The sequence below is a fragment of the Coenobita brevimanus genome, chromosome 57 (assembly GCF_032717465.1).
Source record: "Coenobita brevimanus isolate Jiangsu-jjx chromosome 57, ASM3271746v2, whole genome shotgun sequence".
NCBI classification, from domain to species: Eukaryota; Metazoa; Arthropoda; class Malacostraca; order Decapoda; family Coenobitidae; genus Coenobita; species Coenobita brevimanus.
Window position 1 is genome coordinate 13858216 of NC_137010.1, and position 122108 is coordinate 13980323.

Here is a 122108-nt window from a genome sequence, read left to right on the forward strand (position 1 = left end):
AGTTGCTAAAATATGGCGCTACCTTATAAAATGTCACCCACTGGTGCTAAGTCGAGCATTATGCGCTCTAGTCATATACCGGCACCTGTACAGCCACTAGGACGGTGGCATAATATCGTATTGTTCACCTAAGTACCGTATCTACCGAATTAGCACTGAATATATTCAAGTGCGTTAATACTAATTCCTTCTTTTATGCAAAGAAGAAAAAACCAAAGGCTAAATGACAGCAAACTTTGTCCTTTCCAAGATAAAAAGAACAAAAGAAAACAAAGTTCAAGATCCATTCATTTCAAGATATCTGGACACGCTGTGCTTAAAAGACTGAGGATGGCAGACAGAGGGAATGCAGACTGAAAAAGAGGATTCCAGAGTTGCCCTATTGCATAGACGAATGACTAAGAGCATCGATTAAGTCTTGTATCAAACACAAGGAGGCACCTCATCACGTCCACTTGTTTTGTGAATATTACGGCCAAAGAGGGCAGAAAATAGATCCTTTGGAGACATTACATGACAGGCATGAGGAAGTTTGGAGGGGAAAGAAACTGGAGGAAGAACACCAGAATAATTACCCAATGTGGAATTAGAGGAGACAGCTTTAGCATAATTCTGCTTTATGAGTTAAAGAAACAGCTACAGAACCATCATAATGGATGAGAGCAGGGAAGGAATATGAGGTAAAGTTATAAGAAAAGCTTTCGGCAAGATTCCAAGATAAAACGTTTAGCCTACAATTACTTTTGTCTACCCACTTCAACATGTGGTTACCAGCCGCGATAGCGAAGCTGAAAGCTGGTATTGTTTTCAACTTCTAGCCTTCTGTCTGTCTGTTTCTGTTAGCACGATAACTTTGCAACCGCTCCAGATATCATTAAAAAATTTTACAGATGTGTAGCAGGAAAAAAATCGATCACGAGTTCGAAATTGGTGAAAGTAGGTAAAGGTCTGTGTGTCTGTTACCATGATAACTCCGCAACTGCTCAAGATATCATCACATAAGTTTACAGGTATGTAGTAAGGATGAAAATGTCCTACGAGTTCGAAATTGGCCAAAGTAGGTCAAGGTCTGTGTGTCTGATACCACGATAACTTCGCAACTGCTCCAAATATCATCACAAAATTTTACAGGTTTGTAATAGGTAAAAAATCGATCACTGGTTCGAAATTTGAGAAAGGAGTTAAAGGTCTGTGAGTCTTACAATAACTTCGCAACCCCTCAAGACATCACCACAAAAGTTTATAGGTGCGTAGTAGAGATGAAAATCTCTTACAAGCTCGAAATTGGTGAACGTAGGTCAGGTCATATTCCAAGCCGCGCTAGATATATATCGGCTCGCGGCTGGTGTTATTACCCCCCTGGGGGGTGGAGGCTCTAGTTGTATTTATCATTAATAATATACACTGAAAATCACACATTACCTAAAAAGTTATCACTGAGATTTGTAAAAGATTTTACTTAACTTATACAGTTCTTTTATCTTACAGCCTATATAAGTAAAATTATCAGTGCGAGTGTAGGGAAGTTCAGCACATTCCCCCGTAGTATACAGTATGCTGGTGCAACACAATGCGGCAGGGAGGGCAGTGAAACACTGTACCTCTCTGTGTTATCATGCCGGACATCACCAGCCACCCCCACAATTGCACAACCACTCAAACACATGTTAGTCATGTATGAATCAGAGGGCCTGCCTGTTTATGGCCAAGTTGGTACTGTGTACAGATCCTGGGGTTCAGGGGTTGAGCCGATCTTTGTGTATCTTTGGCAGGTACCTGGATAACCAAGACCAAGAAACTGTGGAGACACTGGATGGCAGCAAGGCAGTGGAAGGTGTATCAAGCAGTGGAGGGCACAGGGAGATGAGGGCAGCAGGGGATGATCGAGAGGGTAAGAGGCTAACCATCTGGACCTCGTTCATCAGCACCTTAACCCTCACTTCCACATCCTACCTTGCTGGCACCACTGTCACCGCCACTGCCCTCTGCACCGCCCCAGGCACCACCGGAAACACCTGCTTCGGTAGATAAACCGATGCATGTTAACATCGGGAGTCCGATTTCATGTCGCTTTCAAGATTTCAAAACATCTTTTTCTCACCGATTTATTTTGCCTTATATATTTCTAACACCTGCTTTGGTAGATACATGTGGCCATGACCCAGATTCACAATCCACAATATAAACAACTACTTCTCAAAATACATTCCACTCTCATAGCCGAGATTTTTTTCCGCAGAAGTTACAAGAACCATGGAAAGATTCTGAACTCTTGTCGCTCCAGCAGAAACAAATACGAGTTACGAGAGAAGCCGATTGTAAATCTGCACATAAATCTTGGTTCATTCTGACAACGGGAGCCGTATTTTTTATCGTTTCGGAGGTTTGGTAACGCCTGTCCTTAGCGATTTACGTTGCTTGTACATCATTTTGACCTCTTGTACGTCACTAATTCTTACTATATCGAGACTAAATATAAATTGGGAAAATAAAAAAGAATGATCGAGGGGTAATATGCATAAGAAATCCCCTAACAAGAAAATTCTAATAAGCCTCCTAAGCCACACAGAATAAGGCTCAAGGCCCGGATTCACAAGCAGTTTTACCCTGTGCTGACTGCGATTTGCGTTCCCAAGAAGAATAAAGAAAATGTTCAATCCTTCCATGTTTCTTGCGTTCTTCCATAAACAAAGAAAGAAAGGAATGAATGAATGAGTACATGCATAAATAAGTAAACAAATAAACAACCTCAATTATGAGTGAAAAGCCGTTGCAAGTTACTTAATTTACTAACTTCCCATGTTTCTTAGAAGAGTGCAGAGTCGTCCCATGTCCCTTGTTCTGACAAACAAATAAAAGTTGCGACACAGAATGATCATATATATGTTTGAGAATCCCACCACAGGGTGACATGTGGGGGGGGGGGGAGGATGCCTACTTGCCTCGGAAATTTCGTTCATCGCTTTCGTCTGTCTGCGATTTGTTTTTCCTATTACCGGTACTTTTTTTTTTTTTATCCCATTATATGCTACTCAAGCAAACTATGTCAGTACTAGAAATATCCATGTATGATAAAGGGAAGGAATAAGGTGGTACACACTTTAAATAATCGCAAAGAAAAAGGAGTTACGAACCAACCGATGCCTCCTAGAACATTGCTTAGGGTCATATTCTAAAGTCATCTGTTAAAGAGGCCCCCTAGCATGCTGCGTTAATATATATACTTGCTACTCTTTATTAATGCAGTATACTGTATGCCCATAGCATATATATATATATATATATATATATATATATATATATATATATATATATATATATATATCGACCAAATAAGACATCTGCAGGCGATCTTGGACATCGCAACTTCCAGAACAGTAGTAAAATTAATGCAGTAAACACTCCCAACATAATTCAAATTTTCGGCCCACCTCAGGCCATCATCAGGAATTACAATTGTTCTATTACAGTCAGCTCAGACTTTATGAATATAACAGAACTTTACTGAACCATAAAACTAAAAAAACAAGTAATAAACAAGTAAAAAAGCAAGAAAAATCAACCCTCCTCCTAGTATATAAGCTCAAACAGAAATGCCAAGAATCACTCAGAGAAGACCCAAAGAAAACTACTCAAACCCCCCACTGAAACATCATTCGTCTGTTCGAACACTAAACTCAAACCCCTCCCAAACTGAAGCAAACAAACCAAACCCACCTATAGATTCGAACAGACCATTAAGTACTATTTGCTACATTGATTTCAGGTCTATGCTTTTCTTTTAGTAATTTTTCTCCTAGTAAAGCATCAGCCGAATTACTGAAATTAGCTACTATCTGAAAATCATCGTAAGAGAAAGGGTGGTCATGGGTTAATGAATGCTCTCTAGCTGAAAAAGCCATCTGATGTAAATATTGCCCTGTCCTGTAGCTCTTTCCTATATGTTCAGATATTCTTATTTTGAATGAACGACTTGTACATCCAATATACCCAGCCTTACAACTAGGACATGTAAATTTGTAAACAACATCTGAACATAGAGGAGTAGGCACTCTATCTTTGTGACTGAAAAAGTTCTTGATCTTAAAGTCATTGGTAAGTATAATCCTAAAATTTACAGAAGGAAAACTGTTTTTTAATTCTTTAAGTACCAGATTGCGAAACTGATAACTGATTTTTCCACAGAAAGGCAATTTAACATATTTAACTAATTTTTTCACCTCAAAACATAGATTTACTTTTTAGTTTAGTATAGAGGAAAGACTTCAAATACTTATCATATATGTGTATCTGATAATTATTGTTCAGAAAATAATCCCTAAGTTTAAGAAATTCTTCATGCAAAGTTATATAATTCGAACAAACACTCTTGGCATAAGTGACTTGCTAGTGACACTTCCTTAGCGATGTATTTTCCACCATACACCTTATTTTCTCGTGTGTTATGTATATCTGCTTGGTATCGACGCAGTTGGCATCAGTGGCATAAAACGATTATTAAGGTGAGATGAGCAAAATGAATCGCCAAAAACGAGATGTTACGATATATCCAAAGTCAGCAAGAAATAAGACCCCTATTTACATCGTACACAGTTTTACAAACAATCTCCACTGACCCCTTCAGTACGACGATGTATGCTGGCTAACTTCACGCGATTTTATTTAGTTCAGGAAAGACCCATTGACGTGGAGTTCATCCCCTCACTACGAGGGCTTTCTCTCAACCTGACAAAAAAATAAAAATCGTGTTGCAGGAAGAATAAGATTTAAAAAAAATAACTTGAAAATTAATCCTTTAACGACACCTTTCTGTTCTTTTAATTTTTGCTGCCACCAGATATTTTATTCAGCTCAGCCTAAGATAATGTGCTGGTAGGGAAGGTATCAGTGAAGACTGTATCTAACCATCCCAGTTTAAAAAATACTTCTCCAAACTAAATAAAAATATTCGGAGGTAGCAAAACACAGAATTAAAATTACGTCGTCGTACTGAAAAGAATAATCCGCCACAGGTCATTAAATGTTTGTCTCGTTACTTGGGCATTTCTCCCAGGTTGACAGATATGAATACAATGGATGGCTCCCACTGTTTAACGAATTTAGGGTCTGTTGTTCCCAAAGTATTTGTTTGGACTCTCCGCTCAAGTATGTAATCAATTAAACATTATGCAGATCGGCACGCTTTTTATTTGAACATCATTTAAGTATTTCAGTATTGTCATTACCTCTATCTGAATCAATTAAGATGGATGCTGTTCAACAGTGGTGGGTAATTACTTCCAGAAGGGTATATCTGACATTTTTTTCACTGATGTGGCTTCATACTCATTAACCCCCACATGTCACCGGTTCAGAACTAAGGACTGTACTTTTGCTGAATTTGGAGACTTCGTAGCACGTCTTTCTTAGGAAGTTACTCTTCCTATTGCACCTTGTTTCTCTGTTGTATGTTCTTTATGTCTCTATTTACCGTGCATCGATATGGTTGTGTAAGTAATGTGCAGGTATAAGATACTAATACAACATTTACACAAAATAAACTGATAATGAAATGGGGCAATGAAGTCTTGTCAATAAACACGAATAAGCTCTTATACACACCTTCCGTAAAAAATTCCTCCCTTCTCTCTCTCTCTCTCTCTCTCTCTCTCACCTTCCATAATAAATGCCTCTCTCTCTCTCTCTCTCTCTCTCTCTCTCTCTCTCTCTCTCTCTCTCAGTTGTTCATATTTTATTTTCGCCAATTTTATCATTCCATTTATGGGTATATGATATACACTAGAGCTCTCACTGAGGACATGAACTCGATCAAAAAAGCACTGGCGCACACCTGGTGCAAAGACGATTGCTGTTGCAAAATGGTCAATGATTCTACTCCAAACCTTTTATGAGAATGACATCGGCTATATCCCATGCTTGAGACAATTACTAGTTAGTTAGGACCCAGGTTCAACTGTGGCGAAGAGCTGTCTACAAGAGAACGCCAGATCCCTGTACGGTGTGTGTACTGTACAGTACCTGTAGGACGGTCCCACAGACGCAGTTGCTTACCTGTGGTCGACGGTTCTGCTTAGACAGATCGGGGTTAAGCAACACAACACCAACACCAACTTGTTAGTAATGTTACGGTAGGTACACACAACAAAAAAACTATCGTCACACCTTCTGCGCGATATAAAATGACACACGAATGAAGGTTTTTGATAACAGCCTCCTCCATTGGTATCCCTGCGTGTTTGTTGAATAATTATTATAAGCTATATCCATTGCTTCTCCCATGCATATTTCTACCTCGTCCTATTTGGCAACTCACCCACTGTCAGGCTTACCAACCCTAGCGAGACAGTCAGGTTGTTCAGTATGAAATACATCGGACCCCCCTGTAACGATAGTTTTTTTTGCTGTGTGTACATTCTGGTGACAGCTGATGGGTTAATATTCTTGTTTCTTCATGAGCTCTACCAAGCACTTAAAAAAATCGTCAGACCCCGCTACGTGATATTTTTGAAATTATGTGTAGGTCCTGTATTTGTAATTTCCTGGTTCTTCTATAAAAATTACTATAATCAATCACAGTTTGGATCAGTTTCATACGTTTATTGACTAAGCACCTTTGGTACACGATGAAGAGAGTCCATATAAACTTTATTTAAGCTAAATATAAATAGAACCTAAATTACAGTTCTCGATGCACGTACAATTGTCAGTTCCATGTGGAGTTGGCAGAGAGAGAGAGAGAGAGAGAGAGAAAATGAATGAAAATGGGAGTAGCTATAGTCTTTAAGGTAAGGGACACTGTAAATCCAAATATGCTTCCAAGTGTTCCAGTCTGTCCTCTTATTTCGAACTGGATATAATCAGAATTTTTATTTTTGTCGTTATTTTGAAATTACAAATAATTTATAAGTGTGTTGGCATTTTAAACTGGCTATTTTTTACCAGGTGACTCGCCAGTGGTTAAGAAATAATTGTTGACATTCTGACCTATCATTTACTTATATGTTTATTTTTTCTTTTTATTTCTTGTGGCTGACATTTTGCACTGCCCAATGATGTGGTATTAATTATTTACATTTTGAATTGTCCAATGCTTTACTTTAACTTGCCATTGTTTAAGTTCATGTCATTTACAAAATCAGTACCGTACAGTTAAAAGTTTGTTGCTATTTTGAAGTGGCCAGTGATATAAGAACTAGTGTCTCAGTTTTAAAAATCGGTACTAATATTACAAGACTGGAACATTAAGAGCCGGGGCTAAGATAAACAAACAAACTCACAATCAACTCCCTGTCGTTTTAGCATAAAGAACAAGAGACATGGAATGATTCTGCAAACTCCTCAGCCCTTGCAAAAACAGAACATCAGATACATATTCTCATCAGCTTAGGAGGATAACTAGCACCTCATATTTACTAGTTTATCTTCGTAAAGGCTATGGCACGTTAATACTCTCTAGTATGTTATTCATTCATTCTAGGTCGGTATCAGAAAACTATATAACATCCAAGATAATATTCAGTTATAACATGCAAAGTATATCAGTAAAAAATAGATGCTAGAACGTCAACTAAACTCAAGAGAATAGCCTAAGCCTCTTTTTTAATATATATAACCGGGAAGCAGTTGTCAGTTGTTTGAGAATCTTGATGTTGGACTGACGACTATGCTATTATCCAAAGCAAGTGTCGGCAGTAACGGCTCCAGCGGTACAGAGGGCGGTAGCCGTGATGGTGGTGCCGGCAAGGTAGGAGGTGGAAGTGAGTGTTAGAGTACTGATGACGGAGCTCCACACTGTCAGCCTCTTGCCCTGCCTGTCCTCCACTGCTCTGGTCCCTCGATGGTATCCACTGCTCTCAACACTGACCTCATCCGCTTGACTGCCGTCCAGTTGGGGGGCCAGGACGGGACTGAGGTCATCCAAATTCCTGCCAGATATATGCATGACTAATGCAAGGCATGTTAAGTAGCTAAGACGGGGAATGAAACACGACCAGTTAGTCACCTAATGTCAGCCAAAAACTGAAGGTAATAGTGGACCAAAAACCTGTCTGAAACACCACATCCACCATCACCGTCATCATCTTCACCTTCATCCTTCCTTACATGATTGAATGAGGCAGGGAGATCTAGATCACTGTTTGTCCTCTTTCGGGACATGAATCCAAGAAATAAGTTCCAGTTACAATCCCTTCCCTGTGTTGAAAGGCAGTTTCGTTATATACTAGATACATCCTTAGCAATGGAATCATGAAAGTTTATTATTTGCAATTAATATACTATTGATCAACAGAATACCTGAGCCAGCTAATATATCTCCTAGAGTTCTAAAAGAGGTTAAGATGACCAGTTAGCTTAACACCGACTGTTTCCAATGTGATGGATATCATTATCAGAATTTACGGTAGTTAATTCTATCTATCTATATACCTAGATTGCTTCCCCCAAAGAAAGGGAGGTAGCCGAGACAGGACGACACATTCCCAATTTACTCATCCACACACACACATATTTATTCGTATCTTAGCCACAAGGGGAGAAAGGAAAGATTCTCACCGCACCACACCGCACAAGGATCAACTGCGCAGTGCAGTCAGCGACATCAGCAGCAGGGCCCGACAGCAGAGCTGGTTTACCCCTGCCACATCATAATGGACCCATCCCCTTACTCGCACCGTTAAAATAATCAAAATAATATTCATCACATGGATTCCGAAACAGTTTATGTCTTACCAATCACCTGGATTTCGTCAATGATATTTATTATATGCATGCCAGACAAACCCTGCTTATAAAGAATGTTAAGTGTTCAATAACGTTCCACATAAAGATTCCTGAGAAACAAAAAACTCACAATTTCATTGGCAGCCTACTGTACTCAGATGGAATGTTAACTCCTTTATGAACAGAAATCAAAGAATCACAACTACAATATAATATTCATAATGAATGTTACAAGTGGAGCGATATAAGGTTCAAGTTTGTATCATGTTGTGTTATCTTATCTACAGTATATTATATGATGATGTAGAGAAACTGAAAGACTGATTAAAATAATACATAGACTGAGAAATAAACCATGTGAACATTTAGAGGAACTCATTTTTATTAATTTATTAAAGTGAAGATTTCGGATGATAGCTGAAGTAACCTATTATTTCCAGCATGAACTAATTTGAAGTAAAATAGTCCCGTGGTCAACTTAGGACACTTTAGCCCTATTCAAACCTACACAATTCTGATCCAGTCAGGTCAGTTTAGGTCTTCCAGTCACTTCAGACACGGTGTCATCCATTCTTTTGGGCTAGTTACTTTAGCAATTTTCAAATCCAGTTAGAGCACTCCAGTCCCCTCTCATCTATTCCGACCCAGTCAGATAATTTCATGCTAGATCAGGGCTATTCAGGGCCTATCAGGTCCAATCCGATCCACTCAGATTCCTCAGTGTCACCTGCGGCCCAGTAAGACCTTTCACATGCAGTCTTTTTTGGTTTAGTTGGGCCATTTCAGGTCAGTTTAGGACAATTCAGGTCCAGTATGGATCACTGAAGCATAATTAGATCCACTTAGGTCGACCTGTTCCATTCAGGTCCTTTACATCCATTCAGGCTCGGTAAGGTCAACTGAGGGCCATTCAATTCCACATCAAGTTATTCAAGTCCAGTTAAATCCATTCAGGTCCTTTACAGTCAACAGGACCCACTCAGTATCCATTCATGGCCTCTACATCCAACTGAATCCATTAAGTATCGATCCAAGGCCTTTTCATCCAGTACGACCTACTCAGTACCCATTCAGGTCTTTTACATCCAGTAGGACCCTCCCAGTGTCCATTTAAGTCCTTTACATCCAACAGGGCCCTCTCAGTATCCATTCAGACCCAATCACATCCATCTAGGTCAGGTTAGATGGAGCCATTCCATTCCGTTTCGTTCACCTCAGACCTATTCAGACCCAACCAGATCTCTTCAGGACTATCTGCGTCATTTTAGGTTCATTTAAGTCACTTGGGATCCATTTAAACAATCTGTCAATAAACATTATATTGATTCAGGTCATGCCTAGGCCTATTAAGGCATAACCCACAGAGGAGGCCTATTGGAGCAATGGTTTTCAAGATATAACACCTGATCTCTTTTTTTTTTTTTTTTTAGGTAATTTTAGGTAATTTCTGGACCTTTAGATCGATTCAAGTCAATGCTGATTAATTCAGCTCATGCCATTAGCGCGATTACCAAAATCTGTCTTGTCAGTGCATTTTTTTTTTTCTTTCTTTTTCAGATACCCGGTTTGATGAGTCAGGCCTAACAGGTTTGGGTGGCATGGGAGGAGAGGAGTGTGCAGATGCAAAAATAATAAAGGGAAGTGTAAGAAGTGTATAGTGTAAAAACTGGCATTGACCGCCTCTGCAAGAACAGCTGGTGGGTACGAAGTGATCCTCACAATTATTACTCACTCAAGGTTTTTGAACAAGGACCTCTTCTTCCTTCCATTACAAGCTGTTGGGTTCATGGTGACGGAGAGGCAGGTGGATATAGCTGTGATGGTGGTGGTGGCGAGGCGTTTGATGGAGGTGGTGGTGTAGAAGGCAAAGATCCTCTCCTCCCTCCTGGAGTCCACCATCCTCTGGTCCATTTCACCGGCCTCATGACCTTTCTCACCCAACACGAAGACCGCCACAGCCAAAACCAGGCCCGCTGTCACTACAGCAACACCCTTCATCCTGTAAGGGTATTACTACGGCTACACACACCATTATGTCATATCACCACAGCCACACCCTTCATTCTGTAGGGAGCAACATCACGGCTACACACACCATTCTGTCATATCACCATAGCCACATCCTTCATTTTGTATGGAGCAACATCGCGATTATACACACTCTTTAGTCATGCCGCCACAGCCACAATCTTCATCCTGTAGGGGGCAACACCACGACTGTACACGCTATTATGTCATACCACCACAGCCCCCACCACCACAGCCACAACCTTCATCCTGAGGGGCAACACCACGGCTACACACACCATTATGTCATATCACCTCAGCCACAACCTTCATTCTATAGAGGGCAAGACCACAGCTACACACACCATTATTATCATACCACCACAGCCAACACATCAGCCACTCACCTCATCCTGTAGGGGGCAACACCACGACTCCGCACATTACTGTATCATACCATCATAGCCACTACAACAGCTGTGCACACTAATATGTCATACCACCAAAGCCATAACAACAGCCACACCCTTCAACCTGTAAGGGACAACATCACGACTACACAAACCGTTGTCATACCATTACCAGGCCCGCCGTCACCACAGCCACACCCTTCAATATGTAGGGGGCAACACCACGACTGTACACACCATTACACTATGTCAAGCCACGACAGCTACCACCACAACCACATCATCGTGTAGGGAGCAACACCATGGCTACACACATCATTATGCTATACCACCAAAGCCACCACCAGGCCCGCCGTCACCACAGCCATACCCTTCATCCTGTAGGGGGCAACACCACGGCTAGACAAACCATTATGTCACACTTTTAATATAATTCATTTCCCAACATACCCTATCATAAAGGTCAACCCCTTGGATGATCTTCAGCTCATCCACCAAGTTTGCTCTAATTCAGATCAAAGCTGTTTTAGTTATTTTGTTCATACACAGACACTCGGGTAGAATTTTGACCTCGCCCTGTGGCCTTGACATTTGACTGTTCTGAAAATTGTCCCTTCGTTTTTGCATGACCCTTAACTTTTCCACCAAAACCAGATCAAAACTGTGAGTTGACTTTACCCAGTGACCTTGGCATTTGGCCTTTCCCTGTGATTTTGACCTTTGATAGAGTCTCAAAATCGAATCCTTTTAATGTCTTATCCTCAATCCTTCCACAAAGTTTGGTCAAAATCTAATAAAATACTGTTCAAGTTTACCTTGCACAGTGACCTTTGCCTCTGACCTATTGCCCTAAAAAAACAATAGGTTTACTGTTAATCCTTTGCGAACCCTCAATCTTTCTATCAAATTCGGTTAAAATCGGATCACAACTGAGTTATTTTTCAAACCTCACACACACAGGTGGAAACTTGACCATGTAACCTTGACCTTTGACTGACTGCTCGCAAAAACTGAATAACTTCATTTTTGTCCTACCGTAAACCCTTCTTCCAAGTTTTATCTAAATTGGATAAAACTATGTAAGCTGATATTCCTGGGTCAGCGTTCGACCTTATGTTCTTAAAAATACCGGTAGCTGATTTCCTCATAGGTTATATATCCACCATTTCACCAATATTGGTTAAAATCGAATAAAACTGTTCATTTTCCACACACACACACACACACACACACACACACACACACACACACACACACACACACAGGATTACAGTATATCCTGTGCAAACGCCTCGCGTCCCTCAGCACTTGCCCCCAAAAGAACAGTTTCTGAACCGCATTTGCTTTGCTGGAAACTAACGATAAACGTCGACGAAGGAGGAAGAATGCCGTAAGAGACAACAGAAACAGAGGAGGGTCGTCAGGGAGGGAGACAGCAGGAAGACACAGCAGAGAGAAAACATACTGCAAAAATGGGTGAAAACAGCAGAGACAGTACACTGGGAAATACAGGTGTGTGTGTGTGTGTGTGTGTGTGTGTGTGAGAGAGAGAGAGAGAGAGAGAGAGAGAGAGAGAGAGAGAGAGAGAGAGAGAGACAGACAGACAGACAGACAGACAGACACAAAAGCACAGAGAAAGAGAGAGAGAGAGAGAGAGAGAGAGCGACAGACAGACAGACAGACAAACACAAAGGCACAGAGAGAGAGAGAGAGAGAGAGAGAGAGAGAGAGAGAGACAGACAGACAGACAGACAGACAGACAGACAGAGACAGACAGACAAACACAAACGCAGATAGATAGATAGATAGATAGATAGAGAGAGAGAGAGAGAGAGAGAGAGAGAGAGAGAGAGAGAGAGAGACCAGAAGCAGAAAGATGATAATGAGAGAAAACGCAACGAGGCAAGAGAAACAGCAAAGAGAAAGAGATTGCAGGAAGAGAGAGCACAGTGACAGCAGAAACAGGGAACAGGCAGCGGTGTGAGACGACAATGAGAGCAGAAATATGGAAAGGACAGCAATATAACAAACAGTAAGAGATAGCAAATAGCAGAAAACGGGAAAGAGAGCAGTGACAGACCATACAAAGTGACAGTAGAAACAGAACAGCAGTGACAGACTACACTAAGAGACAGCAGAAACGAGGAAGGAAAGCAGTGCGGGACAATGATGGGATACGGCAAGAAAATGGGAATGACGGTAGAGAGATAAGCAGCAGTAAGGGAGAGCAGAAGCAGAAGGACAGCAGCGTAAGACAGCAGAAAGTCGGGAAGGACAGCACTGAAAGCGACAGCCATGAAAGCCAGCACTGAGACCCACCTGAATAGAGATAACACCCACCAGTTCCTTTAGCTCAAGTATATATACCTTCTCTCCTCTCCACACACTCTCTTCCCCCTCCCCTCAATCTCCCCCCCCCCACTCTCTCTTCTCCCTCCTCTTCTCTCTCTCTCTCTCCCATCCCTTTCTTCCTCCTCCTCCTCCTCTCTCTCTCCGCTGTAACACCCACAACATTCCTCTTTGGCTCTAGTTATTACAAAAAAGAAAAAAAAGAAAAAAAAAATGTATTATTTTTAAACCTGAATAAACGAACCAGACTTCCTGCAGCAGTGTTTATAGCTAGAAAGGCAGAGACGGGGATTCGGCGGTAAGGCGTGGGGTGAAATGGGAGGATATGATAATACGAGTAAGTCGGAGTGGAAGTAGCAACGGCTAAACATCAGAAGTGACTGGGGATTACAGGGACGTACAGGGAGAAGTAGTACCTCAAAAGGTCTTACGACTAATACCAGGGAGATACCATGGATGAAGATGCTTGGTGCCACGGATGAAAACATTGGGAAATGTTTTTACTATAGCAGTGTGAGAAAAGTACAGCAAAGCTGAAGGCTCTCCCCACCAACCTTTTTCACCCGCAGTACAGGCACGGAAAAACAAAAAAGTTCACTAGATCTAAGAGCAAAAAGCCGAGCTTGGAAACTTTACAAGAAGGATGGAACATTCAGTTTACCTCTAAATACGGCCAAACAAAGCTCTGTCTAACCGTGCCTTGAACTGTTTTCCCAGTGAACCATCAGCTCCCTTTGTTGTTAGCCGATTCCGGGTATTGCACATCTTGTACGTGAAGAAATTGCCTATTGTATCATGGTGGAAATACTTAAAGTCAAGTTTCAACCCATGATTCTTCACTGTGTTCATAGTAAAACTAAATATGTGCTGGTAGTTGATGTTCTCAAGTCCACAAAGGATTCTGAACACCTTAAATAGCTCTCTATGTCAATGCCTAGTCCTAAAGAAAGAGATCCTGTGTCCGTAGCCTTCTTTAGTATTCCATGTTCCTGATGGATCGGATCAGATTAGTTGGCCGTGCTTGGACTCTCAAATCTTTCTTCAGTGCCGGCAGAACTACACAGCATATTCCACATGTGGCCACACAGCAGAATTATACAGAGGGGGCTATCTCCTTAACTTTATACCTACACTGTCTCTTAATTGCCTACAACCAAGAAGTTTAGGCAATATATCCTCCCCCCTCTCTCTCTAATGGTACTTTAAGACAACAAAGAGCTTCAAGTCATTGCTGACCACTACATTAGGTACCGGTACATTAGTATTGTTGAGAGAGAGAGAGAGAGAGAGAGAGAGAGAGAGAGAGAGAGAGAGAGAGAGACCATTCACCTGCAACTTTTAATACTGATGTGTATATATATATATATATATATATATATATGGTGACGTGGAGGTATATGGTATGTAAGAAAACTACCAAGGCCGTCTTTACTGGGCCATGGGAGCAAGCTGTGAAGTCTGTGCCCAGAGTGGGACACAATAAATATATATATATATATATATATATATATATATATATATATATATATATATATATATATATATATAGTGTGAAGTCTGTGCCCAGAGTGGGACAATATATATATATATATATATATATATATATATATATATATATATATATATATATATATATATATATATATGTTGTGTGAAGTCTGTGCCCAGAGTGGGACACAATATATATATATATATATATATATATATATATATATATATATATATATAAAGTACAGTGGTAAAGTGTGCGTTTTCGTACACTGGAAGAACGAGGGTTCGCGCCCCGCCAGGGTAATAAACTTTGGGAGCGTTCTTCTGGCCACATACTGCAATGGCGGACACAAGGGGTGCTGTGGTTGAACCAGTGTCACATACTATAATGTATGCTTACACCCAGTCGGCTTGCGCGGGCCGATTACAATTGGTTCACAGACTACACACACATCCAAAACTATTCCAACACAACAGTTACAGTTACATGCACTTCTCATCCAACATACAATCTCTGCTAGACAGCCTAAGCTACTTGGTAGAGATACATTGGCTGTATCGTCCCCACTTCGGTAGGGATTGGCCGGTCCTGCAGTGGACACTCTAACGGCTGATGAGATGAGACAGATGAGATATATGGTACCGTATATATATATATATATATATATATATATATATATATATATATATATATATATATATATATATATATATATATATATATATATATATATATATATATATTCATAAGAAAAACCATCGTTACCACTAATTATGTTCGATGCAAAACGAACGTTAGCTGGGCTATGTGGGCAGATCCTTGCTGTTCGCCCCTCCCCTATCTAGTGTTGCCATATCATAATCCCATTACAAGAGTTGGAATAATGGGCAAGAATAAGCCATATGGCCGGGAAATACGTAGGATGTGTTTGCTTTACCCCGAGCGCCCCGCCGGGGATTAATAATGAAACTCGGCACGTTTATTATTTTCCTACTATTCAACACTTATTATCTACAGAATACAAAAAATAAATTATTTTGAAATGTATTAAATCTACAGGCATCGACTTTTTTTTTATGATAGTATAGCACGGGTGCAAGAGTTCAGTCTGCTTTAGATGGGTGGTTAAATGCTTCAGATGGATGCTTCAGTTAGTGGCATCCATGCGTCGACGTCTAGAGGCTGTTTTGGAGGCAGAGGGGGTGGGTATACGAAATATTAAAGCAATGAGACTGAACACGTATTTTTTATTTTCCCTCTACTCAACATTTATTATATGTTTTTCCTTCTACTCAACATTTATTATATGTAGAAAGCAATACATATCATTATTACACTGAAATTTACTAACTTGGCTTGCATCGGCTGAATTACTATCATACGTCTGGCATGGGTGCACATACTCATTGCCTGTCTGCATGTGTGTTGCCGACTCAACACCATTGTTATATTTTTATTTAATGAATTTGGTGTCGGGTAATAAAACGTATTGTCTCTATGCACAGAGGCCAAACGATCTAATTAGCTTTTATTACCTCTAGCACAAATTCTAATATTTGTCTCACATAACCGACACAGACGGTTTGCGGTACAAACTTTCCTGCCCCATCATTCTACAACACTTCGTCGTTGTGTCATAGTGCATAGCTCTGAAGGGTAACGATAGTTTTCTTATGACCTGGGTACCAGTGTGTATATATATATATATATATATATATATATATATATATATATTCCATCCACCATCCAATCCTACATTGGCCCATGAGAAGCGTAGGAGCCCGGGGCTTGGCAGTTGATCCCGACATTTGAGTGATATATATATATATATATATATATATATATATATATATATATATATATATATATATATATATATATATATATATATGTGTGTGTGTGTGTGTGTGTGTGTGTGTGTGTGTATATAGATAGATAAAGTTGGTCCATATATAACGCTCCTCTTCCACTCCACCCTGCAATTTCTTGTGTTTTGCGAGGACGGGTCAGTTAGCCTTAACAATGTCTTCCCTGCATTAATTATTCATTTCTTACTTCCCACGCCCACACCAACCGACTGAGCCGTATTTACAACACAAAAGGCACTTCCATGTGTGTCTAGTGGAGCATTATTTACGGACCACCTAGCGTGACACAAGATATAACTAGAATGGCACTTGGTAGAGCATACCTCCGCCAACGGCCTGGCTCGCAATGTTAAAGAAAGTGAAAGAAAAAAAAAAAAAATCCTGGATCCGCACCTTTATCCGGATCCACACCAAAAATTAACAGAGTGTATTCTAGGCCAAGGCCCATTCTTCTACCAAGTTTCGTGGAAATCCGTCCAGTAGATTTTATGTAATCTTGCTCACAAACCAACCAACCAACCAACCAACAAACAAACAAACAAACGGGCAGGGGTGAAAACATAACCTTCTTGGCGGTGGTAACTAATAGCTATTGGGCAGCAATGGAAATTTAAATACTTTTTGCTTTAGTCCATTAGAAACTCATAGTTTCTTTTACATAAGACAGATAAATGATAGTGTGTACCCATAGTGCTTATTACCTCCGCCAAGGAGGTTGTGTTTTCACCCCTGTCCATTTGTTTGTTGGTTTGTGAGCAAGATTACGCAAAAACTGCTGGATGGATTTCCACGAAACTTGGTAGAAGAATGGGCCTTGGCCCAGAATTCTCTCTATTAAATTTTGATGCGGATCCGGGTAAAGGTGCGGATCCAGGATTTTTTTTTTTTTTTTTCCACTTTGACATTGCAAAATAGGGCGTTGGCGTTGGTATGCGCTCTACTGAGTGCCATTCTAGTTAAATTTTTTATCTGAGAATGAAACCACTCAGACAATTTGTTTACACACAAGGCAACCTCAAAACATAACTAGAGCCGTGTTTTTGTCGTCCATGCTGGAGCTTGGGATTCGAAGCGCGTCTTGGGGCGCTTGGTTTGTCCGCAAAAACAGTCCAGGATACGTAGAACCGAAAAGATACGTGCCGATCGCAAAGTAAACAGAGAGGTTCGCCGAAGACGATCTTCTGACGAATATGCAACTTACATGTAGCCGTTATTTGTGCTGAACTGGCACGTTAATATTAGGCACCTGCACCCTAATTTTATGTACATTGTGCTTATTTCATGATATCATTTACGTGTCCTTGCTGGCCAATCTCACTCTCCCCAAGCTACACACCAAGACTGCTCCCGACCAAGCTTGGGTGAGATACGAAGATGGTCCTGGTTTCCATGACAAATGCTTGGGCCGGCTTTGTATCGCTTTGGCCGACCAAAACGGCGCAGCTTGGTTTCACCGGAGATGGCTTCGAATCCGATCCGTCAGCTTGGACGACAAAAACACGGTATAGAATGGCACTCAATAGAGCGCATACCTCCGCCAACGCCCTATCTCGGAAATGTTTAAGTGAAAGAAAAATTCCTGGATCCGCACCTTTATCCGGATCCGCATCAAAATTTATTGGAGTGTAATCTGGGCCGAGGCCCATTCTTTACCAAGTTTCGTGGAAATTCGTCCAGTACTTTTGTATAATCTTGCTCACAAACCAACCAACAAACAAGCGGACAGGGGTAAAAACATAACCTCCTTGGCGGAGGTAACAAAGGACACCTTTCATAACCACCCCAAGTCCTACAGCATTTAAGGTCGGGGGGGAGGAAAGTATAACAAGGGGGGCAACCCTAAGGATTCCACTCTGGCCGAAACCTGGCCAGGGTAGAGCTTACTACTGTGCATTTTTTTTTTTTTTTTTTTTCAAAAATGTTTGTGCTTGTCGGCGTTACCTCCCCCCCCCCACCTTCCTGAGCCACCTTCCATAAGGAGCAGTGGTTTCGTCTTTCCTAAAATCTGAGTGGTCTACCAGTGTATTTTTTTTTTTCCCCTAAAGGAGATAAAACTATGATCATGCATATCGGCATTGCCCGGAAATCCCTGGGGGCCTCCCCCTTATGGAAGTGGCCCTCAGAGGTCTCATTCTGTCTAAAATCTAGCATTGGTGGAGGTCTATGACTGTAAAATTCTCGGCTCCCAGATTAAAAAAAAAAAAAAAAAAACTGACATTGTCCCCCAGGGGCTTCCTCCCTCTCCCCTCCCTCTTGAGGGTTGGGGAGTCTCACTCTGCAGAAAACCTGGTCCTAGTGGATGTCTGCTGCTGTACAAACTTTGGTTGTCCTAGGTAAAAACTATGGCCGTGTATACCAGCGTTGTCTGCGAACCCCAGAATCTGCCCTCCCTCCACGAGGGTAGTCCTTGAAGTTCCACCCTGCCTAAAACCTGGGCAGGATGCAGGTCTAATACTGTGTCTATTACGTGTTCTCCCTCGTGGGAGACGGCCCTTGGGGATCCCACCCCGCCAAGGACCTGTACCACGTGGAGGTCTACCACAGCGCTCCCCCCCCCCCTTTTTTTTTCTAACCTCCCTCCCAACTCTCATAAGCGCTGGACCCCAACCTTCAACAAGATACAGTACCTCAGTGTATGAACAAGTAAGTAGCTAAGCAATCAAGTACAGTACCATAGTTATGGATAAGCATTCATATCTAGTTGCTCCCGTGGGCGCCGCAATGATATTTTGTGATTTTGTGAAATGTATATAGCCTACAGTAACTTAAACGGGGGATAAAGGGATGTAGCCTATGTTCCAACTCATTAGGATCTGTTGTAACAATTTTTCCTGCTCTGCTTTGCTTTGTTTTGCTTTAGTCTGTCTTTTCCTGTTCCTTTTTTCTGACTCCTGCCCAACCCATATAGCCTAATTATAAAAGTGGGAAATAACATAAATGGAATAGGAACCAGACTGTTAAGCGAGGGATGTGTGTCGTAGTCTGGGAGAATAGGCCTAATTGGATGTTTTCCGTATCAGTCATATACACACATTAAGGCCGCGTCCACACCAAATGCTTGTTGGTGTGGCGGTTGCGTGCAGGAAGTTCTGTATCACTGCAATCCATATTCTCGCCAATACCCTCTTATGACCAGTGAAGCCACTTGTAGGCTAAAGGTTACAGTGATGCAAAACCTCAGCCCGGACCTAAAGCCATGTGGTGTGGACGCGGCCACTAGGAAGATGATTAGAGAAAATATTATAGACTGATGCAGTTTTCTGCATTTATTGAATAACTTTGGTACACGACGAAGAGAGTCCATATAAACAATATAATAAGCTTTGATATATTACACATTCTTAACATAATTCGTTAGACATGTATAACTGTCGTTTCCAAGATCGGCACTGGGAAGAAACTATAGGGAAACCAAGTAAAGAGAAAGCAAAATAATTAAGTTATGGAGAGAGAGAGAGAGAGAGAGAGAGAGAGAGAGAGAGAGAGAGAGAGAGAGAGAGAGAATTAATCTGAACAGAAGTATCCAGAAAAAAAATCCACCTCAAATATTTTTCCTTCAAATACAGAGGGCATCACAGAAGAAGAAAAAGAATTCCGGTAGTCCTCACTGCAAATCCAGGATGTTCCAAAATATCACAACTTTTGCCACACGACTACAGCCGATTGATCGAAAATAGCAAATCAGCTTTACTGGACCCGTGTAGCAATGGAACTTCAGGAACCAGGTAGCATGGGACTCCAGTATTCATTGTGTGTGTGTGTGTGTGTGTGTGTGTGTGTGTGTGTGTGTGTGTGTGTGTGTGTGTGTGTGTGTGTACATTTTTCTGTTGACTTAGTGAAGACGAACGTCAAAAAAGGCAAGTTAAACGAGGACTTACTGTTCTGGAACGTCAAAAATGTTAAAAAGAGGAGTTACTGTACAGGAAGAAGGACAAAATTAATGACGGCAAAGGGCAGAAATAAAGAACCTGAATGTGGGTGCTTCTGACAGCATACGGTATATCTTACGACTATACAGTATTATTAAAACTGAGTGAGCGATGATGTAAACAAGCCCTGTATTTTTTAGTCATTTATGTAACACATGTAACTGTTGGATGTGATCAGCTTGTATCCCACCTCACAAAGTGTAGTCAGCAACGATACAGAAAGGGCAAACAGTTCTACCATCGTCACATGCTTCAGATATTATCGTCAAAATTAGGAGTCTGTCCACACCACTGCTTTCGAAACATGAATAATACGGCCCATCAATAAACATAGCTGTATTCTTCAGCCTGCGATCACGACAATGTAGGCAGACCCCTTTAATCATAATAACATTTCTACACCACGTGTGAGCATGAGACAAGTAATACATTCACTGTCAGAGAGGAATGACACTCCGTCCAAAAGCATCACTTCCTACTCGCTTCACACCGAGCTTCTTTTGCATTTCTATCGTGCTATCTCCATAATATTTTATTCCCGGTGGAAGATACTTTTTGAACTGGTAATGTTAGATACACCTTTCACCAACTCCTATCTTGTGCTTCTTCAGTGATTTTCAAGAGCTTGGGTTTTCCTTTCACATCACAATCTCAGTTTTAAGAATATGGCTAAACTACATTCACGCCGTGATATCAGCGATGGTGCAGCATTCTGATAAATTCGACTAACATAAGATCATATACTAGCAAAGGCAAAGGACTCATTATCTTGGCTACAACGGCGATTATTTTCCAAAGCACTGATTAGTCAGTCCAGCGACTGTGCATAGGGCAGTAGCGGTAATGGTGGTGCCGGCCAGGTAGGATGTAGAGGTGAGGGTTAACGTGCTGATGACGGAGCTCCATACTGTCAGCTTCCTACCTTCTCTGTCTTTCACCGCCCTCGCCTCACGGTCACCTAAGCTCACACTTTTCTCTGCCAGGGTGCTCTCCAGCTGTGGAGCTGCGTTGTGAGCCAAGTCCTCCAGATTCCTGCAAGGTTATATCATACTATACCACTTCAGTACAAGACAATAGGAACCTGAAAATCCTTATGCCCATTCAAGTTACGGGAAGGGTCATATTTTGCGATCTGAAATGTCACCCAGAGTAATATCATTTGAGATGGTTAAGTTGGCCCTGATTGTATTACACAGTTTATTCGACTGCAGGCTACCCCACAGGCGGTGACTGTGATTTACCCTCTACTCTTGCCATGTAAATAACCACAGGACATGACTTACAACACTAAGTGGGAAAGATTGCCTTCATGTTAAAGTCAATTGTATCTTTGGCAGCTGGACTGATTATTCAGGTACCGTACCGTATCATCAAAGATGGCAGAACGCATCTGCACCCAGCCTATAAAAAAAAATAAAAAAAAATAAAAAACGCAAAACGCAGACACATTTTACCTTAACAAAGGCGTAAGTGGTGGGATGATTCCTGGCAGTGGCTGCTAGAACGAAAGCAGGCACTGGACACACACACACACACACACACACACACACACACACACACACACACACACACACACACACAAATGGAAATGCATTTCTGATGAGGCGTTGGAAGACTGCAGCTTTGTACACCACGGCGGGGAATGAACACGTACACGTAGGATTCAGGAAGAAACCTGACTGTGTAGGAAATAATACGTGCTCCACCTCTGATAACCTACATACTCTGCCAAGGAATGACCACAGGACGCGAGTTGTACGTACAGCACCAAGCGGGGAAAGTTCGCCTTCAAACTGCGTTCAGCAAGAGTTTTGGCAGATATTGTCACAAGCAACAAAACAGTCCAGCATTAGCAAATGGCCCAGAACAACAAAGCTTCAAACTCGTTCCTTTTCAACACAAATCAGTAATATAAAGACAGGTTACAACAAAAAAGAACAAGTGAAAATGGAATGATGAAGGCTGTTCTGGAGTTGTTATAGCTGTTTAGCTCGTTGGCAATGCAAAACCCTAGCTGTATGCCCCTCCATATACACAAAATGGAGGGTAGGGGGGTCGAATTTCTTGAAAATAAAGTACAACTGATAATGAACTGAAAGAAACCCGATCAAATATCAGTCCCATAATCATCTGTGTAACACCAGTGGCAACAACCAACTGTGTCACACCTCCACTCACTTCCTCTTACCTCTCCCCCTCCCCAAATTCGGTAACACCAATTATCCGACCCATCATCATCAGTGTCAATATTTGTCCTAAAGCAGTGCCATCTGTATTAACCAATCTAATATACTATAGCACTAGCCGTGTGTGTGTGTGTGTGTGTGTGTGTGTGTGTGTGTGTGTGTGTGTGTGTGTGTGTGTGTGTGTGTGTGTGTGTGTGTGTGTTTTGGTCAGCCGAAACTTCACATTCAAATCGCACCAAAATTGGCACAAAAATAGCAAAAAATTCGCTGATGTGAAAAAACTTGGTCCCATCATGATTGAAAAACTTTTACTATATTTAATCAGCGATCACATTATGATAAAAAAACGCCTCTCCCGGCGCCCGGCATAGGATCTCCGTAGAATTTTTTGCCCATAGCTATAACTATAACATAGAAGCGACAACCCTAAGCTGGAGCCAATGCGAGAGGCCCGAAGGTCCCACGAACATTTGTATATTGCTAAAATTATATCAAAACAAGAAGCGGTGCCAAGGCACAGCAAACCCTTCCCAGGCAGTTATTTTAGTGCTGACGTATAAACACAACAGGATATCTAATCAAATATGTCGCTTACCAAATTTGGAGTAAATCGGGTGACAATGTACGATTTTATGCCCATTTGAAATTTTCGGCCAGACCAACCTGACACTGACCTTCCCCCATACCGCTAAGTGGGTGGTGGCCCCCCCGATGTAATGAGGCATGTTATAGGATGCATATTTGAAAGATGCACCTTTAGGTATTGGTTTCATGTCGATATGACGAATTTAAAAGGAGTTATGGCAAAAAAGTTTTTTTTTCTTTTTTTCTTTTTTTATATTTTTGGGTCCTACAGCCTGGGCCTGGGCCCAAAATTTATTCATGTGATCAATAAGGTCACAGCCCATCATCCCTGCAATTTAAGTCAAAATCGCACCAGCAGTTTTCACGTAAAGACAGACAGAGAGACAAACAGACAAACCGAATGAAAACAAATATTCCCTCTGTAATCACTGGAGTCATCCGTTTGGCTTATAATGGGGATGAGGTGGTGCGCGGTGTGGGGCGGGCCTCAAGGGGTGAAAACACGTCCTCTTTCTTCAAACTCTTAGTCCACAGAGATACTGAGAGGCATGGACAACCAGGGTTGCCGTGGGGAGGTTGCTAAAAGAGCAGGATTCACGGTCAACATGCACATTATTTCAGCGAAAACTAAACACCTTCAAATTTGAAAGCTTGGTTGTCGAATCAGCGCTGTTTGTTGCTTCTTGATACCGAAACGAGAGCATCGATTAAAGTGGTTTATTGTCAGCGGGGTAAATGAAGACCTACAATACATATTTCCACCTGTCCTGGAAACTTCTTTCTGTGGACTAGGCTATACACTTGATTTAACCTCTTTTGACACATCTATAATAAGTTCAATGTAATCAGGAAATCACTTTGTGCCAGCAAGTACTGTACAAAGTGGCGGCAAAATCAGTAAATCAAAGCAGTTGGCTATAGATTCCCGTCGAATATTGTCTTGTTTTACAGCCAAATGCTTTTATTAGAGTCAAGTTCTTTATTTCAGCCAACACCTTCCTGTTATACAAATCTCTGGAAACAAAATACGGTATTGTAGGACCCAACAGTACCTTGGTACAGGGTACACCATTTACTATGGGGTTGGATTTCATACGGTACAAAGGTTTCAGTTAAAAATACAACGTAATACTTAACAGGTCAAATACAGGAAACGTTACTCACTCCAGATTACTGAACAAGGACCTCTTCTTCCTTCCGGTACAACCAGGTGCCATATCGGTGACGGAGAGGCAGGTGGATATGGCGGTGATGGTGGTGGTGGCGAGGCGTTTGATGGATGTGGTGGTGTAGAAGGCAAAGATCCTCTCCTCCCTCCTGGGTTCCACAATCTTCTGGTCCATCTCACCGGCCAACTGACCAGTCTCACCCAACGCGAAGGCAGCCACAGCCACCACCAGGACGGCCGTCACCACAGCCACGCCCTTCATTCTTTGGAGAATCTTAAGTTAGGATGCCAGTGACTTGGAATATGGTTTGATCATTTTTGTAAGCAAATGATGCGTGGAGATAACAGCTACAATATGATACTTCAAGCTGTGCTCGAACTTTCAAAGTGATTTCTCGGGAAACTGGAAATCAGTTATATCACTGCAACATTACACTACAGTTATTCATGTGTTGGATCAGTGTATGAGAACGAATTATCAGCCTGCTCTAGGGGATATTTGAATATCTCAAGGTTCGAGGAGAGACAAAAGGTGCAGCATACAGTGTAGGCCTACAGCAGTTCCTCGTGACAAGCTACTTCACATGAAAATAGGAGACAGAAGACATAAGATGACTAAAGGCGACTGTGTTACATTCACGGACTAGATTAAAGTGCCGTTTGTTGCCATGAGTCATACAGAGTGATTCTCTTATATTTTCTGATATCTTATAATTATTTCATTCGTAGTGGCAGGAAAATCCCGCCATGTGGCCAGCGTACCATGTCCTCTGTTGTGCATCAGATATCGAAAACGTGGGTGTTACTGTTGTTCTCAGCCAAGCATCGCTATTCTTTTCATTACTTAAGGTAATGACCTTGATTTGCTTCATGGTCACTGGTATTCAGATAACTTCAGTGATACAAGAGGAAATACATCAAAGCTTTACAGCTAAATCCCCCCCCCCAAAAAAAAAAAATCACTTTCGAGGTGGAACATTTTTTTCCTCGTGTTTATTTCAACGGATTTGGATTAAACTTTCGCTGCTTATAGCACAAGCTGAGCTCTGTGTGCAAAAAAAGGAAATGTTCAAAAACTCAGAAAATACAAGTTCAGTATCAAGATTTTGAAAGATGATTTTTTTTTTTTTCTAAGTTACTGACGTCCGCTACTTTTATATAACATCTACTTGCTCTATGCAGCATTCTGGTCACCAAATGCAAATAAATCTTTCGTGAAATACTGATATATCCAAACCCTTATTTGTAGGCTATATGATTTATGTTCTATGCTTTGGGGTGAATTTATTGCTTTTAATAACGGCAAGAAGTCATAACTCTGAATAAGATACCACACTTTGCAGAATACATATATAATAAAATGACAGAAAAGCACTCGGGAGCCCAATGCTAATCGCTTATCGCCCACCAGAATATGCTGTTGGCCAAGTCACAAGCTACGTATTTACAAACCAAATGTCAAGAAAATTTGCACAGCTCTACGGAATTCAGTCACCACGTTTCACAAAAAGCCATTCTATATTAAAGAAACTAGTTGACCTTTGGCAGCCATTTTGGAGACCTTGACCTTGACCCCGAGTGACCATTTTCGAACTCGTCCAAGATTTTGACTATATCTTGATACCCTAAAGGTTTCATGTTTATAGCTCACACCGTTCACGAGATATAACGGTGCTAAATGCGGGCGACAAAAACTAGTTGACCTTTGGCAGCCATTTTGGTGACCTCGACCTTAACCCAGAGTGCCCATTTTCGAACTCGACGCAGATTGTGGCCATATCTTGATACTCCGAAGGTTTCATGTTGATAGCTCAAACCGTTCATGAGATACAATGGTCACACACACACACACACACACAGAGACGAGGCAAAAACATTATCGTTCTGCCTTGCTAAAGGCGGGCGATAATGAATCTTTAGCAATACAGCAACAAATCCATCATATACTCTCTACTCCTTAAATGAATTGGATAACCGGCATTTTGTACTGTATCATAGCCATGAACCGCACCAAGCTCTCAGTTAGTCACTGTGCAGAAACCTAGTGAAGGATTGTTTTGAAATTTGGTGTGTAAGATTACATTCATAGGCTACAGTGCAAATAAACTGCATCTTCCATTCATATCCGCCAATAAATAACTAAATGTACCCATAAGTGTTCTCCTACCTCCTTCAGTCCAATGACATTATTATTATTATTATTATTATTATTATTATTGCCTTGTTGCAGCCAAAGACTTTATTCAGATAAACAAAACATCCTAGTGGTAAAGGGATTAATGAATGCTATATCTAACCCATCCAGTTTGAAAAATCTGTCATAGACTGAACAGAATAGTTTGAAGGTAAATGGAATAATATATATATATATATATATATATATATATATATATATATATATATATATATATATATATACGCCACAGGATTGACTGCGTTCGTGTCATACGAATTTTTGTTCTTGTTCTTGTGGTACCAGGCTTATATGCAACGAGAACCTGGTGGACCGTGGACTGCAAGCTTAAGGTGGCCTTATCCTTCAGTTCACCATCCTCCTTTCGGGGGTATGAAGTAGCTGAGGGACGTTTATGTAACAATGCAATCGAACTGCCCTGTTATATTAGTACCACCACACGGAGGCATTTCTCTCCAGCACCAGCATATGCATTAATAACCTTCAATGGGATTCTCTAATACTGTATATCCAAGATCGATATCCTGTCATTACTTAAGACCTGATTTTGCAGAAAGAACAAGAGACGTAGGAAGATTCTGCACTTTCCTCCCTCGCCCTTCCTACAAATAAAAAGTACCGGTACCGACGGTTTACCACTGTCCTCTCGTCACCTTATAACTGTTTTGTAGGGAGAACACAGTACTCGTACCCGGGAAGACTACGATCTCCTTGCCTATTAGCAATTTTGGGTTTGTTTTTGCATGAAGAACTAGAGACGCAGACAGACTCTGCGCTGTCCGTTCCGAGTCCTTGCTGGAAAAACAGTTACGACCGGGATTCGATCGTCAAAATATTCGAGAATTCCAGCCCTGAGGAGGGACAAATGCTATATTCCTTCCACTTTACTTTGACCTAAAACTGCCGTCTCTTCATCTTGAATGCTGAGATGCAATAAGCGAGTAACGCTAGCATATGATGCTAGTCAGAGCATGTGCAATGGAGAGGAGGAAAAAACAAAAGTATGATGCAAGTCAAGAATAAGTGCCATGGAAACATGTAGGGCCGTAGACTTGTTTTATGTTGCCAATGAACCATGTGAAATTAGCGACAAAAGGACAAAAATCTGTACCAAGTTAAGGTGAAAAGAGTATAGTACAATGGCACTCCCACCACCACCTCCCAGTATAAGTACAGTGGCACTCCGCCCCACACCTCCCAGTATATGTGAGTAGTGTCAACACTAGTGGCATTGCACTCCTGCAGACTTTATTCTTCCCACCACCATGCGAATAAATTAAACTTTGGAAGGATTCCTCTTAGAGAAGGGGGCGAAGGAAGGCTATAACCAGGGCTGGGGTCAATTCACTTTTGTTAATTAAATTCAATTCTATTTCAGAATAAAATTTGAATTAATCAGTTCCAGTTCAATTCAATTAATTTATTTAAAAAGAAAGAAATCAATTCATTATAGTCGATATTTCATTCAATTAAAATGTTTTCAATTCAAAATCTGTTTTAATCTACCCAGTATATACCAATAATCTAACTGAAAGAAATAAAAATGAGGTTTAAAATTATTTTTAACTTTTTTTTTTGTGATAGTAAACTGTAAATTTTACTGTTTATTTGATTATACTGTAAGTTAATTACTGTACAATAATGAATTCGCATATTACAGTACAAAATATTATTTTATCAGTTCAGTCATCAATTCATATGAATTCATTGATATCAATTCCAATTCAGTTCAGTTAATTTTATATTTTCCTCAATTCCAATTCAATTCCAATTCAGTTTTTTTTTTAATCAATTCCAATTCAATTCATAATTGACCCCAGCACTGGCTATAACTATACACTCTAACTTGGCCTAAAAATACCATCTCTTCACTCTGAATGCTGACTTGACCAGTAGATGAACACTGGGATATAATATTTGCCAAAAAAGTGCTATGGAAAGCATTTAGAGCCTTTGCAGTGTTTTTTTCTAACCGTGAGTTACGTGAAATAAGATGCGAAGGACGAAAATCTGTGTCAGGTTAAGGTGAAAGAACCAGGCTACGGCACTCCAGTTTAAGAAGTCAGTCCAAAGGTGAATAAAATCATCAGAGGATAGAAAGCATTAATCATTTCACTCTGATGACGCATTTTACACTGCACTATTACCTCCATCTGACGATTTTATTCTGCTGTGGGGAGACTCTTGGAACTAGAGGACTTAGATATAGCCTTCCTTAACCCTTTCGCTACTAGAGGTCCGTTCTAAGCTGAATAAAATCGTCAAGTAACAGCAAGGATAATAAACAAAATACGTCATTCTACTAAAGGGGTTAAATATAAATAAGCCATGACGGTGAGGGTGTTAATCAAGAGAAAAATCGAATTGCGAGTGTAAGTAGCTTATGTGCAATACGTCTCTCTCTCTCTCTCTCTCTCTCTCTCTCTCTCGCTCGCTTTCTACATCATACCATACCGCCTTGCCAAGTATAACATGTGTTGCATGTACTGGTATGTGTTCATGTATGTGTGGAAACTATGTACCAATTGTAGACAGAGAGATAAATAGATAGACAGGTAGGTAGGAAGACTGACAAACAGATAAAGAGAAATAGACAGAGAGATCGACAGATAGGGAAATAGGTAAGTAGGCAGAGATAATGTAACAGATACCCACAGATAGACAGATAGATAAACAGACAGACAGACAGAGAGATACAGATAGATAAGTACCGGTATAGTAGGTACTAGGTAGGCAGGCTGGTAGGGAGGGAGGGAGGATTAACAAATGAATAGATACCGATAGACAGACAGGTATCGTAGGTAGACAGGCAGATATATTGATAGATAGATAGATAGATATAGATATACGGTAATGACAGACTGCAATAGATATACCGTACCTGCAGGTATAAACGTGTGAGCTACCGTTCACTGTTGCCACCTCGTAAAGAAATTTTTTTCTCCGTCTGATTTCTCCCCACAAATTCCACCAAATGAGATTTTCCTTCCGTAAATATTACCACAAATCAGTTAGGCTACCATAATTTTAGCTATACAAATCTGAACTGTTAATACAACTGTACTGATCTTTATGGATTCATCGTCTTCGTTCATCAAATCTTTGTCAAAGAAAAATATTAGGCCTAATTTCCGATGTTAGTATGAACTCGATCTACACACGGTTTTGATGCATCCATAACCCAAACCACGGATAACTGATTCAAATGATCTGATATTGAATCAATTGTTGAGTTTTGTATGCTGTTCACCTAAGAGAATATTTCAGGGATGTATTAGAAGAAGGAAAAATTAAGCCATTGCTAATGAGGATATATACTCGTATGTTAGGAAAAATCTGTTCATCACCAGATATAATCTTGTCACTGTCTTCAGCTCAAAAAGCTTGACCATTCTTTTAGACATATGACACTCCATTCTTTTTAACATTATTCACATTATTAAAAACTTAACTGTATCTGCAAGTCACATTTACCACAAGGTCACAGGGAATCATCGACCTCGCATTGGCATAGCCTGTGTGTGAACTGAATCCACCAGCACTGCGGTAGTCCAAGATGGACCCTACCGCACAGAAATCAGACGAGTAATCAGTAGCACAGGCTGCCTCAGCAGGCGCTGGTGTCATGAGAGTTCTATAGAATATCATATCCCGTTATAAATGCTACATCTAATTCATTTGTTACAATCAGATTCCCACAAATTCTTACAAAATCCCACAGAATTACCACAAAAAAGTAGTTCCATTAACTCCTCCCACGTAATCCTGCATTTCCCACGGATTTGTGGTAAATTCCTATGAAGAGGCAACATTGCTACGTTACTGAACAGTTTACCGTCTCCCACACAGCAACAGGAACAAATCTATCGCAGCACCATATGCTGCCATGGGAGGCCCTGCATTATTATGGTGCACTTGAATGATGCGGTGGCAGTATTATTGTGGCGGATCCGATTGGTGGCAGTATTATAATGGTAAACTAAATGGCGGCACTATTGGGCTATAGTGGCAGGTTTAATAGTAGCAGGGTGGTGGTGCTAAAGGAGAATGTGGCACAAATTCTGTATTAGAATGAGAAGGCTACTGGTATATTGGTTATATCTAATTTCAGTCTGTCCCTTAAAATGTTTCATAAAATTTTTTCTTAGTCTTTTGAGTGGAACAGCAGTGAGATGGAAAAGTCATAAGGTGAAACTGAGTCAGGTATAAAAACAGTGAGGTGAAAAGGAATCAGGCGAACAAAGATGAAACAGACGTCAAATAGCAGTAAGGTGAAACAGACGTCAAGTAAATCAACGGTGAAGTAAAAGATACCGGGTGAAATAGCAGAGAGCAGAAATACGCGTAAAGGTAAAAATCTGTGATTTAAAACAGAAGCCACATAGGAAAAAAAAAAAAGTCTGTACGTTAAAACAGACGCTAAATTAAGCAGATGTCTGGTGAAAAAAAAAAAAAAAGTGAATAGAAACAGACGCCAGGTGAAACAGCAGTCAGTATAAGCAAACACCAGGTGAAACAGCAGTGAATATAGGCAGACGCCAGGTGAAACAGCAGTCAGTATAAGCAGACGTTAGGTGAAACAGCAGTGACTATAAGCAGACGCCAGATGAAACAGCAGTGAATACAAGCAGACGCCAGGTGAAACAGCAGTGAATATAAACAGACGCCAGATGAAACAGTAGTGAATATAGGCAGACGCCAGGTGAAACAGCAGTGAATATAAGCAGACGCCAGGTGAAACAGCAGTGAATATAAGCAGATGTCAGGTGAAACAGCAGTGAGTATAAACGACGCCAAATGAAGCAGCATTAAGTATAGGTAGACGTCAGGTGGAATAACAGTGAGTATAAGCAGACGTCAGGCGAAGCAGCAGAATATAAACAGACGTTAGGTGAAACTGCAGTGAGATGGAACAGGGGTTTGGGTATAATCTCACACCAACCTGAGTTAAGATCGAGAGTCAAGGCGTGCTGGGCGGCGACGATAGCTATATAGCCTATTGAGGAGAGTTCTTTCATTCTAAATATAGCGCATGTGTGTGTTGGGCAGGTGGGGTACTGGAGGATGCAGGATAAATGAAGTGTGGCAATGTTGGGAGTCTTTCCTCTTCCTTGCAGGAGTGTTTTCTTCGCTCCCCTCACCTTCTGCCTTCCACTTCCATGCTTCCTCCTCTCCTGGTCCTTCTATGTTTCCTTCACTCCCTGCCTTCCTCGTTCTCCTCTCCTAGTCCTAGTATGTTTCCTTCACTCCCTGCCCTCCTCTTTCTCCTCTCATGGTCCTCGTATGTTTCCTTCACGCCCTGCCCTCCTCCTCCTCCTCTCCTGGTCCTCATATGTTACCTTCACTCCCTGCCCTCCTCCTCCTCCTCTCTTGGTCCTCGTATGTTTCCTTCATTCCCTGCCCTCCTCCTCCTTCTCTCCCGGTCCTCGTATGTTTCCTTCACTCCCTGCCCTCCTCCTTCTCCTCTCCTGGTCCTCGTAGGTTTCTTTCAACCCTGCCCTCCTCCTTCTCCTCTCCTGGTCCTCGTATGCTTCCTTCACTCCCTGCCCTCCTCCTCTTCCACTCCTGGTCCGTACGTAGCCTACTTTCTTTTCTCCCTGTTCTCCTCATCTGCACTTTTCTTACTCTGTGCATACACTTTCTGAAGTCTCTACTCTCCTCCTGTTTTGCACCGTTCTTACTCTGTGCATAGGCCTACTTCCTTCAGTCTATGCCTTCTTCTTCTGTTCAGTATATAGTCTACTTTGCTCCCTGCTCTCCTCCTCGCCTGTTCCATACACAGGCCACATCCTCTGCTCCCTGTTCTCCTCCTCTTTGCATCCTTTCTTCCTTCCATGTCCTCCTCCTCTCCTGCTCAACACAGTCTGCTCCCACTGCTCCTTGTTCTCTTTTGCATTGTTGCAGTTCGTTGCACTCCTCTTCTGCTCCGCACCTTAATCCTCTCCTGCTCTGTACATACCGTAAGCTGCTTCCTTTTCTCCCTGTTCAACCCACCTCCCCCACTGCACCATACATATTTAAATCACGCTAGGCTCTCTTCCTCTCCCTGCTCACTCACCACTTTGTGATTACGGACAGCCCTCTTACACTTGCGTGTCTGCACGTAGAACTGAAATAGGGACCTGGATTTGTAAAGCGACGGTTGCGTATTGTAGCTGGAGGAAGACTGAGACTTGACAAAAATTGCATGCCATCGTAAAGAACCCATGTAGTCGATAGGCATTGATCTCAGACTTTCTTCTAAATTTTATACGCACACTCACTACCTCAGTTATATGTCTAAGAAAAGCACACACACACACACACACACACACACACACACACACATCGCTCGTTGGCTCTGTGGTAACGTTCTCGCTTGCCATCTGGTAAACGGGAGTTCGCGCCTCGCTCAGGTTGCGAAAAGTTTCACTGACGAAGTGGGTGGTTACTGTCCCCCTCAAGCAAGGGGACGGATGTGTGTGTGAAGGTCACAGCCTTGCCCTTAGATCGGACTATAATTATGAGCTCTCAGTTCCCTTCCGGGAGGGTAAAAGCTGACGATCACGACCATCAAGTGATCCTGACCGACCCGGTGAATTACACACACACACACACACACATACACACAAGATATCTAAAAAGGTTAGTGATGTATTTCATTTAGATTTTGTGGATATGTGGGTCATGGGCCAATGAAGAGTTCGTTAAATTTTAGTGATGAACTGATCTGTCTGGTATAGTCTGGTATAGTCGTTGGCGAAGGTATGTACTCACTGAGTGCATACCTTGTTCCTTTTATGAGAATAGTTCCAAACGTGAGAATAGTTCCAGACGTGAAAACGGTTCCGACCATGAGATTAATTCGACAAAAACAATAGTTCCTACTGTGACATTAGTTCCTTCCCTCTCAGTCTTTGGTCTGCTACCATTTTCTTCTGACCCCCGCTCCACATATGCACTCCCCGCTCATTTAGGCTATCCCCCCCCCCACCCTTCCTCCACTATACTCACTTCACTTTAACGAGTAAAAATAGCAACTCTCCATAAATGCTGAGTTGTAGCAAGAGATCAGCACTAGAATATGATGCTAGTCAGAAGTAAGTGCTATGGGAAGGATGTAGAACTGCAAAGCCCTCATTTTTTTTCTTTCTTTCTTTTTCCTGTCACTGTGCTACGTAAATTGAACTTCCAAAGGGCAAAAATCTCTGCTAAGTTGAAGTGAACGAACTGAATGTTCTCCTCCCCTCCCCTTCTTCCAGTCACTTTACTCTCTTACGAATAGGAGACAGCAAGAATATAGGCCTACAAAAATAATGTATGGAAATTCAATGACAAACTACTCCCATCCCCATGCTGACCAAGTTTAATTCTAATTGCCTTTGGAGACTACTGTACGTAGCATCTCTTGCTTCGCGATTGTTTCTGCACATTACATCTCAGTTCCCGTTAGATGTTTATGCAAACTCCATAGATGCTAAACAATATAAATAACACGAGAGATTTTTAATGTGCAGCACGAAAATTGTATCGTTAAGTGCTACGAAGACTATTATGGCACTTAGATTCCGACCCTAAATGCGATTCACTCAATCGCTAGGCCGCATAGCCTAATCAATAAAAACACTAAAACACAGAAACGAACGAAATCATGATGAAACCATTTAGCCTACTGCAAGCATTGTAAATATTAAAACGCACAGAAAGCAGTGGAAACAGTAAATGAAATATGGAATAATAATACTCTGTGGAAGAAAAAAGAAACGTAAGAACCCGAACACTGCAAGAAATGGAAAAATGAGAGAGAGAGAGAGAGAGAGAGAGAGAGTTTCAGCATATATACGACGAAGATATATTGTTCGGTAATTATTTCCTATTGACACTGATAAATACAAGTATGAATGAAACAAATTATTTAAACAATGGGCCTATGCTGACGGGGGAAATGATCTTTTAATTACACTTACCTTGAGATCACGCCTATATGTTTTGCTTTAGGCTATAATACTAGCAATTATATATAGTATGCCGCAATGACATGTCAAACCAGATGAGAAATACAAGTGTTCATGAGAGAGAGAGAGAGAGAGAGAGAGAGAGAGAGAGAGAGAGAGAGAGAGAGAGAGAGAGAGAGAGAGAGACGCTCAGAAGTGAACGTGGACAAGTAAATACAACATAAAGTGATATGTCAACGTCAAAACATAGACAAAGTACCTATGTCCTCCTTAGACTTATGGCACTATCCTTCCTTCATTCCTCAGCGCATCACACTAATTTGCTTTTCTGTACTCACCAAAAACACAGTCTCCGCACCTCCGCCTTCCTGAACAATCCGTCTCCAAGAATGATTTCTCAGACATAATCGACGGCACTCGGGGTCGCCTTTAAAAATGATCAAACAGATTACAGGATTAGAGAAGAAAAAAAATCTTCATAATGCTCAGATAGTCGCATATCTTTTTCTTTTGTTTGCCTTATTTCTCACTGTACTATACACTCTTATTTTATTGTGAAACGTTTTGTGGGTGGATAAGTGAAGGCAAACGTACACACAGGCACTCTCACACACGACTTGATTTTTTGCCTTCCCTGACACTTACATTTTTACATAAGTTTCATTATCACTTTCTTGACGTTTGTTTTTTACTTAAATTTAATTGATATTTTTTAGCACTATCATTTTTACCTAATTTTCAGCGTCACTTTCCTGACACTTTAATTTTTCCTTAAATTTCCATCTTCATTTTCTTAACACCTGCATTTTTCAGTTTAATTCTTCATTTTCTCAACCCTCATTTTTACCTGAATTTCATCTTCAGTTCCTCAAAACTTATTTTTCATATTTTCTTTCACTATTACTTTTATTTTTACTTCTTAACACTCATTCTGCTCTTTTTGCTTTCCTAACACTAAAATTATTTTTACTCAAATTTCATGTTTTCTTAAAATTTGCTGTTTTAAATAAATTTCCCCTACAATTTAACATACCTACTGTAGATAAACGTTCTATTTGTTTTGTTTTGTTTTGTTTTCTTCTTTCAATTTTCTTACATTACTTTTTGAACTACATCTAGCAGCCTAAACATTCTATTTTGTTCTTGCTGTATCAACAGTTTTAACATCACCCTTATATGTAATGCTAGATTGATCACGAGTAACATTTCAGTTTCGACCCATAATGCCTCGATTATATTGACATTAATAAATTTCAACGCTTGTCCTTATAAGACTTCCGTCACAAATCAATGATAATCGATTTCGTGTATGTTCATGTCTAAAACAGCTGATTTTTACACTATGAGCATGGAGGTCCTAATCACATGAAGTGTTTTTCAACTGATTTTTCCACTATGAGCATGGAGATCCCGACTAATCACAAGTGGGTTTCAATTCTTTTGGATTGCCTCAGTATTTTCTTTCGTTTTCAGCATGACAACTATTGTGACACATTAAAACGACAGATAATATTGGAAAGTAGTCCAGGAAGAACTGAAAGGATCCAGGAAGAACTGAAAGGATCCTGGAAGAAATGAAATAAAATTAGCAACAAAAAAGGGGGAACAAATCAAATGAATTTTCTTTACCCAGTTTCAGCTTCATTTTCTTAACTTTCATTTATCATACTCCATCACTTTCTTATCCTTTTCTGTTTTTACTCATCCTCCTCTCTTCGCCCTCATTTTTACTTCGTTTCGCTTGTGCTTTTACTTTTTTTTTTTTTTTTTTTCTGATCCGCACTTTCCAGTCACTGTCATTTTCACCTTAATTTTTCCGCTCTTCTTAACCCCTTTACTCTGAAGACGTGTTTCATTCTTGCCACCAAATGATTATAGTTAGCTTAGGAGACATCGATGTAGCCTCATCAAATCATCTGAATGTAGCAAGATCCACTCTACACTGTGGCAAGATCATAATATGTACCGTACACACTCTCAAAAAATTTTCGGCACCCCTTGCTCCGATACACTCAGCAACAATCACTGTTACAGACGGCGGGAATACGTGGTATGGTTGGTACCCCTATACCTCTCCCTCCCCGACTGGATTTCATCAATAGCAGACGAACTGACATACCAGCAACACAAGGCTAGGGATACAACGCAACGTAATTCAGGAGTTGGTTCATAATACTTCGTGTGGTGTGGCATAATGTATCGTGCCGTAAGGGTGCCGAAAATTTTTTTATGGCCTGTACGTCACCTTTTCTTTGAGTTAAAATAACCAGGTTACAGTACTTTTTTCTGGTCTTGTAATACCAAATTCGGATTATTTACGGTACTTTCTTTTTATAGCACAACTTTCAACCGGTTTCTTATTGAAGAAATTACAGAAAACAGATCTGGTTTTCCTACTGCAACAAACGCAACCACTTCGCCAGTGAATCGCGAATGACTGAGAGGCAGGCTTCTTCCCTCAAACATGTAATCACGCCTTTAGTTTTTTTTTTTTTTCCTTACGTTTTCACATTTTTTAGCATAATATTTGTTTGTGATGGTCAGCCTTGTGGTGTATCAGCCAATATAGTACATGTGTTTGTTGACTGTTAAGATAAATGTCCATAAAAACCCCCGTTGCAAGGATAATATCTAAAAGGACGGTCTCTTTTAATTCAGCTCGGAGAAAACTTACACGATGTATTCTAGTAACATCAATTCACAACTGACAAATACTGATACACAAAGTAGCGAAACGATAAATATTTGCACTTCAACGAAAAGAATCCCTAACTAGGTAAGCTTCATTGGGATGTATGGAGCCCAGTGATTCGATTTGTACTCATGTTGATGGTTCTTAAACTCATCAACATCATTGCCAAAAGTGACTGGACGCTGAAACAGAGGAATGAAGGTTTCATTGGGTGGGCATCGAAAGAAAAGTCAGCTACTGTGGAACCCGCCTTTAATGTTTCACTGGCACTTCAAAGAAAAAAAAAAAAAAAACACGAGCAATATATATTATGGACTGCACCATTTCAGTCTAGCTTAAAAAAGCTAATCAAGACGGGACACCTTCGCCATGCTGGTATCCTTTAAGTCGTATTCTTATATATATATATATATATATATATATATATATATATATATATATATATATATATATATATATATATATATATATATATATATATATCGTAGCATCTATAACAGCGATATATTTTGCATATTAGCCCTAAATATTCTACTGCATGCAGCTTACGTCATTTAATTATCGGCATACAGTAGTTTGCGTCAATTGTATGCAAGAGGACACTGAGACGTAATGTGCAGAATAAATTACTAAGCAAGAAGTGTTACGAAATCACTAAAACAGCTTTGAATATCCAGCATGGCTCTAAATTCCTTGATTTCATAGAACACTACATATTAATCAACTTATATTAAAAACATAGACAATAATTCAGCGCAAATCTTGACTTGAGGAAACTCCATATTATAATTGCAAATCATACTAGATAGATAGATAAATAGATAGATAGAGAGACAGATAGAAGCAGGAAGTCAAATGATGAGAAGGTGTTGTGTTTGCGAGAAGCGAGCAGCGCTAAACGCTTACACGGGGGAAAGCTGACGACAGCGGCCAGTAAGGAGATGATTCAGTTAGCTGTCAGCAGTCCTCTCGTGAGAAAGATCTAGTCCACCCACGAGGAACACATGTGACACACCCCTGCTATACCAGAATTTAGGAAAGAGAGCTCAGACCTAGATTAGCCACCGAACAGGCTAGACAGAAGGAGACAAGCGACCCTATAGAGAGGTCGAGACGGAGATTAGCTTGAGAACAGAGAGAGAGAGAGAGATAGCGAGACAGGGAGGTAGCTACCCAGGACTTATACTATTATACCTGTTTAATATTTCCAAGACAAATAAAGATAGTCCCATACTATTCTTTACCTCTCCCGTCACTACATGACATCTGGTGGGGAAACTACTACAAGATATAAAAGCCGCTCGACCACAAGTCTAAAATATACGCCTCTACAAGCAAATACAAAGTCGCTGCTTTATGATGCAAAGTCTTTACGACATTTGGTAGCAGCGAACGTATACGAACCTCGTCTACGAATCAACATTAAACTCCTACAAAATATCAAGATTGACAACAACCAACAATATCAGCTCCTGCCCCCTCCGTCTCCCAGATCATTACGCTGATGCAGAGGTCAAGAGATCACTCGACGCCTTGCAAGTAGCTTAACGACAAACCAGCAAATCTGCGGACATCGTCTCCGAATTAAAAGCAAATTTCTACAAAAGCAACCGAGACTACAAGGTTAGCTTCAGTTCTACAAAGTCTACAGCCATCTACAATCAACTACAGCCATCTACAATCAACTACAATTAACAACTCTACGTCGTCTGTATAATCTTCTACACGCACCTACAAGTAGCGGCGGTCTTCATCCCACAACGAATAAATCACTAGAGAAAAGGACAGAGAAAACTTCCACATAGAATAAAGGGAACAAACAAACGAAGAGTGAGACACGATTCACAACTCGTCTTACTCACTCGTCTTCACTCAAGTTACTCATCGCTACTCATTCACTCACCACAGCTACCAGTGTGGGAAGCCGACGTCACCATGTGCTGAGACGACAACACGCCAATCAACCCGCGAAGGACAACGCTATCACCACGTGCAACACCACTCACACCATTTTCCTCCACGGTAAAAATTAATGAGTTACATAGTTACTTCATTTATACAATACACAGTGATAGACAATAAGCTTCTGCACAAACATATAAAACGTGCTGTATAGTTACAGTTTAAATACACATACTTACTTCAGTTATCTGCATAACTCAAACACTAAATAATCACCAACAATAAATATTCTACACTGTATATATTCATTCATTTATTATAACATTTATTTACTACCAACGAGTGTTACCATTTATACCTACATAAACTACGTGTTTCATACATACAACTATACATTATTACATCTACAAAGTAATAAAGAAAATATCCAATCACAGTTACTCACTGAGCAATTAAAAGAACTGTATTAAACATTTATTAATTAAAGCTACCTAGTGGAAACATATAAATTAAGTTACAAGGTAAACTAGAGAAAAAAAAAATGGCCAACACAAATGCCGTTAGCAAGAGTGAACATCTTCAACACAATCGTGAAGACAATGATTTCCACACAGTGCTGACACACATATTACTCACGATAGGTACAGGTGAACAAGTCAGTGTGTATAGTTAATACTGTATATAGTGTATATATTTTTTATATAAAATAACAAAATATGGGACTATATAATATCATTTTATAGTATCTGTGCAATATAAACTAAACTTTGAAAAAGTATCCCGAGAAAATTAGCCAGTAATTATATAACCATGAACAACATGGAAACAAGCGTACATAAGCAAAGAGAAACAAACTATGGAAAATCAATACATACAAAAAAAAAAAAAAAAGAAAGAAAGAAAGAAAAGTAAAACAGAAAAAAAAGAGAAATAGAGTAAGATCACATAACAAACAAATGAAAATAAGTGTAAGTGTTACTACATAAGTCAAAATACCACGTAAACTACAAACAAAAAAGCAAATTGTTGTCTCCACATACAAGTGGCACGACACATCATCACTATCATCGACCGCAGCATATGTTAGGACTGCAGTTATTACAATTATGTTACTCCATATTATAATTATGTAACGACAAACGATTGCATTATGTTACACTTTGCCAATTATGTAACAGTTGCATTAACAAGATGTAACTTTTATGTAACTTTAACTACAATTATGTACCTACAAACGATATGTAACAATTATGTAACGACAAACGATTGCATTATGTTACACTTTGCCAATTATGTAACAGTTGCATTAACAAGATGTAACTTTTATGTAACTTTAACAACGATTATGTACCTACAAACGATATGTAACAATTATGTTGCATTAACAAGATGTAACTTTTATGTAACTACAATTATAAGGCCAACACAATTATGCATTAACACAATATTTGGTAACAATTCATAAAATGTTACAATTATGTAGTACCACAATGTTAGTACAATATTATAAGTCATACAATTATAGCACAATTCTGTATTACCAGTATCATCATACAAGTTAGGTGAAATATTAGACATTACTAAAGTGATAACTCAAATATGTAATGTATAACCTAGCAGTATTACCATTGCACAATTATATGCGTACGTCTGTTGTACATGCACGTCTTACAAAGTGTTATACAACAATCATTGCATTTATTCCAATATGTATTCAGCTTATTTAAAATGTAATATTACTGAATAATCACTATTTACTATGAATAATATATGTATACAATATTCATACAATTATGTTACTTACAATATTATGTATTTCACTTAATTAGCTTATAAGTTCATTATAATGTATATATAATATGTATTAATATGTTATGACTATTAAATGTCGATGGTACGCCATTTTTGCGCGGCAGAGCAATGTGGTAGGTCTCCATATTATAATTGCAAATCATACTAGATAGATAGATAAATAGATAGATAGAGAGACAGATAGAAGCAGGAAGTCAAATGATGAGAAGGTGTTGTGTTTGCGAGAAGCGAGCAGCGCTAAACGCTTACACGGGGGAAAGCTGACGACAGCGGCCAGTAAGGAGATGATTCAGTTAGCTGTCAGCAGTCCTCTCGTGAGAAAGATCTAGTCCACCCACGAGGAACACATGTGACACACCCCTGCTATACCAGAATTTAGGAAAGAGAGCTCAGACCTAGATTAGCCACCGAACAGGCTAGACAGAAGGAGACAAGCGACCCTATAGAGAGGTCGAGACGGAGATTAGCTTGAGAACAGAGAGAGAGAGAGAGATAGCGAGACAGGGAGGTAGCTACCCAGGACTTATACTATTATACCTGTTTAATATTTCCAAGACAAATAAAGATAGTCCCATACTATTCTTTACCTCTCCCGTCACTACATGACATCTGGTGGGGAAACTACTACAAGATATAAAAGCCGCTCGACCACAAGTCTAAAATATACGCCTCTACAAGCAAATACAAAGTCGCTGCTTTATGATGCAAAGTCTTTACGACATTCTTATATATATATATATATATATATATATATATATATATATATATATATATATATATATATATCGTAGCATCTATAACAGCGATATATTTTGCATATTAGCCCTAAATATTCTACTGCATGCAGCTTACGTCATTTAATTATCGGCATACAGTAGTTTGCGTCAATTGTATGCAAGAGGACACTGAGACGTAATGTGCAGAATAAATTACTAAGCAAGAAGTGTTACGAAATCACTAAAACAGCTTTGAATATCCAGCATGGCTCTAAATTCCTTGATTTCATAGAACACTACATATTAATCAACTTATATTAAAAACATAGACAATAATTCAGCGCAAATCTTGACTTGAGGAAACTTGAAAATAAAATACTATTACCCAATTACTTGAGAGGAGCATGTGGAGTGACATGGAGGGACAGGTTGACGAAGGAAGTAGTGAAGGAACGTTGTGGGGTGGATGTGGATGTGGTTGAGAAGATTAGAAGAAATACACTGAGGTGGTTTGCACATGTGGAGAGAATGGAGAGAGAATTACTAAGAGGGTGTATGTACAGTAGGTGAGGTGGAGGGAAGGAGAGGGAGGGGAAGACCGAGGATGAGGCGGAGGGATGGAGTTGAGAGGTATATGAGGGAAGGGGGAGTGAGTTGGAGGAGGGTAGTCAAATGGTGGGTGACAGAACGACTTGGATGCGTTTTGTCTGCGGCCACCCTTTGCGGGAATAGGGAGTCGGGCTATAGATAGATAAATAGACCTAGTGTCTTCACCAGAGCTGGTAACAAAATGGCGGAGTCCACCACGCCTTCCCTAGCATTGATCAGTTCTTATTCTCGTCAGTTTAGGAAGCTTTCTAACACCTCTTCTTACGGCCTTTTCTTCATATTATATTGTAGTTCATTATTCAGTTGTGCGCAGTCCATTTCGTTTTAATACAGGCTGCATAAATAACATTAAAAAAAAATATCAGAAACAGAAATAAACTGATAAAAAAAGTGGGGAGTGCTATGAAACTTCCTTAACCTACGAGAATGCAGGACAAGATTCAGGGTTGTCCGTTTATAACGTTCCTCTCCCACTTTGCCGGAGTTTTTTCGTGTGATGCAGGGGTAGTTCGTATAGCCTATCAGTGTTATCAATGTCTGTCCTGCATCTTTATTCATTTCCTAACCCCACTGTCACACCCAGATTCACATCAGCAGACTGAGACGTCCCCGGAACACACAAAGTACACTACCACCGGGTGTTTCTAGTGGAGCGCTATTTACGGACCACCCTGTATGTAACCTGTTGTCATTATTCAAATTATGCCTTGCAAATACACACACTCACATAATGATATATCATTATAACTGATAATAACAGTCAAATAACATTAACAATTGAGCATATAATAATCAAATGCGAAACCCATAGAGTAACAACGCCCAACAATGCCTACTAATGCTATATACCTTACTAAGACACAAATAATACATTTTCTGGCAATCTTAAGTTCAGATTCAAAGCTGTTACAAATTTTCACATAATGAGGCAAAAACTTGAGTACAACTATAATATACATCACTCGTGTTGCTACTGATGGATATAAAGGATGATAGTTATAGTTCGTTCACCTCAACATGGTCCATATTTTCGTCCCTTTGGGACGTATTTCACGTATATCAGTGGCAGAAAAAGACAATGCTGAACTCTACTTTTCTTCCGTAACACTTTTGCGTGACTAGCATCATTTTCTAGTGTTAATCTGTTGTTACAAATGAACATTCAGGATGAAGAAATGGCAATTTTAACTCAGCTTAAAAAAGTGAAGGAACATGGAAGGGGATTCACTATCCGAAACAATCATTTTCCAGTTATAACACCGGGTTGTACTCCGGGTGGCATAAGTGACTAACAACTTCCTCGGCAATTTATATTGCGTAAGACGCATTAACGTTGCCATGTTTATTAGCCTACTGATGCCTCTTTAATATCGTCATACTTTTCATCACGTACAGTAAGCAACTATAACCGTGTCGTGAAATTTGGTGAAAACATAAGCTAACGGGCTAAGCGTCTGGTACATTCCACCGTCTGTCATACGGATGGTTCATAATGTTTCACGAGTTACATTTAATCATCGGACAAAACCGCGACACGACTACTGTTGCTCACTGTACGTAAGTTACACGAGGATACTAATTTTTTTTTTTTTTTTTTTTTAATAGTTTTATGCTGTGTCCCCTTTTTTCGGTAATGACTAAGGCGTTGCCCCTGGGTAGGGGACTTTGGTTTTGAAGCGTGTAGCACTTCCTACCCCCAAGAGAAAATGAATAATCTCATTTTCACATGTCCGTACTGTACGCCGTTCAGGAACATCCATGAAATGTGTATACTGATTGAAAAAAAAAAAATGGTATAAAACTTAGTAAACTAACAAAGTATTTCTCACTGCCCGTCTCACTAGCCCAAGCTGTGCTGATATTCAAACAGGCTATTTTATTATTACACTGGGAGTACAGTATTATGCAAACACTGAAACTGCTGAACAGTCAACTCTCCTGCCACAGAGTAAGAAATAATTCTACAGGCTGGTTCATTTACTGCACTCCATTACCACCCAGCTGCTCGGAGAGCCTGTCTGCGTTACTAATGCCAGCTTTGCATCATTTTCTACTTCCCATAACCGTTTTTGTTAATTTTGGTTTCTTTTTTAAGTTCATTGATGGCATGGTTATTTACTAATGTCATGACTCACGAGGCTGCCTAAATGGCTCCTTACTTCATTATACGGAAGGAAGGAATAATGAAGAATTAGCACCAAGCCATAATATGGCTATATGGCATTGTAGGAATACTGTAGAGTGAAAATAAAGGCCGATAGAAACACAGAAATATCAAGAAGAGAGGTAGGACAGGAGAACAGAAGAGGACAGCAAAGAAAGACTAGAGACAAAAAAGGCCCCTCTTAGCCGCCTCCTATGACAAACAGGGATACTGGGGAAATATTCTTCACCCCCTCCCCAGAGGGATCCATTAAACCGAACCGTCTCTGTAACACATAAGATACGAATCACGTAGGGTGCAGTATGCGGACCACCCTGTACAGTACTGCCAAATAATTAAGGGACAGATATTTTATAATACGGTGCTATAGTGCTGGAAAATGATGTGGGCAAACGTGCAAGACGTCCATTTTTGATATCTGCATTTTATTTTTAAAAATCTGAATTAGTATAAATTGGCAGATTCAAATAGCATCATTAAACAGGGCCTTCATTCCGTCTTTTACAGCCTTATAATCCAACTCTGCCAGATCCAAACAGCGTCTGGAAATAACACCTCCAGTTTCTCTGTAATCTGATTATTCGAACAGCTCCTTCATCCATGATAAGATTATGTGCAACTTGGATATTTAAATACCTCCAAGTGTTGTGCTACAGTCTAATTATCTACAACCAGCAGATTCCAGCAGTGCCTTCAAACAGCACCTTCAGTGTTTGTCCTAAAGTCTAGTAATATGCAATTGGCAAATTCAAACTGTGCCTTCATTTCTTGTCCTGTGCTCTTGTAATCCAACTTGGAAATCAAACAGTGCCCTTAGGTTCTGCAGTCTGGTTATTTGCAACTGACAGACTCAAAAAGTGGTTTATGGAGCACCATCAAACAGCATCTACAGTTATCAAGTCGGCACATTCAAATAGCGCCTTCATTTCTAATCCCTGCAGTTTGGTATCTCACAACTCCCTCAGTTTTTATCCTATAATCTGGGTAATTGCAACTGACAGATTCAAACAGCACCTTCAAACATTTGTTTTTTTTTTCTATAGCCTGGTTATCTGCAACTGGCATATCCAGACAGCATATTTAGTTTTTACGCTACTGTCTGGCTAGCCACAATTGAGAATTTCAAATAGTGCGTTCACTTCCAGGTAGGCAGTCTGCTTATCTGTAGCTGGCAAATTCAAATGGCACTTTTCATATCCATTCCTACAGTCTGGATATCTGCAATTAGCAGATTTAAACAGTGCCTTCTAATGTTATCATCAGTCTGGCTATCTGCAACTGGCGAATTCAAACAGCGCCTTCAGTTCTTGTCCGAATAGCCGTAATTGGATGAGCCGTAGATGGAGGAGGAGTCTGTGCGTGCCTGGAGGGGCGTCTTGCGCACGGGTTTGGAGTTCTCGCGGCAGTGGATGACGAAGAGTAACTCCTTGCACAGCTCCTCGCCAAACGACACCTGCGGGCAGTCGGGAAGATTACTATTAATTTTTATTATTGTCAATATTATTATTATTATTATTATTATTATTATTATTATTATCTATTGCCAGACGCCCCAATCCCGTAAGGGGTGGCCACAAACAAATCGTCTCCATGTCGCCCTGTCCCCTGGTCATTTCACTGCCCTGCTCCCAGCTCACACCCCCGTCTCTCATATACCTCTCCACTCCATCCCTCCATCTCATCCTTGGCCTCCCCCTCCCTCTCCCCCCCTCCACCTCACTCACATCATCATTATTATTATTATTATTATTATTATTAATATTACTGATATTATTATTATTATTGTTCTTATAGTAGTAGCAGTAGTAGTAGTAGTAGTAGTAGTAGTCGTAGTGGTGGTGGTGGTGTCTTGCAGCTAATTACTACCATGTTCATAATGTGTCAATTCACTAAGCATCTCAGCCATTTTATCATTTACTATGCACCTCTTCAGCAGTAGAAACAGCCAGTCACATTTTACCTTCGAGACCTGGGGGCCTGATGCCAGACTGCCGTAGTCCAATGCATTTAAAACGGTAGATGACTAGACTATTTCCCCTGAAGGCATTACATGATCGAAAAAACTCCAGCCATCTATTGGCTATTGAACCTTAACAAAGCCTTCACTCCAGCTCGGGCATTCCAACTACTAGACCAAGAGGCGCGTTTGGCATCCCGTAAAACTCTTCTAGCTACGCAACACCTAGAGATGCCATGTGCTGCCGGGATCTGCAGTTCACTCACGACATTTGTGCAGAGACTCAAAAACCAGAGATGAGACGTAGCTCATTCCTCCAGTGTGTGTGTGTGTGTGTGTGTGTGTGTGTGTGTGTGTGTCCTCCTCACCCCATCATCCGTGGCTATCTTCCTGGCCTTCCACATAAATTCACAGCAGGCAACAAGACAGGCCAGCGATATGCCACCCACCATCACCACGAACACACCGCCGACGTTCTCAAGACCCAGTTCAGCAGCAGAGGCAGCGTCCTTCTTCTCCTCTTTCTGAGAAGATAGATGGGATGAAGAGAGTGAAGTTGAAGGGGATTCATAGGTTAGGGCGTTAGGTACTAGGAAGAAGGGAAGAAGTGGGTGAAGTTGAAAAGGATTTGCAAGTTAGGGCGTTGGGTTTTGGGTACAGATGAGAAGAACTGGGTGAAGTTGAAAGGGATTTGCAGGTTAGGGCGTTGAATATTGGGTATGAATGGGAAGAACTTCGTGAAACTGAAAGGGTTTGCAAGTTAAGGTGCTTGGTATTGGGTATAAATGGTGAGAGTTGGGTGAAGTTGAGGTAAATTCGCAGGTTGGGACCTTCGGTAGTGGGGTATAGATGGTAAGAGTTGGTCTAAAAGGGGAACTGCAGGTCAGGAAGGCGGGAATTCGTCCTTCACTTTCTGGGGACAGATGGTAATTTGCGTGAAGTTAAATGGGATCTGCAGGAGGTATGGGTATTATGGAAGGACAGTAGACAAGCATGGTGGGTACTGGGTCAGAAAGGGAGATTTTGGGGTTGATTTGAGGTAAGAATGGTGGGTACTGGGTCTGATAGTGTGATGTGGAGGTTAAAACAGCGGTAACTGGGTTAGAAAAGGTGACGCAAGGGTCCGTAAAGACAGTGAATATTGGGTCATATTGTGTGACACAGGAGGGAATAAAACAGTGATAAAGTAACTGGAAGGAAAAAAGTTCTAAATAATGTTATAAAGGGGATATAAAGTTTGAAATGATGCTGTAAGGAAAAATTCAGTTGCAGTTCTCAGGGTAAGTGTAAGTGTAATGGGCCGCACGAAGCTTAATTAATCACTGTTCTGGCCGGAACTCTAACTCAGGCCCTCGCACTCCACATGCGCTCACGTTACCACTGAACCGAAGATAGGATCCCCACATTGCTCTGGCAACGCGGGCTTACATAGACCTCATTACATAAGGACGGTGGATAAGGACGTGATATGAACGGTGACAGAGGATGAAATAAAACAAGGAATAAGTCATGGGAAGGGATAAAGGAATAACGGAGTTAACAAATTGCTTGTGCTGATAAGTGAAATAACAATATAAACTGAATAACCAAGCAGTATTATAATCACATATCTACTGTACTCTAAACCCTTCAAACCAATGTTGGAATTATATTGTATTCTTGCTACCTCCATGCAAATTTGTTCAACTTAGGAATGATCACATGCGGTGAAAGGGTTGATGGAAGTTGTATCTACCTCCTGTTTGAAGTCCCTCCTCAGCTAAACTTACCCTTAACAATAGACTACAGTGCACCTGCATACTCAAATCAATCCCATAATATTTTGCAGCTTACATAATACATAAGCCTACAGAGTAGTTATACAAAATATTAAAACAATTCGTAAGTAGTACACAAGTGGTTGATGCAATGGAAGCAAATCATGAACGCCTTTCAATGTACGCTTATCGTCTAGTATATATCAGCGTGAATAAAACTGCTAAGCCCTCCTCGTCCACAGCAGGAAGAAATGAAAGAAAGAAATGCAAAAAATATGAAAATGGAGAAAATAATGTGCACGAACCTGAGCACCTGTGGCGAGAATAGCATGAGTAAAGTGAAAAAATTAGTGAAATAAAGGATGCAGTGGTAATAAAGGCAACGAAAGCATGTATGTATGCATGTATGAACTGTAGTGGGCGACTTGCACATGCCTGACATGGGAGAGCTTTGAAGGGCAACGGATCTACTGCGTCGAGGAACACCATTTTTTGTACTAGAGAAGTGGCCAGCCCCACCCAGTGCTTCACGCATGGGTACTAGTATGAAACGTTTTAAAATGTAGGCTGGGATGTCAGAGTCGAAATTCGTGTTGGAGTGGCTGTGTTTGTGAGTGAAGTGAGAGAGACCGTACAGTATATGACACCGAGGGAAACTAGACAGGTTGCAAACAAGTGAAGTCACACGAAAGGACATACACCGTACCATCTTAAATGTCCACCCCCAAGTGACTCAACCCAGGTCAAGACGACTGGTAGGCACGCACTCTACTGACCCGACCACCGCAGGCTACTAGACTAGGGTGGGATTCTCCAAAATATATTACGATCGATTCCCTGTCGTAACTTAACTTTGTTTTTGCAGGAAGGATTGGACACTTAGGAAGATTCTACACTCACACTCTTTTTCCGTTCTGCAAAACAGAGTGTGATATTTTCTCCCTCGTAACTATTTTTTTTTTTATTTCAAGAAAAACACGAGACATGAGGAGAGAGCCTGCGTTCTCCTTTTCCTTTATGGGAAAACAAATTACAATTACAGCATGGAATCGAGCTTGTATGTTTATTTGTCAATCTGGTCCATGAAAGACAAAACAGTGGTAATGAAGGTAATGAAAATGAATGAAAGAAGTGAATGCAATAAACGAAAACCATTCACGCTACCTGACAGGGGTTCTCGCCTTTCCACCAGTACTCCTTCAATTTATGCAACTCCCCGGACTCCTTCAGCTTCAGAATGGCGCCGCTGATGATGCCCGTGTACGGAGATTCTGAAACACAATATGGAGAGCTTGTTGTTGTTGTTGTTGTTGTTGGCTCATCTGAATGTGAACCCGATGGATTTCAGGCTGTAGCTGCCCTTCTCCTGCAGGAATGTCATCCTTTTGGGTGATAGGGAGCGAGGGTGGGATGTTTGTATAATTAGGCGACGGAGCCATATACAGTGTGTCGACAGGTAAATGAAAGAAACGAGTATGGAGAGGTATGTGGATGAAATGGTTAATGAATGGACGAAATGTTTAAGATGTGAGGCCTAAACTATTAGGTTAGAGGTCGAAACGGACACGTGAAAGGAGGAAATGGCTAGACAGAGGAACGATATGGTTAGATTAGGGGTCAAAATGGATAGAATTGATAGATAAAGGGGAAAAATGGACGAAATTGTAGGTAAGGAAAGAAACAGACGAACCTGTTAGGAAAGGGAACGAAATGGTTAGATAAGAGAGCGAAATGGTTAGACAGGAAAAGTATACGGCTACATCATGGAACGAAATGGATGGAATGAATAGGTAAAGCGAAGGGGGGAAAATGAACGAAATAGAGAAGGTGATGAAAACATTCAGTTCAGGGGACGAAAGGGCTGAATCAGAGGACGAGATGGTTTCCTCCACACCTTCTCTCCCTGCCTCTCACCAGGGGGAAGAGCGATGCCGTAGCTCTTGGAATCCATCAGTCCACCGATCTGCATGAGGTCACACTTCCTCTCCACCTCGTATTCGATGGACACGCTCTCCATCAGGAAGGCGTACATGCCCTGGTTCTTCTGCACCCTGGCCACACCGTCGTCGTTGCTCTCGGTAAAAACTGTGGGGATGGTGTTGGACATGGACTGCCACATCTTCTTGTAGGTTGAGATGTTGCTCTCTCTGGTGGTTTAGAGAAAGAAATGGGGTATGATATATATATATATATATATATATATGGTTTCTAAAAATAGCCGACCAAATTTCATAATTCTGTAACCAAACAACTTAGCAAAAATATTGGTAAAAGTAAAGTAACACTAAGTTGACCACCTCCCTACCTTTAGCCATGTTAATTTTCTGTGTACTCTTGGCGAATTATTCATACCATCATAAAGTTGCGCAAGGGATAAGTGATATCATCAGACTTTCAATGTTATATCTAGCCTATACAGTATATCGGTACAGGAATTAATCAAACTACAAATCAGATACTATGTATACTTGCACAACAACAAAATAGTGTGTTGTGAACCATTTGAAACAATGAATAACCATCACTTTTTTTTTTATGCATGGAAGAAGGAACTAAAGGCCAGAAGCCCGCATGATTGTTCCCTCCAAGGAAAAAAAAATAAAAACAAGGTAACAGAGAGCCAGATTCAAGATCTGTTCAATTCGAGTTGCCTGGACTCACTGCTTCTGAAAGACAGTAAGAAATACAGATACGGGAAGACAGCTCCAGAGTTGACCTGTTGCATGCATGAAGGACTAGGAGTAACGGCTAACTCTTGCATAAGAAGGCTGGACAGAAAAGGGATGAGAGTTTGTTGCTGGACGTGTGCTAATACGTCCACTGTAGTGGTGGAGGGATGCATGCAAATAGTTCAGAAGAGCAGTGACTTTTTTTTTTTTTTTTTTTTTTTATGTGTCCGACTCAGGGCATAGGCTCCACAGCCTGCTCTCAAGGCCCAGTAGTCCTCCTACATACCATACTCCTCTTTACATGTCACCACTTCGGCGCTAACACCCACCGTCCATATTGACTACATGCTAGGGCTGTCTCATACAGGACTAGTGTATTGGTATTAGCGGGGGTACTTTTATGACATGTCGGCGGGTCATCTGGTAGATCAGGAAAGTCTGCTTTCATGAAATTCAAATCCTTAAACTGTTCCCTGCCCCAGCCGGGATTCGAACCTGGGTCCATCAGGACTGCAGGCCGCCTCTCTACCGATTCAGCTGAAGCTGCGAAACAAAAGATAAAGATGCAACAGTGCGGCGAAGACACAGAGGCTGAAGGAAGCCAGTATGAGGAGAGTTAATGAGACGAAAAACATTTGACTGCACTTTGTTGAGAAGAACTGTATATGGGAAGCCTTCCCACACATGAGAGTTGAAATCTACGGAGGAGCGAATAAAACCCGTGAATAAAGCCAACAACTGTGCAGGCGTAAAGAAGGCACGGAGTCGGCTTAGCAAACATAATCTCTTGGAAGCAGATCTTACAAGTGAGGTAATATGATCTTTCCAAGATAAATCCCGAGAGAACGAAACCCGAAATATGTTTAAAGATGATGCAGGACTGAGTGGGATATTGCTAAAAATTAGAGGATACTCCGGTGGAAGATTTTGGCGAGTTGAATGATACAAGAACTGAATTTTTGAAACAATATAAACAACAAGATTACTTTTACCCCAATCAGAGATATAAGCCAAGTCAGACATTAGGTGTGCCATAGCCGCATCCTTTGTTTGTTGATGTAACTGCTGAAATGGACACGCTGCAGGAAGCGAATGGAAAGGTGAAGGGTAGGTTAGATGTACAGCTTAGGTCATTGATGTACAGTATAGAAGAAGAGAGTTGGTGATAAGACAGAACCTTGAGGAACACCACTACTGATAGTTCTTTGAGAAGAACGGGCGGAAGTCTGTCGCACCTCAAGCTGAGTTCATAAAAATTTACAAACAAAATTATAAGTTATCTGTAATTTGTAAGTTTTCTCATTCCATTACCGGTAACTCGTAGGGATATGGCAAGACAACCTCATGAAATGCATACTGGTAGCTGACACCGCGCACACCAGACCTGATTTACACCCTTTAACGCTAATCATAATTTTGCGTGTCAGAGTGCTCGAAAACTCGTAATCTGGACACCTATGAAATTATAAGAGTTGCTCTAAATGTTGTTACTTCATTTTATCAATATCTGTATATAATTGTTCTGTGTGAGTAGTTGTCTGTGGATGAAAATTATAACAGATAACCTCAAAAAAAGGTACAAAGGGAGAGAGAGAGAGAGAGAGAGAGAGGTACCAGGCTGAGACGTTACCATCTTTCCTCCAGGGCGTCCCCCATCTCTCTCTCTCTCTCTCTCTCTCTCTCTCTCTCTCCCTTCTTTTTCTCTTTTTCTTCTCTCCTTTTCTCTTTCCTTTTTTTCTCCTCCTTCGCTCCCTATCTGTTCTTTCCCTCCCTCTCTCTCTTTTCTCTCCTTCCCTCCATCCGTCTTCTTCCTTAACGTCTATCCCTCTCTCTTCCTCCTCTCTCCTTCCCGTACCCCGTCAGCCCCAGGCACTTCCCAACGGTACTGCAGGTCACAGGACCGAATTCTAAAAGACTATGGATATGTCGTAGCACCTTTTCCTTGGCAATTTTTCTGCACTTTACACCTCGCCATCCTCCTGTCAGGTTCAGTGCTAACTATGTCGATACTGAAACAATTTAAATACCATACACGAGAAAGTTAAGTTGTACTGGGCAAAATAAATCGCCAAGGAAGAGGTGCTACGAAGTCTATTATGTCACTGAACAGAGGCCCTAATCGGAACTACATTCTCTTCGTCCTAACCAGGCCCGTAATTTTGCTCTTTTTCTTATTATTTCATGCAGCTCAGTGGCAGAACAAAACAATATACAGTGGTTGCGTGACTAGCATCATTTTCTAGCGCTAATCTCTTATTGCAGCTCAGGAGTCAAGATGGACAGATGGCAAGTGTAGGGCAAGTGGAAAAGAATATAGTGACCACCGCAATAATTAACCCAGTCCTTTCACCCCCCTCACTACCATGACGTCTTTTGCTGCCTCCAGACGATTTTATTCAACTCATCCTAACTGATTTAGGGCCGTATTATAAGGCTTTTTCCTTAGCGATTCAATTTGCTTCGTACACTTTAATATTTCCTAGTACCGGTACGTTATATATATTGCTTTCATCCTCACATTCTTTGCATTAACAGAATAATAGAATAAATCACTACGGGGGAGATGTTACGAAACTACCTAAAGCCACCTTCCACTCCTTTACTACGATCATCTTTATGTACTTCACTTTGCTACCAGCTGACGATTTTATTCACCTTAATGCAGATTTCCTACAGTGAACGAGTTAGTAATGAGTTAAGTGAAACCTCTCGTAGTGAAGGGGCTAATGAAGGCTACATCTATCCTTTCTAGTTCGATGAATATCTCTTAAGCTGAATAGGATCGTCTGATAGGAGCAAAACTAAAATAATGAACATGTCCTCGCGGTGATGAGGTTAATTGCTCTAGCCTATTTTCTGTATACAGATATATATATATATATATATATATATATATATATATATATATATATATATATATATATATATATCCTCTTCCCCATATCTCAAACCCGTATATTCAGTCATTATTTTGCTTCAAGGCTGCAGCAATCCCAAATCCTAACCCAGTTCCGTTTTTTTTTTTTTTACCTAGTTCCCATCCCCCAACATTCAGTTATTAATCTGCTTCAGCACTGTAGTAGGTTTGTGTTCACTTGATGGGACTTGGTCACTCCAACAACTTGAATGCTAACTCGCGGTTGCATAAAATTCGTTAATCTTAGTTACGAGCTAGGAAGGAGTCTCCTTGGCTAGATGTAAAATCGACCCTCCAGTATGACTACACCTGGCCATCATCTGAGCTGAAAAGGGTTAAGGATCTCTGTCAAGTTAAAACAAACGTGCTACAATTCTAAATCTCTAACCCGAGTCTCCAATGCCACTCACTGGAAGAAGGCGTACGTTGATCCTCCCATCTTGCAGCCGTACTTAATCTTGGTCTGTTTGGCTAAATCCTCGGCGCTCTTGATAGGCGAGTCCATACGCTCCACAGTGAGGAAGGCGGCCAGGTTAGCGGTGTAGGAGGAGATCATGATGAGAGTGAAGAACCACCAGATGCTAGCCACTATACGGGTGGATACAGCCCTAGTGGACAGGTAGATAGATTAGCAGGTGAATGGTAGACAAGATATATGATTAGTAGTATGGCAGATGAAATCAAGAGATGATTATGGTCCTTTCACAGCAAGAAGTCCGTTCAGGGTGTGGCAGAATTTGGAATTCCCCCGAGTGCGACGTTGCCAATTTGACCACCAATTATCGGATTATCACTGTTTCCCAACCTACCCCCATCACACCTGTTTCTCGCTCGCTCTCTCTCTCTCTCTCTCTCTCTCTCTCTCTCTCTCTCTCTATCTATCTATCTATCTATATCTATCTATCTATCTATCTATCTATCTATATATATATATATATAGATATATATATAGATATATATATATATATATATATATATATATATATATATATTGTATATGTATTATTTATTTCCAATTTTTTTTCCACACCACTTATGAGGTAAAAGTCTAGGCGCGTTTTATTTTTAGGAGGTTTCCCCTGTAGGCCTAATCCTCTCTCTGATCTTTAATCATAATTTTCTTCGTCATCAGAACTATCTGCTATATTGACGAGAGAGAGAGAGAGAGAGAGAGAGAGAGAGAGAGAGAGAGAGAGAGAGAGAGAGAGAAGGAGAGAGAGAGAGAGAGAGAGAGAGAGACAGGTGGGATGGGGATAGGTGATAATCCGATAATTGGTGGTCAAATTGGCAACTCTACGGCGTGGCAACATGGGAAAAAAGCACTGCCACGTGTCATAGAATTCATTCAAATCGTTGTTATAATTCTAAAAAGTGATACTCAATGTACTATATGGCTTCCTTTACTATATACAGAATATAAAAAACAATTTCGAATAGCACATAGATGGGAAATAAGAGAGAGAGAGGCATGTACTACGTTGATTTGGCAGCATCGCTAGAGGTGATTCACCAGGTGGGCCCCACCCTGAACGGACTTCTTGCGGTGAAAGGACCAGTAATGATACTGACAAATGGATTGAATTGTGAATTGGTAAATACATCCCTGCCATGACTGCCACATAGATAGACAGATAAGTAGATGGAATGATAGGTTAGAATTAGTGGTGTGATAGACAGGAGGTAAATAATGATGAAGGGAGGCAGTGTATAGAATATCATGATGAGGATGAATAAAAACACAGAATAGATAATGATAGGTGCAAGCAAACTTCAGATTACAAGCAATGTGGCGGAGCTGCGTTTCTTTATATTCAGCAGAATGGACGTCTTAATTGGAGACATACCATGGAATATTTGTAATTAAGACATGACTAGACTAAGTTTCCGGATGTGAAGATATTGCTGGGAACTTGAAGCTTGCTTGTTGGCGCGGGGAAAAAAAAAAAAAAAAAAAAAAAAGCGAGAATGTACAGGAAGGAGTCAAATTTCACCGGCACTTCTCTACTAACTTTGACACTGGAAGGTCCTACGTGAATTATTTCTATGTGACAGCAGTATGAGGCACACACGATAATGAGCATGGGAAGGAAGGATACTCTCAGCTGTCTGGGAAGAAATGAGAACTATGGAAAGCTCGACACAATGCAAGCAGAGGATCGCCGGCGAATCTTTGCTCGCGGGTGTATATGGGATGGTTGGTACCGTACATGATTACGATAAGGAAACTGGTAGATGGTGATATGAAACGATAATTGATAGAGATATGGTTATAAAAATGGGGGTGGGGAATGAATAGTGGGGGTAGAGGCGGAATGACTGGCAGATAAGAGATAATCGTAGAAATTGGCAAATGATGACAGGGAGGTGTAGGTTATGAAAGCTAATTAAAGGTAGATGCTAGACAAAGCCAAGGATATAGAGAGAGATGATTAATAAAGAAAGACAGTAATGAGTGATAAAAATGAGAACGGTGATGGTAGATAAAGGTATGTATAGTAGTTAATGATAGGGTGATTGACTGGTAGATGGCGATATAGGAAGGACAGATAATGATAGATAGAATGATTGGTAGATAATGATACTGAGCAGCTGACAGGTAGACGGGATAAATAATAATAGGTAGACTGAACGGCAGATATATAGAAATGGCATAAATTAATAGGTAGACTGATTGGTTTACGACATAAGTAGAGTGGATAATAACAGGTAGATAATGACAGTTAGACTGATAGCAATGTCATAAAAAGGATAGATAATGATAGGCAGACTGACTGGTAGATAATGATACAGAAAAATGAGATAATAGGCAGGTTATGATGGGTAGGATATAATGTAGGTGACATAGGAAAGGTAGATAATGATAGGAAGATTACCTGTTATGATACGGGAAGGGTAGATACGGACAGGCAGGATATATAATAAGCAAATAGATTGGTAGATGTCGTAGCAATATAATTGTCAGAGAGAGAGAGAGAGAGAGAGAGAGAAATGTGAATGAATAATGGAGATGGACAATAAAGATGATAACGGTAAAGGGTAGATCAAAATAGGCAAAGTAGATGATAATAGATAGACGATGATGATATAATTAAAAGTTGATTAATGAAGGAATATAGAGAAGGAAGGCGCTGTATGATGAGAGGCAGAAAATTAATATCAACAGTGCAAACAGAAAATGAAGAAAGGCGTTGAAAGAAAACAATCGGCAGAGGAAGACAGGTAGACGGATATCCAGAAAGATGACTGGTAGAGAGACGATGAAAACAACTGGGTGGAATATGAGAATGATGTGGGTAGATGGTAGAAAGACTGGCAGGTGAAGATAGATAAACTGACTGGTAGATGGAGATATGGAACAGTGACTGGCAGGGAGATGGCAGGGGAAGATGAAACTGATGAGGGTGATTGGTAGATAATAATGGGTAGATTGGTGAATTAATACAGGTAGATGAAAGATAAACAAAGGCAGACAGAGAAATGAATGAAGATGAAACCGAGAGGGTGATGAAAATGCCACTTACGACAACGATGATATGGTGGTTGACTAAGTATATCAAAAGGTTAAATGACAGTGGTGTGTGTGTGTGTAATTCACCGGGTCGGTCAGGATCACCTGATGGTAGTGATCGTCAGCTTTTACCCTCCCAGAAGGAAGCTGAGAGCTCATATAGTCCGATCCAAGGGCAAGGCTGTGACCTTCACACACGCACACACCCGTCCCCTTGCTCAAGGGGGACAGTAACCACCCACTTCGTCAGTGAAACTTTTCGCAACCTAAGCGAGGCGCGAACTCCCGTCTACCAGATGGCAAGCGAGAACGTTACCACTGCACCAGCGAGCGGTGTGTGTGTGTGTGTGTGTGTGTGTGTGTGTGTGTGTGTGTGTGTGTGTGTGTGTGTGTGTGTGTGTGTGTGTGTGTGTGTGTGTGTGTGTGTAAGGTGTTTGTATGCCTATGAATGTGCATGTATCAAAGGTGAGAGAGAGAGAGAGAGAGAGGGGAGAGAGAGAGAGAGAGCCCGGTGGGGTGGGATGGCCGCGTGGCTGGGAGGCATGTGTGTGTGACGTGTGTGCGTGTCAGGCGGAACCAGGTACCGACACACACACACACACACACACACACACACACACACACACACACACACACACACACACACTTGAAATCAGTATCTTCACACATACGTGTATATTCTCTCTCTCTCTCTCTCTCTCTCTTACACACACACACACACACACACACACACACACACACACACACACACACACACACATACACACACTCGTATTCTGTGTGTGTGTGTGTGTGTGTGTGTGTGTGTGTGTGTGTGTGTGTGTGTGTGTGAGTGACAGTAATATAATCATTAAATAAATGGACGTAATAGCAGCAAGCGGCATGAGATGATTTAAATTCATGCAGCAGAAATGATAAACGTCTCAGGTGATGTGAAGGGATGAAATAACCAATACCCATAATGCATATTAATTCAAGAATCATTAGTGCTATATGCAAATAATTTCATGCAAAGTTATCTGTGTTCATGAAAGGGCACACAAAAATAAGATAGTATGATGATGATAATAATAATAATAATAATAATAATAAGAAGAAGAAGAAGAAGAAGAAGAAATCTTTATTATTATTATTATTATTATTATTATTATTATTATTATTTTTATTGTCATCATCATCATCATCATTGTTATTAGTATTATTAAGCTGTTAGTTCTAATGCCATCGCTAATACTGAAATGATAAATCTAATCAATATTAGATAACTGCAGCCATAATGTAGTATTCTACCACCGTCTATCAACACTGCAACTACCACCATCGCCAAAGCCGCAATCGCAACGACAACAGTAACAACAACAACCATTCGCGAACAAAGGTTGGAACGAATCAGTGGGTTTTATCTACCTGAAAGGCTTCCACACCAGAGAGTTAGAGAAGGGGGAGGATTAAAAGGACAAGTAGTACCTCAAAAGAGTTTATGATCCATACCGAGGAGGTACACGTATCATTGGTAACGTTTTCGGGTTTGTGTCGGTGTTCTAATGCTGCAAGAAAAATGAGCAAGATAAAAGATCTAGCCATCCACCTCTCCCACCTGCAGTGCGAGCACGAAGAAGGAAGTTCATCTTAAAAAAAATAATAATAATAAGACTAGGAAATTCAGCTAGGAGGGAGGAAACATTCCGTCTACCATTCAATCAGACCTAACAAAACATTGTCTAACCGCTTCTTGAACTGCTCTGTCAAAAGAACTGTCAAATACCCCTGTTAGCAGCCAAGGCCAGGTACTGCATATTTTGTACTGCATGTGAAGCAAATAGTCTACCTGTTGTATAATAGTGGAAACACTTCAAGTAAAGCTGCCAGCTGTGGTTTCTCGTTATGTTGGTATTCAAAACTAACACCTGGTGGGGAGTCGATGTTTTCAATTTCATGAGGGATTTTGAAGATCTTAATTGGTTGTCTGCGCAAGCGCCTAGTCTCTAACGAAAAGCAGCCCAGTGCCTGATGGATAGGATAATTTTAGTAACCCGCGCCTATACTCCCTCAAGCCTCGCAATATCCTTCTTCAAGGTGGACGTTGGAGAGCAGAACTGCACAGCATATTCCAGAGCCGTACAGAGAGAGGATTATATCCTTATATTTATACTTGAAGTACCTCTTCATATGACGTAGAAGCCTGTCCTTTTTCTCTTTTTCAAAGTAGCCTACTGTCTGGAGGACCTGAAGTCAAAGCCGATTAGTTTACCCGGGTCTTTCTCCAAGTCAGAACTGCCGATTGCATTTCCAAACTCAGAGGTCCTGGCTCCTGAATTTGCTGGACCAGTGTGCATCACTTGGCACGCGTCCAGGTTAAAAAGCATGTGCCACCATTCGGACCACTTCGAACTTCTGTCTTCTCCAGTGACAAAGTAGCCTACTGCCTCCTAGGTTTGTGTCGTCCGCAAATTTTGCATTTCAGCTGACGATGCCTACATATGTATCAGTAATGCAAATGATGAACAAAATCGGACCAGACCCTTGCGGCACACAACTTGCTACTTGTCTCATACCCAGTCAAAGGTTTATAGCCTACCCAGTAACTGCTACTGTATGGCACTGTTGGTTAGCCATTTCTCAGTCTATAACGCTGTTGCACCCTGGACTCCCAGTGCACGAGCTTTTTCTATTAGTCTTTGGTGAGGTACTGTGGAGAGAGAGAGAGAGAGAGAGAAAGAGAGAGAGAGAGAGAGAGAGAGAGGATCAAGTCCAGAATGAAACAGCAAACTGAGAGAAAAATCACTCTGGAAGCTTCTAGAAGCCATCCAGTCATCCAACGAACGAGTCTCCTATCCTTCTTACTTGGGCGCGACATCTGACCCTTGTTTTATGAGGGCTCCGATAGTGAACCAGAAGGCGTTAATTAGACTTATGCTGTTCTCGAGCTCGTCCGGGTCGTGGATGCAGGGGTGAGGGTTGACCCACTCATTCGGGGCAAGCCTGCGAACGATATACCCCATCATACCCACGTTAGTCAGAGACGGGGAGTGTGTCTTGGGTTCCAAAGTGAAGAGTAGGTGGGAGGCAAGCGTTGGTGAGCCAGCTTAACTGGGAGTAAATAAATGCCTGAAAGTGAACTGTAGATTCTTGGATGTAAAAGAGGGGCTGTCCAGCATTCAAAGCTGATAGTTGGGAGGCAAGTATGGGTGATGTGGCTCAACTTTGAGTGGACAAGACAAGTTTGAGTGTGGGGAACAAAGCATGGGAGAGAATGCCCAACTAAGAGTGGATAAAAAAGCTTGAAAGTGAATAGCAGAGGCTTGGGTGCATGAGGGTGGAGGGTGGAGGGAGGGTAATCGATCTCGAAGCTGATGGATAACAAGCGTTGGTAAGAAGGCCCAAATGAGAGCGAATACATGACGTTCAAGTGGGGGTTCAAAACTTTGCAGTCGTAGTGAGGAAAAACAGTGCTACTGAAAGCGATATCGGAGGTATGCCAAGGTTAGACTGGGAAAGAATGAGCAGAGATAAGTATGTACAGTATAGTGAGGAAATAGGCTGGGATACTGAAGACAAAAATTAGGAGCGTCAAAAAACAGGGCACATGAAGCAGATACGACACAGAAAATGAAGGGGCTTTGGAAAATGAGGAGATAAACAAGGCCAAAGAGAAAATATAGATAAAAGCTGAGATAATGACAATGAAGATAAAATCTGCGATGTGAAGAACGAAGGGAAAAAAAAGAGAGAGAGAGAGAGAGAGAAGCTTTGGAAAATGATGAAAGATAACATCATGAAAACACACCCTAAAATGGGTAGAATATGAAAGAAACTGAACAAATAAAGTGGACGAGCGAAGAATATGCAAAGAATGAAGGGGTCTTAGTCGCCACTACACTTATCAATGTGCATGGAGTACGGCGGTGTTGCCACCAGGGGAGTATTATGCCAGACTGTAGCTGCCCATCATCTTAAAATTGAAATAGAAAGTATTAAAAGTAAAGATAAGTAGCTTGTTATTTATTTGCTTCCACGTGTTAAAAGAACAGCTTGAAATGCATGGAGTAGAATATTATGGCATCAGTCGATTAGGGCGGTACTCCCAAGGTGGATGGAAAGCTCATGACAGGGAGAGTTGGATAGCTCCCATTTCATTAGCCCTCGATACTAGCTTCTGACCATTCCCTTTTACTGAACATTATTTTTTTTATTTCAGTAACACAGGGAGTAGGCCAGCACACTCTCCTATACAATTTCCTATAATTGTCAGCATTAAACTACATGCACATTACACACCACACTTCCTACTCTAATTTCAGAAGAAAAAGATGTGTTTCAACACCCAACGTCGGAGTCCCCGGAGGACGGGGGGGGGGGACATTATAGCCACCACCATCCGCCCCTCTCATGGTGACGGCCAAGTGAGATGCATGGAACCACTGTCCGACTCTTGTTCATTTCTGCAACATTCGTGGCCTTCCCTCTAATTTTCTCTCCCTTGAACACCACCTCTCTACCTCTAAACCTCACCTTTTCTTCCTCACTGAGACTCAACTGTCTGAGGCGACTGGTAGCAAATCCTTCTCTATATCCTCCTACTTTCTCTATTTTCACTTCAAAGCCAAAGGTAGCAGTTGTGTATATGTATGCAACAACATATTTTGCTGTCGTGTTCCTGAACTTGAATATTCTGAATTCTCTATTCTCTGGCTTCGGCTATCCTGTCATTCTCTGACTACATCTATTAGTGATGTGTACTCATCCCATGATTCTACTGACTATAAAAATTTCTTTGACTATCTTACTTCCAAGATGGAACATATCCTATCATTTTCTCCATTCTCTGAAATCTCAATTCTAGGTGATATCGGTGTTCACCACCACCATTGGCTCTCCTCTCCTTTCACTGATCCACATGGTGAACAAGCCTACATCTTCTGTAACCTTAATGACCTAGAGCAGCTTGTACAGCACCCTACCCGTATCCCTAAACGCCTTGGAGAGAGTTCCAACATACGTGACCTTTTCCTTACAAAAAAATCCTTCTGCTTACGCCGTTAATCTTTTCTCTCCGTTGGGCTCCTCCGGTCACAACCTCATCACCTTAACCTGTCCTATCACTCCAGTAAGGCCTGTGGACCCTCCCAAGAGGTGGCGCCTGTGACACTTTGGACCTGCTAATTGGGAGGCCCTCAGGCAGTACTTCTTTGATTTTCCCTGGAATGATTAATGTTTCCATGCCCGAGTGCCATCTGATTGTACCTCGCGCATTATGAAGGTTATTCTCCCAGGCATGGAAGCATGCATTCCTTTCTCTTATCCTGTGACTAACGTAAAAAAGAAAAAAAAAAGTCTTATCATATTTGTTCTAATGTTGTCCACAACAAGAAGACCTACAAAATGTACCAGAGCCAACCCACAGCTGAATCTCATCACTCTTGTATCTCTACCTGGAAGCATGCTAATTATATTCTTCGCTCTGCTAAGAATAATTTCATTCATACTAATGCTCTGAACTCTCCAACGCAAATTCCTCCTGCCCCTTCTGGCACCTTGCCAGAAACCTTTCTAACAACTTTACTTCATCATCCTTCCCTCCTCTTGTCCGCTCTGATGGCTCTGAAGCTAGTTTTTTTACTGAAAAAGCAAAACTCTTAGCTCAGACTTTCTCTGTCCAATTTCACCTTAGACGATTCAGGTGCTGTTCCTCCATCACTTCCCCCATCTGACTTCCTCATGTTCTTTCTGCCATCACTGGCGTCAATACTAACAAGACCTATGGGCCTGATGGGGCCTCTCCTATTATCCTAAAGAACTGTGCTTCTGTGCTTACACTCTTCCTAGGTAAACTCTTTTGCCTTCGTCATCTTGAACTTTTCCTTCTATCTGGAAGCTCTCATTCAACCTGTCTCAAAGAAGGGTGATCTTTCCCAGCCCTCTAACTATCGACCAATTGCTTTAACATTCTGTATTTCAAAAGTTTTTAAAATCTATTCTTAACAAAAAAATTTAAAGCACCATACCTATCACAGTCACCTTCCTTTCAGACTCCTGGTCATTCTCATTCGAGACTGGTGAAAGCTTTGCCACTGCATTCGACAACTCAAATTCCTTCAGTCGAGTCTGGCACAAATTTTTAATTTCCAAACTGCCCTCTTACGGTTTCTATACAGTATTTTTGTATGTGCCTTCATCTTTAGCTTCATTTCTGGTCGTTCTATAGCTACTGCTGTAGACAGCCACTGTTCATCTCCTAGAGCTATCAATAGTGGCGTTCCTCAGGACTCTGTCCTATCATCAACTCTCTTCCATCTGTTCATCAATGACCTTCTAAACTGTACCTCTAACCCTATCCACTCAAATGCTGATGACTCCCCCCTTCACCTTTCTATCCTCTTCTTGCAGCGTCCGTCTCAGCGGTTTCTTCAGCAAACAAGGGATGAGACTATGACATACTTAATGTCTAACTCGTTCATATATCTGACTGGGGTAAAAGTAATCTTGTTTTTAATGCATCAAAAACTCAATTCTTATATCTTTCGACCCGTCCTAATCCTCTGCATGAGTATCCTCTAATTCTTAACAATATCCAACTCAATCCTGCATCATCTTTGAAAATACTTGGGGGTTTCATTCTGTCGGGATTTATCTCGGAAAGATTATATTACCTCTCTTGTAAAATCTGCTTCTGAGAGATTTGGTGTGCTAAGCCGCCTCTTTGCCTTCTTTACCCCTTCACGGTTGTTGACTTTTAATCGCCCCTGCGTAGAGTACAATTCTCATGTGTGTGTGTGGGGGGGGGGGCTCCCCACATACAACTCTTCTCAACAGGGTGGAGTTTAAAGCTTTTCGTCTCATTAACTCTCCTTCCTTTACCAACTCCCTTCAACCACTGTCATTTCACCGCACTGTTGCGTCATTGTCTCTTTTCTTTCACTACTTCAATGGTCACTGCTCCTCTGAACTGTCTGCTTGCATCCCACCACCTCTACGACGGGCGCGTAGCACCCGTTTAGCAATAAACACTCATCTCTTCTCTGTCCAACTCTCTAATGCAAGAGTTAACCGTTACTCCCAGTCCTTCATATATGCAACAGGTCAACTCTGGAACTGTCTTCCTCTGTCTGTATTTCCTATTGCCTATGACCTCCATTCTTTTAAACGCGGTGTGTCCAGGCATCTCGGAATGCACGGCTCTTGAATTTGGTTCTCTGTTATCGTGTTTTCATTTTTTCTTGGAGGGAACAGTCTTGAGGGCTTATGGCCGTTGGTTCCTTCTTCTTTGCATAAAAAAAAAAAAATCACTGTTAAGTGCTGCAACGATCTACAGGTATACCTTAAACTGAAACATCATTGCTGACGGTGACGGTCGTCAGCGAAGAAAGGTGGAAGGATAACTCCCAGCATTTTTAGAAGCTCTTTCAGCTAATAGCTTCCGTAGTTTTAATGTATTGTGAAATAATTGAAACAAATTTTTGCAACAAATTTCTTATGTATATATGTATATATGCGTTTATGTATGTATGTATGTAAGTATATGTGTAGATAAATAGAAAGAAAGATAGACAGGATATAGACGGAGATGGATAGATAGACAGATAGATAGAGAGAGAGAGAGAGAGAGAGAGAGAGGGTATCTTTAGTCAAATAAATAGAGGCAACCGGAAGTCTGGGATAATGAAAGCCAGCATCAATACGTTTCTTTTCTCTGCCTGAGGAGTTTCTCAACAAATCTGCCAGCTACCACTTCGCTTCCCCTGTCCCTGCCCCCCCACTCCCCCCGACACCCGTCATTCGTATTGTCAATTTTCACTAAGCTACAGTTAGCTGCTGAATTACCCAGCTATTCACGATTGAAATTTATCAATTTCATATGTAACTCGGATGAAACAGTGTTCAGATTTATTACCGATTAGTTCTACCTATGAGTTCTTCCCATAAAGAAGCCATAGGCGAAATTAGCTGGGAATTAGAAGCGGTGCCAAGGCACAGTAAACCCGTCCCCGGTAGTCATTTTAATGCTGACGTATAAACACAGCAGAATATCTAGTCAAAGATCTCGCATATCAAATTTGGAGTAAATCGGGAGAAAATTGACGATTTTTATGGCCATCAGAAATTTTTTGGTCCGACCCACCTGACGTTGACTCCCCTGCCGTTAACGGGGGGATGACCCCCCTGATGTAGTGAGGCATGTTATAGGATGCAGATTTGAAAGATGCACCTTTAGATTTTGGTTTCGTGTCGATATGACGAATTTGAAAGAGTTATGGGGATTTTTTTTTTTTTTTTTTTTTTTTTTTTTTTTTTTTGCCCTACAGCCTGGGCCTTGGCCCAATTTGGCCCAAAATTTAATCACGTGATCAGCTCATAGCCCATCATCCCCGTAATTTTAGTCAAAATCGCACAAGTAGTTTTCGCGTCAAGTTGTTGATGGACAGACAGACAAACAAACAAACAGACAGAAACCGAGTGAAAACAATACCCGCCCCCGAGCCCCTCCGGGGCAGGGCCGGGTAATAAATCTCAGCTCTGTTTCACTCATGTTTACTTCCATCTCCTTCCTAGGCCTGTCAAAATTTCTGTACTTTTCACGTTCCAGCACTTCCATGCGAAGCCAAATATTCATGCTCTCCCATAATTTTAAAACGAAGGGAGACAGGACATGCAGTAGTTTGTCACGAAGTGGCAACACCGTCACATCCTTATGTTTCCCCAGTATAAAACTAGTGGAGGGGGACTTATCCTTCATTACTGATTACACTCTTCTGAATAAGAAAGAATAAAAAATAAATCGAAGTAATGAAGGAAGAGGAGAAAAAGCACTGGGAATTGGGTTTAACATGTTACTGTACAAAGAAGGCAATCAATTTTACTGGTTGTTGGGGGATAAAACAGTCGGGTCGGGCTTGTAAAACAGAAACTTATGACACTTCCAGGTAGCAAAATAATGACATTAATATTCATAAAGTCGCTCTAGGTAGTGTCGGGTCTGAAAAGCCAGCTACTGATGTTTTCGTTCTGCCCGAAACAATGTCGGGGAAAAAAAAATGAAAGCATAATATGAAGGAAGAATGGAGAAAGAAAAAGATAAAATAACAGCCGATACTGTGAGGATAATAATTTTGGGAAGAAAAGTAACAAAGGCGTTAAAAAAAAAAAAAACAATAAAACAGATCATTCCAACAGGCAGAAAGCATAAATTAAAACACACGGAATACATTATGAATTAATAAATGAAAAAATTGATAAAGACATTTTGCGATTTGAAAGGTAGCAAATATATTACGTAACGTCATTTACAAAGAAGTTCATTTTTTTTAGAGCTATGATTTAGAATTTTCAGTACTCCTTTCAGCTAGTTGTGTCATATTTTTCATCACAAGAAAAAAATACTGCTTATTAAGACTGCAAATTTTGCAAGGGAGCTGACGATGTCCACACCTGTGTCACTGATGGAAACGATAAATAAAAACAGACCTAGAACTGAACCCTGGGGCACCCCACATGTAACTGATGCCCAGCCGGCGATTTCCCATACAACTACTATCTGGCGCCAGTTGGTCACTCGGTTTTCAGTGTATTCAGCAACTGCTCCAAGCTGGTGAGTTCTTGATGTTAACCTTCAGTAAGGTGCCTCATCGAAGGCCTTCTGGAAATCTAGGTAAAGGAGATTGGTACCGATCATGTTCAGAAAGTAAACATTGCAAGAGGTAAAAAAAGGAATTCCATCGCCTGAAGTCATGCTTTTAAGTCATACAATACCTTATTTGACTCTAGATTATCTACAATCCTCTATTTACATGTATACTTTCCAATACCTTCCCTGCCACAATCGTAAGTCTGATTGGGTGGTATTTTCCCGGACGATGGCAGTCACTTTTTTTAAAACATGGGAATCACATTTCCTTCATTTCAGTCCGGCGGAACTTATCAAGCCAGCTACTTACTGAAGAAAGTAGACAGGTGACAGATCACTTGGTCATGTACTTTTCTCAGGACCCTTGAAAAAAGCTCATTATCATGGGGAATTATGTTGGCATTCTCTTGTCGGACACTTTTGCTGTGGTAAGCTGAATATTCTCTATATTTACATCTTCATGAATGAACCCTGGCTCAGGGATGCCATCTTTCGCCTCTTGAGTAAACAATGATGAAAACTGGGAATTCAGAATGTTTGTAATATAATAATCAGACTTTCGCAAAACTCCCTTTGTATCATGCAGTGAGCCAGTCTTGATCCTGATAGGGTTGCTATCGAGTTCCTCATCGTGTTTAGCCTTGTCTGTGACCGACTTCGCTCTCTACTGCAGGCGAATGTCGTCACTCTGAATTGTTAGGTTTCCAATTTTTTGTTTTCTCCCTGACTGCTGCCTCTGTTTTACTTGTAAACCGATTGGGTTGGGAAAATGGTGATCCAACTGGCTTAGAGGGCAAAAAGATTGTTTGCAATGCCATAATTGTCTCAGATTGAATACCATGATTCATTCAGACTCTGGCTCATTTTCAGATGTATTTCACACACTCCCTCCCAAAGGTAGCAAAAGTTTGGTCTCTATGTCAGATCTACTATGCTGCTGAAGTCGGACTCTAAATTAGGTACGCACAACCAGAACCTAATTAGGTTATGGTCACTTCGTCCTAAAACCCTGTCTACAGCCAGGCTGGAAACAAGTTCCTCTTCTGTGGTGAACACAAAAGCTAGCATAATTCTCATCCTTGTCGGCTCGGTAACTCACTGGGTGAGGAAAGCTTTTTCAGCAAGGTCCTCCAGTTTTCTTGCTGCAGCTCTCCTATTTTATCAGTCTGTCCAGCTAACGTGACAGTTAAAATCGCCAAGGATAACTCTTCTTTTCCCCTATTAGTTCACTGACCATCGTCATCCATGAGTTGGTGTGGCTGAGGGTAGGTACTGTAACAACGAACCCGTACACATCCACTCCCGCAGTGAGATCCACGCTTGATAGTACTTCTTGCCCTAATCCGACTTTGTAGGCCACAGGATCCAGGCAGTCCCAGACACACAGTGGTGTCTCTCTTCCCGCACTATCGTACTGGTCCCTACGAAATAGGTAGGGATATATAATATAATTCTGCAGCAAAAAGTCCCTCCTACTTTCATCAATCTACGACTCCGTAAATATTCCCAAGTCCTCTTAGTCGCTACCAAAGCCCCAATCTCGCTAACCCTGATCTCTGTTTGACCTGACAATGACATCTTTCAGAGTAAACCTAAATTTTTTTCGTCACTTTAGAAATCCTGGTTCTATCTTAGTAAAAATAAACAAATAAATAATTCATATCTCGCTTATTTGTTTTGCCTAAATCTGATATCATCTTCGTATAGAAAACTAGGCTACTTGTGTGTGATGCCATTTTTTTTTTTAATAACCAAACTGATTCTCCCACTGCATTTATCTATCTATCTATTGCCAGACGCCTTAATCCTGTAAGGGGTGGCCACAAACAAATCGCCTCCATGTCGCCCTGTCCCCCGCCATTTCACTGGGCTGCTCCCAGCTCACACCTTCCTCTCCTACTGCGTCAAAGGCATTATTAAAAAAAAAAAAAAAAAACATCATTTAGTTCAAATTTGAGGTTTTATCTCACTTGATTTGTTTAGACTGAATGTTCGAGAACGCAGTTCTATTCTACTATCATTCTAGAGTCCATTACTATAAGTTTATTTTTTCAATATTATGTGTAACAGTAATGTTTCGGGGGAAAAAAAAAATGAACATGGTGAGGCCAACTGTGAGAGCAGTGCTCGCACCGCCTGCCAAACAGCGATGTGGACAGATACGGTTCCTTCTCTTGGGATCAGATCATTGGCGTGGCCAGGTTTCTATAAATGAAAGGACCAAGCTGGGTCCTAGACCAGTTGGGTGGCCTTGTAGCTACGACACTCGTCAGACAACTTCTTAAAAGCAATCTAATACAGAAAAGTCCTCCTCATCAACATTTTTCTGCATGATGTCTGATTTGCTGTTACGATCCATTATTTTACAGAAAACTTACTTATTATAGTTCCATTGCTGTCTATGACGTTGATCTGCCAGTTTCCCCCAGTTCGTAGTATCAGTTACATGGAAAATGGAGCAAATGTTCGAGCGAACGAGTTAAAAACTATACTATGCTACAGGTAGGGAGTACAGCATAGCAGCAAAACTGAGTTATCTAGGAAGCTATAAAAGTTACGTCGGATCTTCGCATATCGTCGGCAAGCTTGTGAAAAAGTAATAGGCGTCATTTAAAGTAGCTTTTCTCAAAATTCGCCCCCATACTGTATCTGTGAGAAAAGCCAAAAGCTCCAAAACTGAGCACCAAAACGCAGTTATCTCAGAAACTATGAAAGCTACAGCGGATCAAAGCACATCGTTGGAAAGCTTACGAAAAAAAATAATCAGTGATACGTATGGGACTACTGTATTCTCAAAAGTCCCCATCATATTACTGAAAAACAACGAAAAGTGCTGGATGGTACGCCAACACTGTAGCCTCTTATATCGGGAACTATAAAGCTATTGGCTGACCTACGCAAATCGTTGAACAGCTTATGGAAAAGTGGTAGGTGTTAATCAAATGTTTTTTCTCAAAATTCGCCACCATACTGCCAAAAAAAGGGGGCGGGGCACCAAAATGAGCACTAACACTCGGTTACCTGGGCTTTTATTAAAACTACATCAGACCGATCCACATCAGTAGAAAACCTGTGGTAATGCAGTAGGTGTTACGTGGTTGTCATGTTTTTTGCCAACATACTGTTAAAAAACAATGAGCACAAATTTAGAGACGTGTGCAACTTTGTATGCTTTGGCATAGGTTCCAAGGCCCCTAAAATGATAGCATGTACATTCTGAATTAAGAAGGATAATTTCAAAGAACGAATTAATAACAGGCAAGTGGGATGGCACATTTCTTTTAGCGGAAAAAAAAAAAAAAACAGCAAGTTTGCATGCTCGAAGACGTTCCACATTTTAAAGTGCATGCCCGTCACTTATATCCCAGAACACATCTCTGACTTAATATGAGGACTGTAGATATAAAGTTTTATAAGCACTGAACTTCTTATTTGACTGACAATACATAACCTTACAAGATAATTATCAAAATGAACTTAAAGTGGGCGTATTTCATACTCCAACCAAAATTCGTATTCAGGGTAGTCAGAATTTCAGAATCAAAACAATACCAAGCAAAATCAGTAATGAAAACAGTCCCGCAAAGCATGACATCCGGCCACATCCCTATGTAACAGCGCCATTTTGGCTTCTGGTCCGTTCTACTTGAGAACTGTCCTGAATCTGAATGTTTGTAAGCCTGTGTTGGCTATGTTAGGTCATTCGGTAGCCAAATCCAGCTGACAAACACGAACAAGTGAACTGAACTGACCAAGAAGCAAATTGGCGTAATGTTCAATGAAAAAAAAGAAAAGGAAAGAAAGAAAGAAAAGAAGGAAAAGAAAGGATGCTTCGGTACCTAGGAGCAACGTCGGCGCCCTGGCAAAGAAAGGTGGCAATGACGAACCAGAGAGAGTTGATGAGGTTGAAACAGTTCTCCAGTTCCTCAGGTTCATCTATACAGGGGTACGGGTTGGTCCATTCCTCGGGGGACATCCTGGGACATTCTCATCATCACTATCATCATCATCACCATAATCACCACTAGTCGAAGCTTTCAAAATACACAGTAGCCATTATTTTGGGGAACAGAAGTGGTTGCATCAGCCTTTCACCGACACATTTTAACTCTTCCCGAAGCTACAAAGAAGAGATATGCGCGTTCTCATTTATGAACCAAGAATGTGAAAAAGTCTATAACTCAGCGTGATAGTAATAGCAACGCCGGTGATGATGTCACTTTGGCTTCACAGTGACAACTCTCTATTTAACCCCTCGAGCCCGGGATCCTGAATGTATTCTATCTCCTGACGATTTTATTCCCCTCAGGACAGAATCTTTTCAGTGGAGGAATAAACCCCTTCCGTATGAGAAGCCTTTCTGAAATTGAATATAATAATCTCGTAACAGCATGTATATAATAAAAAGGACGTCATTCGTATTCAAGGGGTACTTTCTCCCTGATCCTACATGAACTTATCCCCTTCACCATGATGACGTCTTGTTTATTTCATTCTTGCCAACCCCAAATGGTTTTATGCAGATCTGGAGAGTTTTCGAACTGGAGGAGTTAGATATAGCCTTCATTAACCTCTTCAGTAAAAAAGGCATCTTCTCAAAAGTGTATACTTAAATCGTCTGGTAATCCAGTATTAAGTATGTGAAATAATTTTATTTAATCTTGAACCTTGCGGACGAATTAGTTATTTGTCAATCTGTTCCAAAGGTTCAGAACTAAATTTCACATCGGTAACAACTGTTTTCCTGTGGCTTGACATACTTGACCGTATTCCAAGAGCCACTAAGATTCCATAACAACTCTTCCATGGCAATGTATTCTACACATTACTGTATACCTCAATATCCTCTTGTATGTGTTGCACTGGTGCAACGTATATCGATTCTATGAATATACTGTATGTACTATATAATATGCAAGAGAATGTGTCGGTGAAAAATACTACATTATATAAATCGCTGGAGGGATACTACGAAGCCTCCAGTGCAGCCTCTGTCTGAAATACAGTAGCCCTGTGTGCTGTCTGCCTTCTTAAATATAGGTTACAGTCTTCATTGAAATGCTATTTTATACTGTACATCTGATTTTGCCATAACGGTCGTTCCTGTATTATTTCATCTCATCTGTATATGCACTTCACTACCTCATTTCGGCAATGCTTGGTAAGGATGATGTAAAAATAAACACATTTTTCGTACTGGAAAAGGAACGTTTAACAGCCACTTGTTCTCGCTCATGCATGAAGCAGAAATAACGTATTTTTTCCCCTAAGGCATCGCTGACAAATACACACTTACTGCCCTCAACTTCAGATTGCTGCACTACCACTACAACTACCACATATTTCTACAGAAGTTTAACAGATGGAAGCAATGCCACTGAAAACAAATACGCCATCAATTTAAAGATAATTAAGAAAACTTGGTAAGTCTATGGTAAATGAGCTAAAGTAAGCAAACGTGACTATTGCTCAGTCTAAGTTGTTATTGTATATTTTAGTTATTAATTATAAAATGGGGTAAGGGCTCTCGTGAACGTCGAATAAGCACTGGTATCTAAGAAAATAAAAAGTAATACAGCGTAAACTAATCTAAACTAAAGTTCGAAAGAAGCAAAATTATCTGAAAATAGAAAACGCAAAATATGATTAGTGCTGAAAGGCAACAAGGCTGATTATTCTAAAGCTGAAAAAATGGTTGGTGAGTCTGTGAACATGTAGAGATGTCAACTATTCTGCCGAACTGCTGCTAGAGAGTGCAGGAAGAGAATGCGAATAGAGAGGGAGAAAATTTATGTATGTAAAATGGAGACAGAAAAACAAGAGGTGCCAAGAGACGCCAGACTGTAGGAATGACATGATAACAGCTGAACGGAGATCCACTGACGGACTGAGAAACATACAAAAAGACATAGCTGAACACCAAGCAAGCAAGTGATATATTGGAAGACAGCAAAGTAGACAATTAATGACAGATTCACAGCAATAGATCACATAGGCCTTTCCATCCGATGATATATTAGTAATTCTTGCTAACACTAGATGATTTTACCCAGCTTAGGAGAGATTATTTTAAACTGAACCAAATACCTCTTCTAATCTGGAAAAAATAATGCAAGCTAAAGAGAGCAAGAATAAAATTAAAAGTACATCTTCATACTACATGGGACGGAAGCCTTGTGATCCACAATTAGTTACAAAAATAAAGGAAAACTACACATAACAGACTGCTATGGGATGACAGAAGAAGCCAGAGAAAGACAGAGAAAGCCAGGAAGACAGAATAACACAAGGCAAGACCGCAAGTAGATAGAATACGCAGGATTAAAGCCACAGACACAAGCGGAGAGGACGCGTAACAATGCGAAAGATAATCCATGGAAGGTTCGAAAGTGAACCTCAGAGAGAGAGAGAGAGAGAGAGAGAGAGAGATGTCCTACTTGGGAGCAATGTCGGCGCCCTGGCAGAGGAAGGTGCCAATAATGAACCACATGGAGTTGAGCAGTGTAAAGCTGTTCTCCAGTTCCTCAGGCTCCTCGATACACGGATACGGGCAGTCCCACTCGTCCGGTGCCATCCTGCCAGGTCACCGGGTCAAGGCGGGTAAGGGAGGGTCACTGGGTTGCTTGTTAGTGGTCAGTCTGAGTCACTAGGGCTTGTAGTGGGTCATCTGAGTTAGTTCGAGATCACCAGGTCTAGGCGGGTCACTGCTTTGCTTATTATATGTCAGTCTCAGTCACTGAAACTTGTCACAGGTCATTTGGATTAATTGAACGTCACTTCAGGTCAGCACAGGTCATCAAGAGTAATTGGCCGGTTACTGATGCTTGTTGCAGATCAGTCTGAGTTACTGATGCTTCGTACAGGTCAATTTCAATCAGTGGAGTTTGTAATATGTCAGTCTGAGTTAATGGTGCTTTTGCAATATTCCGCTAGGAGTCAATGGGGTGTTTGTTAGAGGTAAATTTGAATTTGTTTGAGATTACCGGTTTAGTGCGGGAAATCAAGGGTCACTGTAGGTCACTGGAGTGCTTGTTAAGGGTTAATCTGAGTCACTGGGGCTGGTTACAAGTCATCTGGGTTTATTAAAGGCCACCCAAGTTCAGTTCAGATTAGTTCGTATCTCTGAGGCTTGTTATAGGTCGTTCCAGTTTGTTTCAGGTAAAAACAGATTATCATAGATCATTCTACAATTCTAACGTTTATTACAGGTCACCCCAGACCAGTACAAATCAGTCTAGGCCACTTGGGTTTATTACACTTCATTTGGGTTTGTTCCAGTTCACCTTGGGTCAGTATAGGTCATATATCAAAATGCGTACTAAGACTTGCTACGCTGGGGCTTCTCATGGGTCATCTAGGATCAGTATGCAAGTCACAAACATTGATAAAGGCCAGAGGGAGTCACTGGGGCTTGCCACAGATTACCTTAAGTTAGTACACTCTGGGCCAAAAACAAGTCACTGGAGACTGTTATAGGCTTTCCCATGTTAGGACAGGTCACTGGGAGATTTAGATGTCACTAGCGATCGTGTCTGGTCAAAAGAGATCACAAATGATCACTGCTGGTCGAGATGGATGGATACAGTAGATCTCTTGGATGCTGGTCTGTGAGGTCAGGACAAGCACTGAAGTACAATATACGAGTAGGTCAACACAGGTAACAACATAATTCACACCAGTACACGTGAGGTCAAGATAGGTCAGGAAGGCAGGGCAAGGTTATCAAAGGTCGGATGAGGTTACATAAGCTGGGGGGGATAACTGCAAGTTTTATAAAGGTCAACTGCGGGTCACAAGGTTTACTAGAGGTCAGATAAGGTCAACATCAGATTGTCAACTATAGGTCAGTTAAGGCTAACTGAGATCAGATAAGGTCAGTTAGTCAGTCATGGTCAATTACAGGTCATTTAAAATCATTTTAACCCCTCTGCCTCGGTATAATTGCATCACCTGTGTTCTTCCCAAATAAGGATTTTCAGATCTTTCAAAATCCATCTTTTGTCTCACAGAATGGTATAATACACTGAATAAAAAACTGCATTTGCTTACATTATACAGGCATTTTCTTGGCTCTTGAGGCACATTTAGCTTGTTCTGCTTAGTTAACCGACTGCTGATTCAAGCAAGACGCACTAATTTCGTTTTATAGTCACTTTGATTTTATAACAATTAATAATTATCAACAATGCACCACAAACACTGTCACTGAATATTAAGCAGTACTATTTCAAGTGAAACACATAACTGGGCTATTATGTATTATGTTGTGTGCATTAACTCATTACAATACGTATTTACTTGGGTTAAAAACAAATGCAAATTGCATATAAATACGTACAAAATTATCACAAAGTTCTATAAATTTACTTCACTAATTTCTCACGTACTGTATTTCTTATTCCACTGTCCTGCTAATACTGATAACACACTTGTGTGTCAATAGATAGGCTACACAAACGTTCCTTCCCTTAGCATTTAAAGGTGTCTGGGGACGCATAGCGGGATGTGGAAGCTTTAGGAGGAAGATTGACGTAATATCTCTGCACCAAAAATGTAATTAACAGGGTTCAAGCAGTGGTGTGAAATCATGTCAAATACACTACACCCACAGTGCAGCCCCTCCCGCCCTCATGGTGTATTTACCATACCTGCAGCAGAGAGGTTATGGTTAAAGTGCCTGGTACGTCAATGACAGGACAGATAAGAGCATTACAGGACATATTAAATACAAGTCATAAAATGTCACATACAGGTCAAAACAAGTCACTGAATTTAAAAGCATATCAGTTTAAGTCAAAACAGGTCAAACGAATTCACAGCACGTCAAATACGGGTTAAAACACGTAACGACATGCCAAGTGCAGATCAAAACAAGTGACAGCATATCAAGTACAGATCAACGCAAATGCCCCTGTAACACAGAACCCTGGCCAATTCCCTCATTATTACATTCAGATCCTTACATGATTCAAGCACCCCATATGGCGGAATTGGACTTGGAAAATTTACAAAAAAATCAGAAATTAAAACAATGTGAAAAAGGTAGCAGAAAAAATTTCATAATTATGTCCTTCCTCATTTTCTGGTCACCAAGCTCCGTTTTCTGTATGGGACCCTCATAAAACGATCAATATCCTGCAAATCTGAAGAAACTAAGAGAAGAATTAATCAAGCGAACAAGATCAATGCAATATTCGTCTAGTTCTCCTTTACTGTCCTCCATTTTCCTCTGCTTCTTCCGACGACATGTACTGCAATCCTAAAAATATCATAAACAAAACCATGTGGAATGCAGGCACAGTCCACAAATTTTTTCACACATATGTATTTATCTTGTCTCTATTATATACTTGTATATTTGGAGGTCTCTGAAAATAATAAGTTTGAATTAGCCACTGAAAACTAAGGTTAATTTTCGAAGTTGTCGCCGCTTGTAACTGAGCCCTGTAATATCAATAAATACTCCTATTTAAATATATGAATGATTACCGAATACATAATCATATAATAATAATGACTTCCTATGTGATTACTGAGTATGCTAATATATCATATTTAGGTGGCAATTAAAACTGCATTTTAACTACATTAAACATACATGGTCCAATTAACAGACAGCTGTATTCAAAAGTAACCAATTTAACCAATATTTATAAATTTCTATCGACTACAGCATTATTCTGGCAATCATTTAACAGTCATAACTAAATCATGCAGACCTACTTTGCATATACTATAACTTAATCCACAAGTAGCATTTTCGTGCTGCTAGTTTAGGGGATCAAGAAATTTCTGCACCAGTCACGTCTCAGGAAGCCACGGGTTGCAACTGGTTGTGACCGCTCAAATGGCAACACGAAAATGCGGCTTTAGGTTAACCTACCCTAACCTTATCTAACTCAACAAATCTTAATCTTATCATATCAAACCTATTGCAGGCTAACTTAACTTGCCTGCCTAATTTAATCCAGCCATACCTAACGTAGCTCATTCTAACCTCATTCATCATTCATTCATTGCCAGACGCCATGTGTCCCAAACGGGGTGGCCAAGGGCTTAGAGTTAATTGTTTTACAGGGAGGGGCACTAATCCTCCACCAACCCCACTTGACACGTAGGGAGATATCATTCTAACCTTATTATATTAAATCAATTCCTGCCTAACTGACCTCTCTAATCTAACTTAACCTAACGTAGGTTCTTTAACGTAAAACCAATTTTTCCTAATATGTACATATTTCTAATCAATCAGCGTAATGTTATAAACAGCCTAACCTAATTTAATTCATCCTAACTTAACCAAACCTATTCTTTCCTAGCTTAACCTAACCTGATCTGATGATTTAACTAATACAGATCGAACTAACCAAACCAAGCTAACCTCAATACAATTTAACCCTAACCTTATATCTGTCCTAACCTAACCTAACCTAACGTCCTGACGAAATCATACCAAACCAAACCTGACCCTCTTTGCTCTAACTTAACCTAACCCAGACTAATCAAACATACCCTGCCCTACCGTAACCACAACTGAAATTACCTTAACCATTTAAACCTAACCTTACTTAACATAACCTGATCCATTCTGACCTGCCCTCACCTGACTTAACCCAACAAAGCACAATCAAAGTTAACTTAATGCAGCTGAAACTCACACTAACCTGAGCTGATCAAATCACACTTGACCATACCTAACCCCCATTAACCAAACCAACCCACTTCTACCCTACCCTATCCTACCTTACCTTACTATACCCTATCCTACCATGCCCTAATCAAACCGAACTGAACCTGACACCACCTACCTTAACTCGATCAAGCCAAACCTAATCTGAGCTGGCCTAACGAAACCTAACACAAGAAAATCGACTCTAGTCCAACCTAAGCAAACTAGACCTAAATTAACCTAACCATCCCAATCAAACCTTACCTTCCCAAACCTAATTCATGCTGACCTATAACCAAACTTATCTAAACTTAATCTAATCTATCCCAACCTAGCCTAACTTAACTAAATCAAGCCTACCCTAACCTAACCTAATCTAACTTTACCCAACATAACCAAACCAATCCAAATACAACCTAAGCCCGTAGCCAGGACTTGAAATTTGGGGGGGGCTTTATTTTTTTATACTCTTCCTTCCACGTATATTTCGTCTAGAATGTATTGTATAATCATGTAATGAACTAAATATATGCTGCATTATACTGGTGCAAGCACTAAAATCAGATGAAACCAGTTTTTTTGTACCAAAATAAACGTTCAGAAAATTGCAGGTTAAAATATTTTAATGATAAATATATTTCATAGATTTCAAGATATTTTCCATAGCTTCATAGCTTTTTCAACTTTCGTAAGTTTCAACTCGTACCTTTTCAAAGCTAATTATAACTTTGGCAGTATTAACAATTTGCAAACTGGCACTGATATTGCCAACGAGGTTACTACAAGATGTGCTTACCTGATAACTCGTCCCACTGAGTACTGTTTCGCACTGTCGGTTGAGTGACTCTACGCTGCACCCACTATCTGTGCCAGGCCCAGACTGCCAAGGTGGTAGGCTTCACGGTGTTTTCGTAGGTAGGCTATAAGTTTGAATTTGAAATGGTGTTGCGCAACGTTTTCCTAGCGGCACATGCCAAATTAACATGCAAACCGTTGCTGCACTGATACGGTTCATTCAACCATGACCGGGTTCAACTAAATTCCAGTCTAAAATCTATAACCTATATCAGCTTATTTTGCAATCATGAATTACATCAACCAAAATTATGTTAACCGTCATTAAACATGAAGCTTTATAGAATCAAATCATGTGTCATGAATAAGTAGTATATCTGGCTTGAATTTTCGTATATTTTCACGGTTTGTGTGTAAGCAAATCATATACGCTTCTAAGTGAAAAACTTCTGGGGGGCTAATGAGTTTTTTTGGGGGGCTAAGTCCCCCATAGCCCCCCCGTGGCTACGGGCCTGATCCTAACCCGACTTAACCTGATCCAACCCCCTTTAACCTCACCTGGCCAGAATGAAGAGCAGCACCGAGACCCCAAGGTAGGCGGTGGCCATGTATATCCACACATCGAAGGAGAAGGGCGACATGAAGGAGAACAGACTCGGGGACTTCTTCTGCGGCTTTGTGAAGATAATGCTGATGCCTGGATAAAATAAAACAGGAATGGGTCACGTACGTCCTTTTAACACCCTGATTTATATATTAGGGATCGGACTAAACATTTGCGCATTCAGTGTTAACCCCTTCGACTCTGATGATGCATTATGATATTTCTCAAGTTTCCAGACGATTTTATTCAACTTCAGAAAGACCTCCCGTACTGAGATTACTGAAAACTGCATCTAAACCCTCTAGTTCAAAAAGTTTCTCTTCAAATGAATAAAAGCGTCTGGGGATGGACTGGTTAAAAGGCAAAGTACGTCACTGTTATGAAGGGGTTAATGATACGCGAGTAGGACATTCTTTTAATACTAAGGCTGTGTCATAGAAAGAACATTTAGGTCAGTGCTCTCTCTCTCTCTCTCTCTCTCTCTCTCTCTCTCTCACCAAGGTTCATGAAGGGCATGCTGAAGTCGACGGCCTCTGCTCTCTGTGCGGTGATGGTGAAGTCTACGATGCCCAGGTCCGCGTTCTGATGTCAATGAGGAAGAAATAAAGACTGACGTTAAAGTATTCGTCTTTCTTCCATTCTTTCCTTATCTACTTCCCTCCTTCCTTGCCTACCATTCTTATTTCCATCCTTCTTTCCTTCCTGAACCATTTCTTCTTTACATTCTTTCCCTACTTCCTTCACTTTTATTGTTTCCCTCCTTCCTTACTGAACAATATCTTTCTCACATCCTCTTCCTAACTGTCCGTCTTTCAAAAATGAAATTGCATCAAGAAAGCTACCTCCCTCCACCGTTTTTCATTCCCTCCTTTTCTTCCTTCCTTCACTCATTCCTGAACCATCTCTTCCTCACATTCCTTCCCTACCTATAACTCATTCCAGTGAGAAAGTGCATCTGTCCACGGTCTTTTTTGTGTCACTTAGTTATGTCTGGCTAAGACAACCCAAAACACGACAGCCACAAGGAAGGCACGAGTCATCAGTCTTACTGTAGTCATCCGTTATCCTGTCAACATTGAAGTGCTCTTGGCCGAAGTCCTGAATAAATAAAAATTTTATTGTCACACTAGTTCTTGACAATACATATTGTCAAGAACTTGTGTGACATATTAAAATCTTAATTTATTCAGGACTTCAGCCAAGAGCATTTCAATGTTTCACTTCTCGGAATTTCTTCATAAAACCATGCATTTTACTTTAAGTCCTAAACCTTGTAGGGTTATAACAACACTATACGGTTATTCATAACTTTCTTGTAATCTATCTATCTATCTATATACCTAGGCTGCTTCCCCCAAGGAAAGGGAGGTAGCCGAGACAGGACGACTCACTCTCCATTTACTCATCCATTCAAACACATTCATTCGCATCTTAGCCCCAAAGGGGAGAACGGACAGATCCTCACCGCATCACACCGCACAAGGGTCAACTGCGCAATGCAAGCAGTGACATCCACAGCAGGGCCCGACAGCAGAACTGGTTTACCCCTGCCACATCATAACAGACCCATCCCCTTACCCGCACCTGACCTGACTAGCTGATCAGACCAAATGCGGGAGAATATCCCCTCAGGGCTGCGTCATCACTTATTCATTCACAATTTCTCTCCATTTATTTCTGTCACGCACAGCCACTCTTCCTTGCTCAACAGACATCCCTCTCGCATCCAGCGCTCTCTTCATATATATATATATATATATATATATATATATATATATATATATATATATATATATATATATATATATATATGTGTGTGTGTGTGTGTGTGTGTGTGTGTGTGTGTGTGTGTGTTATAATTATGAGGAAGAGAATCACCAGGGCTTGTACAAACATCTTCGTTTTTATTGGCTAACGTTTCGGTACAAGACTTCTACCATCTTTAGAGCATAAAAGGAGATAAATGACTATACTGTACATGTAATAATCTTCCCTACAGTATTATTGTGATAAGAAATAAAAATGTGATAAAAACAGAGCTCTCATATCTACATAATATCTACATAAGAACCTTAAGGCGAAAAAGTGCAAAACGGACAAATTTGGTTTGAATTAACCTACTTGAAGATGATAACATCGAAAAATTATTCCAGGAAAAAAAAAAAAAATCTCAAGTATGGTCTCTCTCTCTCTCTCTCTCTCTCTCTCTCTCTCTCTCTCTCTCTCTCTCTCTCTCTCTCTCTCTCTCTCTCTCTCTCTCTCTCTCACCTGTTCTAACAGCTGCTTCACTATACCGTTCCACTCGCCCGTCTTGCTGTCAATGTTGCCATACTTGCCGTCGGGAGAAACCGTAAACTTCACTTTGAATCCTTCCAGCTCTGCAATCTTCTTGACCAAATCAACGCAGAATCCTTCGTATTTGTCATTTTCAGTCAACATATCTGTACTCTTTTTTTCCATGGCGTAGGGTTTGGTCTGTTGGGGTTAGATATACGTAGTTCATTATACGGATTGATTAAGTATATTCTTCAATAACATTCTTTTATACCTTATTAATATAGTTGTACTATCGGCAGTTGCATCAATAATATATAGCAGGATGCTGAGGTGTCATGCGTAGAATAAATCGTTTAAGTGGAAGTGGTACGAAATCTCCAAAAGCCACTCGTAATACAGTACAACCCCGTTAGAGATAGGTCGAGTTATAGAGTTGCCTTTTTAGCACTTTGCTGGGGAGTGGAGGGCTTACACAGTAGTGTTACAGTGCTGGAGAGACGTCTTCACGCGTTTGCACCGATATGACCAGATGGCTCTGTTGCCTGGTCATACAAACGCCTCTCTGTTCCCTCCCTATTCCCACAAAGGAAGAGGATGGACTGCATGAGAAGGGCAACTTCAGCCTCCAGTCCACTGGGTTCACATTCAAATAAGCCTCGGGTTGCAACTACTGCTACAAGTGTTAGACAGACTTAGACAAAGAGCTACAAAGCTTTACATATACAAAATGGCAAGTTGAAATATGCCATCAGGTCAGCGAAATACCGCCAAGGGCAGTGGTCAGACCCTACAGCACCACTGCAGGTGTTAAATGTACTGTATACAGGCATCTCATTATGACGCCAGCGTGTCCACAGTGGTTGTCAAATGTACACAGACTAACGACTTCGTATATTTTAGACCTGCAGTAGTGTGGTAGGAGCCTATGCTCTCTCTCTCTCTCTCTCTCTCTCTCTCTCTGGGGGGCGGGTAGGTGACAACGATCGGAGTGACATAGACCTAAAGAACTCATACCTCAGCCACTGACTGGAATAATGGTTAAGTGCCTAAGACTATTTTCAGTGTAATTTCTAAGTTTAAGTTTCTTTGTAAGGTTAGGAAGTTTGAGCGAAAGTGAATGTTATAAGCAATTTTCAGTGGCTTCTCTTTTTCTGTAAAAAAATAAAATAAGCAAGTATAATTATTTTTTATTGCTAGTTAATCTTCTCTCAGCCAGCCTACTTATCTTACAGCACCCCTTAACTCCTTGCAAGTGAATTATTCATTGAATAGCCTATAATTAAATGGGTAAATATTAATCTACTGTACTCATATTACCACTATTCCCCTGTGCATCGATCATCACTCTTGGAGCTTAGAAATGAACGAACTTAGAGTTAATCCACAAAACTAATGATGAATAATATTTATTAAGTATATAAATGATAATGAGTGTCATGTGTGTGTGAGTTCATTTTCTTTAAGAGGCCATAACATTTTTCAAATGTTCTAGTTACAGCACTTATGTTTGTTGGTATTTTGTAAACACTCTCGGTCATTTTACGGGACTGAACAGGGACCGCTGAACCAAATGTATGTCAGTTGCATCGCGGCATTATCCTGACGTAGCTGCGGTACCTGATTCCTCCATCTCTTCCATTAACTGATAATCGCACTTTGGCCCTGCCGAAATGCAGATTATGTTTATAACAATGGTATCTGCCACTTCATCCATCGCATAAAGACTAGCCTGCTAGTTCTGAGAAGTGATCAAGACACATACTGTACTGTAAGGTTTAACTGGAGACTTGAGCTGTACTAAATCGATGGTTACAGAGTCCCTGGACTTCTCTGGGATGGGAAACTCCAGTATCGGAGCAGGTTTGTCTGTGGTACAGACCTGGTCAAGCACACTAAGATGTAACTGGAACCTTCAGCTGCACTATGGTTAGTGTCCCACAACTTCTTAGGAGTGGAGTATTCCAGTATCACAACAACTGTGTCTGTGATACCCTTGCGTTGGGCACAAGATGCACATTCTGGAATGTGACTCTTGGTATCAGTTCTCCATATTAGTATGGTTATTTAGGTTTGGTCAGATTCACCTCCAATAACCACTAATCAGAGCAATAAATGTATCATATATATTATAGTGGCTGGCTTGCATACGCCAGGCATGGGTAAATAGTTCCACTACACACCACTTTCTATCCACGAAGTGACAGAATCCCACCCAGTGCTTCATGCACGGGTATACCGTAGATGTGGTAGACTTTTAGAGTGTATGCTGAGAAGTGTTTGTGGAAACTGGTGCTGGAGTGGCTGCGTTTGTGAATGACAGTCTGTACGAATATATGTCATCGAGGGAATCCCTGACAGGATGCAAACATGCGGGAACACATACTACTTCACCTTCTCAAATATCCGCCCGCAGTGGGACTGAACTCAGGTCAGCAGGATTCGCACACTCACAGTCACCCATCCCGACCATTAGAGGTTTATAACCAGTGCAATTCAGATAAGTGTCTTGTTTCTTACAATAGGTTCATTTAGGTTCTGTTCTACTGACTACTAGCTAATGATAAACCTGGGCAATGTAGACGGTGAATGACTTATTCTGTAAGGTGTGTTATGTTAGATTCTTCACCATAAACAATTCACCAACAAAAAAACACTGACCAGAGCAATACAGACGGTGAGTGTCTTGTTCCGTAGGTTTTGTTCCACCACTTGCACCGTCTCCGCCCACGTCCTGGTGAAGTTGGCGCCCCCTTGCTTTGTCCACTTACCCACCTGCGGTAGTTGAGAGTCGTTACAGCTGGGAGAAGGGGGTGTGAGATGCTTGTTACAGTTGGGTAGTAGCTAGAGGGGGGCTTTGGAGAACGAAACACCGATGTGGGACTTAGTGTGTATTGACGTTTCGCCTCACGGCTTCCTCGGAATATAATTGCTAAATATACAGTACACCGTATTTCCTGCATATATAGCAGAAGGCAGTGAGGGTGTGAGGGAGGTAGAGGTGCTGGTGGGGGGGGTAGGGGTACGTGGGAGCAGGAAGGTGAGGTCCCAGGGGGAGAGGAATTACAGATCACGGCACAACGACGAAAAGAAAAAAATAGAAACAAGGGACAGGTGAAGTGGGAAGCCCTTTGGGGGAGGGAAGGAATAGGAAATTGAGGTCACAGGGGAGAGGGATTGCTGATCACAGCACGTGTGTGTGTGTGTGATATATTTGGCCACAGAATTTGATGGGTAATAAGATCCGCTATTCTGTTCAGTGGTAATGGAACATGCTATAACAGTTGCTTCAAGACTGCGTCTTTTTAAGTCTGCTTCCTTATACAAAATTTTTGCATATTCCAATTTCATTACATGACCTGTACTAAATTTTTGAACAACACATGTGTGGCTGGTGTTGTACCGACTCATTGCATATTTGTGTTCGTTTATTCTCTCTTCTAAATCACGCCCTGTTTCACCTGTGTAGACCTATTACGTACTGCACATGAAATGGAGTAAACACCTTTCTCGGCTGAGTTGTTGATTCTTACCTTTTGTCTGACCAGATCACCAACTGTCTGAAATGTCTTAAAAGCTACCTCAGTTCCTGAATTTCTCAAAAACCGTGCAATGTTGTTGCTCGTATTGTTCTTGGGCAGGATTATGCGTGTCACTTTACTGGTTTTCTCAGCGGTTGCCCGTTTCTGGATAGCCCAGGCATGTTTTCTGGCACTGGATAACATACCCTACCTGCCCCCAGCGCCAACTTTATGGCGCAGCCTGCCCCTACCACCCACCTACCAGTACCTCTACCCTCTCACTCCCCCACTTTCTTCTGCTATATATACAGGAAATAAGGTGTATATTCAGTAACTGTATTTTGAGGAAGCCGTAAGGCGAAACGTCAATACACACTAAGTCCCACATCGGTGATTCTTTTTCCAAAATGTCTACGAACAGTGAGTCAAGAGGGGGCTTTGAGATTAAGAAATTAAAATAGCACTGAAATGGTTACGAATAAAGGGTCTTTAAAGTATTTAGTAGTTAGACAGACTTTAAGGGAGCTTTAGGTGGCCTGGGATAGTTAGAGGTTATATGATGTAGTTAGAAGTATTTACAAATGGCTTCAGGTCATCACAGCACTTCACCTTGTTACTCTAACACATTCTCTCCATATGCACTAACCAAATTCAGCAAGGGCCGTTAATTCCAAGCTGAAGTCTTCACAACACTTCACTCATTACTGTCATACATTTCACCTGTCCAAAGCACCTCGGCCTGCCTGATCGCATCACCTCACTAACACCCTCAGTATCCAAGCGTCCTCTTCAGTCTGAGCATGTTTTGTCCTTCAGTGTGGCACTACACATCCACCTCACCATTCTCATTTCATTTAGCTCATATCTGCCAAATCTCCCTCTTTTACTGCCCATGTTTTGCGACAATACAACATCACACATCGCATACAAGAAAAAATGTTGCCTTTTTTTACACGTAGAAAGAGTCTTCGTTGTCAGTATAGGCATCTGCTCTCTAAACTTCTTCCAGTTACCTCTGATCCTCGCCACCGATCTGCATATCTATTTGTAAGTCCTCTATAAATAGCCATTTTCTGAAGTTCCTTATTCCCATGAAGTCTACAGATTCAAAAGAAAAAAAAAATCATTTCCACTGAAACCTTCACGGCTGATCAGTCACTTTCTCTAAGTTTACACAGCCAGTTGTATTAGCTGTGATATTTTGAACCACACTGAGTCGTATTCTAGATGGCCTAGGATGTTTGTAGCACCTCTTCTTTAGCTTCTTATTTTGCAAATTACGCCTTGACATACCTTGATATGAGAGAAAAACAATTTTATGCAGCATCCTGTGCCAATACACAACACCCCTGTCATTATATGACAGACACATAACAAATAGGCACATAAAACAGTCACCACACAATCTCTATGAAACCCTCTAAAACAATATCCCACTTCCGGACATTCCGGCAATAACAAGAAGAAACAACATATCCACCTCATACACAGGATAATACGACACCTCGTATCACAACACCATACTACAAGCCTCCTCCCCCTCCTGACATCCACCCATCGGAGGTGTCCTTAAATAAAGATGATCGATTCACCTAGCAAGACTTAGAGCAGAACATCACCCAACCCTCCTCAGCTACCAGTTTAGATTTGGGTTGGGTGGAACCACAGAAAACACGTAGCCAGCTTACACAGTAGAATAGTCCCACACAACGTAACATACATAATGGAGCACTGCATAGTAAATGTCACACAAAGAAGCAGACACAACACCAAATGTGTAGAGAACCTATGAGACAACCCAAAGGGGGCGGTTGCTTCCCTGCGGTCGACGAGTCTGCTTGATCAACCGGACCGGGGTTGAGTAACAATAACAACAACCTGACATGCTTTTCTAAGCTACTGAGATGTGATGTGCAGTATTAATCGCTCAGGAAGAGGTGTTACAAAGTCTTCATTGTCACCTATAATACGGCGTGAAAATTGCCTCCGTTACCTTTTACACTCACCTTCTTCAGCATCCCCTTATCCATTTCCAAGATATCCAGCTCAAAATCTTCCCTGAATCCATCTTCACTAAACTTCAACATCCCGCTGATTCCTCTTAAGCGCACCTGAGGGAAGGTTTTGTGCAGGATGTTAACAAATATTTACGATATGACAGGTAACTGTATTCCAAAGCAATTTTATCTCGTCGTAATTAGTCTCTCCCTTTTTTTTTCTTTTTTTTTTCATTCTAGTTTTGCTGTGAAGTTATTGATAGCTGTTGAGGCACGATAAATGTATAAGCCCAACAAATATTTTAATATAATACCTGCGGCTTTAATACTCACACTGGTTTGGTTGTAAAACGTCCGACAGCAGTAAAATTAAAGTTCAAACTACACACAAATCGTCTTATATAAAATGTGGGCTCAAGAACATTCCGTTTAGTTTGGCTGTGATGTATTCGATAACTATATGAGTGAAGATTAGCGTAAAAATAAGTACTCTTACACGTAACAACTTTGAGTGTAATCATCATCATCATCATCATCATCATCATCGTCATCATCATATTCATAATCTTAATAATAACAACAACAACAACACTAATAAATAAGGCACTTGGAACAATCAGTATAGTTTGAAAATGATGATGATGATGATGATGATGATGATGATGATGATAATAATAATAATAATAATAATAATAATAATAATAATAATAATAATAATAATGAGAAGAAGAAGAAGAAGAAGAAGAAGAAGTAGAAGAAGAAGAAGGAAAGAAGAAGAAGGAAAAAAAGAAAAGAAGAAGAAGGAGGAGGGGAAGAAGAAGCAGAAGAAGAAGAAGAAGAAGAAGTAAAAGAAAATGAGGGACTTGGAACACACTATGGTCTGACGGTAAGTGTTTGGTGACAATAGGATAAAGTGAAAGCAAGTAATCTTATACGTAAATTGTGGCTCAAGAACACTCCACCTAGTTTGGTTGTCAGATGTTCCATGGATGGATGAGTGAAGATGAAGGTATAGCTGAACACAATCTTCTGCTCAACAACTTAGGGCCTTATTTTAAGTGGCTTTGGAGATTTCGTAACACCTATTTCCTAGCGATTTATTTGGCACATTATAGTTTACTATCCTCTTGTATGCTATTGATTTAAACTATATCAATACTGGAACAAGATATCTATCTGTCTGTCCACTATCCATCTATCAGTCCATCTATATATATATCATCATCATCATCATCATCATCATCATCATCTAATCCAGTGTTGCCCCATGGGGAGCGTACAAGTCCGAAGCTAGGGAAGTTGGTCCTGACATTTAAGATGAGAGTGACCAGCCTCACACATACCTGAGTGACATTACGTGAGCTATAAACCCCAACCACTCCTTGGATATAAACCTACACAGGCTGAATCCTTTCGGAGCGCCTTAATTACCTACTAAACCACCAGGCGCCATAATTTGGTTATATGGTTATCACCCAGCGTAGTAAATGGTTTCCTGGTAAACAGGACACCATTTGGCTTGTCACTCAGTGTAGTTACTCGTAGACAGAAGGAAGAGGAAAGAATTAAGGAATGAACGACAAAAGGGGAAGCAAGGAAGAGAGGAAAGGGCAGTCACCCGAGAACAGCACTACATCGAGTGAGTGGATGGTAAGCGTCCCCACCTCCTTCATATTTCTATGTCTATCTACCTATATATGGTATATACAGTATATATACTGTACATATATATATATATATATATATATATATATATATATATATATATATATATATATATATATACTAAACCTCTTAATGTGGTAGGTGGGGGCGCTCACCATCCACTCACTCGATGTAGTGCTGCTCTCGGGTGTCTGCCCTTTCCTCTCTTCCATCTTTCTTTCCTTCCATCCTCTTCTGTCTTTCTTTCCTTCATTATTTCCTTGTTCCCACTGTCTACGGGTGAATTTACACTCTCTCTTCTGTCTTTCTTTCCTTCATTCTTTCCTTTTCCTTCTGCCTGTGGGTGACTCTACACTGAGTGACAAGCCAAATGGTTTCATGTACACCAGGAAACCATTTACTGTACTACGCTGACTGGTAACCATATAGCCATATTTTGGCACTTGGTGGTTTGGTCGGTAATTATTGCGCTCCAGTCGGATTGAGCCGGTGAAGGTTTATATCCAAGGGATGGTTGGAGTTGATTGCTCATGTAATGCCACTCAGGGATGAGTGAGGCTGGTCACTCTCATCTTAAATGTCGAGACCAACTGCCTAGCCCCGGGCTCCTAAGCTCCTCATGGGGCAATGTAGGATTGGATGATGGATGGATGGATGGATAAAACCTCTTATGCCACATCAAATACTTGCATCACAATAATTTCTGCCTAAGTCACCTGGTCGTACTGCGGTGAGGATGATATGTTGTATGGCAGGGACGGCTGGTAGTAGGAGCTCAAGACACCGCCTGCCCCGGGCATCACCCGGCCACCCCTACCTCTCCTTCCTTGCCCCATGTCCATCATCCAGGGGTCGCCACCGCGGTAGGGAGGAATGGGCTGAGGCTGAGGGAGGCGACGGCGGGGGGAGGTGGGGGCGCGAATGCTGGTCGGACGGCTGTACTGTAGGGGCGAGAAGGTGTTACATGGACCACACAGGCTGTACGTGGCCGAGGTCATAAAGTTACGAATACCACATAGCAAAGACTGCGGTTCTGGTGCACGGAAACTGGTCGGCCAGAGGTACTGTAACATAAGTGAGAATGTTACATAGACCACATAGATGTTACGTGTCCAAGGGGTCATAATGGTGTAACCTTGCAAGATATACAGTACATACATGCATATATACATACAGACATACATTTATACTTACATACTTACATATGGAGGTAGACAGACAAACAATTTGATAGACACAAGTGCTCATGGGCCCTTAGGGCCCTCTCGCACTTGCTCCTAAGGAGGGCTCTTACACTGCACGCTCGCTTTCTCGTACTTCTCACTCGTTTCCTCGCGCGCGCGTTGCGATAATTTCAGGTAATGAGAGTCACGTTTATATAAAGCTATCAAAAACTCTACGGTGAACGCAACCCTAATTTCACGCACTCACGCCGGGAGCGGCGTTTTCTGGTCAAACTTTGAGCGCTCATTAAATAAAGGAAAAGTTTTTCAATCGTGATGGGACCAAGTTTTTTCACATCAGAGAATTTTTTACGTTTTTTATGCCAATTTTGGTGCGATCTGAATGTGTAGTTTCGGCTGCCCAAAATACACACACACACACACACACACACACACACACACACACAAGCCTACTGCTATAGTATATTAGAGAAATAGACAAATAAATAAATACGCTAAAGGAAGTACAATACAGACATTGGCTGGTTCGGGGGCGTGCAGTTTGGTCGGCCAGTTGCAATGTATGGTTGAGAAGGAACGACTTTTATAGAATACAGACTGTACGGGCCAAGATGACAGCTATGCAGAACACACTGACTGAACAGAGATTACCCAGACGGCTGTCAGGGTGAGGAGAGATCTATATAGACCAACATGGACAGTAAGCCAACAGGTCCGGTGTCGTATGCACGAAGTGACATGTTGGAAGTTACCACTTTCTTCTCTGTTTAGCCTAAATAACCTAACCTAACCCAACCTTATCCTAAATCAACCGAACATAACATAACCTTTATCCTAAATCAACCGAACATAACCTAACCTTATCCTAAATCAACCTACCCTAAATAAACCTAAACTAAACTAACCTTTCTTCACGAAATGACTGATTTCACAAGCTGCCTGTAACATTATATATATATATATATATATATATATATATATATATATATATATATATATATATATATATATATATTATTTATTTGTCTATATATATATATATATATATATATATATATATATATATATACTGTATATATATATATATATATATATATATATATATATATATATATATATATATATACTGTATATATATATATATATATATATATATATATATATATATATAATGTTACAGGCAGCTTGTGAAATCAGTCATTTCGTGAAGAAAGGTTAGTTTAGTTTAGGTTTATTTAGGGTAGGTTGATTTAGGATAAGGTTAGGTTATGTTCGGTTGATTTAGGATAAAGGTTATGTTATGTTCGGTTGATTTAGGATAAGGTTGGGTTAGGTTAGGTTATTTAGGCTAAACAGAGAAGAAAGTGGTAACTTCCAACATGTCACTTCGTGCATACGACACCGGACCTGTTGGCTTACTGTCCATGTTGGTCTATATAGATCTCTCCTCACCCTGACAGCCGTCTGGGTAATCTCTGTTCAGTCAGTGTGTTCTGCATAGCTGTCATCTTGGCCCGTACAGTCTGTATTCTATAAAACTCGTTTGCCCCTGAAGGGCGCATGCGCACTGAATGGAACGGTAACTTCCAGCATAAGTCACTCCCTGAATACGACACCGGAAGTTACAAAGGTACAAGAAAAAGCAGTGAGGAATGGATTCGGGTTGGAGGTGAGGGATACCTGCGGTGACCTGAGGTATTTTACAGGTGAGAGGAGTGTTATCATCTATACTACTGACACTGGATTTGTATGCGTTTAACAAAACTCTGAACCTTAACAAAAGCTTTTAATTAAACTTTACACATGCAGCGACTGGGGGTTCAGTAACTGACATTCCCGAGTTTGTGTTCAGACCGACGTCCTCTGAGGTAGGTTTTGGTCACTCCTCTGTTCCCGTGATGATAGATAGCGAAAGAAGTGCCGTAGAAGCCTGAATGAAGTGCTTAACAGAATTTAATCACAATACACAACCGCACTAACCATCTTCATATAACTGACAAGTGACGCGCCGTGCTGCCAAGTCTTGTCGCCCTCACAGTAGAGTTTGCTGATGTCCACTTGCTGCGAGTACTCCAAGTCAGTAAGGGCGCTGGCGAAGAGCTCCACAGAGTCGTACATCAAGGCAGCGTCAGTCTGCATAGACAGAATGGAATCTTATATTATAACTATAAGAGAGAGAGAGAGAGAGAGAGAGAGAGAGAGAGAGAGAGAGAGAGAGAGAGAGATGCAACAGCACGATCAGAAAGAGGAACAAATGAATGTAAGAGAGCTTACAAGAACTTAAATCTGCTGATAAGGGGGAATCTGACATTACAACCCAGAGAGAGAGAGAGAGAGTAGGATCAGAAAAGGGAATAAATGAATGTGAGAGCCTGCAGGAACTTAAATCTGCCGTTTGCCATGTCAGAAAATAAAAAATAAATACATAAAACACAGAGGAATCATGGATAATACAGTAAGATGGTCAAGGTCTTCCCCTGAACCATTCCACCTAGTACGGCCTGAATCGAATAAAAAATTTTTTTTAGCTGACTTTCTCATGTGACCTTGATCTCCAACCTTATTGTTAAAAAAAAAAAAAAGGTTAACTCCTTGCCTGACCTTCAACACTTTCGCATGGTTTGGTCAAAATAATATAAAAACTGCTTTTGTTACTCACACGCACACACACATACATACCCCAAGCACAACATAACTCGCACGGTGCTTCCTGGCTTCCAGCACACTCAGGGGTAAAAATACTGTACTGTCTGAGAACAGGTGTTAGATTTAGAATGGAACACCGTAACTATTCAAGCAGTCGCTATACTGTACTCACAGAAATCATGTAGTCCATAGGTAGTGAGTATCCATATCGGTATTGCGTATCACCTCTCCTGAGTTCCTCCACCAGATGTTGCGCGCTGTCGTTCTGCGGGTCCACCAACTGGATACCAGTGATGTTGGCGCCACTCTCACTGAACGGCTCGAAGTCGACCAGGTACAGGTCCTGGGAGACGGGAAAATGTGTGAAAGAAAGTGTTACTAGGTACAGGTCCTGTGGGAGGGAGTGAACAAGGGTTAAGTCATGGTCACACTGACACTTTTGTGGTAATTAACGGAGTACGATAAATTCCCTCACATTAATTCCTGCACATCTATTGCTAAATATGGCCACACGGACCTGACTGTAGGTCAATATTTCTTTTCTGGCGAGGATGACGAATCTGAATAGTTCCGAATACATTACAAGGAGTTTTGTTTAAAGGTAGGTAGGTCAACGGTACGCATTTGACAGTTATACGGACTGAAATGTGCGTACACACACACACACACACACACACACACACACACACATCTCTCTCTCTCTCTCTCTCTCTCTCTCTCTCTCTCTCTCTCTCTCTCTCTCTCTCTCTCTCTCTCTCTCTCTCTCTCTCTATATATATATATATATATATATATACAGTACTGTATATATACATATATAATAGCAGTGCCATAAAGGCGAACACTCTAATCCTATTTGTTCTAGTTCAATCTTTCTGCTGCAGAAAGACCATGTACCTCTTACGCTTTTGAAGAGGGATTATAATGATGAGATTCAGGAAGTTTCTTTTTCAGCTTTTGCAGACTAACGCACAGTACTTGCGTGCCCTTGTTTACTATTACCGGTGACCTCAAATGACCTCGGAGGTCAACCTCACATAGCCTGTGTTCTAAATGGAGGTCACGTGAGTCTCCCTGCCAAAAACTGGGCTGCTGGGACAAGTCGTCCGAGCGTGTATTACCGGTGACCGCAAATTACCTCAGAGATCAACCTTACATAGCCTATGTCCGAACTGGAGGTCATGTGCAGTGTAAATAACGGCATAGCTTTATAACCACACTATATAATACATTTCTCTTTTTTCTTCTTCTTCTTTTGGTTACGAAGAAGAATAAGGGGATATAGCTGCCGACAGCTGCAGAGAATTACAGTAAAGGAAGAAGAGAAATGGAAAGATCTGAGCTGACAGACAGTGAGAACTGGAAATTGAGAGAGAGAGAGAGAGAGAGAGAGAGAGAGAGAGAGAGAGAGAGAGAGAGAGAGAGAGGTTCTGTGCTTTCACCCGTCAGTACTTACCAAATTAGTGACAAAATAGCGATAATAGTCACTCATTATTCCCACCATCGCCCCCTGCCTGAAGATCTCGTAGATTTTGTCTCTGGATACGTCAATTACCACTTTGTTGATTTTTGACAGCTTGATTTCCTTCAGCATGGGTCTGAGAGAGAGAGAGAGAGAGAGAGAGAGAGAGAGAGAGAGAGAGAGAGAGAGAGGAACAGAGAGAGAATTAATTTATAAACATAAGCATGGACATCATAACAATAACAAGTAACACATGAGCACAAACAAAGCCATCAGACAAGTGAAAAAAAAAAAATGTACCGAAATAGTATTTAAAAAGTGTTAAACAATTGTCAGAGCGTTACGTTTCTATTTAAAAATGTGTTGTTAGTGTTACGCGTACAAGTACAAAATGTACCAAAAGTGTAAGAAAAGTGTAAGAATTCATTCCATTTTTATACCGATTTTTTTTTTTTTTTTTATTTTTTTTTTCGGGAACAAGTACTTTTGAAAACATGTCCATATCTTCCCTGATTATCTTAATAACCCGGAAGTGTTTTACCCTTATCAAAACCTAACTAAATTCAGCTCACTCGACCTAACATTATCTTATTATGAGCAGGTGATGGGTTCTCTAAGGTCTCTATTATTAATACCTGAGAATGCGAAGATAAGGAAATAGTCCGTTTTTCGAAGCTTGTGACAATGTAAGCTATATGAATGAATTTATTTTAGTGAAAGAATGGGTAAATTCTAGGACAAAATTTCTCTTGTCCCTGTTTAGCTATCCAGAAATGCAGTTGGAAAACCTAGATATACTGATCGTTATGACTCATATTCTAGGAGAGGACCGGGACAGCAAAAATTTTCTACCTTAATGACCCTCGTACATTTGGTAGGCCCTCCATGTGAGTCGGTATACACGTTTTATGTTGACTTGGCATAAAATATCTCTCTCTATCTTTATCGCCCTGCTGTAAAAAGAGATGATCACTAGGATATGATGCTGGACGTGAAGTAACGCTAAGGAAGGGAAACAGAATTGTTGTATTGCCTTTTTCTGCCACTGAGCTACGTGAAATGAGTTGCAAATGGAAAAAAAATTAGGCCAGATTAAGATAAAAGAACTTTAGTTAAGCAAGCCTTCATCCCATACTGACTACTTTTCCTGTATATGATGTTGTTTCAAACCTCTTCCATGACAGATGTCTTCTCTTAAGCTGACTAAAATCACATGGCAGTAGAAAGAATAAGGTAACATAAAAGGGCAATCATATAACGGTACGCCTGAAGCATAAGATACTAAAAACTTTCATAAAATTGTCGATTAAGGAAAGTAAAAATGCAAATAAGAACCAGTGTTAGAAAGTGGCAAAAAGTACGATAATGTCAAGTGTCAACGTAGACAGCATTAGACGTGTCACGCTAGTGCTAGTGTATGAAAAGAGTCAAAAGTGCTAATGTAAAAAAAGTACCTGTACTTAAGCGTCGTGCCAACGACGAAGTCCAAAAAAGTGCGAGGAGTTGTCAAAAAGTGCTAATATTTAGGTGCCAAAAAGTGTCAGAAAAGTACTAGAGTCAAGTGCTAAAAAAGTATAAGAAAAATGCTTATAAAAAGTCAGAAAAGGCCCCCAACCCTTACCTATAATCGCCACTCTCGTCCAGCTTCCTCAGCACGAAGTTCCACGAGGCGTCCTTGAGCAGGGAATGTATCCGCCCCAGGCTGTCGTTGTTCTCGTACAGGACCACAAACTGACTCCACTGCAGCTTCTCCAAGATGTCCCGGTACGCCTGGAGGATTAAGAGAATTCTAGAAGCTGATGCTGGGGTATTACAGTAACTGCTAGTTAGAGATTAGCACAGTATTTATCAGGGTTCTCTCTATACTTGCACAGGATCAAAAACTGTTTCCACAACAGTTTCTTCAAGACGTCCCGTTAAGGCTGGAAGATTTTTTTTTTTTTTCAGAGAGAGAGAGAGAGAGAGTTACACAGATACACAGACATTACAAGAGCTATAGATACACAACCTTCACGAACTTTACGTCCACCCACCTTGCTGAGTGATGGAGGGTAGGGGTGTAGGTTGATGCTAAAAGAGTTCGTCCTCTCTTCGTTCACGTCCCATCTGTAGGAAAAGTGAACAAAAAAACGATATTAACTCTCAAGAAGAAAAGGGAAGCCTTCATGTGGTGGCACTCAAATAACCGGGAGGCTATATTGCCAGGTTAGGCTATACAAACGTCCATCAGTTCCCTCCTTATGTCCCGAAAGGAGGTAGAGGATGGAGCAGATGAAGAGTTTCAGCTTACAGTCTATTGGGTTCACATTCACATAAGCCTGGGTTCACATTATCAATAAGAACACCACTCAGAATCTCATGCCACAACTGATTATAATCGTCTGATAGCTACAACTAGAGTTGTTCCAGCCATGGAGGTGAATGGTGCCACATAAAACACTCAGGCTGGCATGGCTCATAATCATCAGAATAAAATCGTCCGGCCGAACTGAAAGATTACTTGCGAAGAAGCGACAATGAAAAAATTAACAAAATGATACGGCAAAAAAAAAATAAATAAAAACATCAGAAATCACTTGGCTTTTTTTTTTTTTTTTTTTTTCACTTTAATGTTCATTCTTGCTCGGTTGTGAAATGTTTGGTAGCTGCCTGAATAAAGATGAAATGTTAAAAATAATCCATGAATACAGCAGTGGCCTCTTAATGTCCAGTCTCGTTTGGTTGTGAAGTGTTTGGTATATATCTGTTTTATTAAAGAATTCAAGAGCTCAAGAAAGTTTATGGACATATCACACTCAGCAGCGAAATTCGCTTCAAGTTTTCGAGTATAATACGAGCCTGTGGTCTGGTAACACTGTATGGAAAAAAGTTGACAGATGTAATGTAAAAAAGCATATATACAGGTAAATGTTATATACTGATTGGCAGGTTCTTATCACACAAAGAAATACTGAGAAAATTTTAGCTGTCGATTGTAGCAAACACTGGCTCCTTGGGTGGAGATAAAACAGGCAATCTTAAAGATTGATTGAGAGGTGTTGGCAGCTGTTTGAGGAAAGAAAAAGGGGTGAATAAAGGTACTTTACCTGGTCTTTTTGTGGGTGTGCTAGTTTGGTTGTATTAAGTGCCTGCTAGTTGTTTCAGAGATTACAAACATGCATGGTAAAAATAAATCGGATTTTTTTTATTTGATTCAACAGTATGACTATTACCAAATCGCATAAAAAAGCATTTTTACTTCAAAGTTTATTCAGGATTTTCTTTTAATGGTATTAAGGGGTACCATTTATACATCTGATGTACCAATAACGTTAACATAAAGCTTAGCTACCAAAGGTTTCTAATTAAAGTATCAAGTACTCCAATTCAACACAGTTAAGCATTAAAATTATTATTTATAGTATTTTAACTTTATGAACATTACCGGAGGTAAACTACAATCTATATGTCTATTGCCAGACGCCTCAATCACGTAAATAGCGGCAGTTTTTCCATTGAGTTAGTTGCTTTACGGGGAGGGGCGCTAACCCTTCGCCGACCCACTTGTTGGCACGGGGGGAAAGGTAAACATAATACTTATTATTACAGTATTATAAATTATTATACATAAGCATACAAGGCACATTCCGTGAAAACAAAAAGCTCAAATACGATTCATAGAATCATTCAGAAGTCATTTATGAAAAATAAACACTTTAAAATGTGAAAAATTATCAAGTTGAAATGATTATTAGGTTTGCAATTGAATATAAACCTAAAATATAACTAAACATATACTGTAGTTCTCAATCCGTGAAAAGAAAAATGGGACGTATAAAATATAAATTGTAAGATCATTAAACACACAATTCTCACACAGTGAAAATAATGAACGTAAATGTGAAAGCTTGATTACTTGAAATCCCTGTAAACTGTTACAGGCTTTGATGCATTTTCCTGTCCTACGCAGTTCTTGACCTCTGAGTGCAGAAAACCACATGCTATTAAAAAAAAAAAAAAAAAAAAAAAAAAACTCAACTTCTTCCGATGGTGCGACAGCTGTACATAACTGCCCATTACATTTTCCTCTAAATTACTGGCAAAACACTGCCACCAAGCAAGAGGAGAGAGGGGCTGTACATATTCACTAAAATATACCTCTTTAAATGATGGACTTCTTCTACTGCATGACGTGATAGCTGGAAGAAAATGTGGATAAGATTCACAAACATACTGCTCTGGAATGTCTCGTTGCTCATGCAGGAGTCAGATATCTGCCTTGATACCTTGGATCTATTACAGTTGCTAGAAAATGGCCAGGTGTCAATGCTACTTTGATTCTTTGCTCATAATTATCACCATCTTTCTTATCTGTTAAAGATTCTTCAGTATCGTTTTTTAGCTTTAACCAGATCTCAGCAGCATCACGTACCAGGGTGTGCTCTTTTAGGACACACTCCAACTCCACAACAATAGGCTGGAGCCTTTCCGAAAAATTTTCTACAACATTTACTTTCCTTTCAATTTTTTTTTATCATCATCCTCTTTATTTTCTTTGCACACTTTGACCTGAGTCGTCTTCCATTTTTTAAATAAGATTCAACAGAATTTTAGTGCATAATTAAATCCTTATAATTTAGATTAGCTTGCTACATTGGATATCTGATCAACCATATAGAATAAGAAACCAAATAAGTTATTTCTTAAAATAACCTTGATTTAATTAATGATTTTTTACTTTGATTTAAATCGATTTAAATCAGATCATTTAAATAACAACATCCCTTCAAACAAGCATTCTTACACCAAGACAGACTCGTTATTAAGGTTTTCGAAGCTGTATGAATAAAGATAAGGCGGAGAATCATATTACTGTTACCTGGTCTCAATGTGGGGCACTTCCATGGCGTCACAGATGGACTGGACGTGGTTGGCTGTGTTATCTGACTGGGGACCGAATATTGCCGCCACGCCATCCAATAGCAGCGAGCACACTGTGGATAGAGTGAGAATGAATGAGAAAGTGTGTGTGTGTGTAACCGGTCGGTCAGGATCACTTGATGGTCGTGATGGTCAGCTTTTACCCTCCCGGAAGGGAGCTGAGAGCTCATATAGTCCGATCTAAGGGCAAGGCTATGACCTTCACACACACACACACACACACACACTCGTCCCCTTGCTCGAGGGGGACAGTAACCAACCACTTCGTCAGTGAAACTTTTCGCAACCTGAGCGAGGCGCGAACTCCCGTCCGCCAGTTGGCAAGCGGGAACATTACCACTGCACCAGCGAGCGTGTGTGTGTGTGTGTGTGTGTGTGTGTGTGTGTGTGTGTGTGTGTGTGTGTGTGTGTGTGCCACAGAGTGGGGAGGGGGGAGTGAGGGAGAAAGAGATAGCGAATGGATGAATAGGAGATTGCTAGACAACATTCGTTAAGCCAAATAGTACGACGACGCTGACTGAAGTTTTCTAGTGGTAGCGAAAGTAAAATTAAAGAGACGTCCTTAAGCAGAGTTCTCAGCGAAAAAGAACAATAAAGAAAAAGGTGATCTACAATGAGAAAAAAACGTACATAGTACCACATATACACAACACCATATTGACTCGTACATAACTACAATAATGTAAATACCGGATCCTGTAAGAGGAACAGGGAAGAAAACTAGTAGAACTATTAGCCAAGCTTTGGAGTTCCTGTGTTCCAGCCCAAAATCCCAACGATTCATGCTGCAACATATTTAGTAAACTGAACAAAGAAAACACCTCCATTTACTGCGCTTACAGCTCTTGGCCACACTAATTTCACTCATAACTCTTGCTGTCACTAACCATTTACAACTCTACTTTAAACTCTGTTTACCACTTGGGACTCTTTTCATAATGAATATACTCACAATTCTTCTGTCACTTACCACTAACATTACCACTCTAACCTGTACTTACCACAGTATTGTACTCAGCTGAATAAGCAATCACAACATTCCTACTTAGCTTATTCAACTTACAACTTTTACCACACTGATGCTGCTCACAACTCCTATCGTCACTTATCACTTACAACACCACTGTAACCCCTACTTATTTACTAAACGATCACAACAGTCCGACTTATTCCACATGCAACGCTTGCCACGCTTATCAGGCTTCGAAGTAGCTCATCCTTAGCTATTTATTTTGCATATTATACCTTAACATCCCCTGGTACGTTATTTATATCAAACCGATATTGACATACTTAACATCTGTAACCCTCAAGAGGATACTGGAGTGTTTTGAGCCGAATAAATAGCCAAACAGGAAATATTACGAAGTTTCCAAAACCACTTAGAATAAGAAGCTATCTGATCACGACTCTTACTGTTGCCTCTTACAACAGCACTAACTCTAATTACCATTTAACCCTCGCCGTGTAGGCAAGAGTGAGGCAGTAATAACTTGCTTCCGCTCACCCCACTCCACACTGTACTGTACTTAAAGCTCTCCTAATGAAAACTGTATTTATCACACTTGCAATCACTCGATGTTGCAGGCATACCCACCTTTGCCACATACTGTAAGATCATCATTGATTAGGTTAACAACACGGCCGTGTAGGCGAAAGCAGGGCAGCAATAACCTGTCACCCGTCATCCACTATATATCTATACTCGTATATAACTGTATTCATTGCACGTGTAATCACTTACCTGCTTTACCACATGATAGGAGTCAACGCTCATGGTCAGGTTAACAATACGGCCGTGAAAGCGAGAACGAGGCAACAGTAACCTGTCATCTGTTATCCACTCCACACTGTACTGATAACTATAATTATTACACGATTGAAGAGTTGATAGGAAGGATGGGATTGGTGCGTATTGGTACTGTGATGAGGAGGGGTATACTGAGATGGTTTGGGCATGTTGGGAGATTAGAGGAAGACAGCTGGGTGCCAAAGGTGAGAAATGTGAACGTCGGAGGTAGTGTTGCGAGAGACAGACCGAAAAAGACCTGGGACGAGGACACAGAGTGTGACCTCATGTAAAAGGAACTGAATAGGGAGGCTGCCAGAGATTGAGCAGCGTGGAGAGCTGCCATCAGGTGACCAAGGCCGACGAAGGCAAGCATGTTGGAGCCATTATAAACAATACGAACGATACAAACGTAATGTACTCACCTCGTTTGGCGGCGTGGTAGGAGTCATCGCTGGTCAGGTTAACAATACGGCCGTGTAGGCGGGAGCGAGGCAGCAGTAACTTGTCGGCGTTGACAGACTCCACCGCGTACTGGAAGGCCAGAGCCTGCTCCTCGTCATGGCTGTTGAACAGCCCACCTGGGGAAAGTGGGGGAAGTGTTGTTATAGTCAGTTCGTTTTCAATTGACGGAACTGGTACATTCGTACAACTTGAGTACTGATATTAAGGTGTAGTTTGCAGATCTTTAGTTATGAGGTAGGAATATGTCACACTGGTTACTAAATTAAATCGACCTTCCAGTGTGGTTGCGCCTTGTAAATGCTAAAAGCCAACCTCAAATTACCCGCTTTGAGATATGGGCCCGAGGATGTATGACTCTCTTACTCTCTTTGGTGACACTGAGCTACACACAAAAAAAAAAAAAAAAAAATCAGTCACCTTTTTGGGATCCAACCCATGCAAAGGCAATTTTTTTCCGTGTGTGTGTGTGTGTGTGTGTGTGTGTGTGTGTGTGTGTGTGTGTGTTGTGATCCCAATTTACTAACCCAAGTGCAACCAAAAAATGACTACACCTCCTAGTGGCGTAGACTACATCCAACTCTCCTGGGTAAACACAACCATGAGCATTTTACTGTTGTGATTAATGTCCGTCTGCCTTCTTTACAGTAACGGCTAACCAGAGAGAGAGAGAGAGAGAGAGAGAGAGAGAGGGGCGGGGGCTGGGAGAAGGGGAGACTATATTTATAACCTCCGTCTCTCTGGCACACTGTCTCAGCCGTTCACTAACTATTCAACTACCACGTACTACAGATGTTTTATATTCACGGATGTTTTATTCTTGCTGTCGTCTCTCAACTTCATTCTATTTGCAAGAAATTTTTCGAACCGGATGGGTCAGACACAGCCTTCATGAACCCCAACACTACCAGGTGGCTTTCCTTAGCTGAATGAAATCGTCTGAAGGAGGCAAGGTTAAATTTTAAAAAGACGTCATTGAACTGAAGGGGAACATATTTCTATTTGTCAGTATATCTATCTTTCAATACACGCCTATCAATCGACTCTTTTGTAAATATATTTATCTGTCTATCTATGTAACTTTATACAGCATCTATCGATATGTATTTCTTACCTATCCACTGTCTGTCTGTCTGTCTACCAGTCTATCTACTTATCTGTGCATCTTTCTGTTTATATGTCTACCTCTATTCCTGTGCATCTACTCACCTACCTTTTTTTTCTCTGCCTGTCTACCAATCTGCCTCATTTTGTCTACCTCTCTGTCCCTCTCTCTATCCCCAGACATCTTACAACTGTCTATCTGTCTGTCTCTCTATCTCACTATTACATACCTCTAACTGTCTATATATCTATCTACCTGTCTATCTCTCTATCTACAGTATCTATCTATTCATCTATCTGTTGCCTGTCGTCTAATCACAGGGTTCATACAGGGTGGCTGCTATAACCCTCTCGCACATGCTGCATGACCCCATCCATACACTGTATTATCACATCCACACCCCACCCTCACACTATGACTTCATCCACATACTGCATGATCCCTCCTCACACTATATGACCCCACTCTCACGCTGCCTAACTCCACTCTCACACTACATGACCCCACCCTCACACTGCATTACCCAATCCACACACTGCATGACTCCATCCTCCCACTTTGTATCCCCTGCATAACTCCAGTTTCACACAGCGTGACCAGACTCACACCACTTGAACGCACTCTCACATTGCGTGACCCCACCCACACACTGCATGACTTCATCGCCACACTACATGAAAACTCCCAGACACTGCATGACCACACCCTCACACTGCATGACCTCATTCACACCGCATGAACCCATCATCACACTACATGACCACACCGTCACACTGCATGACCTTATCCACACAGCACGAACCCTCCATCACACTGCATGACCACACAGTCACCCCGCATAACCTCCGCCAACACTGCATGTCCATAAACACACCCTAAAACTCCATGACCCCACATTGAGTGCATGGCCCCACCTTCACATTACATAACCTCACCCTCACACTCCATAATCCCACCCTCACATGCCACAACCTCTCCCTCAAACTCCAAAACTCTACCCTCATATTGCATGGCGTCACATTCACATTCCATAACCCCATTCTTAAACTTCATAACCCTGCCTTCACTGAATGGTGTCACCCCTCACACTCCATAACCCCACCTTCACACTTCATAACCCCACTCATTTTCACACTGTATAACCCATCCTCAGTTTCTGGCCCCACCCTCTCAGGAATCGGGGGCAAGGGGAGGGATCTATCTATCTATATACCTAGGCTGCTTCCCCCAAGGAAAGAGAGGTAGCCGAGACAGGACGACACACTCCCAATTTACTCATCCACTCAAACACATTCATTCATATCTTAGCCCCAAAAGGGAGAAGGGACAGATCCTCACCGCACCACACTGCACGAGGGTCGACTGCGCAGTGCAATCAGTGACATCCGCAGCAGGGTCCGACAGCATAGCTGGTTTACCCCTGCCACATCATAATAGACCCATCCCCTTACCCGCACCTGACCTGATCAGCTGATCAGAAAAATGCGGGAGAATATCCCCTCAGGGCTGCGTCATCATTTATTCATTCACAATTTCTTTCCATTCATTTCTATCACGCACAGCCACTCTTCCTTGCTCAACAGACATCCCTCTCGCATCCAACGCTCTCTTCACACTGTCCATCCATCCTATTCGTGGTCTTCCTCTCAGCCTTACACCTCTCACATCAGACCTATTTATCTTTTTCACCAATCACTCATTATCCATTCTCTCCGTATGCCCAAACCATCGCAACACCCTCTGCTCAACTCAATCAGCCATCTCCCGCAAAACTTCAGTTCTCCTTCGCATTTCATCATTTCTCACTCGATCCATACACGTCACTCCACACATACTCCTCAGACACCTTATCTCCATTATATTCAAACTTTTCTTCTCTGCTACACCCATATTCCATGTTTCAGCCCCATATAATGCAGTCGGTACCACAACACCCTCATACAGCCTTCTCTTTACATCCATTCTAAGCGAACGACATCTAAACACTTTTTTCATTCCTCCCAGCACCTTTCCTACTTCATTCATTCTAAACTTCACTTCTGCATCTATTCTTCCATCCACAGCAACATGTAACCCTAAATACTTAAAACACTATACCTCCTCAAGCAACTCACCATTCAAAACTATGTTCATCCTCCTACCATCTACCAATCTCGTACGCTTCATCACTATACTCTCATTCTCATTTACTTTCAATTTCTTCCTTTCACACACCGTTCCAAACTCCTCTATACCAACTGTCTCAATCTCTTCACTGAATCAGCCACCAGTGCAGTATCATCTGCAAACAGCAGCTGCTTCAGATTCCACTCTTTACCATCAACATTCACCAGACTCAGACCTCCACCTAACACTCTTGCATTCACCTCCCTTACAACACCATCCATGTAAATATTAAACAACCAAGGCGACATCACACATCCCTGCCGCAGCCCCACTCTCACGGGAACTCAATCACTCACAGTATTTCCCACTCTTACACACGCTCCACTATTTACATAAAAACTTTTCACTCCTCTTAGTAACCTACCATCAAGTCCATACAATCTTAAAACAGTCCACAAAGCCTCCCTACCAGTTCTATCATAAGCTTTCTCTAAATCCATGAACACCCAAAACACATCCTTACCTTTCACTAAATACTTTTCACACACACCTGCCTCACAGCAAACAACTGATCCGCGCATCCCCTCCCTCTCCTAAAGCCACACTGCTCATCACCAATCACTCCCTCTGTACCCTCTCTAACTCTCTTAATTAACACTACTATACACCTTACCTACAACACTCAACAGACTTATACCCCTAAAGCTAGTACATTCATACTTATCACCCATACCTTTATACAACGGGACCGCACCATACTTTTCACAAAGCACACATTCAACAATCTTATTAACAGTCAACAATAGTCGCTCCACCACTTTTCAGGCATTCCACAGCACACCAATCACCTATCCATACCTGCAGATTTCCCTATTTTCATCTCCATTACTGCCTCCTGCACTTCCTCCTTCGTGATCAAAGAATCATTCAACTCTCCCAACAGACACACACACACACACACACACACACACACACACACACACACACAGAGCGAGAGAGAGAGAGGAGCATCACCAAGGTTGGCAGTCGCATCCCTTCTGCCCCTGAATATACCCCTTCACTCATGCCTCAGTATACTCCCCTGCACCTCACACCTCCCCGCCAGAATATATTCTCCAGCTTCTCTTACCCTGCACAAACAAACTCACCCCTGCCCCCAACACTCCCCAGCATCCCATCCCTCTCCCCACCCTACCACAATATACTTCCCAGCTCCTCTTACCCCGCACAAACAACCTCCCTTTCATTCCCTGCCTCAACATACTCCCCTACACCCCCTTGCTCCTCCCCACCCCACCACAAAATACTCCCCAGCTCCTCTTACCCCAAACAAACAAACTCCCCCAGCCCACGCAAACAGTGACGGGGTAACAAAGGAAAGCGAGCCAGTCTAAACATCATGGCCGCACCCAGTCAGCTCAGCTATTATTTTCGAAGGGTTTTCCATTAACTCGATCATTTTAGAGTGATATTATCATATTGGTTTATTAGTGCTAGATTATTTTTTTCTATTAGATATTGTAAGTCAGTGGTGTTTGGTTGGTTACACGCCTGTTATCTTGTAAGTTAGACATGCTACGAGTAATTGGTCTATATTATTCCCAGATATTTTCCCCTTTCTTGGTTGCTTTTAAATAGGATTTAAAACTAGTCTGTTGTTCTGCATTATTTTGATTATTTTTAAATTCTTAGAACTATGTGTGAGTTGGCTACAAGTTATATTCCCTTGAGTTGCCAAAACCCTAACTTTAGACAGTTGATCGTTAATAGAGTCTCAGCTTTTCCCTATTCCTTGCTGTCTTGAAGTAATTTTTAATGTCAGTTAATTAGTTCTGTAATGGATTCTAATATATTACATTTTAAAGCCATCGTTTGGTTGGCAACGCGCCTAATTACAGCTGTTATTTGTAAAAAATCGACTTCAGCAGGTGATCCATTGATTTTCTTGGCTGCTCAAGGGGGGGGGGGATTTTAGTTTGTTTGTTATTTTGCATTATTTATGACAATTCTGGATATTAACTAAGGTTCAATTTGGGTCTGAGCCCATTACCCATCGAGTTATCCACAAGCTGAGTTTTGTCAGCTGGCTCATACTATCTTCATCGCTTTTCATTTTTCTGTACTATTGTGGAGATATCTGTCCTGTTTCATTGGTTCGTTATTTATTTTGGCCATCCTACGAATACTTTCTTAAGGGTATGATTTGGCCTAATTAAATGATCTTGTGGTTAGACTGTCCAAGTACGGAATTACGGTCTTGCCGTACACACGTGCTCAATTCCCAAGAGGTGAATGGAGGGTTGTTGATCGTGCAGTGCAAGCAAGGAAGGTAAGGTATTCATCTGCCAATAAATGTACAGGACCATGATACCCATGTATATGGTTCCCAGGCCCTACTCCCTGAAGGGGTCAACATTTTCATCATTTACTGAGGGTCAGAGGAAGAGAAGAGAATGAAAGCCACCCACAATAATCTGGCCAAAGTCAACAGGGGTACGTGGGCATTTTGGAGCTCCTAAAGAATCTGCTCGGCGAGTTATCGAAATCTATCTTTCCTGTGACATACAAACATCTTATTTGCAGACATAAGTTTTCTCTAAGATCATTCCTTAACTGTCCCTTCAATCTCACGGGGTGTTTTTATTACCTCCAGACGATGTTATTCAGCTTAGGAGGGCTTCCTCTAAGGCAGCGGCATATAAAAGTTATATTTAAACTACACTGGGTAAAATATCTCTTAAGCCGAGTAAAAGTGTCTCGTGGTAACAAAATAGAAAATAAGTCATCGTAGTGTAGTAAAAACATAAGGTATTTTTTATCATTTTAAAAACAATATTGTAAAGGCTTTCGATTGGTTACCGACAAGTTATATGTTATGCCATAATAAAATAATAACGTCTCAGATTTCTTTTTCCATATTTAATATTTAAAGTAATTCTTAGGGTATTTATTGACATTTCAAAATTAAAGGGATTTGAACATTCACTTCGGAACCCTTGTTCTTCTTCTACTTACAGAGTTACAGAATTAATACAGTAAATTCATACATTTTAAAATTCTTGGTAAAGATGAATGATGTAAAGTATATGATAACAACCTTCTCAGTGGGTGTTATGTCTTGAGCTTCTTCAGAGCCCTACGTTCCCACCTTTAGGTCGGACGACTTCACGTCATATCATTTACTGCCAACAGAGATGATTGGCAATGGCGTGTGCAGGGGATGATCCAAGGTGAACCTGGCCACCTGACATCTGACTGGCTACCCCAGAGGCCACCACACCACCCACAAATGCCGAGATCTGACAGGTCGTTGGTCAAATTCATCAACTTTGTGAGGCGGGACCAGTGTGTTGCACATATCAGTAGGACAATCAGTAACAGATGAGCTGGTGTCAGTTTTACTAATCTTTCACTTGTGGCTAAGACAAAGCAACAGGGTGAGGAAGGCTGATCCTTAGGCGGCGGTCAGTCATTTTCATCTGGAATTATTACAGACACAAATCTTTATTTCTCCAAGGATACGAATTTATATTCATACTTCCATAAAAATACAACTATACTTTAAAAAGGACCTATTTACAAAAGCCCTGGTCCATTAAGCTGAGGCCTTTATGGAGCTACAGCAAGGAAACGAATGGGTCTCTAAAACACATTTGCTTAGTAGCATTTTACAATGGTAATTGTTGGAAAGAATTCAGATTGAAGATTATCAGTTAAACAGTCTCTGGGTACCTAAATAATAATAAAAACAAAAAAAACTGACAAACTGTGTGGTAAATTGAATATAAAAAATGTTATGTTATATCTTGTATTATGGTGGGTAGTTGCCCACACGATAAGTTCTCCTATACCTCACGATAATCGTGCAGCAATAATAGAAACGTATGAACCATACTGACCAGCTCTGTGGATTCAGAGAGTTGCTAACCAATTTCTTTTTATAATAGTTCCCATACACATATATTGTACTTATTTTACTTGTGACTGATTTGCACAGCCGCCCACCCCCCGTCCCCCCAGTAATCCGCAGCACCATGCAAACTCTGGTAGCTAAAAGTAAATGTTCAGTTTATCAAACAGTTTTAAGTGACCACATACAACTAACTCCAACAACTTTGATGTTATGAACCAACGGAGGTAAGGAGGAACGAACTCCTCACAGAGCACTGTACATTCACATTATGAGTTATACTATTTGCACACAATACTGTACACATACATACATATATGCACATGTATCCAGGGCCGGATTACCAGGTACAGGTAAAATGGGCAACTGCCTACCAGGCCACGGCCTGTAACAGGCCATCCAGACTTTCAGAGCGGAATAAATATACATTTTAGGTGTCCAAATAAGGGTCATCACCCATCAGGCCATCAAAAAAGGCCATTATAGGTCATGCTAAAATTTCACTGGAAATAATGGAAAAAAGAGATCTATATGTTGCAGGCCAACCGTCTGCTTTGCCTACCAGCAGGATTAATCCGGCCCTGCATATATCCACACAGATATTATACACGCATACATACCGACGCACAGATAGACAGGCAGACACGTATAAGTAAACAAACAAAAAGAAACTTTCACAGTACAGAGATGGACTACATGCTGCCCATACATTCGTGCCCGTATATACATATTCAATATTTTTCTATTAATTTTTTCCCGGTCGAATTTGAACGATGTAAAAGATATATTATGTCTTGGTGAAGTTTCTAGTAAATTCCTTGTCTTAGGTCTTCTAAATATGACATTTTACTGTGCATGGGAAATTCTAGATTGAAGAATCCTAAGTACCGGTATGTCATTCACACCTCTAGTTGCTATTGTCATCATTAATTAGCTGAAAATCTATATCAGTTCAGTGTTGGTTGTTTGACGATTTGAAGACTAACAAATATGTCAGGAGCTCAATAACATCATAAATGTGCAATATACGAAGCTGGTGGTATATGGGGACAGTGTGTTGGTGGAATGAGTTAATGGTCATTATGCGTACTAGCGTCTTTGGTGCTCCTACCAGAAAAATTAAATAAGTCTTGTGAGTTCCATCCCAGACTGCTGAATAGTACAGTAAGTATGAATATACTAATGAATAATAAATTTGTTCATGGTCTGCTTCGTTCATGCCACTGCGTGATGCCACCAGATACCACCACGTAGGATACCAGGCCACTCAGTCAGAGATGGCGAGGCTCACCAGTTCATACTGACGTTACTTTCAAAGACAATTTTGTACTGTAACTGCTACTGTATGTTCATGTTCTTATTTAAAATCTTGACCCTGAGTGCAGACACGGAAATAGATGCCAACATGAATTCTGGAATTGATACATGATAAATTTGAGCTAGGAAATATACTTACACACTAAGTCGAAATATTAGGTACACGAAACCAGCGTATTTCTATATTTTGATAAGGTGGCTTCCATTGAAAGATGGATATTCCATGGCCTTCTACTTACCCCATTTTGCCACTTCAGCACGATGATTAATTTTAGTCTTGCTACCTCCAAGCGATTTTTTAAATTTAGGAAATACTTCTCGCACCGATGAGGCTATTATATCTAACCCCTCCAGTTCGATAAGTCTCTCATAAGATGAATAAAACTGTCTTGAGATAGCATGAATTAATTTAAAAGGCCGTCTTCTGTCTGAAGGAATTAACCTGAGATGGCGAAAGGGAAAGGAAACTCCCATTTTATTTAAATGTATATATATACAATTACACTTACAAGCACTTCTCACCCTACATACAATCTCTACCAGACAGCCTAAGCCACTTGGTAGAGATGTATTGGCTGTATCGTCCCGACTTCGGTCGGGATAGGCCGGTCCTGCAGTGGATACTCAAACGGCTGATGATATATATATATATATATATATATATATATATATATACATATATATACTGAAACACATGACAATTTCTCTGCCTTGTTGCTAACTGCGTTATGTAAAATATCATGCAGTTGAATAATTTCCTATCCTTACAGGGTTTTATCTTGACCGTTAGGGGTCTGCCTACACCACTGCACACTCCCTGTTGTTGTTACGACCATAAACATTTTCGTTATGCATTTCAGTACGATGACATCTTTAATGTTTTGTTCTTGCTACCAACAGAGTATTATTTAAGGCTAGGATAGAGTTCTATAACAGGGTGAATTAAACTTAGCTTTCATCACCCTTTTCTCACTGAAGATCCTGTTTAATATAAATAAAAATCATTTAGTGGAGATATGATTAAATTACAGATGTCAGCTTATTGAAACTGTTAGTCTAGCTTATACATTAACTTTTGTCAACTGATGTTTCCCCTTTCGTTAACTTAAATAACAATTGTTAAAGCTGCCTCACTTCATTTTTCCCATTTCTCCATTCTGTTGGCTGTGCTCGAGATTTTTTTTTTTTTTAATAAGACTAGTGTTCTTTGCCAAGTTATAATTAGTAAGCTCATTATGCCTTTAGTTTAACAAAAATTTTAATTCAGTCTACTCATTATACTTTCCCCCATTTCTCCCTTCTGTTCAATATGCAGGAGAGAATATACGCCTTTTATGCAAGATTGTGGTATATTTTGTTAACTAATATCTTTCTAAGCTCATTTTCTCTTTAATGGGGGCTCGAATTCTAACAATTAACTCATTTTCCTTTTCGTTATTTCCCCTCCTTTTCTTTTTGATAGGCTAGAGAGATTTTAAGTCTATTTCATAGAAGTTTTAGCACGTTTTATCAAATAATACGTTTCTAAGCTCATATTCTCTATATTTAATCAAGATTATAATTCTGGCAATCGTTATTGCATTTTCCTCAATTCTCCTTTCTTTTGTACTATACATGGTAGAGAGGATTTCGAGTTTTATTTAGATTTAAAGTGGTTTTGTCGATTATATCGTCTCTAAACTCATTTTAACTTATTTTCCGAATAGTTGACAGACGTTCGAGTTCCCTTGGTTAACGCAGATTCAGTTTCTGACAGTTGGCCCATATTCTGTCGAGTCTGGCGAAGTTGCTTTCTTTGCCAAGCCAGCTTACCAGACTCTCTCTCTCTCTCTCTCTCTCTCTCTCATACGGTGTTGGGTTGATTTTAGGTGAGGGAAAAGTGGGTTCGTAGTTAAACAGGTATTGGGTATGTAAGTAAACGAGGTGGTAGGTATGGTAGTTCACTAAATATGTAAGCTGGCAAGCATTAAGTACAGTTTATACATACGGTAGGTAGATTTGAGAGGGAGACATACGTAGGTAGAAATCTGTGGATGTAAGTGGGCAGGTTAGTAGAGAAGTAGGTAGGTGGGTAAGTTAGTAGATGGAGAGGTTGGAAGGCAGAAAAGTAGGTGCAGAAATAAGTAAGTTGGCAGGAAGGGAGGCAGGTAGTAGATGTGCAGGCAGGCAGGTAGGAAGACCTAAAGGAAGACAGGTCGGAGGGTAGGAAGCTAGATGAATACGAGTAGATAGGCAAGTAAGTATATAGCTCGGTAGGCTGGGAAAAGTAGGTGGGTAGGTAGGTATGTAGGTATGAAGGGCTAGGTAGGAATGAAGGAAGGAAGAAATTAGGGGATAAAAAGCATATATGTAGCAATGACAAAATAATGAAGTACAAGAAGAAGAAGAAGAGAAAAAGTGATTAAAATATGATGACGACGAGGAAGAAGAGGCAGGAGAAGAAAGAGAAGTAAAACGAGAGGAGAAAGAAAAGAGGAATGTGAGGCCAAAAGCTCTATTTAAAGCCACACCCCAGCCAACTCCGACATCTTGGTTACATTCTCTCTCTCTCTCTCTCTCTCTCTTCAATATATATATATATATATATATATATATATATATATATATATATATATATATAATGTGGTTTCACTGTGTGCGGTTAATACAGAATACCATTCTCCACATTCATTTATCACATCAAAACATCTTTCTTCCTTCCTTTCTTCATTAATTCCTTTATCAACCTACTTTCTTTTCTTCCTTCTTTCTTTCCTTCCTTCTTCCTTTCCCTCCCCTTTCTTTCCTTCTACCCCCTCTCCCTTCCTTCCTTCCTTCCTTCCCTCCTTTCATCTCTACATTTTTATATGCGCTCCTTTCATTCTTGCATTTAGTCTTTCTTTCTTTCATCCTCCCTTACTTCCCTCCTCTCTCCCTTCTTTCTTTCTTGCTTGCTTGCTTTCTTTCATCCTTTCCTTCCCTCCTTTATTCCCTCCTTCTTTCTTTCCTTCCTTCCTTCCCTCTTTCCTTCCTCCCCTCCTTCCTTCCTTTCCTCCTTCCTGTCTTCTTTCCTTCATTCTTTTCTCCCCCCTTGCTTTCCTTTACCTCCCATCTTCTTTCAGTTACTCTTTCCTTCCATTTTTCTTTCCTTTCTTCCTTCCTTCCTCCTTCCTTTCTTCCTTCCTTCCTTCCTTCCTTCTTTGCTTCCTTCAATAACCAGCTATTGAAATGGTGTGCCACGAATGCTATTTCTACCATTCACACTGATAAAGTTTTCAAACTGGGCACAGGTGAAATTGATGACATGTGCTTTACCATAAAGAAGAAAAATAAAGGGCCTATCTTAAATAGATTTGGGGCTATACGTCTACTGACGACTATAGCCAAGGAGTGTCCTAATTTCAAACTATGCTCTAGCTGGGACAGGGATAAATATACCTTTGAACCTTATTATAGGAATAGAATGTTTAGGGTTTCTTATAACAACTACGAAACTGCAAATAAAGACAGATATACTCCTGGAAGAACACAAACTGGTGTTATTACCAGGAATGCTCGTCACCCACCCCACACCCGCACCCACACTATGGGTTTCAGGAATAGAAATGACACGAATCACACCCAAACTTTCGTTAACACACACCCTCATGCTGCTGGGTTGGGGATAACGTCGAGGGACAGACGTAACTCGGCACCAACCCACGCTGCCACTACAGGGCCCGGCGGAGGGTCGGGGGATAGGAATAGGTCTGCTCCCACCCACACTTACTCTACAGCTTTAGTGGATGGGTCAGGGGACAGGCACAACTCAACATCCACCCACACTAACACTACAAGAGGTGGAGGAAGATTGGGAGGATTTGTGGGTAGTAATCACCCGACCCAGCATCATTCCAGCACCTACATTTCGGGGTCGGGAGTAGGGAATAGAAAATGTTCACCTTACAACCACACACCTTATGTAATGTCTGAGGTTCGTGAGACACAGTATGATGACACGCAACATGAACGAAACGAAAGGAATTGGTACGCTGCTTCTAGAAATCAGTCTGAGACTGAACTTCCTGATTTCTATAGAAGCAAGAAGGTGGGGTGCTATAACTGTGGAGAATTCAATCATGTGCAGGTAAACTGTAGGTTTGATCACAAACTTCAGTGTGGCAATTGTCAACGTCTGGGACATAAGAGTCGCCTATGTCGGTACTATAGCACATAGGGGTTGGCGAAGAAGCACTTGCCGATGTAAACACTAAAGGATATTTTTTAACTATTGAACATATTAATGCTCGATCATTACAGTGTAATTTGGATGAAATAATATTGTTATTGAAAGACAGAAATATTGACATCCTATGTGTTAGTGAATCATGGCTTGTTCCCATTACCCCGAGTGATTTTGTTAATATACCAGAGTATAAGATATTACGATGTGACAGTGGCCGTGGAGGTGGCGTATGCATTTATATCAAGGATGTCTTATCAGCCAATGTCATAGAATTAAATGTCCCTAAGCAACCAGGCATTGAAGATGTCTGGGTAACGGTACAGTGTCGCAAATTGCCAGCCATTATTGTCGGATGCATGTACCGACACCCTAAAGCTCCAGCTGCCACTTTTGATTATATACAGGATACATTTAGATCAATTTGTATGCGAAATAAAACATTTTTTGTTCTTGGTGACTTCAATGATAATCAATTTGCTAATGATAACAAACTTAAAAAGATCTTAAAGAATAATAGATTAACTCAGATAATAGATAAACCTACTAGAGTCACACCTACGTCTGCAACATTGCTGGATCTTGTAATCACTAACAAACCTGGTGTCATTAACAGTTATGATGTTATTCCCCAAGTAATTGCAGATCATGATCTTATTAGCATCTCAGTAGATATTAGTAAACCTAAGAGACCGCCCGTTGTTCGAACTTTTCGTCACCTTGGGAACTACCACAAAGACGACTTTTGTCTTAGGCTTCTACAGAGCACAGACGATTTTGATAAGATTTTGAAAACTGATGATGTAAACACACAAGTGAATATTTTTGCTGATACTTTTGTTAATTGTTTAAATGCCTGTGCTCCTTTTGTAACTAAGGAGATTAAAAGACCGTTAGCACCATGGATGAACGATTGTATACGGCAAGCTATGAGCGTTAGAAATGATACTCATAAAAAACTTAAATCTGATCGACATAATATAGCTCTCTACGAGCAATATGAACAAGAAAAGAAGCTTGTTAAAGCTCTCATTACAGAGGGGAAAGCAGACTACTATCGCAGTCGGTTATGTAATAGCAGAGGAAGCACTTCAGCGACGTGGAAAATAATAAGAGAAATTATCCCAAACTGTAAAAGTAACTCGGACGGTTACAACTGTGATAATAAAAATAAAGCTGACGAATTCAATTATCATTTTGCAAATGTCGGTAAGAAGACGTATGAACGAACACAAGAAGTCCTCCATGGTGAAAACGTGTCAGGTTCTATCAATTCTCCATATATAATCTCAAGTGAATGTAATCTTTTTAGACCTCATCCTGTAGATACCGACACTATCATTCTTACGATAAAAGGCTTAAATGAGACTCGTTCTGTGGGCTCGGATGGCATTTCACTGAGATTTGTTAAGGACGCACTCTGTGTTATAGCTTTTTACTTAACCTGTATTATCAATACTTCTGTCGCAACAGGCATTTTTCCTACAGCCTGGAAACATGCATTGGTACTTCCTCTCTATAAAAGTGGTGATGTAAATGATGTAAGCAATTACAGACCAATCTCACTATTGCCCATTGTCTCTAAAATACTCGAAAAGGTTGTTACCAATCAGCTCATACACTTCTTGGAATCTAACAAATCACTGTCTAATACCCAACATGGATTTCGTCCTAGATTATCCACCGAGACCGCTCTTACTGTCATAACAGATAAAATATATAATAACATGGACTCTAAGCAAGTTACACTGTTAACCTTGTGTGACCTCTCCAAAGCTTTTGATAGTATTAGTCACGACATTCTTTTAAGTAAATGTGCTAAGCTTAATATTGACTGCTTCTGGTTCAAAAGTTACCTAGAAAATAGGACTCAATCTGTCCGCCTGAGCAACACTATATCTGATAAATTGAATGTAGCTTACGGGGTCCCTCAAGGCTCAATCCTTGGTCCTGTCTTGTTTACCATCTATGTTAATGACCTTGCTGAGAGTATAAATGGATGTTCTTTGGTGCAATATGCTGATGATACCCAATTTCTCCATGCTGACACTATAAATAATCTCGAGGCTCTTATCTCCAAAACAGAAGGAACCTTACGGATTGCAAAACATTATTTTCTTAGAAATGGACTTATGCTAAATTCAAGAAAAACACAATGTATCTTCATAGGCAATAGACGATTTCTATCACATATTCCTCCTAACACTGTCATAAATTGTTCTGGTGAGCACATTTACCCGAGCACTAGTGTAAAAAATTTAGGTGTCTATATCGACAGATATATGCTTTTTGATGTGCATATTATTGAATTAAATAAGAAAGTCATGGGAACACTTATGTTCATAAATCAGATATGTGAAAACTTTGATAAGTCAACTCGAAAAATTGTTGTACAGTCTCTAGCTCTTAGCATAATAAATTACTCTATAGGTATATGGGGTACGACAAATGATACCTTACTTCACCAAGTTCAGAAATTACAAAATTTTGCAGCTAAAATAGCTATCGCGGGAGCAAGAAAGTATGACCATGTAACCCCCATCATAAAGGAATTAAAGTGGTTAAAGATTAAAGATAAACATATTTTTGACAGATGTACGACTGTTTATATGGCTGTCAATGGTTTTTATCCGGAGTGGTATCTAAAGTTGTCCACTGTCACTGAAAACACAGCCAGTACAACAAGACAGCGAAATAACCTTTTTGTGCCTAGAGCCAGAACAAACTCTGGAGCCAGAGCCATCACCATACTAGGACCCAAACTGTGGAATAATTTACCTACTGATATCACTCATTCCGGAAGCATACATGTTTTCAAATCTAAACTTAGGGAGTTAATTTTAAGTGATTTGTAGTTGATATTATCATGTATCGAATATGACATGACTATTTTTGTCTGTGACTTTGTATACCGATTTGTAAGAATAACCATATTTTATGGAAATAAAGTATTTGAACTTTGAACTTTGAACTTCTGTCCTCCCTCCATCCCTCCCTTCTTTCCTTTATCCCTCCCGTCTTCCTCCAGTCACTCCTTCTTTCCTCCCTTCTTTCATTAGTTTCTTCATTCCTCCCTTCCCTCCTCCTCTCCTTCTTTCATTCAGCCCTCTATTTCATCTTTCATTCAGCCCTCCTTTCCTTCTTTCATTCATCCCTCCCTTCCTTCTTCCATTCACCTTCCTTCCTTCCTCCTTTCCTTCCTTCTTTCCTCCCTCCCTCCCTTCCTTCTTTCCTTCCTTCCTTGCCTTTTTCCTTCTTTCTTTTTTTCTTTCATTCCTTCTCTCCTTCCTTCATTCATCCTTCCCCCTCATCTTTTCTTCAACCTTTCCTTCCTCTCTCCCTTGTTTCTTGCCTTCATCTCATTCACCCCTCCATTCCTCCTTCTCTTTCCTCTTCAACACCTCTGATAGTTCACGCGGTGAACGTATATTCATAATACATCATTATTATTATTATTACTATTATTATCATCATTATTATTATTATTATTATTATTATTTTAGTGAGGCTAGTTTTTGCTAGGTCCTCGAGGCTCTTGGAAGGACTCTGAATACACTTTGTCTAATAAGCCCCCAACAGGACTTTAGATGAGGGCGTGTTGCCCTGTGTGAATCCAGCAAATACGACTTTAGTTTACCTAGAAGCTCACGATAAAGAAGGAATCCTCACAACGACAACAAAGGCTGGTGTGTGTTGCCGGGCACCCGGGTGGTTGGCATATGATCCATATAATTATAACTTCTTTTTATTACAAATTACTAAACAAGAGGACTTCTAGGGGACATCTAGTAGGGTCCTTCAAATGCCTCTGCAATTGTCATGGAGGCTGTAAGGCAACTCCATCATTTCAAATAGATCTCTCAGCAGTTAACACAAAAAAGTCTTCAATAACTCAGTGATTAAGGCGTTTCCAGACAAGCCCCTACAACTAAGGTCCGAGAATAATACAAAAATTATGACGCAGAAAAGCAGAGACACACTTATTGCATTTCCGTCCAAAAATATATTAATAGATTGCCGTATATCAATATTCAACCCTGTCGGACCTGGCTGCAACTATCTGACCAACCAACATTCTCAAAAGAATTTTCGGCTGGATTATCTATTTCATATTTACCACTACTCTTGTCCCTGAAAAGTATTATGCAGATATCAGTTTCTTTTTACTTAATAATAGGAGGGAGCGCTCATCATTCATTCACTCGATGTAGTGGTGCTCTCGGATGCCTGCCCTTTCCTCTCTTCCTTTATTCCTTTCTCTTCTGTCTTTCTTTCCTTCATTCTTTCCTCTTCCTTTTGTCTATGGGTGACTCTACACTGAGTGACAAACCAAACTGTTTCCTGTTCATCAGGAAACCATTTGCCACGCTGGATGGTAATCATAATTCCGTAACCAAATTATAGCACCATGTGGTTTAGTAGGTAATTAAGGCGCTCCAATCGGATTAAGACGGTGCTAGTTTATATCCAAGGGGTGGTTGGGGTCTGTTGCTCACATAATGTCCTTCAGGGATGAGTGAGGCTGGTCACTTATCTTAAATGTCAGGACCAACTTGCCTCGCCCCGGGCTCCTACGCTCCTCATGGGGCAACGGTGGATTAGATGATGAATGAATGAATGAAGGCATTGCACTGATCGTCTGGTGTGTGTGTGTGTGTGTGTGTGTGTGTGTGTGTGTGTGTGTGTGTGTGTGTGTGTGTGTGTGTGTGTGTGTGTGTGTGTGTGTGTGTGTGTGTGTGTGTGTGTGTGTGTGTGTGTGTGTGTGTGTGTGTGGTACCTGGATTCCAGGCATTCGAATGATAAGTGAGTGTCTGGACCATTTCACTGAACATGCTGCTACTGGTTCTTCCATAGGCTCACTTTAATACATTTCTCCTTGCTTGTTTCTGGATCTTACCTCACCCCATCCTTAGCTACTAGAAAAAAAAAAATGATGATGATGATGATGATGATGATGACGGCAAAGGCTAATCAATGCATTCTCTAAATTTCAGTCTTCTAACTCACACACGCCAGGAAGCAAACCCAAGAACAGTTTTTATTACCTTTATTTATTATTGCTCGTACCAGGAGCGTAGGGGCCCGGGGCTATGATATTAAATCCAGATATTCCAGGCGTGACCAGACAGTATCCCTTCAGTAGCATTCAGTGAGCAATTAACCCCAACCACTTCTCTTATTTAAACCCTTATGGGCCACATCCAGTTAAACGGAGCTTAAACTGAATGCCCCTTTGAGTCCGCTAAAGTACAATGGCAGTAGGTAAAATGAAGGAGAAAGAGCAGTCAACATTACATGGCGGTAATAACGGGTAAGCCTATAGCGTGTTTGTTCTAACCTGACGAAGATTCCCAACTCTCTTCAGCTCGGTTGATGGCAAATTGTAGTATAACTAGAGGGCTGATTTGGCCCTCCATCATTGGAACACTATACATGATGGTGGTGGTGGTGGTGATGAACGTCACAATAATGATGATAATCTGTGATCTCTCGGAAAATGAAACAGAAAAGAGGGCCTGGTTATAAGGTACTTTTCATATCCTGTGCAGTCAGAACTATGAGGCTGTTTGCACCACAGTTACAGGATGTTGGGGTGACCACATTCCCACTGGGTACAAAAGGGAAGAATAACCATCTACCTATGCCCTTTCAGCTACATTTTTTTTTTTTTTTTAAGCAGGGAATACTTGGGTAGTTTTTTTTTTTTTTTACCTTATAGGCTACCTTCAAAAAAAAAATAAAAATACTGCCGCTGCTACTACTACTATTACTACTACTACTACCGGCACTGGAAAGTAAGAAACCCTCACAGCTGACAGGCAAAGAAACCACATGTGTTAATGAGAACCAAGTTTCGATCCCGCAGGAGGTCGATACAGTATGTAATAATAATAATAATAATAATAATACAGTAATAATAATAACAACTTCAAGGGCTCCTTTTTTTCGGAGGTCTTTATCACCTTTTCTCTTTGTGGATTCATTTGATGTGGTTCCTCCTTTGCTTGTTTGTTTTCCCCTTTCCTTTTCTTTTTTTCTGTATAGGTTGACTGAATGTTGTGGGTACAGCAGTAGGAAAAATCATTTTAAATAAGAGGCGAACCTCATTTACTCTTGCATGATGTATTTACAGTATAATGATGGGGAGGAGGCGTTTTGGTCGGGGATGTAGGCGCCGTTATTGTTGTTGTGCATGGCTAAGCAGTGCGATCTGTAAATGTTATAATTCATGATCTCTTTACGTTATGTTAGATGAAGATAGTGTAATAAAAAAAAAAACTCGTTTCGATAATCTACAGCACCAATCAACCCACACAGGTATAAAAAAGGCTGAAAAAGAAAAAAACGACGTAAATGAGGAGCCCTAAAAATAAATATTAACTAAGAAGCCAACAACAACAAGCACAACATAAACAACAACAACAACAACAACAACAATAATAATAATAATAATAATAATATCGGTAATAATAATGACAATGATGATCATTGATGGTGATGATTTTAACTCACCAATAAAGATGTCGTCAGGCAGAGCAAATATCCTGAGAGAACACCAGCAGAAAACCACCAACGCGTTGATCAAAGTTAGCTTCATCTTGGAGCACTAATCTCACTTCTCTTCACTATCTCTCCACAAAATAATGTATTGATATCAGGTCATTCTATAGCCCACTTAAGCCTTTTTGCATTTAAGTTTGCTTCTGGTTTGGTTTTCAAGTCTTCATTGCCTAATTTTGCTTCACTTGCGATTCAGTTCGTTTTTTACGCAATTCTCAATCCTGCTTAGGCTAGAACTGACATTACAATTCAGTCACTTCTTGATTTGGTTTTCAAATTTGTTTGTAACCTAATTATTTTACTTTAGTTTTAACCTTAGATTACATGTGCACTTCACAGATCTGCCCACGTTTACATGTTAGTTCAGTATAAGCAAAACTGTATTTCTGCTGAAATGGCTGACGTAAAACTTATGTAAGCTTCACTTACATTACACAATATTTTAGGTTTAATCTGGAGTGTTGTCAATGCGCACTTGATTAATCTACATTATTTTCAGACTAATGTAAACTAATTCTTTGCATAGTTAACCACTTTTATTCAAGCCTATTCACTCTCAGCCAAATCTTGATTTGACATCTCCCTGTACATTCTATTTTTTCTTTTTCCAAATTGATTTTAATCACTTAAACCTACAGCATTTGATGCCAGTCTACCCCTGACTCAGCTGTAAGTCACTTTAAGGCCGCTGTACTTTCATCCACGTCTCTCACACACCACAAAGCCAGTCAGGAGACAGGACGTGTGTGCTGGGCATTCACCAGGTCCTGTCCTCCCCACTTACTCTTTTTTAATCAGCCCATACACCACTGACCGGGCTAATGTATGGCCCGGCCTGCACTATATGTGCAGGGAATCTTTTAACGAACGAACGATCCACGTCTCATTCTTTCCAAATATCTGTGGTCTCCACTGACAAGCCTAACTGTACTGGAACTTGAGCTTCCTTGTCGTTATTTCAGTCAAATCTTTATCTTCTTTCTGAGATCGTTATTTTTTCTTCTTTCTCAGCAAGAGCTTTTGCCATCATCCCTTTTCTATATCCAGCTTGGCGTAAAATTTTTAGCATCACTTTCTTCAGTTTACATTAGTCATACATGCATTTCATTTACCTTCATTGTGTCGTTATGTACGATATAACGAGTAAAAGAAAAGTCAGCCCAGTTCTATCCAATTTCACGCAACGCGATTTTTTTTTTTTTCCAGCCCAGTTTATTGTTAATGCAAGCTAACTTCCTGTTGCCCCCGTCCCAGATAAAGTCAGCTGTGCAAGTTGACCCGTAACACCAGAGTCACTGTACCATCACATTTCACTGCCAGGGTTCATCGACGTCACCTAAAAAAAAGAAAAAAAAAAGTTGCATGTTTTTTTTTTTACACAAAGATGCAGGGCAGTATAGATGTGAATATTTCTCAGGTTGGAAGGCCGTAAGTAGGTAGGTCAATAAGTGGTAGTTGGTAGGTAGGCAGGTAAGTCATAAGTTGGTGAGTGGGTGGTAAGTATATAGGAGGGCATACGTTGATGGGTAAATAAATGGTAAGGAGGTAGGTACGGTAAGTGGTATGTAGGTAGGTACTCTAAGTGGCAAGCACGTACTCAGGAGTACGTTTGTAGGTTAATAATTGGTAAGCGCAAGTAGTAAGTAGATAGATAAGTGCTAGTAGGTAGATGAATGATTAGTAGGTAGATAGATGAAGAAAGTGAAAGGTACCGTAGGTAGGTAATTAGGAAGGTAAGTGGGCAGATAGGGG

General features: G+C 40.7%; 3 protein-coding genes across 3 annotated transcripts in view; 1 reads left to right on the forward strand and 2 right to left on the reverse strand.

Moving 5' to 3' along the window:
• The window catches only part of LOC145401897 (uncharacterized), a 13095-nt gene extending 11064 nt beyond the window's left edge, over positions 1-2031 (forward strand). The window contains exon 5 of the mRNA XM_080274003.1: positions 1773-2031. Coding sequence (XP_080130129.1) covers positions 1773-2031 — 259 coding nt within the window. The remainder of the gene's footprint in view (positions 1-1772) is intronic.
• Positions 2032-7669: 5638 nt separating this feature from the next.
• LOC145401898 (uncharacterized) lies at positions 7670-10719 on the reverse strand. The gene is made up of 3 exons (XM_080274004.1): positions 10469-10719; positions 9007-9033; positions 7670-7907 (listed from the first exon to the last, which is right to left on the reverse strand). The coding sequence occupies exons 1-3, from the start codon at positions 10717-10719 to the stop codon at positions 7670-7672; spliced, it is 516 nt and encodes a 171-aa protein (XP_080130130.1).
• A 33595-nt stretch (positions 10720-44314) lies between these two features.
• On the reverse strand, positions 44315-120393 carry LOC145401899 (glutamate receptor ionotropic, kainate 2-like). The gene is made up of 21 exons (XM_080274005.1): positions 120309-120393; positions 101120-101275; positions 98844-98958; positions 96019-96091; positions 95607-95755; positions 93980-94121; positions 92696-92866; positions 91858-92010; positions 89410-89634; positions 87038-87142; positions 84172-84285; positions 81505-81711; positions 79734-79818; positions 79191-79329; positions 73606-73743; positions 54449-54646; positions 50367-50599; positions 49617-49723; positions 47064-47219; positions 44377-46191; positions 44315-44346 (listed from the first exon to the last, which is right to left on the reverse strand). Exons 1-20 carry the CDS (start codon positions 120391-120393, stop codon positions 46039-46041), a joined length of 2904 nt encoding a protein of 967 aa, XP_080130131.1. The 3' UTR covers positions 44315-44346; positions 44377-46038.
• Positions 120394-122108: the final 1715 nt, after the last annotated feature.

What these genes read in the sequence shown, in the direction of transcription:
- LOC145401898 (XM_080274004.1), bottom strand. Translation starts at nt 10,719, where the DNA reads ATGAAGGGTGTTGCTGTAGTGACAGCGGGCCTGGTTTTGGCTGTGGCG. An exon ending in GGAAGGAAGAAGAGGTCCTT is followed by an intron (nt 9,034 to 10,468) that starts GTTCAAAAACCT and finishes TCAGTCTTTCAG; the next exon opens with TTTCTCTACATCATCATATA. An exon ending in ACATCATCATATAATATACT is followed by an intron (nt 7,908 to 9,006) that starts GTAGATAAGATA and finishes GGATGACCTCAG; the next exon opens with TCCCGTCCTGGCCCCCCAAC.
- LOC145401899 (XM_080274005.1), bottom strand. Translation starts at nt 120,393, where the DNA reads ATGAAGCTAACTTTGATCAACGCGTTGGTGGTTTTCTGCTGGTGTTCT. An exon ending in CATGCCCTTCATGAACCTTG is followed by an intron (nt 79,330 to 79,733) that starts GTGAGAGAGAGA and finishes TATTTTATCCAG; the next exon opens with GCATCAGCATTATCTTCACA. An exon ending in CGGCATCGCTCTTCCCCCTG is followed by an intron (nt 49,724 to 50,366) that starts GTGAGAGGCAGG and finishes ATTGTGTTTCAG; the next exon opens with AATCTCCGTACACGGGCATC.